The following is a 129,671-nucleotide window of genomic DNA, read 5'->3' as shown; positions in this document are numbered from 1 at the left end:
GGGCTTATAAAGTTCAATAAAATATTGTTCCTTGGCTTCACGCGGAATTTTATCTTCGGTCCACATCTTAAAAAAGGGATATATTTTAAATTTTCCCTTTCCACATCGGTCAAAGTGTTCAGAACAAGGAGAATTTCGAATTGACGGGTCTTTTATCTGCTGTTTATGAACTTTCACTCTATCAATTAGTCTATTTATTTGACCAATGTAGTTTTTATTACAAGTTGGACAGGTTGCACAATAAATGACATTTTCCGATTTGCAGTTCATGCTTTTATTCGGTTTGATTACTGTGCCGGATTTCAGAGTTTTACTTTGTCCCACTTCTAGCATTTCGCACGTTCCACATCTGGGATCCCCGCATTTTTGTATTTCTGCTACCTTCTGTGTACTGAATTGTGCTCGTGTGAGAAGTTTCTTCAGATTTTGTGCTTGTCGACGGCTTCCAATAAGCTGTGATTTGTCGACAAGATCTTTCATTTTCTCTGATTTGTGTAGAATAGGTAAAAACCCTTTAGCAGAATTTAAGATCTGGTGATTACATGGATTGTGAGTAATAACAAACGGAATTGATTGTTGTTTATCTTTTTTGTCTTCCCTTGATACCGTTTTTCTTAGTTCAGCGATTGGAATTTTCAATGCATTTTTAATTCCATTTTCAATTAATCTGACTGGATAATTTTGTCTTTTTAGATAATTTTTCAATTCCTGTAGTCTCGTATTACTATTGTGCATATACGTCGGGCTAAATTAAAAGGAATATTTCGTTTGGTATGTGACGGGTGACATGACCTAAAATCCAAATACTGATGGGTATCAGTGGGTTTACATATGTTATTGCAAAAAAATCACAAACAAAAACTTCTCAACCTCAAAGTTATCAATATCGAACTTAACAACCATTTTGCAACATTCATGCATGCTAAGTAATCAAATCGATCTGACTGTTCCGTGGCTTCCAACAAAACCACCGTCCACAGTACAACCCTATATAATTGATGTGATAGCCGTTTAAAGACCATACAAGAAATACTTAAAAACGCAAAAACAAAGCTGGATTTGTTTTTCATCTGTTAATTAACTATGTGAGTTAACCTCAATACGTGCCTTTTAGAAATCGAAAACCATCATAAAACATTACAGTGACCTGATTCATCTCTTCCTCTCTGAAAGAACTCTTCACATCTTAAGGTTGTTAATTGCTTTTCCGTGATTGGACAGAAATCCCTAAATTTTGATGCACAATAGACAAGGCGCTGTTAGCATACCTTTTACAAGTAATTACTCTAATTAACAATCATTTTTCACGTTATGCTCTATACTGATGTTCAGTGGTTGTTGTTGGCTCAATTTGTGTAATAAGATAGGAAAATCTTGTTTTAAGTAGAATTGAGAATGGAAATGTGTAATATGTCAAAGAGACAACAACCCGAGTAGCCTAATAGATGATATGTATAGTACTTATATATATACAAAACAAGGTCAATAATAGTGTTTTTTTTTTTATTAAAAAAAACCAATATTGATTTATTTAATTGTTAACGCCCCTTATGCGCATAAGGTACCATAACATGAAACTTGTCAATAAGCCTAATGATATCGGACAAAAATAAGGTAGCACAACTTTTCACCCCGAAACTTTAAGCTGCTGTAAATCAGTCTTTAAATTTATAAATGAGGTACCGAAAAAAAGAAGAAAGATTAATCTTTCACATTTTGATTATTTCATTATCGACACAATATCAACACGGATATTACATAATTTATTATCAAATATTGTATAGCTTCCTGTACAACACAGTTTGACCTCCAAATTCATGTCTCACATTTTTTTCTATTGCATTTCATTCGCTCATAAACATCCAATACGATTTGCGACACCAATTCATAAGCGATCACTAAATCTACTTGGGTATTAACTTCGTTATATTGATGTTTTTGGGAAATCTGACTTCACTATTGTTTTAAGTTAACTCAAAGAGAAGATCCTCATATCAGATTTCTTGATATTTGACAGATCATTGTGTTCAAATTAGGAATATTAGGTAGAGAGTTTGAAGTTAATCCCGCTAAGCATACAAATTGTTTGAAATCTTAAAACAATGTTCTCCTCAATAAATGCAGTTCTGTTTTCTTGTATTTTTTTTATTATTATTACAAAATGTATATTTAATAAATCGGCGTCGTTCAAAAAATATATGATGTGCTTTGCATATTTACATCCAATTGCAACGTTAGGTATAACTATCCTTGTTTTGTTTGACTTCAATATTGTTTTAGTTCTTTAAGCAGAAATATCGCATTTCTTGATATTTTACAAGTATTCTTTCTTAAGTTATGGTTATAAGTTGAAAATTAGAAGATATTCCCCCCTAGTATGAAAGTAATTTGAATAGAAAAAATAAAATAGTTTCATAACACATACATTTCTGTTTACTTATGTTATTTTTTTATCGTAATTAAAATACACATAAAAAATCCGACAAATTGGTCTAATTAGATTTTCGGCGTCGTTCAAAATATATCGTAAATTCATCTCTTACGCTAAACATGCATCTCCTTGTTGTGTTTGACTTTTTACAATTGTGAATTATTTTTTTTTCAATTTTGGGTTATTGTGTAGACCATTGTATAAATTACACATAAAGAGCATACTTTAATTTTGTGGCCGACCCCATACTTCCCACATCGTGGACACTTTTTTTTTTTATAATTCACGCATCACACAGCATCCAAAACTAAATACACAAACACTTAATCATATGTGCTGCTAGTGGTACCATTTTATGCTAGCCATACAGGTTTAAACTGTACAATTAAACATGCTAAGGAGTCAGTATAAAAACGTACAGACAATCATGCAATGTATATATATTTTAATTTACTCTACCTGATTATATTTGTATTCATGCTGATTCCTTTAATATTTTTTCACAACTGTAATTTGTTTAATAATTCCATTCTTTTGAGCAACTATAAGTAAGCGCAATATATGTGTGTCATAAGCGTCGAGTGTGTAATTAAATCTTTCACAATTTTTTACATCAGTTCATAGCTCAATGTTGTATCAGTTCATAGCTCAATTTTGTATCAGTTCATAGCTCAATTTTGTATCAGTTCATAGCTCAATTTTGTATCAGTTCATAGCTCAATGTTGTATGGTGATTAGCCAATATGTATAAAAAAAAAAAGGATACGTTAATAAAAATGAAAGCAGCAATGGTCAAATGCTAAATCATGTGACTTCCTTGACAAACTTTACTAAACACATGCTTGATATACATTGTATATATACGAAAGATTTACATACATTTATTTATAAGAGTACAACTTAATGAAAGAACAGCATTAGTGCGCATAGGTAGTCTGAGTTCAGTGATTTATAAGAATATATTTTCAAGTTAATAAAAATAGTACTGATAATCAATTTTCATGTTGGTCTTAAAAAGCACACACAACTCCTCAATTCAACTGACAATGCCATATTCTGAATTAGGTAGATAACTTAAAAAACATTAATACACAATTTGAAACAAAGTTTGACGAAATCACGGGACAGATTTAGAGCGAATTGCGGGACAAATGGTTAAATCACAGGACACGGTTTGTTTCCCCTAATTACTGTCGGTTGTAAAATAGGTGTTCTAATTAAAATCAAATATGAATTTTTCGATAAAACTACACAAAAAATGTGGTATCCCTTCACGAAATAAAATCAGGAAATTCACACTTAAAAACACACTAAAAGCAAAAGAAAATCGCTTTTATTTGTTCTTCCTTTTAAAGTCACAGTGAGACTTTTAACACATATTTAAGAATTGAATGCTTCTTTTTGTAAATTTATTGGGTGGTAAAAGCGTTGACCGAAGTACATTTTGTATGAAGCGCGGAAGCGCTTCATTCTAAAAATGTACGCACGGTCAACGCTTTTACAACCCTATAAAGTTTCAAAAAGAAGTATTTAATACTTATAATTACATTTTTTAGCTAAAATCATGAAAACACGATTGTTATCCAGTTTCATTTAATTCACCTGTGCACTTTTTTGTGGGACCTCATGTCATCATGCATGATAAATGTTATTGTCTGATGCAATTGTTTACGGAATAACATGTTAGCCAATCAGAATAACGTATTATAATGAAACTTACATCTAATGTAATTATTTAAACAACAGTTTTCCTGACCTCATTTTAGGTTTATTATGATAATGTAAGACCTTTTCTGAGAAATATGAATCCGTGTAATTGAACAGACCGATAAAATGGATATTGCAATAATAAATAGCACATGATTTTGATCTCCCAGGAGTCATAAGTGATACTCAAAAATAAGACACTAAGAGATGACAGAAGGTTTCAGATTTATTATGAGTTATGACGGAAAACTGAATATACGTATATATACATAACGATCCTTTTTAGTCACCACTGTTACTTGGTTTTTTTTTATATTTCATTTTGATAAAGTTCATTTAACTGATTCTAGCTATACCAAAGATATTTCGTGATTTGTGATACAGGACAATATTTTGTACAAGTTTATAACAGTTGATATGTACGCATGTGAATAACATAACCTTGACGTCAACAAATGTTTGATGTTTACATTTAAGATTTATATTTTTATATACACATTTTAAGAGTATTAATTTACAAATGTAAAGTAGAAACAACCAACTCAACTTACGTGTTTAAGATATTGTTAAAAGGTTTATCTCGTAGAGTTTTTAACAGTGCAGTTCTATTCATACATTAAGGACCTTAAATAAGCTGCTATTATTTAGTTATTCCTGTAAACATACTAGATCTATTAACTATGATATATACGTCCATACGTTCAAATGTTTCTTGTCATAATTGAACTATTTCATAGCATTGACCTGTCAGAAAAGAATGAACAGAATACGAAAATGACCGAAATTATTAATTAACTGTAAAGAATAAGTCCAGGAGAGAACAAAAGAAGAAAATACAAATTCAAAAATCGAAAAAAATATAAAACTCCGACAATAACTACAAACAACAAACAACAAAAAGACAAATAACAGTACACAAACCATACTTTAGAATTAAAGCTAAAGACTGATATGATCTGATTCCAATCATATTTTATTATTACTGTTATCATAATAAATTTAAAGCTCAAAACGTTATAAAGATTCTATTTCATTCAAGAATCAAAGTACTGGTAACACAGCTTTAAACCACCGGGAACAAATAAGAGACATCTAGTAAGACTGAAATACAACATCCGATTAGCATTGATACAACATTGAAATTTCATTCATACTGATGTTTCAAAAACGTGGATTACACCAAAACTTAAAAAATAGAGGACAAAAATATGTCTTAGTCTTCTTATAAAAAAAAAGGTGATGCATGTTTTCAATTTGTTTTAAACAGCATAACGACCAACAAAATACAAAAAAGAAGAAAATAATTCGAACAAATCTCTAACAAATCTGTAAAACAGAGGACAAAAAATATGTCTTAGTCGTCTTATTAAGAAGAAGGTGGTGCATTTTCAATTTGTTTTAAACAGCATAACGACCAACAAAATACCAATAAAAAGAAAATAATATGAAAATTCTCTAGAAAATCTATATTGCATTGCAAAAAGACAATCTTATGAAATGATTTTGCATTTTCAAGAATAAAAAATCAAATGATTTGCATATGTCAAAGCTGTCATTGAGAAAAGGATAATCTCCTCATATTTTATTATTTTGTCTGGAAGAGAAATATGTAAATTTTAATAAATTCTAAATTTTTACATGATTTTCTGTATTTATATAAAACAAGACACACTTGTTTACAATTTTTGGTTATTTAGATTTACTTCATGGATTGTAAGTCATTGACATTTAAAAAGTACATGTTCAAAACGACATGTACGATAAAAACATTTTTTTATTGAACATAGTCCTATATTTATGATATTTGCATGTCTAAATATATACTTACAGAAAAGAAACATTGACCTCATGTTGTCGTTGAGAAATCATGTTGTCCTACTTAGTATAAACATTTGTGGTTTAATTTCTTTCAATAAAGCTTTTATGCTTGATTTTTTTTTCTATTATGTTGTTCTTTAATTCTTTAAATTAACGGTAAACATGACTTATAATCTGTGCAATGAAGATTTATTTCTGCAAAATATATAATTTACATATTTATCCTTGTCGTTATACAGAACGTTGTTTATCACAAATAACTCTTTTAACAATAAAAAAAAAACTTTATTTTTAAAACATTACGTTTGAACTATATGTTCTATGTAAAGCTCTAAGACAAAATGTAATACCATTTTCTTTGAGACAATTGAATCTTGGTTGCCAATTGGCTTGAATGGTAATGTTTACTGCATGACGATAACATGTATACTTTCTGTTCGACGATAAAAAATTATACTGATGCTTAAACATTTCGGATGACCGAAAACAACCGCTTCTCTTCTTCTCACTCCACCTCTTAAAACATACTATACATATTAATCAGATCTCTATTGGTCTTTTTAAACATATTGGTGATGAATAACTAGTTTTAGACAGTTAAATCACCAGAAACAAACATACTTCGACATATTAAAAAAAATAAATAAGATAATTAGAAAACCAAAACAAAATCTACAAAGTTTGTAATAACAATTCGTTCAACGAATATGCAAATAATGTCATTGAAACAATGTCAAAACATTTATATCACTTTTTGTATATGTTTGTAAAAAGAGAACATAATTATGTTGTTTTTAAATACCTTCTTAACTTTTACATGGTGTCAGTACTTTTAAATAACCATGTATAACAATACTCTTACATTATTATGTTTGTGTCAATTAACATTATATTTATAAATTAATAGTCACTGACATTCAACAACAAAACATGTTTAATACGACATCTGCTATGTCTTGAACGAAGTCACAAAAATTCCTGAATTATTTCTATTTTCAGGTTGCAATATCAGACTATGTTACCATTGTTATGTAAATCGATATACATGATGTAAAAAGATTAACGGGTTGTTATCAACACACGTTGAATTAACAAACGACTCAGTTAGTAGTAATACCGATAGAAAGAAAGAAAAAAAACACAACAAATATACGAAGACAACCAATTTTCAATTTTGTGTGCCAAAAAGAGCTAAGGTCCTATTTTACTGGGGCAGTGAATCCTTAGTATTTCAACAAATTTATAATTTGGAAACGCTTAAATACAATTATAACCATATCAATGGCAATTGATGCAAACACAAAAGTGTTGACTACTGGTCAGATGTGCTGATTTCTACTTTTTATTAAACAAAAAGAAGGAATAAAAGATTGAGGTTTTGCTATCTTTCTTTAGAAGACAAGGGCGTCCTCCCAAATACATACTTACCGACCGATATATTGATGATTTCTTTCGTTATACAATCCAGAGTTGTCTAAATATACTACAGAAACTAACACACAAGGAACTTGCCTTAACAAATTATAACATGCATAGCAATTGTAGTTGTCCCCTTCTAAATTTAGTCATTTCATAAAGACAACAATTTAGAAGTTAAGTTGCCTTTATCTGTAGAAAAACGATCAATCACATCCTAAATGTAATGGTAATTTTGTTTTAAAACCGCGGACATAATTCTGTAAACCGCTTTCATGTTTTGATAATTTGTATTTCCTTAATTGATTAAAAGTCAAGGACATTTAAAAGAGTCATGTTTGAAACGACATTTACAATACAAACTTGTTTTGTGTTCTTTAATGAATATCGGCCTATTATGTGTTAGTTCAAATACATACATACAGAAAAGAAACGTTGACCTCATCGAAAGCATGTTGTCGTACTAAGTATAACACTTTCTGGTACATATTTTCTTAAAAAAATCACAGAACAAATAAGAACACTTTGCATGATTCTTGTTCTTTTGAAGCTTTTTTATTTACAATACATACGACTTATTTTTGTATTGCTTAACAACTTGTTTCGGATTTCTAAATGTCTTATTTCAATGTATTTCAATCAATGTTTGACGATTTTTTTTACTAAATATATTGATTGCCATTTTATCCATTTTATCCATGTCGTTTTTTCCCCAAAATAACCCTTTTAAAAAGATAAAAAGGAAAGTATTTTCAAAACATTATTATATTTGAACTCTGTAGTGTGCTTCAATAAAGCTCTTAGACAAGATTTCAATACAGTGTGTTTTTAGACAATATAATTGTTTATACCAGGACATAACTAGGTCTTTTAAATATAATAGGTTAACACTGAAAGTCCACGAAGAGATCAGAAGTATCTTATAAGCAGTAAATACACAACACGGTACACATTGCTAATAATAATGGCCCTGTATTAATTCTGGTATACTGGATCATTATGATGTGCGAGAAGCCTGGAGAACAGCAAACACCATGACTCCACAACAAACTAAAAATCAATTCCACAGATTAAACAGAGTGGTCTATTAAAGATTTTGAGGGATGAATACGTTTTAAACAGAACAACTTCTAGAGGTAAAACATAATGTGAAATATATGAAAAAATCTATTGAAAGAAAAAAACTACAATTGTTTTGTTATCGAAGAAATCCTCAATACCAATTCAAAGCAATGCAAAGGACATGCCGATACTGTCATTGAAACACAGGTTAACAAGTTCACATTAATGTATTTGTGTTTGTCAAAAGAGAACATATGGTATTGTTTTAATATATTCTTTATTTAAACATGTGTCTGCACTTTTGTATACCAATAGTTTTACTTTCTTACTTTTCGTCAATTTGCATTTTATCTATAGATTAATAGTCATCGAACTTCAACAAAAAATACATGTTTGATACGACATCTACTATTACAATATGTTTTAATCTGAACACATTTATACAAAAATGACGAAACGGTAAGTCAATCCATATATTACATGAGTAACATGAGTTATACATGAGGGAAAAACATTCCCAGAGTCATCAAAATTTTAAAACATTCAATTCAAAAAAAAAATGGTTGGATCATTATTTTAATGCCAGAATCGAAGTTTGAATAGTCCGTCATCTTTTTGTTCCCTTCTAAAATAATTGTGATCAATTTGTTCCAACTGAGCATGGTTATTTCTTTGTATTTAACGACACTAAAAACGAGGCAACGTGTTTGAGTATTATCGATGCTCTTTTGTGTTAGAAATGGGAAATGGTATTTATCCATTACCTGAGTGTTTTTTTTTAATTTTAATCAATACTTCTTCAAGTATGACCAAAAGATACGTTTGTATGGTTGTTGTCCCGATTGTTTTCATCTGAAACTATTGTCACTACCCAGTTGAAGTATAGTCTGATGTCATACCAATAGTGACTGGGGAATAATGATCTGGCTATCAGTTGTCTTCTTCCGACAGGCACTAAACTTTCTGCCAAAATACAGTGTACACATTTCCTTTCGCTAAACATGGGCACGTAAAACCGATCCCTCGTGTAGAAATAGCGTTTACAACAACCCTTTAGGTCCGAAAGACAAAATATATGTTAACATTCATTTTACCTCCATTTATTTAACGCATCATGTAAATGTAGCGGAATTTGATGAGACTGTTATTTAAGTGAGAGGGTTAGCGCTATAGAACCAGTCAATCAGTTATCTTTCTGGTCTACCAACAAACAATTTCAAAATGGCGACGAAACGGTTCGCGCCTCTAACAGTAGACGAGATTGAAAAAGAAAAAAAAAATGCTGATTTTTTTCTAAAGAAACAATCAAAAGTAACAAAAAAGCAGCAAGACTACGTAAGGCATATTTAAATGCAACAGATGAGGACGAAAGGTTTTAGAAATTTGACTCAGGAAAACTAAACCAAGTATTCACTAGTAGCACGATTTCAGTCTGAAACGGTCATTTTGGTCTGATTGCATCTTGATTGACTGGATTTACCGCTAGAGAAATTCGTCAAGATATTTAAGATCGTTCAGTCTTCGTTCAGATCGATAGCCTCACCAGGTAAATCAGTTCGTTAAGGCATGTCAAGACGGAAAAGACTGAATCGTCTAGCGGCTTACAAAATACAAAATTATGTTCAAAATTTTCAGACCCTGTTTAGATCCGTTCAATATACCGGTTTGATACCACGAGTTGCGCCCCTTCTACTCGATAATAAATTTTAGATTAATATGTATATATGTATTTTAATATTAGAATTTGAAGTATATTTTGCCGGATTAATTAATAAAAAAAAATTAAATCTTCTGTTGATTCTTTATTTCTTTTCTTGTTCTGTTGAGGAACAAATAAATTATTCGTCTATACATGTTGTTTATGTTTTAATAAATGTTAGTTAATATAAATATTTATTGAAAATAAATTAAATGCAAGGGCGTATGTTATTTGTATACACTCCAATATGTATGCCATACATTTAACCTTAAAATGTTGTGAACACCGGTGAAATAGTTTTTCGTATTTGAATATTAGTAACGGAAAATCCTTAACGTAACCTAAAAAAAGTTACTTTAGGAGATGTGGTATGATTGCCAATGAGACAATCCGCAGCAATGCAGCGGAGGCAAATTAACACATGCATATTTTTGTTTTATGTATGACAGATGCTTTAATTCGTTGTCTTTTGATTAATCCTAGTTTACCGTTGAAGCTATAGCTATTGTATGTTTATTTATTTTTTCGTGCGAGTTACTCTATTAAACTTGGAAAAAAATATTCCCGACATCCGGAAATTCGAAAAAATACTTTCCGGATTCCGAAAGCTGATCATAATACTGCAGTCAGTCTCTGTCGAGACGGTGTTAAAGTATCACCGTATACAAATTTTCATTCGAACAATATATCCTTATAATATTTATTTTCTTATCTATATAATATATATACAGTACTTAGTATAAATATAAATATATATATATGGCGTTAATTTTAAAAACAAAATATGTTTTAGTTAAAATGATCGAGTTCAATGGCACGTGCTAGTAATCTACCGGGTCAACAGGTAACAAAATCATTGATCCATAACGTAAGAAAGTACATGCCTATTATATATATTACTCTCATCATCATTCTTAATAAAAAGGTGCCGTACGGCTAAACGTTAATAAAGAATTAATGAATTTGTGTATACACGTATTAGTGATGTCTGACCGTCAGTTTTTAATATACATGCTTGTTTTTTTATTGAGGAAAATAACGAATTTGAATCTATTATACATTAAAGGTTCTTACAATATCATATATGTCTAAACACTATACCCACAGACCATGCAAAATAATTTGAGCGCCGCATGGAAAACCATTTAAACATGTGCTGTTCGAAAGGTTGTTAAGTATTCACAGGAAACTTTTCGCTTCTCTACTTATATAGTTTAGAGAGTGTGTCAGTTATATAAAGTAGTGTGTATTTGTATTCTATTTATTTTATAATTGTATCATTATAATATACATTTTGTATTTCACAACTATAGTATACTTTAAGTTGTAGTGTGATTGATTGTTGTTTAAAGTCCAGTGGCAAATACTTCATGCATGTTCAGGACCAGCTGTAAGTTTATGACATATATGGTCTCACTGGTGTGGTTTTCACGTGTTATAATAGATAAAAAGAATAATTAATTTTTGAAATATCGAAACATAAATAAAGGAGGAAAGCTCAAAAGCGACAATCGATCATGACCAGAATTCAACCAGCAAGATGATTCTGATACCAACAACACAGACCTTGAAGCCAACACACCGGTTGAAGCAAACACAACTGCTGGAGCCAACTTAACAATTAGAGCAGAAATTCATCACAAGTCCAATGATACAGATCATCATGATCATATAATATATGAAGCAACACCCATTCGAGACTTAGATGCTGCAAAGCCAACTGATGAAATATCAACTGTTCCAACTGAAGAAAAATCAACTGTTCCAACTGATGAAATATCAACTGATCCAACTAAAGAAAAATCAACTGTTCCAACTGACGAACTATCAACTGTTCCAACTAAAGAAATATCAACTGTTCCAACTGACGAACTATCAAATGTTCCAACTGAGGAAAATCAACTGTTCCAACTGATGAGATACCAGCCGATGAAGCTTGGGAAAAAAAAACTGATCCATTATTGTCAACATTTTTAAATTATATTTCTGTTATCATGGTTATCACATGTTATTTATTATAATATAATATATATCAATCAAAAATTGAAAACCTTTCAAACTGTCCCTGTTTACTTGGTATGAGCAACTTTGAGAATGTTTAAGAATTTTTTTAATTGAAATATATAACTCAAATTGTTAGTGTAACCAGAACAGTTTTTTTTATAAACCTTGTACTTTGTTCATAACGATTTTTTATTGACATATCATATCATCATCAAGTCATCCCTAAATTAGCTAAAAAAAAATAAAAATGAAAGAATAGTACTTTAAAACCCAAAAGACTGATATCATCAAAACCTAACTGTATGAAATTGTATGAACATTAAAGATAAAATGTAGGCCTAGTCTAATGATTACAGCACCTAACATCGTGGCATTATATTTCTCATATTTCTACATTGTAAATGTCTAAAATAGAATGCCCAAAACTTTCATGTATTGATCTTTTGTAAATTCGACAAAACACGATACATGCATGTATGATCAAATGAGTGAGGAAGGATAAATTAGGATATACATATTTTTATATTTTTTGTATATATATATATATATATATATTCATTTTTTTTCATTCATGTATGATCATCAATATACATGTATATTCCACATTGTATTTATTAAAAGAAATGCCAAAGGCAAATATAACATCATCAAGTCTTTCTTTAAATATTTTTTATCTACCAGCTCAGCCATAGAAATAGAGGTTTGGCATTCACAGCACCGAATTAATACCTCACATTTTGCTTACGAATGAACATATGTACTACAAACTTAACAGAAATTGACAGAACCAAATGTACATGTATATCTACACATGTTACAGAACAAGGACTGTATGTGGTTTTTTTTTATTTCTAGATCAGTAGTTAATAATATTATAAAACATAAAATTTGGTATGAAACTTCTCAACAAAGACTGAAATGGTGTTGAAGTTATTAGGTATAGGCCACCATACAGGTTTCAACAATGAGCAAAAAACCATACAGAATACATTGTAGTAATACTGTTCCTAATGGTTAGGAAGACTTTGTTTTACCAAGTACACAAGAGACCAAGTGCAGCATCGGTATTGAGAATCTGGTTTATAAAACAACCAATATTGAATAATAGAAATGATACCAGAAATATCTATACTATTTAACCAGATGTGTGTCAATTCTCTTCTTTCCACAATAACCTAATCATCATGCCTCTGTGTCCTATAGGTGCATTGCATAATTGCATTTGTCATCCATTCATATAATTATTCAGATTTAGTTTTCTGGGGAGAAAAACGAGAAAAAGGCGTCCTGATATGTCAGATTAGACTTCCAGTATGTGTTTTTCTGTATACTTTAAACATACATATACTACGAATGAAGTATATTTGCTGTCTGATATTAGTCGTTAGATGAAATTTTAAGTCAGATTAGACTTCCGGTTGGCGGTTTTCTGTATACTTTTGAACATACATATAAAAGTTATCCATGTATTATTAAAATCAATAGCAAACAAAAAAACTTATTTTTTTGTGAAAAAAGCATGAGCCGGGCTATAAAAACAATAATCATGTCCCAAATCACCTATGATTTGTTGTTCTGAAATTCTTCAGTTATTAATTTTTTTTACAAAAAAAAAGATGTGATATGAGTGCCAATGAGACATTATTTCTCTCCACAAGAGACCAAAATGACACAGAAATCAACAATGAGTAAAGCCGATACGGCATAGTCAGATATAAAAGGCCCTAAAATGACAATGTAAAACAATTAAAAGGAGAAAGCTAGCGGCCTTATTTATGTACAAAAAATGAACTAAAAACAAATATGAAACACTTAAACAAACAACAACCACAAAATCCTTCCTATGACACTTTACATACTTTCAAACACGCTTTGAATGCCTGCAATTTCGCGGGTTTGTTCTAGTTATATTTAAAGGGGCTTAAGCTGTCAAATTCATATTCGCTGATTGGACTAAAATTCTCATATTAGATTCATTACAATATAAAACATCAACATGATTAATTCAAACAATTGTTAAAATTATAATATAAATAATGTACAGGGTATGGGCTCAATAATATGTGTGTTTCTTTCAGTCAACACACCATTTAATTAACTTTGGAGATGAGAATGATTCGGGGAAAAACGATGATCTACATTAACATATATGTAAATTAAAGAAGGCAAAAGGTTAAGTAAATAGACTTTGATTATTTGATGATTGGAATGGGCCAAGATATTTTTATGCCATATGGAATAATGTATATACAAATGCTTACCAACCTTAACACAAATTAATAGATGTAAACTCAAGTCGCTAGACACTGACTGAGGGGTGGATGCAATTAATACTTGCATTGTCATTGAATTGTGTGATAGCATTTAATAATATACAACGTTTCCCACAACTGCACTCACTATAATCAGGATACATGTACATGTATATATCAATGGTTTTTTTTAACAATCAATAAATAGTTACACAAATGTAGTTTCATCACAAGTAATTACTGGATATCATTTGATATATCGATGGTATTTAATTTCAATATAATAATGACACTATCAATACTGTGATACAGGAAATATCTCTTCATGCAAGATTAAACAACATCACATACCCCACATCCACACATTGTCTTAGGAGAAATTAAATAAGTGTAAGAATATAAAAAAAAAATCCTGTCTTTATGCACATCTACGTAGTATGTCCTTATTATCTTCAAAAAGTTTCATTAAATTCTGTTACAGTGTAGTTTCAGAGGAGTTGCTATGACAAGAAACAGGACTGACGGATGGACGGGTCAAACATATTATACTGTCCGTGTCTTCTTTCCATGGGGTATAAAAAGCCCCAGGACCATAAAAAAATACAGTTGTACGAATTATGCACAATTAACATTTTTAATTATTTGTATATTGTACTTACTACATATATCAAAATAACCAGAAAAATCCATATTCATCTAAGGTAATGTAACAATCACTTTGTACACGTATTAACCTTAATGAGACAAAAGTTAGGAATTCATTTTACATATATTTAGACAAATTTCTTTTTATGTTGTTATTTAACATAATGTTATGATCTACAAATATCCCCCCTAACCTCCTATCATATTACAAGAGTTTATGTGAGTTAATTTAACATACAAAAGATAGATATTTAACCCCTCTTTTGTGGTTATAAACATTGTGTTAACATTTTTTGATTTCTTTTTACTTATATAAATACAAAAGTTATAATTCGAAAACAATCCGTCCTCGGACGATGTGATACCAATATACAACCATATTTTTTTTTATATTTTTGCGGCCGTATAAAAAAGAATGCAGTCAGTGGGATTAAGAAAAGCATGAAATGTCCATAGACTCGAACTGGGTCTTACCTTTTTAGCTTGCCAATATTTCATTATGTTTTAAATCATTGTCTTATTGGTCAATGTTTAGAAACTCCTGATGTACAAAATTAAAATTAGGATGTGTATTCGAAAGTTGACTTTGCGCATGTGTGTACATTGTGAAAATAGAAGAAAACTTACAGAGGCTTGAAATGGGGAAAATGGTCCTGATTTTATGTTTAGTGATGAAATAAATTTTATTTGAGACTTAATTTACTGATGTTAACTTATTCTATAATTCAAAGGAGTACATGTAACACTTCTTTGTGATTAAAATACAGGTAACCTTATAAGAGATGGTGAAATTGCGTCACTCTTTATCTTAGCTGTAACTAAAGCTAGGAACGGGGCCATAGTTTGATGAAATACAATATTGTGTAAATGACTGCCATGCATAAATAGATTTCCAGAAGATTTTTGCTAATTGACTAGAAGTAAATCTTACAGTCATATGTCATGTATGTCAGATTTTAAAATAAATAAAATACAATGCCTAATTCAGGGCTCATGCTAGCAGGCGAAATCAGTGTTAAGTCGCTTACCAATTTATTCCTTTTGTCTAACCATCAAAAGTGAAATCTAGTCATGCTGTTGTCACCTGACCATTCTCTATATAGTTGCTTTCATGGATCATTCTACATTTTCAATTTTTACAAGTCAATGAAACATAATTTTTTTTATGATAATTAAAAGATTTGGACTTAAATTGTATACTCCAACTTGACTTGAACAATATAAAAAGAACATTATTTACATATATAAACTCATTATACCGGTAGCTAGACACTTAATATTATAGTACTAGAGCACTTCTCTCTCAAATCTCCACTTCTCCCTATCTGTTTCAAAGAGAGTCACTTGCAATGTATCCCTATGATTCTGAAGCATGTGAGCCCTGTCTCCATGTCAGCTATTAAATTTTATCAGTGTGTTTAAATTTAATAGATAGAAGATATCTAGTATGATTTACAATATGACAATGCCATCACAGACCAAAGGACATTGAATAATCAAGTAAATGTAAAGGTGAACAGCATACAACCATAAACAAGCAAACTTTTGTTCATCTTTCTATAGTTACTAACAGTGTTCTCCCAAGGGCCTTTTAACTTCATGGTAATGTGATTTTACAATTTTTGATGTGATGCTATCTGAAGTGGTTTTCTTATAAATTATGCTATGGATGTGTTGCTATACATTTTAAAAACTAGATGTTTTTTCAATTTCCCCTTATTACCGCGAAACAACTACATGCACTATACATACAAAAATATGTAAATTGCTCTGACTATGGTCATTGCAACTCATTTCCTTAATGACCACTCTACACCTACATGTACATTTGTATCTCCAGTACAGTCCAGTTTTATTAGACTCTAAATAAATCTTAATTTAAGGTCTTACAATGACAATGTTTGTCTCTCATGTTCCATAACTAAATGGCCAGCTATTTTTAATATATTAATTACGTGATACGTGTACATGTACAAAAATGTATATGTATGATTACTATTGATACAAGTCTCCACTAGATCAAATATTGTAGCAGTTAGCAAATATAGGTGAACATGGTAAACAGCCTTTAATAATGAGCATGTATACACCTTTTTTTCTAGGTTGAAATTTCAGGTATAAATTGCTGTTGTATATTAGTGAAATCCTTCATATAACAACAAAATTATCGGCCTAAAGTATGTACAAAATCAAAGAGCTAAATAGCTCTTGGGGGAAAGACGGCCCTTGTTTTTATTTAATTATGTTTTTGGAAAAGGGGGGTATCTTTTGATAGTTTTCATATGAAGAATGAAAATGAGAACAGCTAGAACATGTAGAAAGGTTGACAATATTGAAATCAATTGTTGTTTATGTAATTTCATTTCCTTAGTTTAGGATTCAATTTGGACCAATGGAAGAGATCTGCATCTTCTAAATCTAAACATTTGATTAAAGTTGATAGCTAATTATCTAAAACTCAACTGAATTCTGTCATTTCACAACAACTACAATATTTTTTGAAATCTTGATTGTGTACCACTGAACTGCAGGCTAGGGCCATTTTCCATTTGTTGTGACAGTACTCTTGGATTTTAAAGTTTTTTCTTTAGAAAGTGTGGACTGAAAAATCTATTCAGTTTTAAATTTCCATTGTTAAAGTTCCGAGTTACAACTCTAATGACCGGGAAATAGGTACTTATATCAAGAAAAGAGAAAAATAGCCCCAAAAAATAAATAACAGATGATAAAAGGGTGCTTAAATATCAAAAAAAGAAAATAATTGGCAAAACATATAAAGAATTGTGAAAACATCCAAAAACATCAAAGAATACATTAAATCCAGGTTTGATCCACACTATCCTAAACAATATGAGTAATGTAAACTGTGTGAAGCTTGTTTCCAAATCTTAATTTTGAATTATTTATAAATAATAAATATGTTTAAACTACAAAATGCATTTTTTTATTATTTTTTTTTTACCATTACAATGATTATGTAGGTACACAGAAATTAAGTTTTAATAGAAGACTACTAATCCAATGAAATGTCACATTTGAAGTGTTTAAATACATTAACTTTTATTTTATGTAGTGTATAATTGCTCATCAATTGAGGTGCTTTTTAATTGGAGGAAGATTCTCAGAATTTTTACAGAAAAAAAGTGGTCTCACTAATTAGCGACAAGAAGCGACAAGAAGAATTTTTTTTTATTGTCGCTAAATAGTCTTCTTGACGCTTCTTGTCGCTTTTTGACGCTTCTTGTCTTTGATTAGTGATGAGACCCGAATTAAAGTTTTGTATGTTGATGTTTAAATCATCTACAGTAAACAATTTTATGTTTAGATTTAACAAATACAAATTTGTAATTAGTGCACGATCTCGAAGAATGATTTAAATAACCAGTGAACTGGTGAAGGATATCCCTGCTTCTTCCAAGAATGACGTCACTATAAATACAATGTAGGTTGGATATATTTAGAATATCTCGTCATACTAATTTTTCCGGATTGTAAAATAAACGTAAATAGTGTAAAGGAGAGTTGAAGATACGATAATTTCGTGAGAAACAGAAAGGAAATGTGTAAAAAAGTGTTTAAAGTCAAACTATTCATTTCTGGGTCTCCTTCTCTTCAACTAAGTAAGATTTGTTGGGGGGTTTTCCACACTATAACATGTATAAAAACAAAATGAATGATGTGAGGGAGTGTCACTCTGGCCAACCCCATAGGGTATTGACGGCTTGAAGCCGTCTTTCCCAAAAAATAACAAACAAATATACACATGATACATGGCACAGACACCATACAGAAATTGAGAATGTGGCGGGGTTAAACATCTAAGCCGGATCCTAACCATTCCTCTAACCATAGGTCAATGTAATACATAGAAACCACTTAAAATTTAAATCTGAGAAAATCTTGCTACTAAATTATCAATGCATGTACAAATATATATCAACAATATGTTATCAACTGAGTGATGGTGCTAATCTGTAACATTTTAATTTGCATAAGGACAGTTCTAGTCTATATGAAGCTGGGTGTGATTTAGATGTTAGTTACAAAAATGTAACTTGTTATAATTATTATTACTGATATATATACATGTAAATCAACTATCAGTCATGTCAGTGTCACCAAATGAATATTACATGTACAAGAAAGCTGAGATGAATAAAATAGTTTAAAATTGAACACAAAATAAGTAATAGCTAAGAATCTGCTATTAAATTCCCCATTTTTCCTTTCTTAAATTAAAGAAAATAATGATTTTCATATACATGTATGACGATATTTTACAGCTTTCTGAAAGGGATTTGTTTATTTAGGTAGGCACTTTCTACTGCTTTTTATGCTTCTTATAATGTAATGTAAAGGGTAGAAAAAAGTTAATAATCAAACTTCAGAACTAGAGACCCTTGACCACCATACTGTAAAAATCAAGCTCCACCAATGAAACTTCAGGAAAAATGGAAAGTCTGTGTTGATACTTTTAAGAATACATTTTTTATGTTTTTCAAAATACATTAAGTTTTAAGTAGAAGTACAGATTAGTTATTTTTCAAATAATTTATTCATATCCATTGCCTTGTCATGCATATGTTCTGAATTACACTTGCACCTTAAGAAAGTTTCTTATTCAAATATTGTAAAAAATTATCAATGAAAGTGGACAACACTTATCTTCATTCTTTTAATGTCAACAAGGCTCCCAGTTGAATGCCATAATTTGACCTTCTTAGGCCCGAGACAACAGTTATTTTGTAGTGCATTTCTTTTAGACAATAAATTCAAATTAAAAAAATCTGCACCTGCTCTTTCTCAAAATGATTTTTACAGTGTAGTGTACTACCAGTGAGACAAATAATATCAAAATTATATAAACTTCTACCAGCTCTAACTCAAAATATTGACAATTCTGTGTTAAGGGGGTGTAAAATGCAGTTGGACAGCTTCAGACGTGCATACATTTGACCTTTTAGAACTGGACTAATTTACTTCTTAACATAAAGATTCAGCACCCAATTTTTTTTGACATGTAGTTATATCCCCCTACTTAATATTTCATGCATTTAATATCAAGAAATAAATTTGGAAAGTGTATCAAATAAAACATGCAAGTTATACACTGTTTACACTAGGGACTATATTCGTAGACAACGAAAACCAAAGGACGATAACTGTGTCCTTGGACCACATGTACATGTATAAAGGTTTACTTTTATAAATTGTTATTTGGACGGATAGTTGTCTCATTGGCACACACACCACATCTTCCTATATATCTATGTATAACAGTGTGTAGAAAAATATTCAATACACTACTTTGTGAATTCTGTCAGTGAATATTTCATCAGGGGAGGGGGGGGGCAATAGGGGCCTGTTAACAGGTTAACAACACCTAGATTTTGGCAAAAACAGGTCACAAAAAATGCCAAAATGCTGATAACATTTAACGAACAACTACATCTCACATAACAGTTACCAGCACCTTGAAAAGAGCCATTACAGATTAACACAAAAAGGTATATTTCCCCCACCCCATCCCAAAACCCTCATTTCATATATTTTAAAAAAAATAGAAAGTTCAGAAATATACTTTTGTGTGAATACAAGGGATTTTCAAGTCAGACTGAGGTGGTGATGTTTCAAAAATTTATTAGCACGGAATTCACTGCCAAGTTATCAATTTTAATTTGTTATGATGGAGTGCGGAAACTGAAAGAAGCCTCTAGGCTCTTACTCTGCAAATTGCAATATATCTATACATTTTTACATTTATAAATGATATTATAAGGCCGGTGGCAATATAAGATAGTTTCTATTAGAAAAATCTACCTACGGGTGTCTAGTATTTCCGATGTTATTTACAGGTTGTAGTTTGTTCGGCTCCAGCATCTAAAATGGTGCCAACGATAGCGTGCCTCAATCGATACTCCTCTGGGGTCACCTTAAACTACGTAGAGTATTGCAAGAGTCTTCCGAATAATTTGTGCACTGCGAGATTGATTGGCAACTTTCGTTATTTAATAGATTTATCCTGCCTCAAATTAAGAAAATAAGTGATAATGTTTTTTTTTTCATTTCCAATATTAAAAAAAATACATCAAAATTTAATTAAACTTGATTACGCGTTTTCAAGTCACTATGATCATCCCGACATCCCGTATTTTTTTAAGAACATCTGAAAATCTTCAATTTATAACTGATAAGTCCAGTTGACAAATTTTTCACCACGGCACCAGTCAGTAATTGCACAAATGTATTTGCAATCACTTATAAAGTTTCAGATGCTTAATTATTCAATAAATGAATAATACTTCGTCAATCTGTTGATTTTTAACTCATGTCGCAGCGGTTTGTGCAGCAGTTTGACTTTGAGCTACTTAATTTTTTTTCATATCAAAAATATTAATTAATTAAATAGGAAGAAGCAAGAATTAAAGTTGATTATTTTTTCTTTTTAATTAAGGGGACATGGTACACTTTCAGTTAACATAAACCGTCTTCTTTCTATTTTTTTTTATTCTAAAAAGGGGAGCAACCCCTGATAATCACTGGGAAAGTTTCACCCGTTTTTTATCCAAATGTTTAAAATCTGAACATGCCTTGACACGGTCTGACAACATCTTAACGTAATTTTCTATCTGTAGTCTGTTTTGGTCTGACACAGTCGTAACTGATCTTAACAGCCCGCTAGACTATTCAGTATTTTTCGTCTTGACATGCCTTAACGAACTGATTTACCTGATGAGGCTATCGATCTGAACGACGACTTAACGATCTTAAATATCTTGACGAATTTCTCAAGCGGTAAATCCAGTATATCAAGATGTGATCATACCAAAATGACCGTTTCAGACTGAAATCGTGCTACTAGTGATTTGGACACTTTAACATGAGAGCACGTGAACAAGACGGTGAACACTTCAAAGCTACATCGTTTGAAAACATCAGATATGCCTCAAAAGACATATTCGTGGGGTTCCTTACAGCTGCAAGAAATATATAATAAAGGACACAGCATTTTGTGATGCTAATGAGTGTTTTAAGACCGCTCTTGTCGAATTGAAATGGATAGGGAAAGGCGGTGTTGACCACCATCAAGTTATTAATTAATTAAACAGATCGTTAGAAATTAAATGAATCTATCATAATGATACCTGACGCGCCAGAAGTTTTACTGAACAAAGTGCAGTTTGATATCAGGCTATATTGTTGTAGACGATGTTATGAATGATCCAAAGACTTGACTTAAATATGTCGAAAAGAGTGAAGACGAACTCACAAAACATCAAAGATGTAATTCCTATGCATTTCATACACATCATTTAATGTCGTCTACAGATGGGTGCACTCCTAACCTGTACAGCAAGTTAACTTGATAACCAGTCATTTGGACTGGTCAAAGTTAACCTGTGACCGAATATAGGACTGTTCTGACCAGTCCTAGGACCAAAATCTAGTTAACTTGAAAAGCGGACTTGGTCCTAGGACTGTTTTTATTTCTGCCAAAAATTTAACTTGGAAACAGGTCCGCTATTGATATAAGTTTACTTCGAACCAGTCCTGTCATAAGTTAACATAAGTTAACTTCGGAACCAGTCCTGTCATAAAGTTAACATAAGTTAACTTGGAAACCGGTCCTGCCACAAAGTTAACTTCTGCTTGGACAAATCCGATCAAAACCAGACCTGTTCCCAAGTCAACTTTTGACTGGTCTGCTCAACACTAAGTTAACTTGTAACCAGGACTGCTCTTCGTTGATTTAAAAAAAAAAATTTAATATCTTTGTTTCGTAGTATAAACATCGAAAATAAAGTAATTTGAAAATTAATACTTCCGTTTTATGAACAGGATTAAATACAAATATTTGAAAATAAGTACGCACAGAATTTATCTGTGATCTGACAATCTATCTATTAATTTATAAAAACGATCTCGGTTACAATGATAACAGGCACTGAATATACATATATTCCGAGATCAAATTCAATCATATTAATTATGTATATTTTTGAAAAGAAGTATATTTGATGTTAGGTGTATACGTCCTTGTTAGTTATACATCCTTGAACTATGCAGCCACAATCAGCAATAATTTCATTCATTTAAAAAATGACTACAAATTTTTGTTTGCCTAAATTAAGGGTGCCAGCATGTCCTCTTTTTACTCAAAATACTGATACGTAACAAAATTTCAGTAGTTTTGATGCCTCCAGTTGACTTGTACAACAAAATTATTTGACCGCATAACCAAAACTGACCATATGTGAACTTTAAATTGTAAATCTATATACCAGCATAGTAAATCAGCCTTATTTTTAATGTCAGGATTCAATGTATAATACAATCATGACAATGGACAGCAATATTGCAATATAATAACAAATTTTTGTTCGCCTAAATTAAGGGTGCCAGCAAGTACTCTTTTTACTTAAAATACTGATACTTAACAAAATTTTAGTAGTTTTGATGCCTCCAGTTGACTTGTACAACAAAATTATTTGACCGCATCCACCAAAACTGACCATATATGCACTTTAATTTGTAAATCTATATACCTGCATAGTTAATCAGCCATATTTTTTATGCCAGAATCAAAGTATAATACAATCATGACAATGGACAGCAAAATTGCAATATAATAACAACAAATTTTATTTGCATAAATTTAGGATACCAGCCTGTCCTCATTTTAATCAAAATATTGATACGTAACAAAATTTCAGTAGTTTTGATACCTCCAGCTGACTTGTACAACAAAATTGTTTGACCGCATCCACCAAAACTGACCATATGTGCACTTTAATTTGTAAATCTATATACCCGCATAGTAAATCAGCCATATTTTTTATGTCAGGATTCAATGTATAATACAATCATGACAATGGACAGCAAAATTGCAATATATTAACAAAAAATTTTGGTTCGCATAAATTTAGGATACCAGCATGTCCTCATTTTATTCAAAATATTGATACGTAACAAAATTTCAGTAGTTTTGATACCTCCAGCTGACTTGTACAACAAAATTATTTGACCACATTACCAAAACTGACCATATGTGAGCTTTGAATTGTAAATCTATATACCAGCATAGTAAATCAGCCTTATTTTTAATGTCAGGATTCAATGTATAATACAATCATGACAATGGACAGCAATATTGCAATATAATAACAACATATTTTTGTTCGCCTAAATTAAGGGTGCCAGCATGTCCTCTTGTTACTTAAAATACTGATACGTAACAAAATTTCAGTAGTTTTGATGCCTCCAGTTGACTTGTACAACAAAATTATTTGACCGCATCCACCAAAACTGACCATATATGCACTTTAATTTGTAAATCTATATACCCGCATAGTAAATCAGCCATATTTTTTATGTCAGGATTCAATGTATAATACAATCATGACAATGGAGAGCGATATTGCAATATAATAACAACGAATTTTTGTTCGCATAAATTTACGATATCAGCATGTCCTCATTTTATTCAAAATATTGATAAGTAACAAAATTTCAGTAGTTTTGATACCTCCAGTTGACTTGTACAACAAAATTATTTGACCGCATCCACCAAAACTGACCATATGTGCACTTTAATTTGTAAATCTATATACCCGCATAGTTAATCAGCCATATTTTTTATGCCAGAATCAATGTATAATACAATCATGACAATTGACAGCAATATTGCAATATAATAACAACAAATTTTGGTTCGCATAAATTAAGGATACCAGCATGTCCTCATTTTATTCAAAATATTGATACGTAACAAAATTTCAGTAGTTTTGATACCTCCAGCTGACTTGTACAACAAAATTGTTTGACCGCATTCACCAAAACTGACCATATGTGAACTTTAATTTGTAAATCTATATACCCCCATAGTAAATCAGCCATATTTTTTATGTCAGGATTCAATGTATAATACAATCATGACAATGGACAGCAAAATTGCAATATAATAACAAAAAAATTTGGTTCGCATAAATTTAGGATACCAACATGTCCTCATTTTATGCAATATATTGATACGTAACAAAATTTCAGTAGTTTTGATACCTCCAGCTGACTTGTACAACAAAATTATTTGACCGCATTACCAAAACTGACAATATGTGAACTTTAAATTGTAAATCTATATACCCGCATAGTAAATCAGCCTTATTTTTAATGTCAGGATTCAATGTATAATACAATCATGACAATGAACAGCAATATTGCAATATAATAACAACAATTTTTTGTTCACATAAATTTAGAATTCCAGCATGTCCTCATTTTATTCAAAATATTGATACATAACAAAATTTCAGTAGTTTTGATACCTCCTGCTGACTTGTACAATAAAATTATTTGACCGCATCCACCAAAACTGACCATATGTTCACTTTAATTTGAAAATCTATATACCCGTATAGTAAATCAGCCATATTTTTTATGTCAGGATTTAATGTATAATACAATCATGACAATGGACAGCGATATTGCAATATAATAACAACAAATTTTTGTTCGCATAAATTTAGGATACCAGCATGTCCTCATTTTATTCAAAATATTGATACGTAACAAAATTTCAGTAGTTTTGATACCTCCAGCTGACTTGTACAACAAAATTATTTGACTGCATTACCAAAACTGACCATATGTGCACTTTCATTTGTAAATCTATATACACCATGACGTACCTGCATAGTATTAATCAGCCATATTTTTTATGTCAGGAATTAATGTATAATATAATCATGACATTGGACAGCAATATTGCAATTTAATAACAAAAAATTTTTGTTCGCATAAATTTAGGATACCAGCGTGTCCTCCTTTTATTCAAAATATTGATACGTAACAAAATTTCAGTAGTTTTAATACCTCATGCTGACTTGGAAAACAAAACTATTTGACCAAAACTGATCATATGTGCACTTTTATTTGCAAATCTATATACCCACATACCATTGTACTGAGCGCCTTAATGTCTTCTCCTGGCGCTCCTGTTCACATTTTAGTAGGACCGTAAATGTACAAGTAATCAATAATATTGGAAAACTATTAATGCAAAAAATATTCTGAATAAATTGAGAATGTCAGAATTTCATCTCTTTATTCATAATAACAGTCACATCATATATAGGAGTTCATGATGGAGTACGTATAAAACAAAACTATTATGCCACATCATCAAAGTACCAACACTGACATGTCTGAATTCCTTTGTACTATTTACAATGATTTAATAAAAAAAGTATACGAGGTTCTCTTCTTGGAATCTATTATGTCGGTTAATTGATTTTTTTTATAGTTAAACGTCAAGTGGCAACTATTTCATTAAATTGCGCATTGAGTATAATTTTAGGACGTTCCATATAAATATCGGCAATGACAAATCTCTCGATAAATCTGACGAATTTGACGAGATTATTGATAATTTTACCACACCGTATGCTTACGGACACTGTACAATTTCTGTTAGAATATTCTGCGGGAAATAGTATAGTAAATCCAATGCAAACAAGTTGAATATCAATGAAATATCCATGCAAGTATAAATGTATGCATAAAGTAAAATTTAGGAAGGGACAGGTAAACAACGGGGAACGAAGTAACGTAGACAATGTTGCCGATATCCCGTGATATAAGAATATTGTTCCGATGCGTTGGATAACCTTTCTATCCGCCTTCTAATAAAAAAAAAAACTCTGTGTGATCGTATAGCCATTTTTTATTTATATAAGAATATATGTATATCAAATAAAAGAGAGCATTTGTATTATATCTAGTAGAGTCTAGCGAGTAAATAATAAATGATATCTGTGGAAAAACAATGCGAATGTTGTTTACATATTTTAATGAAAGCTCAAGTCTGATATGAAAACTCTTATTACGATAATCTGTCATAAGCAGACCTATCCTCGAGTCTTGTCAATAGCAGACTTGTCCACAGGTCTGGTCAAAAGCAGACTTGTCCTCAGGTCTGGTCAGGAGCAGACCTGTCCACAGGTCTGGTCTGAGGCAGACATGTCCTCAGGACTGGTCAAAAGCAGACTTGTCCACAGGTCTGGTCTGGGGCAGACCTGTCCTCAGGACTGGTCAAAAGCAGACTTGTCCACAGGTCTGGTCTGGAGCAGACTTGTCGATAGGTCTGCAGCAGTCCTAAAAAAGCAGACCGTAGGTCTGGTCCACCAACGACGAAGTTAACTTGCTTGACTGCTTAAAAATTCTCAAGTTAACTTAAAAAGCAGTCAACAAGTTAACTCTAAGTTAACTTTTGTCAAGGTTAGGACCGCACCTATCTGTAACACATGTGCATCACTTGGTATTTGTTGTCACAAACAATTGAAACATGTGCATCATTTGTTGTGTGTTGTCTATTTCTGGGCAGTTGCCGTCTCATTACTTGGCAAGTTGTCTCAAACTTGTGCATCAGTTGGCATTTGGTGTCATGTTTTTTTCGTTTCAAACATGGAATCGATGGGGTAAATTCGTTACACAATCATTTACTGACCGGGTTCGGAATTTACCCTGATCAGTAGGTTTGATATCTGACTCGGCTTCGCCTCACCAGGTTGCACATCTACTGACCAGGATAAATTCCGTTCCCGGTCAGTAAATGACTATGTAACTAAGAATACTACACCCGAAAACTATAAGTGACACATGCATGTACGAATTTGTTGGTATAGGCTTTGACCCGAAACTTGTTAATCATGGATAAAAGTAATTATGTCGAACGACGAGAATGGTGTATTTGTATTGTGCTTTATAACGTAGATATACAGTTGAATTGTTGACTCTCCCACTGCTACCTTTCGGTCTTCTTGTACGTGCTGTTTGAATGTGATACCAGCTATTAAATTGGACCATTATTAAAGTAATATAGATAAAGTGCAATCCGTTCTTTCTTTTATATTACTTGGTCATCATGAAAAGTCCTACATTATGCTCCAATTCTGTGTATTCTAAATATAACAAATTAATAACAATTATATTATGACAATTATTAATCATCGGATCATTATCATCATCATGCATCGTCAGTGCACCAAACATTGAAAAACAAACAAGCAATATCTTGTTAGGTGTGCATCATTAAATATAATCTATATAATATTAGCACTTGAAGGTTAACTTCGCTTCACTTAAGAGAACATTTGGTAGCTCTCATACTGATTACCTTAACACATAACTCAGGTTGTCGCCAAATTTCAATTTTAACTGACGTTTACTTTTTTGAATTATGTATATATTTTTATTGTTATATCTTATATCTCAGTTATTTATTACGTTTAATTGAACAGTGACATTCTTAATATATGTGTAGTTCATCATTTTACATGATTAAGATAATTCGTTAGGTGGCAAGTTACAGCTTCGAAAAATCAGATTATATATTATGATGTGCTTTTTCTGCTTTCCTTTCAACCTATGGAAAGCAGATAGAAATATTTCTTAAAACACGTACGATGTTGATAATAACCGATTCATGTTTCAAGAATATTTTGATTGTGCATGGTTGTTGCAGACATTTACCACTTCGAAGTCAGAGGCAACGTGTGCTATATCGGACTAATAGCAATCAACTAATCCATTGGGGCAAAAGTAGGGCAGAAACGTTAAATAATTTATTGCGGAATGCTTAAAGTGTAAAAACAATACTTTAAATTTATACATATACAGCGTATTCACTGTTCTCCCATTCTTGTTCAATTTGTCCGTTTTTCTTGAACTGTAGATTTTTGTAATTATCGAAATTGTGGTTTGTTTAATCCAAGTTCTTTATTGTAAAAATTCGATAATGACGTCAAACTTTCTTGGTTTCTTTTGTATATCCTACTGTGACGGCATAAAAAAAGGGCGACCATGTCTATTGACGTCGAATAGAAAGAACAAATATTTTTGCAGATCACATTAAACAAAGGAATATGTTTACCTGCATATTGTTTCAAAATCTTTAGAGAAACCCTATCAAATCTCGTGTAATACGATAGCTATCCATAATCGACAGTTACATTTTAATCATTTAAAAAAATAACTATCTCGGGTGGATAAATATCTTATCAAAATCAATCCAATGTGAATTCTTTATTTATCAATACAAGTTAAATATTCCAAGCATCTGTTTGAAAAGGTTCATCGATGTAAATGATGAAAATATGTATTGGTTAATCACATCAAAAAAGTATGCACGCAGATGATTTGGAATCCAATAGATCTGATTAGATACATTGCAATTATATTTTCTACATAGTAAAATGCATGTACCAAGCCAGAAATATGACATTTGTTGTCCATTCGTTTAATATTATTGTAAAATGCTATTGCATGGATGACAATATTGTCGTATATCATAGCTTTGTATTATCGAAGGAGGTTTAACAACATGAAGATTGGGTTTCGGTTTTTTTTTTCTTATCTTAATAGAGTCGTTTCACACCCTATATATAAACTAATGCCTATAAATAGCGAATACAGAACTTTTTAAGTAAATTCCCTCCAATCCAAAAATAGCAGAATATTGATTATTTTAAATATTCAATTAAGAAAGTTATACGGAATTAAAAATAGTCAATGCGTGTTACCATAACGACTAAGATGAATACTTACAATTTATAAAGAACTCTTACTACTACAAAACTCTTGTAGTATGACATACTGTTTGGTTTTGATAACAGGCTATATAGAAAAGAGTAGATAACGAAAGGTGAATATGATAACTATATTTAAACATTATACATAAAAACCGTACACAGAATGAAATAACAATTTGTGTTGTCACATCAGTATTCTCAAACTATAAAGGTTCCTATGTTATTATGTTCATACTGTTTTTGGTCTTTCCGTCATTTCATTTTACCCTTTGCATGTCCGTTGTCCGTTGTTTTGATGTGTTTGAAATCAACTACTGCATATTTTTACTTGTATTTAAATATCAGTCAGCATAATAATGAAAGAGTGCACTGAGATGTTTTTCGAGCTTGATCTTTTTTTGATTATTTACATTCTTCATTCACATTTTTTCTAAACGATTTTATTTGAAGATATATGTTAACATTCTCCATTTGAAAGCCTAGTGTAATATGTCTGTTAACGTTTGTGTCAAGTCTCTCATATTTGTAAAGTATGTTGATGTTATGATACAACATCTAAATATAGACGTTTACCTATTGAATAGATTTAATCATTTTAAATTACATCGAAGTTATAAATAAATGATATCGTGACTTAGTTTATTTTGATATCGAAAGTGGAAATTCCTGTTGGTTTGTTTGTTAGCGTTCATTTTATATAGTTTACATTTGTAGCTAGGGTTAACTTTTATTCATAAAATATTCATGAAGCAATGTAGATAATTCATATCGTAAACGCATCTTTAAAATTGATCAAAACATATAACGGATTACCAAAATGTTGAGTTCTGTAATCGGTTAACACTGAAAAAACAGTGTATATTCGTGTGCATAAAGGGAGTGGTTGATTGTGATATTAAAAGTGGAAAATCCTGTTGAATTGGATGCAAGCGTCCCTTTTATAAAAAAATAATACCATTTGTAGCAAGGGTAAGTTTTTATTCATGTAAGATTTATTGCTGGTATGTTAATAAATACAAAGATATAAACACATAATAAATACAAATGTGTCGAGTAAGGTGAATGGATAACAACACAGATATTACAGTGTTTATTCAGGAATCTGCCTGGAAATATAAAACGTTTTCATCCACAATAGGAATCACAAAAATGTCATCACAACCCCTGTTACGATGTGACGTAGTCATACCTTAACAGAGCACTAAGGAATTTCAGAGGCTCACATTGGATAATTAACGACATAAATCTGTCAATAATACCTCGTTAATACAAAATTACACAATTAACACTTGAAATATTAACATGTAATGCGGAACATATCATTTTTTTTTTTAATATGTGTGTTGTTAAAAACAAAGCCATTAACACACATAATAAGAAGAAAAAAACATGAACTCTAAAACCTGTATTGAAAAAAAAATGATTTTAATGGGAAACAATTGTCAAAACGAAAAGCTGCATTTAACATTTGTAAATGGATTTACTCAAAATATTTAGAAATAATACACATATAATAAATACACATTATGCATTGTCAAAGACAGCGTAAATTCATGATATACGAGTAATGCAGGTCTCAGACAGGGTATATACTGAGATCCAGGGTTACGGCTTAAATCCCATTCGCCTTCAGCTCACATAATATAAACGCTAAGCTGGAATTGTCACAGTATATACCCTGTGCGAGACCTGATTACATTAAAATATAGCATGAGTTCGATTACAGTTCAGGCGAGAATACAATTTTGCTTACGCAAACATGCAGATTTATCATCGATGTGCTGATATTTAAAATAATTATAAATAGAATATGTTTGTTCAGCAGTGTATCGCCTTCATTGGTGATCCAACCACTGGATCTGTCGTAGATATGTTACTTGTTTAGGCCACACCAATTTGATATATAGTTCTTTGGATGTTTCTGCTCCTGTTTTTTCGAAATCAAAGTTGTCAACGAAAAAAACTACCGCTTTCGTATTTTTTTGGTCCGCATGCCGCTCCGAAATAAGTCTTGCCTTGAATGTTTTCTCTCACTGACGCTTTTTTCCCCTTTAATCAAAGCTGTGTTCAAACGCACGTGTGATCAATCAATAAAGAGTGAAAGGAAATATAAAAATCAAAATATCAAGCCATCAGTTATTGTGGTTTTGACTCAATGCCGAAGACAGGCAATCATTGAAAAAATGGCTAACCATTGTTCGTCTTCATTTACATATCTTTTATGAAGCCAAAAGGGTAAAGTCTGTCAAAATATCGATATCAAACAAATACAAATTCGTTTAACAGTCATCGGCATCACCTCTCATATTCCGAGAATACTCTGACGTCCAACGGCTACTTTTTTCACAAAAGCTAGGGCTGGGGCTTGTCTGGCAAAAGGGCCGTTTGACGTCAGAGTGATTTCGGACTCTACCTATCAATGTTGGCACTGACATGGATGTTCCTGTGTTGGGATAGTAACTGTAAATTTGTGAATTTTAAAAAAGATAGAACACCCTCCGACCCAAACAATAGTTTAAATGAACTACCCACAGGTCCCCCTTAAAAAATGTGTTAATGAAAAAGACAATAGAACTTCCTAAAAAAAACTAAAACATCGTGTGAACAGGGCAATGTGAACAGGAGATATTGATAGTCCCAGAGAAACTGTTGTGTGACCAATTTGACCTGGCTAGTACTAGTATAGAGTGTGGGTGGCCTTCAGAAACTTTAGAATCAGGGAAAATTGTGCTGAATAATCTTTAAAAAGCTTTGAAGTTTGAGGTTTATAGACTACATCCATATAAAAGACTGCTATTTACTATGAAATATTTCAAAATCCTACTACCAAAATAAAATCTTTTTCATATTAAAAATTTGTTCATTCACCCAGAGTGCATCAACAATTCACAGTAGTAGCTAGTTTTGATGAGAACACATATCCTTCTGTTCGTCTTTTAGTTTCCAAGCACAGCTCTTAATATAACAAAAATGAGATATGGTTATTTGCCAATAAGACAACTATCCACTAAAATTCAAAAGAAGTAAATGTAAAAGGCACCTGTATTTAAATTTGATGGGTGGTATTTAAGAAAGATTGCTGCCACTGAACATTTAAATGAAATATCCAATTTAATATGTATGCATGGTGGGGTCAAATAAAAAGTGCTTTCCTTCCCTCTCCCCCTCCCCCACCCCCCATTACATTTATTTTTGGAATAGCCCTTGTTGGAATTTAACCTTAAACATTGTCAAAAAAGGCTATTCATCAAAAAGTTAGAAACTGAAAGTATCAATTCAATAATTGTCATGTCTTTTGCATGCTCTTTACATTTGTGAAGGTCATTGGTATTGCCATTTCTAAGTCAGATTTGTTTTAAATATTTGATTCTGCGAAATAGTCTTCAGTTGTTTGCTGAGAGTCAGAATAAAGTGGTCAAATGGGACAAGCTTTATGCATCAAAACATCAGTGTTTTTCCTTCTTATTTTGTTTGATAAAACAATAAAAAGATATCGCTCGCTCCTCTTGCAGACCACCTGTCTGTCAAAAACTCATTTTTAAGAATTTTTCAAAAACAACAAAAATTCGCTCGCTTGACCCATATTTTTTAAAGCAAATGTCCAAAGAACTATTTATCTAATTGGTGTGGCCTTAGATGTTTAAAAATACATTGTATATACACGTTGTTTGCACTATTTAAGTAATATTGCACAGTATTTAATTTATAGTTCACAGCCAACATGAATCAGAACTCAAGATATGATAAAAAGGATGACGAGCAAAATGTACGAGGATTGAGGAAAATAACGTACTGGGAAAAATACTGCGTCAAACGTTTTCCTTATCCAGGAAGGCGCAGATACACACCATCTCTTAACCAGTCGGAAGACGTAGGAATTGCTATCTCAAATGACGTTTTCGGGCTTACAATCAGTCAGTTTGAACGAGTGTATAGAGCTTGTTTAGACAGAAGGAAATCACGAGAACAATATATAATGAATCTGAGATATTTGGACAAAACTTCGGATGGATATATGGAATACTTACAGCAGAGGACAGATTACAATAAAGGTAATTACATATTCATATTGAAAAATACATAGAAAATCACAACGGAAGAGTAATGTTGATATTTTACAAATTAAAATTATCTTTTAACCAAAGAATAATATTCTTAGTTTAAAATTGTAAACTTAAGTCAGAACTATGTGGAAAACTTGATTAATTCATATCGATTTGATCATCCTGCAAAACAGTGCTGCTAAATTTTGTGTTTGTCTTTTAACACGAAGGGCTGTGCAACATGTCAATATCTGGTAGGATGGCTGTGTCTTATTCTCTGTATTTTATAATAGATATTTTTTATTTGACAGACATTCAAATACACGATACGAACATTCAACGACATTTTTAACAGAATATAATCTCACCTTTAGAAAACTCGTGGCAGGCCACAATGCGTTATGATTTATCACTTCAATAAAAGCCTTAATATCGTTTTTTTGATTGATAGGGATGACTTTCTACTAGTATTTCCCGTCAAAATTGGCGTGTTGGACCTGGTTCAATAGCTATATCCTACTTGTTTGACAGTTGTTCATTGTTCTGTCATATTGACAAAAGTGGTTTATTAACCCAAATAGATATAAGATACGCTTTATTTGATAGAATTCGACCTAATGAAAAGAAATATTACTATACCTATTAATTTATTTTTAGTTTAAAAAGATCTGATTGACAATAAAGTTTAGATTTAAAAAAGTACAAAGCAGACACAAGTCCACACCTACTATCTTTATTTCGTATTTGAAGGTTTCAACATCAATCAAAGTGTAATAGTAATGTGTTCACCTTCAAGAAAGTCGTCCCTTTAACGAGTTTAGTCAACTAATAATTCACGGTTATTTTTGTTGGTAAATTATAGGAAAATCATTATTTTTCAAAGTCATGATTGTAGTCGAAAGTTCTCATGATCACGATTTTCTAAATTTTGTGTAATAACAGAATACCCTCGATCTTTAACACAAATACAATACTTACGTCAACTTTTCGTGGTGAAAATAATTATTCTAGCATGACGTCCTTCAAACGCCGCTTTGGTTACACATCAGTGGTAAAATATGAATATATGTTCCCTTTGTACTTCAATGTCATATGATTGTTTTATACACAAAAGACATATATTTAAATTATCAATAACATTCATCCAAATCTATCTAAATACGTTATGGTATATAGTTTGAGCATGTCACTAATTCTGTTTACTGCGTTCTTTTACGCCAATCTCAAAGTGCGTTAATTTATGGGGACCGCAAATATTTGCCTCCACCTAGACCGCTTCGATCCAAAAGAATTGCCGTATTGTCCTATTAGAATCGAAATATTTCATGAGGGCTTGAATGTATCTAGATTTTACCACGGGTTGGCCCTTTGTGACAAGTATTTTACCCTGAGCGATATTCAAGCCCCATGAATTATTTCTTAAATAAAATATAGTTAATCAACATACTATATGAAATAACAAGAGCAGAAATTATTTTAATGATGTTGATTTAATTATTTCAGCATTCAAGTAACACTAAAATGTTGCTATTAAGTTACCACATTTTCAGCGAAAGTAGAATTATCACGTGTATCTGCATGATAATTTTTGCTCTGATTAAGCAATAAGACGCAGTGCGTGTCTGTGCCAACTTTCATGTGCGAGATAAAAGTCGTTTAAAAAAACTGAAAAATAAGCTATTAGAAACACAAATTATGTAAACATTTTGGCATTGATAAAGAACGGATAATCCCGAGAAATAATCATTGTTTTGCTTACACATTTAGGTAATTAACAAGGACAGTGGACACTCATTAAATTTTTCAGTTTTGCTTAGAGTGTGGTTGAGAATTTGTTTTGAATAGCTAGATAACTTAGTAAATTGTTATTATCTTTGAAAGAATAATAAACCTAGTTTCTGTTTTTCAAGACTTTCAAGTTTTTATTGAATATATATTCTGTTATAATTGTAGTATAACAACCAAATCGGTCAATTTCGTGTCACACCCGGAATATAGCACATCACGACTATGTTATGGTTTTGCATGGTTTTTTTTTGTTACCGAAATACCCCCTCGCTGTAAAAGACAACTAAAATGTAGCATCGATCTTTCTATGAATTAAAGAAAAACTGCAATAATTCATAAGCTATATGTTTATTTGGGCAAATTTCTAAAGCAAATGGCAATCTTTGTAAAGATAACAACAGCACAGTGTTTTGTTGTTTGTTGTTAGAAAATATATTCTTATTCCACGGATTTTCTGAGCAAAAAAATATTTTCACTTTTGTACACATCTATATCTTTATGGGGTAAATTCAGGAAAAAATCTCCCATTGAATGCTAATCTATGTGTGGAAATAAATTTATACCTGATTTACCTTTAGAAATTAAAATCTTTCATATATCATTCAAGAAAGTACAAATGTAGCCCTATCTTTTGTAACAATAAAAACATAGGGTCATGCGGCATTTTTGGCATTCACATGGTCTTGTTTACACACAATGTAGATTAGCACTGAATTCCAATACTGACCCCTATTACTTTTCAACCATGAAGGGAAAATAATTAGTACATTCAGCATTATTTTTTTTCAACTTTAGTTTTGATCCATCTACCAAAAAATATTTATTACAAACAGTATCTGCCAATCAGAAGAGCATATAACTTCAGTAAACAGAAAGCTCTCCCCTAAATGGGTGGTTACTGACGACAAATATTTATTTACTGAACTTACCCCTCAATATCATTCATTACATGTTACAGAGTGTTCTCTGTTCTCAAATATATTTCAAAAAACAATGGTTTTCAGTTCATACCAGGCCAAGTTACTGTAAGCTTGCATTAAAATCTATCTTAGAAGTTTACGATCATAACCATCTTTACCGTAATCACTAAGATTAAACTGATATATACAGTTTTACTAACTGACTGAATAATGTTCCAAATTAGGATTGAACCGATATTTAAATGGATGGGTTGTTCTAAGGCTGTTAATTTGTTTTTGCAAATTGTTTTGTTATGTAATATTCATCTTTGACAGGTTTTTTTTTCTCAAATGAATTTATTCAATGTAAAAAAAATATATTTATACCCGGAAATTTCATAGCCAACCATACAATATGATTTTTTTTATCGTTGAAGACTGAACACTTGCCAAAACTGCTTTCCTCCGCATTTTTTTATTTAATATACAAGTATTACTTGAAATAAACATTATCATGTTCCGTGTAAATAAGGTAAGGTCAGATTAACTTGGCCACAAATGCATGTACACTTTGCTTCCATCCCAAGGACAAAATATAATTGAACCACTACTTATAGTATCTGAGATAAAGACTTTATCACTAAAACGTAATCTTCTTCATTGATCAATGAAATTAGGTCGAGGTCATGTGAACCACGTATGACTGACAAGTAGACCTTACAAGGCTACTATATATATAGATGCAAAGGATACCAAAGGGACATTCAAACTCACAGTGAGACATTCACATAACGGAAAAAAAACTTTACAGTTTTTTAGCAGTTCCTCCTCCATGAAAATGATGTCAAGGAAAATAATTTTATGAAAGACGGGAACTTCTTAACACAATGTATCTATAAACAAAATGATATAACCCGATTCCTCTACCAACTGATATTTACATATGTAGTTTACGGTGTTGTCGTTTCCACGATCAGAATGTACAGCCCTCGGATTGTGTAAACTTCCCAGAAAAAAACCCGGGTATGGTGTAATGTTGTAAGGCATATGGTGCAATGTTAGAAGGTGTATGGTGCTTTGGTCTCCGGTGTAAGGAGAATGGTGTAATGGTGGGACGTGAGATCGAAAATGGTGTGATTGAATGGTGTTCGAAATTTAAAACTATGCAAAATATTGAAAACAACTGTGCTTCATTGTATACATTAATTTACAATATTCTTGTAGTCGCACGTTATCTATGACATTTCACCATGGTTTAATGTGTAAGGTGTAATGGAATAGGCTGTATAACGTCAAAGAGGGTCGACAGACACCAAAAGGACATTCAAACTCATTAATCGAAATGAAACTGACAGCGCAATGACTAAAAATTTAAAAAAAAATAAAAAGACAAACAGACAAACAATAGTACAAATGACACAACATAAAGATTAGAAAACTAAACATCACGAACCCAAACGAAAACTATAGATGATGTCATGTGCTCTAGAAGCGTACGTAGATTTTGCTCAACATGTGGCACCCGTCGTGTTGCTTGTGTTATTACAATCGGGTAAAAAGGCTTATTCGGTAGGTCACATTCATGAGAGGGTGTAATGGTGTATGGTGAATGGTGTTAGTGGGACTCTAACATTATTCAAGTTGGACGTTTACACCATTCAAGGACAATATAAAGTTAACCTCTCATCTGAGACATGGTTTGAATGCGATTTAAAACAAAACAAATAAAATGAGCTCTCTAACAAAACCCTGGTCGTTGGGACAACCACGACATCGATATTTACTTGCTATCCTTTTGTTAATGATGTCATATACAGCCGTGTGTTATTCCATTAGGCTAAATCGATAAAGTTTGTTGACTGGTATCCTATTATTACACAAGTACACTTGCATACGGTCAATATGTTAATCATAAAAAAATGGGACACAGCAGTCGACGCTGTATAACCATACATCAAAGACAAAAAAATCAACCAATTGAACAATTCAAGAAAAAAACACATAAATCAAAACAAAAACGCCAGCTAAGAAAAGATATATCTTAGACTGTGAATTTGATAATTGTCATTGACGTCAACATTAAGAGCAATTATTATTGTTAACATATCTCGTATATAGTATATACAATTTCTCGATTAAGTAAGCATTAGAAAAACATAATGTTAACGGTAAACAAATTAAAAACAACAATGTAGAAACCGGGTGTTATAATTGCATCTCCGGTAAACTGAGGAAGAGATGCAACACTAGCAAGTCATGATATTTTGTATATAAAATAAACATAATACAATGCAGATAAAAAACAGGGAGACTAAAATAAATAGAAATATACACAATATATAACTGCCAACATCTTGTATCATTTGTAAGTTAGACACTTAACATATATCTAGTAAGTCTTAGTTCTTTCCTGTGATTGTTTTAAATAAACGGACGAACAGATTTTTGCCAAAATGATGGCTGATATTTATTATAATCAGACACCGATGACGTTTTAAAGAGTGCAAGTACAAGCCGACGCCTCTTGAACAGTACAGGAGTTGATAAATACATATTCTAAACTGGGGAAAAATTGGATTTATTTTATTGGTTCTTTTACTTTATATGCAAAAGGTCATGTTTGCAGTTGTATCGATTCTTTCAGTTTTAGTTTGTTAACTTTACTTGTATTTTTTCGATTTAAGAAAAGTAATCATCAGTGATTAAATATCGTTTGAGCTTACGATTCACAATAATAGATACCGACTATGTCTACATTTAAATTATGATCTAATATAAAAGATCGTTTGGATCTAATATAAAAGATCGTTTTGAAAAATCAACAGTGAACAAAAAAGTATGTATTACAATGCAAATGCCATGACAAGTTTTAGTTGAATAATTGAATAATAATATATTTTATAGATGACATGTCCTGGACGGCGAATGATTTGAAGGAGAAGAACTTATACGAACACTTAGTGAATACAGCTGGTACTGAAGTAGTTATACGTACAAGACAACAACTATTTATGACAAATGATATGATATACAAACCAGGTATCAAATTTACAGAAATATCAAGTGGAAGTTTAGCAGAAGGAATTGACTTACCAGGTAGTGACAAAGATGTAATGGTAGTCATCAAAGACGTAGACGTAATACTGGGTGTAAGGAATATCAAACACCCAGTACAACGGACAACACTGGTAATGGAGAATGATAATGATCATCCTGGATTTACTAAACTCCGATTAATAGCAGGAGGGGATGGGGGATCTTTCTTTTTACAACCCAATTGCTTTGAAAGTATAAGACAAGGTTTATATTTGTCAGTCAACTCATTTGTTAATAATATAAATAGGACAATCCCCAATTTGAAGTTCTCATCTCACGGCCCCTGTTTATCAAACAACGATCAAAGCTTGGATATTGCAGTTTGTCTACGAAGTAAATACCTACCGTACAATGTATTGCCCCTGGCATCGCGTCACCGATGGCAATGGCCGCCTAATTCCGTAATTGATCAGATAAAAAAATACGGATGTTTGTTAGTACCTATTGGACCAAGGAATATGCCGAATTGTAATACATTATGGAGATTATCTTTCTCTGTGGCAGAAAAACTACTTGTACATTCGTTTAATCACACTCAACTTCTGTGTTACTGTCTTCTCAAACTAACATTAAAACATATCGTTAACACGGACAAACATGCCGAAGGTTTATTGTGTTCTTACTTTCTGAAGACAGCATTATTCTGGGTCTCAGAAGAAGTTGATATTGACACATTTCACCCATCTAAATTATATTCTTGTTTTTGTCACTGTCTAAGTAAAATTATATTATGGGTAAATAATTGTTATTGTCCGAACTATTTTATACCTGAGCATAATATGTTCCTAGGAAAGATCAATGCAGATAACAATAAAACACTTATTAATGTGTTGTATAAAATAAAGTGTGACGGAATTGATGGATTGATAAATAGTTTATTTCAATACGAACATGAAAATCATAGGTTATTAAGTACACAGCTTGAACCTTCATTTATTAAATTAGACTTACTATTTTACAGGATGTGTAATAACAATTATGGTTATCTGTATACCATTTCCAGCTGTTTAAAATCACTTGAATTTATTGAATATGTACTTCAGTCGAAATCATGTACATTTATTGTTGATGTATGTAAATGGCGTCATGCCAGGATAAGTCAATGTGCAGTGCAACGACTACCATCACCAACAGTAACGACTGGAAGGTACAACATATACACACGTTATCACAGACATTTACAAGACGGTATTAAGTCAGATGCTGTCTCGGGCTGGTTGTTATATGCGTCGTTTTATTATGTTATAGGACAGTTCAATGTTACACTAAAACTTACGGATTATGTTCTTTCAAAATGTTTACCTGATATGATATTAATAGGCTGTTCAAAATACCATGCTCAACAAATCAATTATTACAGAAATCATGTACATGCCACAATGACATTGCAGGAGAAAATGGGAATGGGTGTCATACAACATGTTGTGTACTTACAGCACTCATCACTAATACCAGAGGAACTACAGCTGGAGGTGAACGACCATCCCATATATATACCTCCTATTGTTATGTCTTACTGTCTTAAATTTCTCTGCTATCATCATGTCGGTGATGTTTTAAACAGACAACATGCTTTACGTGATTTATTCTCAACAGTTAATCAACGAACTTTAATTTATTCAAATACCTTATCTAATTCATTAACAATACTCGGAATATGCCTTGAAATATCCGATGATAAAGACGCTGCCTATCTGTGTTATGAAAAAGCTCTACAATGTGATGTTTATATATGTGCTACAGCGGAAGCAAGAAGATCAAAACTCTTGACGGATTTGATATAATCGTGTGTAATAACAATATCAGAGTATTTGAATAAAATCAGTCAGATAAGATGTTTGTCATTATTTGATATAGCTTCAGGTAGCACTTCACAGTCAGGTGTGCACTTTCGAATTTTCGCCCCTGTGAATTTTTCAAATATTAGAGCTTGTGTGCAATACAATTCATTGTTTGAATAGCTGAGAATACAAATAGCCTTCATCTTGGATTTATATAAAGATATATGCTGTTCTCTATATGACAGTCCGTATTTGCATACCCATACCATACATTGTTCCAGCAATTATTTTATGTTTTTCCCAATTTTTGTAGCACAAACGTTGTGATTAAATTTTACGGATAAATGAGGCGAAAGACACACATTTTTTTGTATTTGATCATTAGGAAGATTAATGTCAACAGTTTCTAAAAAGGTATCTTCTAGTTTGATCCTAGTTTTGGTCGGATATATGACATTTTCACCCCCTTACTAGTAATATTTTATGGTAAATAAATGCAGAATGTTGCCATTGATACATATAAAAGGAATTATATTCCACCCTTTTAACTTTTGAAAATCAAATCTATGGATGCTACTGATTACATACAAATGCATATGTACAACACAAACAGTGAGAGTAATGTATTAGAAATTAGAAATCCAGGAAAAGCAGATGATAAAATAGTTGGTGGTTCATCATTAGTTTTATTTTCTGTGGTGTGCTACGTCATTATTCCTGTACAACAGTAAGTGAAAACATTACATTACTAGTCAGATACTGTAAACATTTTTCATTAATACCAAAAATACCAAACAAGTCTAGGTGGACTCTACAATCATTAAAGCAACCTTGTAAATTTAAGTGTTAGATTATATCTAATGCATATTTTTTTCACAGAATAAAATTTGTTTTAAAATTATTTTTTTTTTTAAATTGATTGATATTTTGCGAAGGTATCACTTATTTTAGAATTATTCCAGAACGAAATTTTAACGAAACTGAAACGTCCGGAGAATACCCCTTAGTCATTCCAATTAACATTGTATGTCTTTTTGTGTTGTAATCCTAAACTACTCTGTCCGGTCATAGTAAAGCAATTGTTAAGCTTTTTTTAGGTTAAAACCCGCTGCATCTGTTTGCACTTATTCTGGGTCAGAAGCCTATTGTTCAGTGTTTGTCGTTTGTTTGTGGGGTTCATAGGTTTTCCTGTTTCTTGGTTTTCTTTCCAAATGATTACATTGTTTATTGTCATGTTTTAGTTTTTTTCTCAATCCTTTTGTAGCGTGTTGTTCGGCGATTCAACGCTCCATGTAGAAGGCCGTTCTATAATCTATAAATCCTGTTTAGTTTTTATCCATTTTGATTAAGATTGAGAGTTATCTCATTGACACTCATACCAGACTTCTTTTTCTTAAAGCAAACACTAGATCTCATTAATCAACGCAATATATATCAGGGCATATTTGGTTTAGCGGGTATTTTAGATAGTTAGTAACTACCTACCACTGATGACTGAATCCTTATATTTTGTTTTGTCTTTTGTTCATAATTTATAGTTAATTGTTTGGTATGAGTTCTGATGTGCAATATCAGCATATATAAGGTATACTAATATATATATATATATATATATATATATATATATATATATATATATATATATATATATATATATATATATATATATATATATATATATATCAATTATTGGCGTAAAAGTCAGCATTTCGTGCGTAAAAATGACCACCAAAGTAGGCACGGGGTTTAACTATGCATTTCCCTGCATACTTAAACTGTAGCGATATATTTCTCTATGAAAAACTTATTTGTTCATTGAATTACGGTATTATTTTTAAAGGCTTTTACGTTATCTTCCACATGCACCAAAAATTAGCTCAATTGCGTTTATTTTCGTGAAATGCCGACACTTCGAAATTTCAAAGCGTATATATGATGACCTATGTGCTTGCTTAAAACATATAACTTAAGAGTGCACGGTCTTTAATCATATATATCTCATTTAAACTGATATATATATTGCTTTTTATTTATGGAATAGATAAAGTGTAAAATACTTTAATTTTTGGTTAAATTATATAAAGACAACTTTCTTAGTTAAAAAGATATATTTAATAAACCGATATATACGCCTCGTTAAAAGGGTTTTTTTTTCTAGCAATGAATCTCACGTGATTAAATACGTCACATGTAATGTGAAGGACATTTGATATCATGTACAGTCTGTAGAAAATGAAAGTTATATATTTTGAGATTTACACTATATTACGAGTTTATCAAGGTATGAGAATTCCAAATAGGATTTTATTTGTATTATTTGTTTATTGTCAGTATAATAGATATAATAGATAGGTATTAAATGCATCTAGTTGTTATTTTTGGCTAGATGAGCTCTTGACCTACTTAACGTAATAAATAACAATAGCTTATTTAGCGTAGATTTATCACAGACCCTGGCGGATCTAGAAATTTTCATAAAGTAGGGGCCCGCTCTAGTCATTAGTTAGTGATTCCAAAGCGGCGGATTCAAAAGGGGTAAGATTTTTTGTTTTCCTATATAATCCCCCCTTTTTTGTCCTGGGTTAGGAACTCCTTTTTAAAATGGTTTGATCCGCCTGTGTTCCCTTTATAATAGTCAACCAATTTTTCAGAAATAGAACCCTGCGCCCCCTTTAATCTACCTCTGGGCTCTGGGTTATATCTCCAATTGAGGTCATTTTAGAGAAATCAGGTGTACAAACACCAAAGTAGGCACGGGGTTTAAGTATGCATTTCCCCTCTATACATGAACTGTAACGATATATTTTTATATATATATTGCTTTTTATTTATGAAATAGATAAAGTGTAAGATACCTTAATTTTTTGTTTAAATTAAGTACAACTTTCTTAGTTTAAAAAGATATATTAAATAAACCGATATACGCCTCGTTAAAAGTTTTTTTTTATAGCAATGAATCTCACGTGATTTAATACGTTATTACAATGATTTTTATAATTGTTACAATAATGAAACAATAATGACACAAATCATAAACATGAATTTAACTATTTCTTAGATGTTAATCTACAACAAGATCAGAGCCATATACATAAAAAGGCACAATAATATATTTATTAGCTAGATGAGCTGTTGACCTACTTAATGTAATAAATAACAAAAGCTTATTTAGATTTAAATTTATCACAGACCCTGGTGGATCTAGAAATTTTCATAAAGTAGGGGCCCTCTCTAGTCATTCTTCAATGATTCCACAGTGGCGGATTCAAAAGCGGTAAGATTTTGTGTTCCCTATATAATCCCCCCTTTTTTGTCCTGGGTTAGGAACCCCTTTTTAAAATGGCTTGATCCGCCTGTGTTCCCTTTATATTCAACCAATTTGTCAGAAATAGAACCCTGCGCCCCCTAAAATCTACCTCTGGGTTCTGGGTTATATCTCAAATTGAGATCATATTAGAGAAATCAGGTGTACAAACACCAAAGTAGGCAAGGGGTTTAAGTATGCATTTCCCTCTATACATAAAGCGTAACGATGTATTTTTATATATGTTTTGCTTTTTATTTATGAAATAGATAAAGTGTAAGATACCTTAATTTTTTGTTTAAATTAAGTAAAACCAACTTTCTTAGTTTAAAAAGATATATTTAATAAACCGATATACGCCTCGTTAAAAGGTTTTTTTTTATAAAAATGAATCTCACGTGATTAAATACGTTATTACAATGATTTTTATAATTGTTACAATAATGAAACAATAATGACACAAATCATAAACATGAATTTAACTATTTTTTAGATGTTAATCTACAACCAGATCAGAGCCATATACATAAAAAGGCACAACAATATATTTATTAGCTAGATGAGCTGTTGACCTACTTAATGTAATAAATAACAAAAGCTTATTTAGATTTAAATTTATTACAGACCCTGGTGGATCTAGAAATTTTCATAAAGTAGGGGCCTTCTCTAGTCATTCTTCAATGATTCCACAGTGGCGGATTCAAAAGCGGTAAGATTTTGTGTTCCCTATATAATCCCCCCTTTTTTTGTCCTGGGTTAGGAACCCCTTTTTAAAATGGCTTGATCCGCCTGTGTTCCCTTTATATTCAACCAATTTTTCCGAAATAGAACCCTGCGCCCCCTTAAATCTACCTCTGGGCTCTGGTCTATATCTCAAAATGAGGTCATATTAGAGAAATCAGGTGTACAAACACCAAAGTAGGCACGGGGTTTAAGTATGCATTTCCCCTCTATACATAATCTGTAACGATATATTTTTATATATATATTGCTTTTTATTTATGAAATAGATAAAGTGTAAGATACCTTAATTTTTTGTTTAAATTAAGTAAAACCAACTTTCGTAGTTTAAAAAGATATATTTAATAAACCGATATACGCCTCGTTAAAAGGTTGGTTTTTTTTTATAGCAATGAATCTCACGTGATATATACGTTATTACAATGATTTTTATAATTGTTACAATAATGAAACAATAATGACACAAATCATAAACATGAATTTAACTTTTTCTTAGATGTTAATCTACAACCAGAGCAGAGCCATATACATAAAAAGGCAAAACAATATATGTATTAGCTAGATGAGCTGTTGACCTACTTAACGTAATAAATAACAATAGCTTATTTAGATTTAAATTTATCACAGACCCTGGCGGATCTAGAAATTTTCATAAAGTAGGGGCCCTCTCTAGTCATTCTTCAGTGATTCCACAGTGGCGGATTCAAAAGCGGTAAGATTGTGTGTTCCCTATATAATCCCCCCCTTTTTGTCCTGGGTTAGGAACTCCTTTTTAAAATGGGTTGATCCGCCTGTGTTCCCTTTATATTCCACCAATTTTTCAGAAATAACACCCTGCTCCCCCTTAAATCCACCTCTAAGCTCTGGGTTATATCTCCAATTGAGGTCATATTAATGCAGTTTTCATCACTTATTTTTCAAGATTCATCATAACACAAGTTCTATATCTAATAATGTATATGGCTGAATCCGCCCCTGTAGAAATTATCTTTCTGAAACACAAAATGCATTTAACTTTTACACATCTAGTGTATGACAGACTTTAAAACTTTTCCAACTGAAGCCAGAAGCCAGAAATTTTTTTATTCTCATAGTGGTGTGAACATGATTGTTGTTCCCATAATACTTGTTCCCCCCCCCCCCCCCTGGAACAAGTCTTTGAATGGTAATAAGTTCGTTGGAACAAACATAACATATTTTATTTCCACCTTCTTAAGATATTTTCCTGGAACTAAAATGTTATATGGTTTCATAATATCTGTTCTTTTAGAGAGAGTGTCATTTGATTTTTTACACTTGATCACACCTTAGTTGATATTCACCTCACATTTCATTTACCTGGACATGAAGTACATACAAAGAATATGAAGAGTGGGCAAGAAAAGGGGAACGTGAACCCTGGAACACATATTTTTTTTTAAATCTCCGGACTGACTTAAATTTAGTCCCTGTTTATTTTTTAATTGACTGTGAGAGAAATCAGGTGTACAAACAAGAAACACGAGGCCGGGATAAGGTACCGGTACTTCATGTATCTCTAACAAATGTAAAATTCAAAAAAAATATTAAAACACTAAAAAAAAATTTTAATAATGTTTTATTTAGTGTATAAAGTGCTTTTTCAAAACTAATATATTTTCTCGTTTCAGCTGAAAGTACCTCTCTAATAACTGTTTATGTGCTGCTTAAAAATATATTGCAGCACTTCACAGTTGCTTGAAAGGTTGAAAATGTCATCATGCAGAAATTAGAGCAGATTCCTCAGATTAAAATCATTGAAAATGGATAGATGCACTGGTCCTGGTGGTATACATCGATACAATTAATCTTAATTACATTTGGAATGAAAATTGTCTTCTTTTTTGGTTTCTTGCACGATAAAACCAATATTTAAAGTGAGTCACTGGTTAAAAGTAATGTTTATTCCATTCTTAAACCAATGCATGTATATCATCAACTTAGTCTGCTGTGCATTTCTAATGCAAAATAAGGCAAAATGTTTGGTCCGATTTGATTCTGTTATTACAAACTTTTTAAACAAATTACTTCCCTTTGTCAATCTGGGACTGGTTCCATATCGGACAATATTGGCTTTTGCCAATGCAAAGTATGATGGATTGAAAATTATGTATCGGCGGTTAAACTAATTTTCCATCACGAGTTGGTTGACCGTTATGGAATAACCGTTTCACAAATGATATCGGATATGTTCCTTACGTCGTAACTACAATCCCCTTCCATTTCATGAATGTGACCAACCGAATTAGACTATTTACCGGATTTGTAATCACATAAGCAACACAACGGGTGCCACATGTGGAGCAGGATCTGCTTACCCTTCCGGAGCACCTGAGATCACCCCTAGTTTTTGGTGGGGTTCGTGTTGTTTATTCTTTAGTTTTCTATGTTGTGTCATGTGTACTATTGTTTTTCTGTTTGTCTTTTTCATTTTTAGCCATGGCGTTGTCAGTTTGTTTTATATTTATGAGTTTGACTGTCCCTTTGGTATCTTTCGTCCCTCTTGTTGTTTAGATAAATACTTACGACATCAGAAATTATCCGTAAAATTTACGTAGGGATGATTTCAACTTCACCATTTGGAACTCTTGGTTTAATAGCTTCCTTGTGAGCAATAACCCTCTATCAAGAAAATCGTGATAGGAAATGCAAGCACGGGAATATCGTATCAATTGGGAGATATATATCCCGTATGCAGGTGCTGCTGGAATGTTGCTACTTAGAAATGGAAAGTTCACAATTGGAAAGCTGAAATCATCTCTTTTGTCGTAAAGTTTTGTTTTCAACCGACCCTCATTGTCAATTTCTAGATGTAAGTCGAGATATGAAGCTTAACTGTATCTGTAGTATCCTTAATCTCCAATTCGATGGGATAGATGCGTTCCACATAGTCACCAAATTTTGAATTGTTTAGTGAAAGAACGTCGTCTATATAGCGGAAAGTAGTGTTAAAGGACATTGCTAACTTCTTATCTTTCTTCCTAAGAAGTTCCTGCATGAAGTCAGCCTCATAATAATAAAGAAACAAGTCGGCAAGTAGAGGGACACAGTTTGTTCCCATTGGGATGCCGACAGTCTGTTGAAAAACACGTCCTCCAAACGTTACAAATATGTTGTCAATCAAGAAATCAAGCTTCTTGATAATATCGGTTTCAGAGAATTTTTTGTTTGAATCAGAGTGATTCTTTACAAAGTATGATTTATCCCTCCCTAAGACAAGATACTTGTATCTACGTTGGCCATTCTTTTTTATGAAGCAAAGTAATACCAACTCTTTCAATTTGTCTTTTAGTTTGGAATGTGGAATACTTGTGTAAAGAGTAGAAAAGTCAAATGTTTTAATACTGTTACAAGATGAAAGAGAGTTAGATTGTATGTACTCTAAAAGATCTTTGGAATTTTTAAGTATCCACATCTGATTCACGCCACCTCTAGAATAGGCAGTTTCACAATAACTTTGAAGCCCGTCTTTGATTGCTGATAAAATAGATGTTAATAATTTAGAAAGAGGTTTCGTGGAGCACTTGGAAGTTTTTAACAATAATTTCTGATGTCGTAAGTATTTATCTAAACAACAAATTAATGTAATTAAAAGATTTCAAAACCTAAGATTACGCACAGGTAAATTTGCTGTTCCTGCTAGCTCTCCATTGTTAATAAAAAAAAAATGAATGTCCCTCATAATGGAGACAACTAAAAAAAAGGTATCTAATTACAGGGTCGGGAATTGGCAAATGGACTATAATAATGCTTTTTTTTCTGCTTATCATGTTCGTGGCTTTGATCTTGTTGTACGTGGTTTAACATGATGATGATGGAAGTGTTTAACGACATTGACGCTCGAGAGCTGTAACCGAGGTGTTGAATAATGGACATTCATTTAACTGTCTCACGACTTTGGTACTGATAATAAGCTACCTTTCATCGTTATTACTACGTCAGAAACTCGTAGACTAGTACGCCATCGTCGTTGTTAGCGGGCTATCAAGCTAACCAACCTGGACCTGAAAGTAGCCGTTGTGAAGTACAAAAGAAACATCAAAAGAGTAAACAAACCAAAAATAACTCAGCATAATCAAGATGGCTGCGCAACAAAATAGCGGCCTTCAACCTGTTGCTAATTACCAAGGATTTGTATAGTAAGTCTTACTATACAAATCCTTGTGATTACCAACTGCAGAAAATATCTAAAGCTCACCAATTGCCCGAATGAAATGAAATGAATAGACAACTTTCGAGTTCGATGCATTTCCGTCAAAAACTTAGTGAACGTCATTTGTGTGCTTAGGGGCGTCGTCACTTCCATTCCAATGTTGAGCGAGTGGTTGGAAAACTATACTTCTATATTGTACGAATTATTCGGCAAATTGAATTCTCAAAATTGACAATCAGCACTACTGTCATTAGGGAATTGTCATTAAGTACCTATATAACAAGCATTATTTCTAGTTTATCCTGCATAATGACGATCACTAAGACGCTTGATGAACGTTAATAGTGCAGGGATACAGGCGATCCCCTCTATCTGGTAAATGACGTCATAAAGGCGCGTATAATTGACGAGTTTTTTCCGGTGACGGATGAACTCGAAAGTGGTCTATTGAATTAAAATTTCCAAACTATATTATGTAGATTTCTCATATTTCTCGACTGTCTTCAATTATTACAAACAAAAAGAAAAATGTTTATTTAGCGGTTTTTTTCTAAAACAATATATCTTCATTGTTTTTTGATATTCCAAAAGACATCTTATTTTGTTTGTTTGCCAAGCTTACTTGTATGCGGTTAGTACCATCACTAATAACTCCTAACTATTAAAGACCAAATGACCTAATAAACAACAACAAATGGAAGTTTTTAACGACCTTGACTGGCTAGGCACAATAAACCTGATAATTGGTATTCAATATATATAATCCTAGGTCATGCCTGACATATTTCACAAAAACGGCCGATGAAAACTTCGATAACTCCTTAAATGTTAAAATGTTAAAATGATTTTATCAAAACAAAAATTATTAGATGAAGAGTTATATTATCTATCGAATGCATACCTTCACAACACACTAAAACATATATTTCATGTCCTGAGTGCACTCAGGACGTCCTGAGCGGTGTTTAGACGTACCGGTGTCGTTTGTTTAAGTGTTTCATTTTTTTACATTGTCATTTCGGTGCCTTTCTTAGCTGACTATGCGTTATGGGCTTTGCTAATTGTTGAAGGCCGTACGGTAACCTAAAGTTGTTAATTTCAGTGTCATTTTGGTTTCTTGTGGAGAGTTGTCTCATTGCATGGCAATCATACCACATTTTCTTTTTTATGTTTGTAAAAGTTAACGCACGACAAATGATGAGAATTATTCACCTAGCCCTGGTGTCAGGTGAGCTAAAACATTTGCATTCAAGTATGACTACATATTTTGGAATCAAAACAAGGACACTATTGACTATTGAGCGCGGTTTTTATATAATTATCATTAAAAGTGTTTTGTGTATGTTCAGTGGAAAATATTACAGAGTAATGAAAACGATCTGTAAAATGTCGAAACATATACAAGAAAAACATACAATCTTCACGCTATACAATAATTTCTACGGATTTGGCTTGTACAATTTCTTTCGACAGGCTTGTAAAATTCTTCTTTACCAGTCAACCGATTATAATATACAGTGTTAATTTCCATTGTTTAACGCAAGCGTACATTTTAGCTAAATAAATTAAATTGTAGTGACCTGGGGTCGTGTCATCGAAGGTGTCTTAGGACTAAGACATGTCCCAAGACCATCGTAGGAGAATTTTTTGCTCTTAGCCGTGTTATTGAAACGATCTTATTTTAAGAGATGTCCTAATGGTTGTCCCACCTTCAGAACTACTAATAAGGTCTTAAGGACATTTTCACTTTAATGATAACTTGATGATGTCTTAGCATATAAAATTAAAAAACCTTAGTGAGCACGCTCACATACCCCACGTCCCCACATTGTCACTGGAGAAATTGAATAAGTGTAAGAAAAAAAATTGTATAAAAAAAAATAATGAGTAATAATTTCCTGTCAATATGCACATCTACATAGTATGTCCTTATTATCTACAAAATTTCATGTAATACTGTTGTGTGGTTTCAGAGGAGTTGAGATGACAAACTGTTGCAGAAGTACATTGAAACAAATAAGTTCAAAGGGGCCTAACTCCTAGAAAAAAAATGAATCGTAATTTCCTGTCGATATGCACATCTACATAGTATGTACTTATTATCTAAAAAGGTTTCATGAAATTCTGTTGTGTAGTTTCAGAGGAATTGCGATGACAAACTGTTGCAGTAGTACATTTAAGTAAATAAGTTCAAAGGGGCGTAACTCCTAGAAAAAAAAATGAATCGTAATTTCCTGACGATATGCACATCTAATAGTATGTCCTTATTATCTAAAAAGGTTTCATGAAATTCTGTAGTGTAGTTTTAGAGGAGTTGCGATGACAAACTGTTGCAGTAGTACATTGAAGCAAATAAGTTCAAAGGGGCGTAACTCCTAGAAAAAAAATTGAATCGTAATTTCCTGACGATATGCACTACATAATATGTCCTTTTCATCTAAAAAGGTTTCATGAAATTTTGTTGTGTGGTTTGAGAGGAGTTGCGATGACAAGAAACAGGACTGACGGACGGACTGACGGACGATATGACGGACGGACGGACGGACGGACGGACGGACGGACGGGTCAAAAACATTATACCCTCCGCAACTTCGTTGCGTGGGGTATAAAAATGAATCCTGCAATTAGCCAACTATTGTACAAATAACAGGTACATACAAATAAATGTTTGCTTTTTTGTACTTGTCCTGTTACCCCAATTCCACGTTGAGCAAGCAGTTGTATGAACATTTCCAAACCAGTTCATTTTGGGGTCCTCTTCGCGGTCCGTGTTTCAACGATGTCGATTTTGTGAAATTAGAGACAATGATTTTGATTTTATAACTAAAGTTTCAAGTGTTGGGAGTAATTTCATGATAAAAACAATATATGTACATTGTCGGAAAATATATATAAAATTTATTTGACTCGCTACGAAACAGGAGAAAAGCTAGAGCCTCGCTTTTCGTCCTGTTTCTAAAGCTCATACAAATAAATTCTATATTTTCCAACAACATAAAATTGAGAAAGGAAATCGGGAATGTGTCAAAGCGACAACAACCCGACCAGAGAGCAGACAACAGCCGATACAATACATATATTGTATAAATAGATTCTTTTGTATATTCTTGTTAAAATAAAATAAAAGTAAGAATAAAATAAAATAAATCATTAGGTAAAATTTGTACTTCTGTGTCTGTAAAATTCGGACGTCTCTTCTTCCACATTTTGTAGGGTTACGGTAGAGCAATACACACTATATAATTACATGTATGTCCTGAGTTTTTATACCAAAATAACACGAGATTTTCTTTTGATCTAAAACATCGAAACAGTTTGGCACTTTGAGTTCGTCTCATCTAATTATTTACAACTAAACATATATTTTTAACGTCCATGCATGTGTTTACAATTTATTGGTACCGTATATGTTTAAAATGTAGGATTTAAGTTTAAATATAATACGCGTGCAAATGGAGCATATAGAAATCCTACTTTTTGGTATATTCTTGTTAGATTAATTACATTATTATACGGCGAGATAATTTCACGTAGGACTACTATCACGTTGGGTATGGTTGTCCTGCGAGAGAACGTTCTGTGCTGGTGATTTGGTCCTGTCAGGTGCTGGTGGGTCCTGATTCTGTGCTGGTGGGTTTGTTTACATTGTATCAGAACGGCAATAAAACGACTGTTTTGTTGCTTAATTTTTCTCTGATGCGTCATAAGTACCATGCAAAGTATATTACAACAATATTATATTGCAAAAGTCGTGCAAGTTCGTTAAACGGAATTGTCCTGACGCAGTGCTGGTGATAAGAAAAACGGTCCTGGTTTTGTGCTCCTATGTCCTGGTTCTGTGCCTTTATATTTTAGTTAAATGTGGCATATATTCAAGATCATTGATGCTGACTGTTATTGGCTAATTAACTGTTGTCTGCTTTCTTGAAATTGACATTGTTGTGAATCTGTTTACTGTTATTATGAGAGAAAAAATACCCCTATATTTTTATTTTTTTTTTAAATTAACTGTAATCTTATTTATTGGCCTGTTAATGGAACCCTTCTTGCACCCTTTTAAGATAAGAAAATATGTTTACGATTTTCGGGATTACGATCATTTTGCAAGCTCACCAAAATACGTTGTAAATTATACAATACTTATATAAAGTAGATGATGTGGTATGTTTGTTGTCAATGGACAAATTTCCATAAGAAACCAACGGAAGTATGTGTTAACAACCATACGTCATCGTACGACCTTCAACAATAACCCATAAAATAAAAATGTAAAAGGTTTTGCATAAAAATGGAGAGCAAAAATATAGAACAAAGTACTTTCTGAACGTTTGAATCATATGTCTTTAGCAGCTTAAAACACATTTGTTTGTAAACAATTTAGTGCTGACTATAAGAATGACAATAGTATTGCGGGTTTGTTTGTTTGGTTTTTTTTTTTTTGGTTTTTTTTTTGGGGGGGGGGGGGGATAAGTTAGAGCGAGATTACAGTGAAAGTTTTAAGCTTGGCATAGTTTCTCGTAAGATTTAAAAGTTGTATATTAAAAGAAAAATGTATCTTATAGCTATTAAGAATCCCTTGCTGTATCTGTAAGATTTTTTCAATATAATTTTTTTGTCTGAACGGTTATCAGGTATATTTTTTATCGAAAGTTCGATAGAACACTAAAAAAAAATCACTATTTTATGAAAGGGCAGACTAGAATATGTCAGAGAATGAAGACGAGATAACCTTTGTACAGAGATTTTTGTTATGTTTAGCATTGGATCAACACAAGGGTAAATTATTCTTAAAGATCTATTTAAAAGTATTTGAAACTACCGTTTGCTTTGTTAATTGTGCCTTCAATTTCAAAAATTAAAATATCTCCTAGCTTCATACTACCAATTGAGTATAAAACAAGTATATAAGTTTAAACAAGAAATTCTTAGATTAAACACCTACATTTAACTTTAAAAGGTCATAACAGTTTAAAACAATACAAATCTACACACACAAAAAACTGGCTTAATTTCAACTGGTTATCAACCCGAATCGCTATAAGATCATATATAAGCTCACCTGTGTCGAGGGGTCGTGTAAGGTTCATGTATTGTCTTGGCGTCCGCAATTACAAAAAGATCTTTTCTGAAATTACTTGACCAAATGTTACCAAATGATTTTTCAAGAGTGAATCTAGGAAAAACAATATTCATCAACAAACATGACCACTGTCTGTTTTAAAATGTATTCGAGTTTTTAGTTACAGCCGATTCCATTGAGTATGTAGGCAAAGGTAATATCTTTGGTTAGCTTGCTTGTTAGCTAAACCGTGAATTCATTGTTATGTTAGGTATACTACCCTCCTTTCGAAGTAGCCTGGTCCTACAGACAGAAAGATGTGTCATTTGTCGGACTAGTCTACTCTTAAAGTAGGGTAGTTTATATAACCTAACAATGACTTTTCTGTTCAGCAAGCAAGATAACCAAAGATAATCCCTTGGTCTACACACTCATTGAAATTGGCTTTAATATTGCAAAAGTTCAAGCAATTAGGGCAAAACTTACCGAGTAAAAAAGAACAAAAGGCCAATGTCTATCTACCTTGCACATTTCAGAAAATTCAGATCAGATAACGAAACTGGGTCCAGCAACATTTATAAGCAATTTAAGATTTTGACCCTCAGTTTCCATTCACCACAAATATTCTCGTTACAACGAATCATTTTAAATACAAAAATACCAGTTGCAGCCTTTTGTTTATCTATTAATATATGTATACGGATAAAGTTATGAAAGGCAGCAGGGTCACCAGGGTGAGGAGTCCATGTCATCTGAAATAAATGCTAAGCATAGATCTAGAAAGCGACAGATAATCATGACATTAAAAAACTCTCTTCTTTTCGACTTTTTTCGAACAAATTGACACATAAAATGAATTATATAGTATTGTGGAATTTTTAACTTGTGTTCAATTCATTGGTTACACCTTTTACTAGGATAACAATCCTTGGGAAAAATATTTCAGAAAAGAAGATGGAAATGTGAAATTTTCCGTGCGTCAGGTGCAACAGCATACGAAAAGCTAACATGCCTCGTCAGGGTGGAATCTAAAAAGTCCAAGAAAATTTGATTTAAAACCTTTATTCGTTCCAACAAAGTTATTGAGATTTTGTTGAGGATTTAACCATCTACGACAACATTCTTTTTCAGAATTTACAGCTCTTCTATAAATATATGCAAAGCAAACCATTGATCAAATTGCTTGCTATGATTGTTTGGATGTTTGTAAACGACAGGTAAGTAGTCTGTTTACTATATACTAGAATTTGTTTGGACAATAAACATTAACTATAATTCCTGTCAGTTTGTATTTGTCCAATCAAATCCCAGTATGTATTGAAACTCCGCCTACCTCAAAACATCCAAGCAAACATAGCAAGCAAGTCAATCAAAGTTTTTTTTTGCATGCTTTTATAGAAGAGCTATAATGCAAAGAAGCGTTTAAGTCTTTCGCCAAAAAATACTATCAATTTCTTTTTGTCCTATGTAAACTTCCGTACCATTTCCTTCCATTCATGATCATTAAATTGAACTGTAAAATATTTCTTGGTACCTTCTTAATTCCTTTATAAGTCTTATGTATACATAATTATGACAATAACTGTTGTGAGCACAAGATTTACTGCACACTTTTGAAGGTCTGCTTCATCAAACATTAAAATGTGAACTTAAGTTTTGAGACTTTTTTAATCGACACGATTGGAATTTTTGTATATGAGAACATGGTTTATCTATTATTTGAAAATGCGGCTTTGAACTAGCTTTCAGTACCTGCGAGCATTCGTTGTTCAATAATGTGTGTCTTTGTGTTATTATTTTATGTGATAAATTGTTGTGTTGGTACACCATTGTAACAATGAAGGAGGGTTGGTTGGGTGGAAGTGGGGAGGGGTATGCAGAGCGCTAACAAACATGTCTATGCGGCATGGGCTTTGATCATTGTTGAAGCATCAATGTAAGGGGCATTTAATATCTTAATAAAACTATTCTTATTTTAGATACTATATATTGTTATCTGATATTGGATGAAAGATGTTGCCCTTTTATGTAATTATGTAATACAAGTTACGATCATTTGAAAACACATATTAAATAGCCAAATGGATGCACAAGAGCTAAAATAGGAGTCATTGATCCTATTGACAACAATTATCTGCCCAATTTTATTGATTTTGTAACATTTGTTACAAATATGACCAACTTCTTATCCAAAATCACCAGCACCGTATCAGGACCCACCAGCACAATGACAGGACCCACCAGCACAGTATCAGGACATGAATAAATTGAGAAAATGCTAAATTTTAATAAATTGCAATGTTTTTTCACAAAATAGTTTTGCCGTGTGGATTGCGGTATGGAAAGCGGACTCTATGAGCATTTTTGTTTTATTTTTTCAGTTCTAGATTTTCTGAAAATGAGCACTTTTGTGTTACGCTTACTGAAACAGTTTAGAGGGTCAACTTTTAAATGGTTTACATATGAACCCATAAGAAACAAAATTGAATAATCTCAACTGTTTTCTTCCATTTTTTATGAGTGAAAACGTCAAAAATCATCATTTTCGTCTTTGTTTACATTTTTTCATTGATCACCAGCACCCGTCAGGACCGAATCACCAGCACAGAACGTTCTCTCGCAGGACAACCATACCCACCGTGACTATAGGACCTCTTTGTTAAGATTATCTTAGGACACCTTCGATGTACAGTCTGAGATATATCATAAGACAGTCCTAAAAATGTCCTACAATTTGTCCTAAAATATAACTTAAGACAAATCTTAGGACTCTTTCGATGACACGGCCCCTGCAATACAAGAACCGTTCAATTGAGTTTGGTTATATGTCTTGTGTTTCTGTCTCTGACCTAGGTTTTCTGTATTTGGCAGGTGTAGTGCATCATGACATAAGACATTGTTACGTGTACTTTCGAGCAGGACTGCTGTTTGTACTTTTGACATGGAACTCTTGACCAGACTATGACTTTTTGACTCTCGACCTATGCACTGTGGGTGTGTCATCATGATATAGTGTGTTCCTTGGTATATTACCTTGACCTCAAAATATAATTTTCAATTGACCTTGCTTCTGAATATGTGGCATGTAGATGTATTGTCATAAGATGGTGAGTCTTATGGCACGAGGAACTTCATGTGAGCTTGCCCTCAATGTACAACTTGTATATTTTGCTTGAATTAAATGGAGAATTGTCTGATTGGCACTCATACCACATCTTCTTATATCTATATTAGATATATAAATATATTTGTTAGTTTTGTGTACCACGATGACCCTTTCCTCAAAATCTGATTTGTGTTTTTTTGACAAGGAACTCTTGACCAAACTATGACTTTTTGTGCTGCCAGATGTGATAGATATGGATAGTCTGTATTTACATCTTAAGAATTCACACAGAGGGTATTCGCATATCAATAAACTGAACTCAGTGCAAAGAACCTTAGAAGTACACTTAGACAGAGAGCTCAATCTAGTGAAACACACCTTAGAAGTACACTTAGACAGAGAGCTCAATCTAGTGGTCACATGTAACTTGAAATATCACTGTCTATTACCAAACTGCACCGAGATCCTGAAAAAATATGCAAGTTAATTCTAATAGAAATAGAATTCAATGGAAGTAAATAAGCTGTTACTAAAATAAATGTAGAATATGTCAATTTGCCACAGATGCTCCTGCTTCTGAAACCATGAGTAAACTTCAACATATAGATACAGGATTCACGTAATTTTTACCGTTTTGTGACCATAAGCATTGTGTATAAGTTTCGAAACATTTGGTTGAGGTTAACTAAAGTTAAAGAACGGACACAACAGATTTAGCATTTTCCTATCTTCAGGCTCCGTGTTGACATTTGTATCATTGGTACTCGTACCACACCTTCTTACATCTAATAACTCATAAACAGTGACGCCACCCAATATTGAAATTGATAGTTCTGTGTTATGGGGTAATAAGCATTGCGTATAAGGTTTATACAATTTGAATGAATCAAACTTATTTAAGAGAATGGAAACGAAAAATTCAGCATTTTCTATGCTTTTAAAGGGACATGATAACTCATGAATGGTAAAAGTGACGCTACCAAATTTGAGATTTGATTTTGTATTGTGTGGTAATCAGCATTGTCCCAGGTTAGAGGAATGGTGGGGATCCTACTTACATGTTTAACCCCGCCTTATTCGGTATGTATTTGACTGTCGCAGGTCAGGTGTTCTAAATACATATGTGACCTAAAGCTTTTGTTCATACACTTCATTTATTTTAATGAATAAATAGTCATATCTTATTGTTCATCTTCATTTTTGCAGACGCCTTGCTCATATAAAAGGCACTGAAATGACAATGTAAAACAATTCAAACGAGAAAAGAAATTGACATGCAGATTTATGTACCAAAAACACCCATCCCAGGATATAAGGGGGTGTTCCAACCATATGTCCCCTTTCAAATGCATTGATCGACCCAAAAAAAGGGGTTCCAGCCCCGTAACCCCCTCTTGGATCCACCACTTATAAAACACCTTTCTCGCTGTACGATTCGTGTATATAAGTTGGACCCAAAATCCACGTAGTTCCAGCTCCGAACCGCATACTACTCCACACTAATTGATGGACTGGGTGATAGTTCCGGAACAGAAACAATCCTTGGCAGTTTCAGAAATAAGAACTAAATCATCAGCATATAACATAGTTTTATGGGACAATCTTTGTTGTAATAAGACCATTTGTAAAACAGAACCTCTCTGTTAATAGTATCAAATGTCTTCCTTAAATCTATGAACCAGGCATATATATTTTTTAACGATTTAAATGCTTTATCAATTATTTGTTTGAAGAGTTAAAACATGATCACTTGTTCAGCTTTCCCTTCTGAATCCAATTTGGTCAAGAAAAATAGTTTGATTTTCTTCAAGAATAAGATTGAACAATTAACATACACATCAACATTTCATCTAAAATACGATTTGAACCATTTGATTTGTCATTCTTTAAAGATTTAGCTGCAATAACCACCTCCGCAGTTGTCATATAACTGTTTAAATTCGCAGTATTACAATCGTTAATTTAAGCAGTGTAAATTTTCTTATTGTTTAATATATTTTATCAAAATTAATATTCGTTAGTTTATTAAAGTATGTCAAATAATCCTTTTAGGTTGTAAGACAGATAGTATAAATCAGAACAAGCGGCTACCCTATAGTTACTATATAGCTAGCTTCCCTTATATTGAAAAAATGGACCGAAATGAAACATTCTGAACGCAGTAAAACGAAACAATAAAAACTTGAAAAATAAGAAAGCGAAACAAATCTTCCATTTATACAAAATCGACAAAAACTACTAACTGATTAAATTAAATAACGAATGGGAATGGGGAATATGTCAAAAAAGACAACAAACCGACAAAAGAACAGAAAAAAAGTCGAAGACACCAAAGGCGCTTAAAGACAACGAGAAAATCCCGCACCCAGATATAGAAAAATAAAAAATAAAAACACGTCAGGAGGCTCCTGATTTGGTAAAGGCGAGGTTAAACATGTTTTGTCAGATCTAATAGATAAACAGATTGAATATAAAATACCTGAACGTATAAGATATTTCAATATTGATTTATAATAACATTAGATGTATGTTTCATTATAATACGTTATTCTGATTGGCTAACTAGCAATCTCGTGATATTCCTTAATCAATTGCATTACACAATGCAACTTTTCATTCATGATGACACGATGTTCCACAATAAAGTGCACAGGTAAATGAAATAAAAACTTGATTAAAGTCGTGTTTTCATGATCCTATAGGTAAAAATGTAATTATAAGTATTGAATGCTTTTTTTTGTAACTTTATAGGGTTGTAAAAGCGTTGACCGTGCGCACATTTTTAGTATGAAGCGCTTCCGCGCTTCATACCAAATGTACATGTACTTCGGTCAACGCTTTTACACCCCAATAAATTTACAAAAAAAGAGCATTAAATTCTTAAATATTTACGAATGATGTCCATGTACCGATGATAAAATATTAACATTTTTACTTTGACTAGCTTGTGATATTGAAAACCCTATGTGCATAAAAAAAAAAGAAAGATAAATCATGGATCTGTTATTTTGGTAATGCCATTTATTATTCATTATTCACTATGTATCATTTTTCGATGGGTCTTTGCTGATTTATGTCGTAAAGTGTAACTGATAATAATACATTGAAATGAAAAACTCCATTTCCGAGATATACATGTATCTATTCACTGTATCTATCGCACAAAAAATTTGGTTCTATTTTATTTCATTTGAGGGTTGTTCAAAAAGATAAACTGATCGCAGAACTGTCCAAATAAATATTAAATAAACATTTTATCTTATTATAAATAGTTAGATATCATGCGACATCGTGTTTAAAACAAAATATTCGTGAGATAAGTTTTACCCCGCCATATTATGTATGTATTTGCCTGGCCGCGCTGAAGTACGTCTATTATTCATAGTTCATTATTCATTATTCAATAATGAATAATGAAATAGTTCACTATTCACTATTCAATATTAAAAATGAATAATGAATAATGAAATAGTTTATATTCATTATTCAAATTGAAGCCGTGAATAGTGAAATAAATATAAAAAAAAATGACTGTGACACTATACCTATATCCTGATTCGCAATCATCAAAAGAGGGTTGACAGAGGATCTAAATGCCACAATATGCGTAAAAATGAGGAAATACATGCAGCTAATTTTGAATAATGAAATGGAAATTTTGAATAATGAAATGGACTGGCAGGACCCTTCAGCCCCTAATTACAAATATATATTATACCTCGATCGAAAGCTTTTTGATAGAGGAACAAAATGCATATAGTCAATATGTTCCGCAACACATATTAGAGGAGTAACGAAGGACTTAAATATCGAAATACGCGTGAACATTGAGAAATAGCCAATTTTGAATAATGAAATGGAAATTTTGAATAATGGAATAGACTGGCAGGACCCTTCAGCCCCTTATTATAGATATATTTTATACCTCAATCGAAAGCTTATTAATAGAGGAACAAAATGTATATAGTCAATATGTTCCGCAACGCATATTAGAGGAGAAACGAAGGACTCAAATATCAAAATACGCATCAACATTTAGAAACAACCAATTTTGAATAATGGAATGGACTGGCAGGACCCTTCAGCCCCTAATTACAGATATATATTATACCTTCATCGAAAGCTTATTAATAGAGGAACAAAATGTATCAAGTCAATATGTTCTGCAACGCATATTAGAGGAGCAACGAAGGACTTAAATATCGAAATACGCGTGAACATTGGGAAATAGCCAATTTTGAATAATGAAATGGAAATTTTGAATAATGGAATGGACTGGCAGGATCCTTCAGCCCCTAATTACAGATATATATTATACCTCGATCGAAAACTTATTATTAGAGGAACAAAATGTATCGAGTCAATATGTTCCGCAACGTATATTACAAAAGGAACGAAGGACTTAAATATCGCAATTCGCGTGCACATTGAGAAATAGCCAATTTTGAATAATGAAATGGAAATTTTGAATAAAGGAATGGACTGACAGGACCCTTCAGCCCCTAATTACAAATATATCTTATACCTCGATCGAAAGCTTATTGATAGAGGAACTTTGAATAATGGAATGGACTGGCAGAACCCTTCATCACCTTATTATAGATATATATTATACCTCAATCGAAAGCTTATTAATAGAGGAACAAAATGTATCTAGTCAATATGTTCCGCAATGCATATTAGAGGAGTAACGAAGGACTTAAATATCGAAATACGCGAGAACATTGGGAAATAGCCAATTTTGAATACTGAAATGGAAATTTTGAATAATGGAATGGACTGGCAGGACCCTTCAGCCCCTAATTACAGATATATATTATACCTTGATCGAAAGTTTATTAATAGAGGAACAAAATGTATCAAGTCAATATGTTCTGCAACGCATATTAGAGGAGTAACGAAGGACTTAAATATCGCAATACGCGTGCACATTAAGAAATAGCCAATTTTGAATAATGAAATGGAAATTTTGAATAATAGAATGGACTGACAGGACCCTTCAGTCCCTTATTATAGATATATATTATACCTCAATCGAAAGCTTATTAATAGAGGAACAAAATGTAACAAGTCAATATGTTCCGCAACACATATTAGAGGAGTAACGCAGGACTCAAATATCAAAATACGCGTCAACATTGAGAAACAACCAATTCTGAATAATGAAATGGAAATTTTGAATAATGGAATGGACTGGCAGGACCCTTCAAACCCTAATTACAGACATATATTATACTTTGATCGAAAGCTTATTAATAGAGGAACAAAATGGATACAGTCAATATGTTCTGCAACGCATATTAGAGGAGTAACGATTGACTTAAATATCGAAATACGCGTGAACATTTTAAATAATAGAATGGACTGGCAGATCCCTTCAGCCCCTAATAACAGATATATATATTATACCTTGATGGAAAGTTTATTATTAGAGGAACAAAATGTATCAAGTCAATATGTTCTGCAACGAATATTAGAGGAGTAACGAAGGACTTTAATATCGAAATACGCGTGAACGTTGAGAAATATCCAATTTTGAATAATGAAATGGACATTTTAAATAATGGAATGGACTGGCAGGACCTTCATCCCCTAATTACAGATATATAGTATACCTTTATCGAAAGTTTATCATTAGAGGAACAAAATGTATCAAGTCAATATGTTCTGCAACGCATATTAGAGGAGTAATGAAGGACTGAAATATCGAAATACGCGTCAACATTGAGAAACAACCAATTTTGAATAATGAAATGGAAATTTTCAATAATGGAATGGACTGGCAGGGCCCTTCAGCCCCTAATTACAGATATATATTATACCTTGATTGAAAGCTTATTAATAGAGGACCAAAATGTATCAAGTCAATATGTTCTGCAACGCATATTAGAGGAATAACGAAGGACTTTAATATCGAAATACGCGTGAACATTGAGAAATAGCCAATTTTGACTAATAAAATGGAAATTTTGAATAATGGAATGGACTGTCAGGACCCTTCAGCCCCTAATTAAAGATATATATTATTCCTCAATCGAAAGCTTATTAATAGAGGAACAAAATGTATATAATCAATATGTTCCGCAACGCATATTAAAGGAGAAACGAAGGACTTAAATATCGAAATACGCGTCAACATTGAGAAATAGCCAATTTTGAATAATGAAATGGAAATTTTGAATAATGGAATGGACTGGCATGACCCTTCAGCCCCTAATAACAGATATATATTATACCTTGATGGAAAGCTTATTATTAGAGGAACAAAATGTATCAAGTCAATATGTTCTGCAACGCATATTAGAGGAGTAACGAAGGACTTAAATATCGAAATACGCGTGAACATTGAGAAATAGCCAATTTTGAATAATGAAATGGACTGGCAGGACCCTTCAGCCCCTAATAACAGATATATATTATACCTTGATGGAAAGCTTATTATTAGAGGAACAAAATGTATCAAGTCAATATGTTCTGCAACGCATATTAGAGGAGTAACGAAGGACTTAAATATCGAAATACGCGTGAACATTGAGAAATAGCCAATTTTGAATAATGAAATGGAAATTTTGAATAATGGAATGGACTGGCAGGATCCTTCAGCCCCTTATTAAAGATATATATTATTCCTAAATCGAAAGCTTATTAATAGAGAAACAAAATGTATATAGTCAATATGTTCCGCAACGCATATTAGAGGAGTAACGAAGGACTTAAATATCGAAATACGCGTCAACATTGAGAAACAACCGATTTTGAATAATGAAATGGAAATTTTGAATAATGGAATGGACTGGCAGGACCATTAAACCCTTAATTATAAATATATATTATACCTCAATCGAAAGCTTATTAATAGAGGAACAAAATGTATATAGTCAATATGTTCCGCAACACATGTTAGAAGAGTAACGCAGGACTCAAATATCGAAATACGTGTCAACATTGAGAAACAACCAATTTTGAATAATGAAATGGAAATTTTTAATAATGGAATGGACTGGCAGGACCCTTCAAACCCTAATTATAGATATATATTATACTTTGATCGAAAGCTTATTAATAGAGGAACAAAATGTTTCAAGTCAATATGTTCTGCAACGTATATTAGAGGAGTAACGAAGGACTTTAATATCGAAATACGCGTGAACATTGAGGAATATCCAATTTTGAATAATGAAATGAACATTTTGAATAATGGAATGGACTGGCAGGACCCTTCAGTCCCTAATTACAGATATATATTATACTTTGATCGAAAGCTTATTAATAGAGGAACAAAATGCATATAGTCAATATGTTCTGCAACGCATATTAGAGGAGTAACGAAGGACTTAAATATCGAAGTACGCGTGAACATTTAGAAATAGCCAATTTTGAATAATGAAATGGAAATTTTGAATAATGGAATGGACTGGCAGGACCCTTCAGCCCCTAACTATAGATATATATTGTACCTCAATCGAAAGCTTATTAATAGAGGAACAAAATGTATATCATCAGATTTACACTTGAGACCAAAGTTTGGAAACTAAAATACGTATAGTTACCCTTGGAGATCATCAAACCAAAAAAGACTTATGTAATGGGTGGTTGGGATGAACCGCTGGAATAAGTCACTGTATCACGCTCCATGATATACGAAAAGGAAGAGATATTTATAAGTTAAAACGGATAAACGGGACTTTTATCAGCAAAACTTATTTCTGGCTACTATCTTATGATCATAAACAAGTTGCTGTCCATGTTTGATAGAAATACAGGATAGCTTAATAAAGTTATTTAAATTTTAAAAAATTTAACCACAGAGTGAATATTTGTGGACGCCTCCTATGCCAACGACGGAATGTAGGATCGCTATGTATCGCTTTTTCGATAAAAGTCCAAGACTTGACAAAAGTGAGATGATTTCCAGTTCAGGTTTTTTTTTTCTACTTGATTTAATATTCACTTTTTTGAGAGTAAATAGTATATCTGAACAATGAACCGATCAACTGGTATACATTTGCATATCTTCTTTTTTTATAGTATGATCTGTGCATATCATTTGAAGCCTGAAGCCTACGTGAATTATAATAATCAGGAAGCACTTAAACACCTCATCTTATCGTGATGTATTTAAAATTTATAGTGATGAAATACCGATATGTTTGCAAAAGATTTTCATAGCATTTTTCCATTAGTAAACCTCTTGGAAGATTAATGGTTTTGAATCACCTATGAGGTCAATCCAAATTGAATGCACCGTGTACATTTCACAACTAACATTTCAAAATGTCAGCAAAAATGTTCAAGCTTCGATGAAATGAATCATTTCCCTTCAACTTCTCGGGGAAAACTTCCAGTTTACCGATAGACATCTTTTGCAGTTCACCTATACCCAAGAAGATGCTACTAACAGGGCACTTTGGTTCTGTGATTTTTTGACATTAAAATGAAAGATTTTGAACTATTAGTTCTATGCTACAACACACATGATTTGAAGTCACCTCGGATTTCCGAGGTACAACTAAAAGATATACATTTATGTAGACAACTGAGGTAGACAATAATGTGTTCATAGCACACGGTTGTCACATCAGCACAATCCTTTTCTATGTTCAGTGAACCGTTAAAATGGGGTAAAATCTCTAATTTGACATAAAAGTTAAAAATATTTCAAGTTGATTGGACTTCAACTTCATCAAAAACTATCTCGACCAAAAACATTAACCCGAAACGAGACAGACGGACGAACGGACGGATGGGCGGATGGATGAACGAACGAACGAACGAACGAACGAACAAACGAACGAACGAACAAACGAACGAACGAACGAACGGACGAACGAACGTCCATAAATGGGGCATAACAATTGAGAATCCAAACAAGGAAGTTGTCAAATAGACAACAACACGACCAAAGAGCAGAAAAACAGCCGAAGGTTACTAATGTTTCTTCAACACATCGAGAAAATCCCGCACCCAAAGATGGGCCTTAGCAAGCCCCTAATCAGTCAATTACGTGTATTGACGTCATACATTACCCAAAACATTTAAATAAAATCAAAATTAAAATAAAACAAATAAGAATAACATAGACCAGAGACTTGGGACAGGCGCAAAAGTACGGAGGTTTAAACAGGTTTTGTGAGGTCTCAACCCTAAAATCTAGCCAATGTAGAATAAACAAACACACAGCAATACACACAGTTCAATCAGTTTAGAAAATTCCAAGTCCGATGTTGATAGGTAAGAAAAGAAACCGACATAAATTTACAAAGCACTACTTGCCGTTACCAGTGCCTTGATTTTGCGTCAATCGTCATTTCATTTGCGCCAAAGAAATCTTTCATTTGATCAACAATTTGGAGCCGGACCAGTAAATTTTCAGTCCACTGGTCCGGCTGGCCAGTACACAAAAAGCTTAAATTCTACCCCTGTGACCACAAACCATATTTCATTTGCGCCAATATTGCAAGTAAAAACTGACCGCGCTGAAGTACGTCCATTATTCATTTTTCATTATTCAAATTTCAATAATGAATAATGAAATAGTTCACTATTCAATGCTAAGGAATGAATATTGAATGATGACATAGTTTATGTTTCATTATTTAAGTGATGAATAGCCTCGCTAAACACCTTTGAAATGAGCTAGGTCCAATTCGGAACTTTTCCGTAGGGATGTGACGAAGAGTACCGAATGTGTGGTAGGAATTGAAAACTACGCTAAGGGGCAACTTTGAACCTCTGTGATGGCCAGACGGGCCCAGATCCCAGAATTGTTTTAGGGGCGAATAGCCTCGGTAAACACCTTTGAAATAAGCTAGGTCCGGTTCGGAACTTTTCCGTAGGGATATGCCGAAGAGTATCGAATGTATGAACGTGTTGGATGAAGAATACGTAAATGGGCAACTCTGAACTTCCGTGGTGGCCAGACGGGCCCGGATCCCAGAAAAATATTTAAGTTGGAAATAGCCTGGGTCAATACTTTTGAAATGAGCTAGTTCCGGTTCGGAACTTTGCCGTAGGGATATGCGGAGCAGTACCGAATGTGAAGTAAATACGAAAAATTACGTTAAGGAGCATATTGGAACCTCTGTGGTGGCCAGACGGGCCTGACTGGATCCCAGGAAAATATTTAAGTGTAAATAGCCTGGGTTAATTTGATACCTTTAAAATGAACTAGGTCCGGTTTCGAAACTTTGACATTGGTATATGCCAAGGTATATCGAATGTGTGGTTGGAATGGAAAATACACATTGTCTTGATTAGGGGCTGACGGTAGCAGCAGTTCATTCCATTATTCAAAATAAGCTATTTCTAAATGTTCACGCGTATTTCGACATTTAAGTACGTCGGTACAGTACTCCTCTAATATGCGTTGCGGAACATATTGACTATATATATACCTTTTGTTCCTCTCTTAATAAGCTTTCAAATGAGGTATAAGGTATATCTGTATTTAGGGGCTGAAGGGTCACACCAGTCCATTCCATTATTCAAAATATCCATTTCATTTTTTCAAAATTGGCTGTTTCTTATATTTTCACGCGTATTTTGGCATTAAGGTCATTCGAAATCCTCCAATGGTCATTGCTGCACAATCAACTTGTTATATCTATAATCCGAGGGTGAAGAATAGCAAAGGTCCAGTGAAAATAAAAAAGACAACATAGAGTATTTTAATTTTTATATACATTATATGTTTTGGTATACATTTAAGCAAGGAATTTCTGTTAAAAATAGTTCGGAAAACCCACTAGTTTATCCTCCGAAACTCCGAAATAATTTAAATTAAAGATTTAAAGAGTGTTTTTATTTTTTGTTCTTATGATAATTTGAATATTCGTTAGATCCAAAAAGGGGGGGTCCGGGGGTTGGAACCCCCCTTTTTTTGGCCGATCAATGCATTTGAATGGGGACATATAGTTGGAACCCCCCCTTTTGTCCTGGGTTGGGACCCCCCCTTTTAAAATGTCTGGATCCTCCCCTGATAATGGACGTACTTCAGTTAAACATTGGGTTGCGTCCATTGTCGTAGCAGCTATACATATATATAGATTTTTAATTCCTGAATGTTTTAGTAGCACAGCTGCTATACTATTTTTTTTAGCATCTAGGCTATCTGAAAGTTCAGTAATCAAACATCTATATATGTAGCCCTAATTACATTAGCTGCTATAATATTGAAAGCAACACAGATAAATGATATAAAAGATGGAATTTCAATAAAAGAAACTGTCCTAGGTTATGGGGAGGGTAGGAATCATGTTTAACCCTGCCACATTCTGTATGTGTGTGCCTATCCCAAGTAAGTAGCATGTAATTCAGTGGTTGCATGTCGTTTGTTGATGTGTCATATATTTGTTTTTCGTTAATTTTTGTACATAAAAAGGCCCATTAGTTTTCTCGTTTGAAATGTTTTACATTTGTCATTTCGGGGCCTTTTATAGCTGACCATATATATATATATATATATATATATATGCGGTATGGGCTTGACTCGTTGTTGAAAGGCCGTAAGATATGGTGGGGGGGGGGGGTCTAGGATGACCTATAGTTATTTATGTCTGTGTCATTTGGTCCCTTGTGGAGTGTTGTCTTTGAAATGAGCTAGTTCCAATTCGGAACTTTTCCGTAGGGATGTGACGAAGAGTTCCGAATGTGTGGTAGGAATTGAAAACTACGCTAAGGGGCAACTTTGAACCTCTGTGATGGCCAGACGGGCCCAGATCCCAGAATTGTTTTAGGGGCGAATAGCCTGGTAAACACCTTTGAAATAAGCTAGGTCCGGTTCGGAACTTTGCCGTAGGGATATGCCGAAGGGTATCGAATGTATGAACGTGGTTGGATGAAGAATACGTAAATGGGCAACTCTGAACTTCTGTGGTGGCCAGACGGGCCCGGATCCCAGAAAAATATTTAAGTTGGAAATAGCCTGGGTCAATACTTTTGAAATGAGCTAGTTCCGGTTCGGAACTTTGCCGTAGGGATATGCCGAGCAGTACCGAATGTGAAGTAAATACGGAAAATTACGTTAAGGAGCATATTGGAACCTCTGTGGTGGCCAGACGGGCCTGACTGGATCCCAGGAAAATATTTAAGTGTAAATAGCCTGGGTTAATTTGATACCTTTAAAATGAACTAGGTCCGGTTTCGAAACTTTGACATTGGTATATGCCAAGGTATATCGAATGTGTGGTTGGAATGGAAAATACACATTGTCTTGATTAGGGGCTGACGGTAGCAGCAGTTCATTCCATTATTCAAAATAAGCTATTTCTAAATGTTCACGCGTATTTCGACATTTAAGTTCGTCGGTACAGTATTCCTCTAATATGCGTTGCGGAACATATTGACTATATATATATACCTTTTGTTTCTCTCTTAATAAGCTTTCAAATGAGGTATAAGGTATATCTGTAATTAGGGGCTGAAGGGTCACACCAGTCCATTCCATTATTCAAAATATCCATTTCATTTTTCATAATTGGCTGTTTCTTATATTTTCACGCGTATTTTGGCATTAAGGTCATTCGAAATCCTCCAATGGTCATTGCTGCACAATCAACTTGTTATATCTATAATCCGAGGGTGAAGAATAGCAAAGGTCCAGTGAAAATAAAAAAGACAACGTAGAGTATTTTAATTTTTATATACATTATATGTTTTGGTATACATTTAAGCAAGGAATTTCTGTTAAAAATAGTTCGGAAAACCCACTAGTTTATCCTCCGAAACTCCGAAATAATTTAAATTAAAGATTTAAAGAGTGTTTTTATTTTTTGTTCTTATGATAATTTGAATATTCGTTAGATCCAAAAGGGGGGGGGGGGTTCCGGGGGTTGGAACCCCTCCCCTTTTTTTGGCCGATCAATGCATTTGAATGGGGACATATAGTTGGAAACCCCCCTTTTGTCCTGGGTTGGGACCCCCCCCCCCTTTTAAAATGTCTGGTTCGCCCCTGATAATGGACGTACTTCGTTAAACATTGGGTTGCGTCCATTGTCGTAGCAGCTATACATATATATAGATTTTTAATTCCTGAATGTGTTGGTAGCCCAGCTGCTATACTATCTATTTTTTTAGCATCTAGGCTATCTGAAAGTTCAGTAATCAAACATCTATATATGTAGCCCTAATTGCATTAGCTGCTATACTATTGAAAGCAACACAGATAAATGATATAAAAGATGGAATTTCAAATGGGGAGGGTAGGAATCATGTTTAACCTTGCCACATTCTGTATGTGTGTGCCTATCCCAAGTAAGTAGCATGTAATTCAGTGGTTGCATGTCGTTTGTTGATGTGTCATATATTTGTTTTTCGTTAATTTTTGTACATAAAAAGGCCCATTAGTTTTCGCGTTTGAAATGTATTACATTTGTCATTTCGGGGCCTTTTATAGCTGACCATATATATATATATAAATATGCGGTATGGGCTTGACTCGTTGTTGAAAGGCCGTAGGATATGGTGGGGGGGGGGGGGGTCTAGGATGACCTATAGTTATTTATGTCTGTGTCATTTGGTCCCTTGTGGAGTGTTGTCTTATTGGCAATCATACCCTATCTTCTTTTGTTTAATTTTAATAATAAAGTCAGTTTAAGTCAAAAATCAGTCATTCATCTATGTCTTAATTAGGACCTTATTTAGGGTGGTCTTATATAATAGAACTTTCGTTTACCTGACTTAGAAATAAGATGTGTCCTAAGACCATCCTAAGACATGTTCTATAGTTCTAGGATAGCTTCGTTGACACGGACCCAACAGATATATCATAAGATATGTCTTAGGACACTATTTAGGATGGTCTTAAGGTGTATCTGAGACATCTCTAAACTGTCAAAACTATCTTAGGACAAACATATATACGATGGTGCTAGGACCGTCATAACACATTTATAAGATTCGTAAAATATGTAGAGAATGAAATTAAATGTGTTTAATGTAGTTTGATAAATACTTAAAGGGTGGATAAAATATACACAAATACTGACTGAAGGCCATATTTTTGTTGACTTAATTTCAAAAACCATAAATTACCCATCGAGATAGGGAGATGGACAAATATTCAGAGAGATAGACGAATTTGTAAATTATGTAACTCTAAAGATCTTGGAGATGAGTATCATTATATTATGATGTGCACAGAGATGTCAGAAAAAAGAAACGAATGTATTGATAAAAAATATGTAAATCGTCCAAATATAATTATGTTTAAGAAAATTATGAATTTAAATATAAAATCTAAATTGAGAAAGCTGTGTACTTTCATTAGATTTATAAATTCCCATGTGTGCCCTCCTGGCTAAATACTATCAGTATAATTGTAAATAGTGTACATATTTTGCTCTATGTATTCATGTATTTATGTCTGTATTATTGATGTCATGTAGTGTCTGTATACCATTGTAATTGCAAAGGTTTGACAGAATAAAGATATATATAGGAATATCCTTAGACACAATTATATATCTTAACTTTAGGACATAATTGTAACTTATAAAACTTCCGTTAACTCAGCACTAAGACGGGGGGGGGGCTAAGACGTGTCATAAGACCATCCGAAGCCGGAGAGTGACTGAACTTAAATAATACGTTAAATTCATCAAACAAATTGTGACAAAACTTCATAAAGGGAACGACCATTTAATTTTCCTAATTAGATAACAAAAAATGTTTTGGGCAAGCTGGTTTTGAAGTTAGATGGTTGCTCGGAGTCCACGACTTTATACAACATGACTAACTAGAACAAAGTCGTTTTAATACTAAAATTAAATTAAAAAGGTATATCTTATTCTTCGTGCAAACACCGGAAGAATTCTTTTTTATATTGAATTAAAGGGCACATGAAGAGTAAATTTAAGTAATTATTCGTTGATTTTGATAATTGAAAAAAAGAAAAGCAATACATGAACCTAAGACCGCTGACTGCCGGGTCACCAAAAGATTGTTGCTGAATTTGTGTTTGCTTTTGAATTGAAATAATTGACTGTGAAAAGAAGAAGCCAGTTGAAAGTATATATTTACAGCTTCTATTTGAATAGCTATTTTAAAGCTCGACTATTATATATGCACATATTTTTTTCTCTCGATTATAACCCTTTGGCAATCCTACTAACCAGATGACTTATGCAAATTGCACAAACCTATCGCAATATTTTATGCACTCAGTTTGCTTTATAATCTGGAATTCAGGATGCATTTATTTTATCTATCATATCCGACTCGTATTTGAGGCTGTCTTTACTCATGTTAGACGTTGTATGCGGTGAAACCTGTGGCATGCAATTGATTGGGACCTCTTATGAAGAGACTTATTTTGGTCTCATAAAACATCTCAAACTTTAAGGATTTCCTGATTTTACTTAAATCAATTCAAACATTCTACAGGGAAACTTAGTTTTGCCGAAGAATTTCTTAATTCAGAAGTTTATAAACCTGTGCAAAAGTATATAAAAAGGTATGTAGATATAAAAAGATACCAGAATTAAAATGATGTACGCCAGACACGAGTTAAGTCTACAAAAAAAGCATCAGTGACGCTCGAATGAAAAAAGTTAAAAGGCTAAATACATTACAAAGTTAAGGAATCTATTCCTTGGGTAGACCATCCTTAGCTTTTCGAAAAGGTCAAAGTTTATAATAGGACAGTGACTCAAAAAAAAAAACAAAAGAGAAACAACTCGAGGTTAGAATACCGTTAGTAATGATCGTGCTTGAAAGTCATATGTAAAGCTCTTTCTGCCGTGTCCTGAATTTAGATAACAAAAACGAAAATAAGCTTTCACGAGTGAATTTAATAGTATTGCATGCAAGTAGTATTTTAGCGCACGAAATAGTAAATAGAAAGCTCAGGAAAAGAATACACATCAGGGGCGGATCCAGCCATTTAAAAAAAAAGGGGGGTTCCTAACCCAGGACAAAAGGGGGGTTCCAATTACATGTCCCCATTCAAATGCATTGATCGTCCAAAAAAAGGGGGGTTCCAACCCCCGGAACCCCCCTCTGGATCCGCGCCTGCACATTTGCGTCATCACATATCTTAATCTAATAGTTGAATTCGAATGTCAAACGGCCTACACTAAATGTTTCGACTCAGGATTCATTGACATTTTATCCGGAATTTGTGAGAACGCAAACCGATAGTGTGCTTTTGAAATGTGATCTATAATGTGAATGAATCAAGACGTGTAGGATAGTTGGTCAACACAATGAATACAATTTTCAAAACCGTACCATAGTACAAATATGTAGATGCTATAAGGTTAAACTATTAAAACAAACAAACAAAAATTGAATTAAAATTTTATAATAAACTAACGTTCCGGTCAGTAATTTTTTTTTCAAATTCTTTTGAATATATATAATATCAATAAACACGAACGTCAAGTATTTACGGATGGACATTTTATTTATCGAATGAATCTACTTTTAAAATCTAACATTCCACTATGTGAATATATTACTATACAAAATATAAGCAAAGACTTCTAAATCCATACTAAAACAGTATAAAATAATCAACATTATGGTTGTAATTAAATTTTATTGTGATTATTGTAAATTATTTTTGCGGTTGTTGTGAGCTGCAAGGATTTAAAATCATGCTTTATGAATTAAAAACACACAAGTATTTTTGTTCACGACCGTTTAAAATTTAAATATTTAATAAATTTATTTTACTTTCCGTTTTATGGATATAAATATTATAATACAAAAAAATAAATAATAATTACTCATAAAACCCGGCTAAATACTAAAATGGTATGAAATAATTAACGTAGAAATATAATGATTATTGTTTATAAACATTTTTTGTAGGATGCAAGAATTTATTTGGATTTAATTTTTATGTTTCCTTTACTATAAGTTCAGGGACGGATCCAGCCATTTTAAAAGGGGGGGGGGGTCCTAACCCAGGGAAAGGGGGGGAGGGGTTCCAGTCACATGTTCCCATTCAAATACATTGATCGTAAAAAAAAAGGGGGGTTCCAACCCCCGGACCCCCCCCCCCCCCTCTGGATCCGCGCCTGAAGTTATATGGTTCGCTACTGACCCCATACGGATCCATAGAGGGTTAGTAAAATCCATAGGGGGTGAGGCCAGAGGCCGAGTCCCCTGCTATGAGGTCCCCTGTGAATTTTATTCACCCTCTATGGATCCGTAGGGGGTCAGTAGTTAACCGTATAACGAATTTATCGGACGCTGGACTTTTTTCTGCGGCGTTTTGTTGAAAAATAAACAATGAAACACAACAACATTAATAGATGACGTCGCCATTAACGCGTCATGAACCCCATATGAAACTTACTAACCCCATACTAGACTGGTTCGCCTGTTTAGATCAATGTGCATATTACATATTTCATATATTAAATTCTTTTGATAAGAATATTATCTTTCTGTTTTCCGATCTAAAATTAACATTTTAAACAGAATGTTCTATCCCAGGTTAAATAACAACATATCTGTACTTTATTTATAGGCATTAGCTTTCACAGTTTAAAACATTTATTAGTATAAATTGCAATAATTTTCAATATCTCTAGGTTTTCTTGAATAAAAAAAACCAATTAATTTTGGCACTTGCGCTGAACTTTTAGAACTCATATATAATATATGATATCATAGCTGACAGGTATCTGGTTTTCCCAGGGATTTTCACTTCTACGAACGCCATTGATATCATCGCTGCTACGTTTGGATAACTAAAAAAAACCAAACAAACATGCAAGGGTGAGTTAAATCTATTTTCAATCTTTACAGTTTAATTTACAGGTATTTCATTTATTATAATTTCATCTTCTTTTGAAACAGAAAACCAAACTGAATAAACAGTGTAACCAGTGATGAATGATCATTGTCAAAATTGAGTTCAGTATTTTCAGGGGTTTACGTTTTGCAGGACACAATGTATTTTATTTCTCCACTATAAACGATTTGTTTTCTTCTGGAGAATTCAAATCTATGTACCAGTAAACGTACCACGCGACGTCTACAAATAAGTCGCCTTAAAGGCTTTCAAAATGAGCTCTTAATTACTGATTCAAATATGTTTCAAGCATTCATTTATTCTAACAGTAAGCATGGTATAACTTTTGTCAAACTGCCGTCTATATATAAATATTTAAAGACTTAGTTATCAATGTGGTATGAGTACCAATGAGACAACTCTCCATCCGAATTAACAATTTATAAAAGTAAACCATAATAGGTCAAAGGTACGGCCTTCAACACGGAGCCTTGGCTCACCGTGACCTAACAACAAGCTATAAATGGCCCCACAATTACTAGTGTGAAACCATTCAACCGGGAAAACCAACGGTCTAATTTAATTTGACTCAATATAAAAAAAAAAAAGCAATTCAGCGGTGATTTATTAGTTAGCCGACCGTGCGAGGGCTGTACAGCCAGTGAAGGTCGTTAAAAACTTCCATTTGTTGTGATTCATCATGGCAAGACATTAATTTTCACTGACAGCTATAGGAGGGGTCCAGCTCAAATCATGCTCAAGTGATTCCGGCCCTATATCATATTATATACCCCACCCCCACCCCATTTGATCCGTCCGTGCAATTGGGTACTCCTCATTAGAGATTCATGGATCGTTTGGTAGTCTTTGGTCAGGTGGTCGGTTCAAATCCATTTTTCTATGGTTCACCAAGGACTAAGAATTGAACAGGTGGAACAACAGTGTAAATACTATAAGCAGTGGCAGATCCAGAACTTTTCCTAAAGGGGGGGCGCTGACTGACCTAAAAGGGGGGGGGGGGCACTCCAGTCATGCTTCAATGATTCCCTATATAATCAACCAAATTTTTCCCAGGAAAGGGGGCCCGGCCCCCCCCCCCCCCCCCACTGGATCCGCCTATGATAAGGACGCATCTAAATTACAAATTAAATAGAAACATTGTTTTGGAAGCACCGAACCGTGGGTCAACCGTCTCAGGAACACAGGCCTGACTTCAGGAAAGATCGGAGATCCGTCAACCTTGCTTCGGAAGTTGGTCGTCTTATTAGTCGACAGGAGAGTTATTTCCCTTTTAAAGTATTTTCTGAAGTTCTGGTGGTGGATATATTCCCTGAATTACCATTTTTGCAGTTATCGGTAAAGTTTACTTTAATTTTTTAATGAAGCGTTCATAATAATTGTTAAATAAAACCCAAATGAATATTATAAGTCCAAATTAGTCTCCCGTCTGTTGCATTATATCTTATATCAGATCATGGCGGGACAATCCGGGACTTTCTCCCGGTCCTACTTAAAAGCGCCCGGAAGCGCCCGGGAATAGAAAAAGCGCCCGTGGAAAGGAAAAAGCGCCCTGGGAAGGAAAATTAGCGCCCGGGAGAATAAAATAATAATATTTTTCCTTAAAAAGAATAAATAATCATTGCTTGTTTTGTCCTTATAATATAAATGCATGTGGATATGATGCCTGAAGTCTATTTTTGCAACTGCATGCCATCGTCATGGTGAACACTTTTTTATGCAGATGCTGATATACATTTATTATATCTTTTTTATGAATCTAAAACTGTTTCCATGGCTATGCTTATCAGGGTTTTAATGCTTATTTTTAAATTTAAACCAAAACCCTGCCTTTTACCCCCTTGTTTTAACTAACTTTATTTGCTGATGTATTATGTGTAACTCTTTTAATTTTGATTAAATTAATTTTTGTCTGTGAAATTTAAGAGTTCCAAATGGTGAAGTTGAAATCATGCCTTCGTAAATTTTACTGACGGACGCCATCACGAGTTGGTTGACCGTTATGGAATAACCGTTTCACAAATGATATCGCATATGTTCCTTACGTCGTAACTACAATCCCCTTCCCTTTCATGAATATGACCTACTGAATTAGATTATTTACCGGATTTGTAATCACATAAGCAACACGACGGGTGCCACATGTGGAGCAGGATCTGCTTACCCTTTTGGAGCACCTGAGATCACCCCTAGTTTTTCGGTGGGGTTTGTGTTGTTTATTCTTTAGTTTTCTATGTTGTGTCGTGTGTACCATTGTTTTTCTGTTTGTCTTTTTCATTTTTAGCCATGGCGTTGTCAGTTTGTTTTAGATTTATGAGTTTGACTGTCCCTTTGGTATCTTTCGTCCCTCTTTTAAGTAGTTTTTTTTTACATTTTTCATTTTGATATCATTTTTGATACATGCCTTTGATGTCTTACATTTTATTAATCTTCCGCATAAACTGTGATCCATTATAATCAGTCTATTCATAGATTATATTATTGTTAAAATTGAAACATTCATAGATATAGGAAGATGTGGTGTGAGTGCCAATGAGACAACTCCATACAAATAACAATTTAAAAAGTAAACCATTATAGGTTAAAGTACGGCCTTCAACACGGAGACTTAGCTCACACCGAACAACAAGCTATAAAGGGCCCCAAAATTACTAGTGTAAAATCATTATTACAAATATCTATTATCTGAATTTGAAAATTACTTGTCTAAAATTTAAAAAAAATAATGTGCATAACTTATTTCATCAACACAAAGTTGTCTCAAGCCAATAAAATATATTTTCCCCGGGCGCCTTTTCTTTTTTCTGGGAGCATTTTATTAGGACCCCTTTCTCCAAGTCCAAGCACAGCCACTGGGCTGTCTTCTTTACGGGACCTGACGAGGTTTGACTGTCAATGGCTGTCACTAGTCTGATTCATTGCTCAAAAGGGACTCGTTAGTGAATGATTACTAGCAATAAGTAGTTTCAAGGTAGACATTGTGTCCAGCGGATATAGGTGTTTATCCAGTTCACTCCGTATCACTACAGTCTACAGGTTTGTTCGCGGAAACAGTGGGAACAAAATTAAAATGTTTATAGCAATATAACACTTAACAAACTTGATTACAAAATAATTCAAACCAAACAAAAAAGGGTGTAAACATTTAGGGTGCAAACAGACTTTGGGTGCCAGTGGCTGATCCAGAAATTTTCATAAGTGGGGGCCCACTGGCTGCCTAAGAGGGGGACGGTTGCTTCACGCTTCAGTGAATCCCTATATAAGCAACCAAATTATTTTCTCACAAATCCATCTCTGGGTGCAAATGTGTAGCCTGTAATATATATAGGGTTGGGAAGTGAAAGGGTGCTATAATTTACAAACATGAATAGTCTAACGAACATGTTTTTTGCAAACTGACCTGGATTCACTTTTTTTCGAGTGTAGACCAGGTATTTCAAGGGAACTGCTGTCTCCTTTGTGATTTTGGGGCCTTCTTATACGGCGACATGTATGGCCGATTAAAATTAATTGATAGATTTTCATCCCCGTCTGCCCCTCTGAAATCATCCCGCCCCAATTTTTAGCTCACCTGGCCTAAAGGGCCAAGTGAGCTTTTCCCATCACTTTGCGTCCGGCGTCGTCCGTCGTCCGTCGTCGTTAACTTTTACAAAAATCTCCTCTGAAACTGCAGGGCCAAATTAAAACAAACTTGGCCACAATCATCATTGGGGTATCTAGTTTAAAAAATGTGTGGCGTGACCCCGCCAACCAACCAAGATGGCCGCCATGGCTAAAAATAGAACATAGGGGTAAAATGCAGTTTTTGGCTTATAACTCAAAAACCAAAGCATTTAGAGCAAATCTGACAGGGGTAAAATTGTTTATCAGGTCAAGATCTATCTGCCCTGAAATTTTCAGATAAATCAGACAACCCGTTGTTGGGTTGCTGCCCCAAAATTGGTCATTTTAAGGAAATTTCACCGTTTTTGGTTATTATCTTGAATATAATTATAGATAGAGATAAACTGTAAATAGCAATAATGTTCAGCAAAGTAAGATCTACAAAAAAGTCAACATGACCAAAATGGTCAGTTGACCCCCTTAAGGAGTTATTGCCCTTTATAGTCATTTTTTTGTCAATTTTTCGTGAAGTTTTGTTATCTTGTACAAAAATCTTCTCCTCTGAAACTACTGAGACAAATTTAACCAAACTTGTCCACAATCATCGTTTAAAAAATGTGTGGCGTGACCCGGCCAACCAACCAAGATGGCCGCCACAGCTAAAAATAGAACATAGGGGTAAAATGCAGTTTTTGGCTTATGACTCAAAAACCAAAGCATTTAGAGCTAATCTGATTGGAATAAAATTGATTATCAGGTCAAGATCTATCTGCCCTGAAATTTTCAGATGAATCGGACAACCTTTTGTTGGGTTGCTGCCCCTGAATTGGTAACTTTAAGGAAATTTTGCTGTTTTTGGTTATTACATGTATCTTGAATATTATTATAGATAGAGATAAACTGTAAACAGCAATAATGTTGAGCAAAGTAAGATTTACAAATAAGTCAACATGATTGAAATGGTCAGTTAACCCCTTTAGGAGTTATTGCCCTTTATAGTCAATTTTTAACCATTTTTCGTAAATCTTAGTTATCTTTTACAAAAATCTTCTCCTCTGAAACAACTGGGCCAAGTTCATTATAAATAGAGATAATTGTAAGCAGTAAGAATGTTCAGCAAAAGTAAGATGTACAAACAAACACATCAACATCACAAAAACACAATTTTGTCATGAATCCATCTGCGTCCTTTGTTTAATATTCACATAGACCAAGGTGAGCGACACAGGCTCTTTAGAGCCTCTAGTTTTTATATTTGAAAATATATGATTTCCGGATTTTGTTCATTTCCATTACCAGTAACCATCAATAATTTCGTTTCATTCAAAACTTCCTGTTTCAACTAGATTATTGTATTTCTTCGAGTAATTTAAAATGATTCTACAGATCTATGATGACAACATCATCTACCGAAAATAGAGATTGATTACGGGAAGGGCATAACATATTCGGCTTACGATTAATATGCTGTTTCCAAGAATGCAAATTGCTGTATGACACAAATTTTTAGGATTAGAAAAACAGGGATTTTTTTATTGATACTGTACAATGTCAATGACTTAATTTGTGTCCGGAATTTTGGACTGAATTTCAGAATGATATCCAAAGCGCAAGAATCGTGGAACTCATTGGTACAAAAAGGACTGACTTAAAAAAATTGACTCAAGCATGAACTTATTAGATTTTTTTACTGTATATTGAGTTCAAAAAGTCGGCAAACAGACTATGCGGTATGGGCTTTGCTCATTGTTGAAGGCTGTAAGGTGACCTATAGTTATTAATGTCTGTGTCATTTTGGTCTCTTGTGGACAGTTGTCTCATTGGCAATCAAACCACATCTTCTGTTTAACTTTTATATACACCTACATGTAGATTTTTTTACCCACAGCTATTGTTTTCTGTTGACAAACAGCAAACACCCTCTGTCCCAATACCTTCAATTAGGGTTATTAAACACTTCTTTTTGTTAAGTTCATGTTTTACATTGTTGCTAGCCTATGTTTGCATCATGCATAAGAATCTTTTTTAAAGCACAAACCCTTTTATTTTCAACACTTGTTTGTGGTTTCATTTTATTATGTACTCATAATTCTTGTGCTGCATACCAATGCATATTTGCTTCATACAAGAAAGCAAAATTAATTTGGTGTAGTGGTGCAGCTGAAGAGAGCATTTCTACACATTTTCACATGGTTTTGTCGTTTAATGAAAATAGGTTTCTAAAGCGACAATAACATCATGTAGAACAATGGTTGCCAATGAATAAGAGATATTAAGAATTATGTGTGAGGCAGTCCCCCCCCCCCCCCCACCCCATTTAAAAAAAAAATTTGGATGAAAATCTACTAATTAAATTAAGTTGGCCTATATACATGTAGCTAACTATATGCAGTATGGGCTTTGCTCAATGTTGAAGGTCGTATGGTGACTTATAGTTGTTAATTACTGTTTTTATTTGGTCTCTATTGGAGATTTGTATCATTGGCAATTATACCACATCTTTTTTATATTTGTGATTATAAAAGTCTTATTATCATGACTTCATCTTTTTATAGGCTTGTAAATTTTTTTACGGGAAGTATAATTTAGTATTCAAATGTCCATCATGCGTCTATGGATCTGTCTGTATGGCGTCCACATGTCACACCGTAACTTGAAAACCACATATCCAACTTTCATGAAACATATATCATGTATATACATAGTTGTTTCTTATGAAAGTCAAACGATCAGTATACTTTTTGGTGAAAATAAGATTTAAACTTTTTGAGTTACAGGACTTTATAACTAAAACAAGGGTGTGTTTTTTCACATGTCATTCCATATTTCAATAATTGATTATTACTTAAAACAACACACATTTCTTTGTTATATTTTGTTTATTCACATATATATATATATATATATATATATGTGAATAAACGATTAAATTAGGTATAATGAAAATCTATTACAATAGATTACTTCTTGCATTTAAACAATTTGTTACGAAAGAGGAAGATAATTTTAGTGCCGTATAAGGTGTATTATTAAGTATAAGATTTATTTTATTTTTATCGCACAATGTGGATATACTTTTTCCTGTAATTTTGAACATTTTTGATACAAAAGTCTCTCTAATACTGGAGTAACCTCTGATGATATTGTATTATTATCGGATAGCAAAGAGGGTTTGCAAAATTGTCTCAATACATTATAACAAGTAATTATTGTTCTTCTTGGAAATTACAAGTCAATACAGAGAAATCAAAAGTAATGGTTTTTAATTCAAACGGAAAGTCTTTTCTAAACGAATTTTATTATAATGGCAAATCCTTAGAGACAGTTAGTACAAATGTAGTACTTATTGTTACAAAATGGGTATTAATATTAGATATAATGGCAGTTTTAATGTCGCCATCACTTCGCTTATGAAAAAAGCTAGGAAAGCATATTTTAAAATAAAGAAAACAATAGGATTAGATAACCCTTGTAAACTTCTGGAAAAACTTTTTGATTCCTTAGTAGCCCCTATTCTCCTTTATTGTAGCGAAATCTGGGGGATTATTTCGACATTTAAAGACAGTGATGCCTATAGATGAAAAGTTGCATATAAAATTTATTTAAGAAATCTTGGGAGTACACTGTAAGGCCTGGAATGATGCATGTCGTTCCGAACTTGCAAGACTACCATTATTTAAAAATAAGATAATGTTATCTTGCATTAAATTCTGGGACCATTTAATCACTTCAGAAGGAAGTTTAGTTCACCAAATATATAATGCTACAAAAAAAAGCAACCCATGGGTTAAAAGGTTAAATATTTTTATTCAAAACTTAGGTTTATCTTATTTGTCAAATGATAACCTTACTATTAAACCCCTGTTTGGTTTTATAAAACAAAGACTAATTGACCAGGGTTTTCAGGAACAACATGCAAATATTTCAGCATCTCCAAAATTAACATTTTTCCAAAGTGTTTACAAAATGAGTGAACGGGCAGGTTATGTTGATGCTTTAAAAAATAGATCAGATCGATCATCATTATGTAAATTAAGAGTTAGTGCTCATAACCTTGCCATTGAAAGAGGAAGATATTTAAAAGTACCAAGAGATCAAAGAATTTGTGAAATCTGTAAAAGTGGCGAAATTGAAAATGAACAGCACATGCTTGTTATGAGCATTACTATAATTAAATTTAGTATTTGAATATTTTGTAAGGTCCTCATGGCTGTCAAACAGTTATAACTAGATGTCAACCTCATCTCATGGAAGAGTGAATAATGTAAAGTTTTTCGAGGTAAAAAAAAGTCACTATTGCAGATACTATAGGTAGCAGATCAACTAAATTTAGTGTATGGAAATAATGCAGGGTGTGCACATCCAACTGGCAGGAGTCGTCTAATCTTTACCTCATTTTCATACATTGTAGTTGTTCAGTGGGTAAATTAAAGTTTTGTAATTTGGTGTTTTTTTTGCATACCAAGGGCAAATACAAACTAGATGCTCTAAAGAGAAAAATTCATGGCAACAAATTATTGACCAATTTCTGTACTTCCCGTTTTATCAAAACTTTTAGAAAAGCATGTTTCAAAACATTTGTATGACTACCTAAATTAAAAAGATTAGATCTTTTACACCCAGCACAGTCTGGGTTTCGACAAGAACACTCTTGCCAAACTGCCCTTGTCAATATCATAGATAAATGGATACAGGATATGAATGATGGTGATATCAACTTAGCAGTTCTATTGGATTTTAATTAAGAAAGCTTTTGATGTAGTAGATCATGATATTCTCTGTAAAAAACTTGAAATTTATGGATTTGATAATACTGCTGTTTCTTTTTTTAAATCATATTTGAATGAAAGATCTCAACAAGTACAAATTGGTAATGCTCATTCTGAAAAACTTTATATCAAGTATGGTGTCCCCCAAGGCTCCATATTAGGCCCCCTTCTGTTTATATTGTACATAAAGGATCTTCCTATTTATATGAAAAATTGTTGCACTGATTTATATACCGATGATTCAACTTTACATCTTTCTGGTAATTGTTATCAAACTCTACAGTCAAAGGTACAAGAAGATTTACATGGTGTAGAGGAATGGTTCAATGATAACAATATGTTCATCAATAAGAATAAAACAAAATATATGATTATTAGAACGAAACAAAGAGCAATGCCACATTACATGAGAGTTGTTTAACTATTAACAATCAAGTGATACAATCTTCCACATGCGAAAGTCTTTTAGGCATTAAAATTGACCCTTCCCTCACATGGAAAAACCAAATTGATGTGATCTGCTCAAAAATATCATCTAGACTATATCTACTATTAAAGATTAAAAAAATTCTAAATCTAGACTGCAGAAAATTATTCTATAATGGTTATATCTTGCCACTAATTGATTATTGTTGTATAGTGTGGAGTAGTTGTAGCAGTGAGGGTTTAAAAAGGATATTAAAATTACAAAAGAGGGCTGCTAGATTAATACTAGAAACAGACCCATTCGCTCCTTCTGCACCCAAACACTTAAACTGGATGACAGTTTAACAGAGAATAAAATATCATAAGTTAGTGATGACATTTAAGTGCAGTAAATGTGATGCCCCATCATATCTTACTAACAAGTTTCATTATGTTTCAGACAGAAATCCATACCCCTTGAGAAATGCTGTTAAAAGAAACCTCATACTCCCTAAACCAAAAACAGAATTGTTCAAAAAATCTTTATGTATTCTGGACCATTCTTATGGAATAATTTACCAATACCGTTAACAAATATTACAAATGTTAATTCTTTCAAATACAAAATAACAGATTATTTATTGAAATCAACCTAGCTGTCTCAATAATATAAAAAACTGATCATGTCATCATGTTTATTTTTTTCATCACATTTATCAAGTTGTATTGAACATTATTATCATACTTGACTTTTTATACTAATGTATGCAATATATATGTTTGCATTTTGTTTGATTTCTCATGATGAGGGCCTCAGGGAAGATTAGTTATATAGCTAACTGTGTAACCCTCTTTAAATAAAGTATTGTTGTTGTTGTTGTTGTTGTTGTTGTAGCTCACCTTGGTCTATGTGAATATTAAACAAAGGACACAGATTGATTCATGACAAAATTGTGTTTTGGTGATAGTGATGTGTTTGTAGATCTTACTTTACAAAACATTCTTGCTGCTTACAATTATCTCTATTTATAATGAACTTGGCCCAGTAGTTTCAGTGGAAAATGTAGTGAAAATTTACAAATTTTATGAAAAATTGTTTAAAATTTACTATAAAGGGCAATAACTCCTTAGGGGGTCAATTGACCATTTTGGTTGTGTTGACTTATTTTTAGGTCTTACTTTGCTGTACATTATTGCTGTTTACAGTATATCCTACTCTATCTATAATAATATTCAAGATAATAAAAAAAAACAGTAAAATTTCCTTAAAATTACCAATTCATGGGCAGCAACCTAACAACTGGTTATCGGATTCATCTGAAAATTCCAGGCAGATAGATCTTGACCTGATAAACATCAATAGACCCTGACTGAGGGGGTGGTTTCATTTAATTAATACTTCTTGTCTATTTGCATAGTTAAGCAACCCAAATTTGTATGTGACACCACCAAAATTCAAAGTTGGTCTGTGTTTTGAGGTATTGAGCATTGTGTACAAGTTTCATAACATTTGGTCAGGCAATCTAATATTAGAGGAACCAATCTATAAGGATAAACAAAGGTACAGACACACTGACAATAGTACTTAATGCCCCCTCTACTTGGTGGGGAAAGAAAAGTCTGTATATCTGCCATTAATTTCTGCAAAAATTAGGAGAGCAGAACAAAGCTTAAACATATTAAATTTGTAACTCATCATGGTTAACTCACTTATATTACCAAAAATCAGCTGGGGGACAAGGGTAAAACTGTATGGCCCAACAACTTTGTTGCAGGCCATATGTTTTGCCACTTGTTAGATTTGCTCTTAATGCTTTAGTTTCAGACATATAAGCCAAAAGCTGCATTCTACCCCTTTGTTCTATTTTGAGCTATGTCAGCCATGTTGGTTGGCAGACAGGGTCATCAGACACATTTTTTTAACTAGATACCTATTGTAGGGTTAACGTTGTAATGGGGGTACCTTCATGACAAATAATGGTAAAAATTCTTGCCAAACGATGAAAACGGTAATTTTTTTGGAATATGATGATAAAATGTACATTTTCTTTTAGAAGAAAGAACTGATTTAGGCGAAGCACGTTATTTTTTTTCCAAAAATGACAATAACGATAATCATTTGAGACTTATGACGAATCATGATAAGTATATTTTGACAAATCATGTTAACTTTTTAACAAATTTAACGCTAACGGTTGCTGAAATGACTGTTTGATGCCTGATCCTCCTATTGATGATTGTGACCAAGTATCGTTCAGTAGTTTCAGAGAAGATTTTTGTAAAAGTTAACAAACAAACTTAAAATATTAGGTAGGTAAGGAAATTAGAACACACATATTTTTTGCTCACCTGGCCCAAAGTGAGCTTTTCTCATCACTTGGCGTCCGTCATCGTTAACTTTTACAAAAATCTTCTCCTCTAAAACTACTGGGCCAATTTTAACCAAACTTGGCCACAATCATCATTGGGGTATCTTGTTTAAAAAATGTGTCCGGTGACCCGGCGAACCAACCAAGATGGCTGCCATGGCTAAAAATAGAACATAGGGGTAAAATGCAGTTTTTAACCGGATTTTTGTGACAAAAATGTCGGTTATTGATTTGGGGATGTACGGCGGGCGGGCGGTCGGTCGGGCGGGCGGGCGGGCGGGCGGGCGTCACTCAAATGTTGTCCGTGCATTAACTCATGAACCGTTCAACCAAAGCTTTTAACATTTTAATATGTTGTTACTGACAACTAAATGAAGGTCAAGTTCAATAATGGCGATTTTGACTTTTACCGTTCAGGAGTTATGGTTCTTGAAAGATTGAAAAATGGAGTTTCCAGTCGTGTCTGTGCATTTACGCATGAACTGTTCTACCTAAGCTTCCCAAATTTTAATATGTTGTTACTGATGACAAAATGGAGGTCAAGTTCAATAATGACGATTTTGACTTTTACCGTTCAGGAGTTAAGGTTCTTGAAAGATTGAAAAATGGTGTTTCCAGTCGTGTCCATGCATTTACACATGAACTGTTTTACCAAAGCTTCCCAAATTTTAATATGTTGTTACTGATGACAAAATAGAGGTCAAGTTCAATAATGACGATTTTGACTTTTACCGTTCAGGAGTTATGGTTCTTGAAAAATTGAAAAATGGTGTTTCCAGTCGTGTCCGTGCATTTTCTCATGAATCATTCAACCAAAGCTTTTGAAATTTTTATATGTTGTTACTGATGGCAAATTAGAGGTCAAGTTCAATAATGATGATTTTGACTTTTACCGTTCAGGAGTTATGGTTCTTGAAAGATTGTGAAATGGCGTTTCCATTCACGTTGTTGCATTTACTCATGAACCATTCAATCTAAGCTTTTCAAATTTTAAGATGTTGATACGGATGACAAAATGGAGGTCAAATTTGATATTGACGATTTTCACTTTCACCATTCATCAATAATGGTTCTTGTGATATTGCCAGGACACAAATAAATATTAATAAATCCGGTTTGCTGTCGTTGTGACAGCCTCTTGTTGGCTAATAACTCAAAAACCAAAGCATTTAGAGCAAATCTGACATGGGGTAAAATTGTTTATCAGGTCAACATCTATCTGTCAAGAAATTTTCAGATGAATTGGACAACCCATTGTTAGGTTGCTGCCTCTGCATTGGTAATTTTAAGGAAAATTTGCTGTTTTGGGTTATTATCTTGAATATTATTATAGATAGAGATAAACTGTAAACAGCAATAATGTTCAGCAAAGTAAGATTTACAAATAAGTCAACATGACCAAAATGGTCAGTTGACCCCTTTAGGAGTAATTGCACTTTATAATCAATTTTTAACCATTTTTCGTAAATCTTAGTAATCTTTTAGAAAAATCTTCTCTGAAACTACTGTGCCAATTAAAGCAAACTTGGCCACAATCAACTACCTCTAACCTTTTTTATTTGGAAAATATGCCATTTTGTCAAATTGGGAAGTTTATAATAACCATGAATTCGACTGGGACTTCAATTTGCAGACCCCCTTTCAAGAGAAAAACCCTCATTTGAAATAAGACCCCTTTTTATTAGCTCACCTGGCCCGAAGGGCAAAGTGAGCTTTTCTCATCACTTGGCGTCCGTCATCCCTCGTCCGTCGTCATCGTCGTTAACATTTTACATTTTGAACTTCTTCTAGAGAACCACTGAATGGAATGAAACCAAACATGGCATGAATGTTCTTTATGAGGCGCTGACCAAGTGTTGTTACTTTGTAGCCGATCCATCATCCAAGATGGCCGCCAGCAGGGGACTTAGTTTAACATAGGACCCTATGAGATATGCATACAAATGACTTCTTTTAGAGAACTGTTGAATGAAATGAAACCAATCATGGCATGAATGTTCCTTATGAGGTGCTGACCAAGTATTGTTACTTTGTAGCCAATCCATCATTCAAGATGGCCGCCAGTGGGGGACTTAGTTTAACATCCAATTGTAGGACCCTGTGGGAAATGTATACAAATGACTTCTATTTTAGAACCAATGAATGGAATGAAACTAAACATGGGATGAATATTCCTTATGAGGTGCTGACCAAGTCTTGTTACTTTGTAGCTGATCCATTATCCAAGATGGCTGCAGTGGGGGACTTAGTTTAACATAGGACCCTAATGGGAAATGCATACAAATGACTTCTATAAGAGAACCAATGAATGGAATGAAACCAAACATGGCATGAATATTCCTTATGAGGTGCTGACCAAGTGTTGTTACTTTGTAGCCAATCCATCATTCAAGATGGCCGCCAGTGGGGGACTTAGTTTAACATCCATTTGTAGGACCCTGTGGGAAATGTATACAAATGACTTCTATTTTAGAACCAATGAATGGAATGAAACTAAACATGGGATGAATATTCCTTATGAGGTGCTGAGCAAGTCTTGTTACTTTGTAGCTGATCCATTATCCAAGATGGCTGCAGTTAACATAGGACCCTATGAGAAATGCATACAAATGACTTCTTTTAGAGAACTGTTGAATGAAATGAAACCAAGCATGGCATGAATGTTCCTTATGAGGTGCTGACCAAGCTTAAGTGTTGTTACTTTGTAGCTGATCCATCATCCAAGATGGCCGCCAGAGGTGGACTTAGTTTAACATAGGACCCTATGGGAAATGCATACAAATGACTTCTTTTAGAGAACCACTAAATGGAATGAAACCAAACATGGCATGAATGTTCCTTATGAAGTGCTGACCAAGTATTGTTACTTTGTAGCCAATCCATCATTCAAGATGGCCGCCAGTGGGGGACTTGGTTTAACATAGGACCCTGTGGGAAATGCATACAAATGACTTCTATTTTAGAACCAATGAATGGAATGAAACTAAACATGGGATGAATATTCCTTATGAGGTGCTGACCAAGTCTTGTTACTTTGTAGCTGATCCATTATCCAAGATGGCTGCAGTGGGGGACTTAGTTTAACATAGGACCCTAACAGGAAATGCATACAAATGACTTCTATAAGAGAACCAATGAATGGAATGAAACCAAACATGGCATGAATATTCCTTATGAGGCGCTGACCAAGTGTTGTTACTTTGTAGCTGATCCATCATCCAAGATTGCCGTTAGCGAGGGACTTAGTTTAACATAGGACCCTTTGGGAAATGCATACAAATGACTTCTTTTAGAGAACCACTGAATCGAATGAAACCAAACATGGCATGAATATTCCTTATGAGTTGCTGACCAAGTGTTGTTACTTTGTAGCTGATCTATCATCCAAGATGGCTGCCAGCAGGGGACTTAGTTTAACAAAGGACCCTATGGGAAGTACATACAAATGACTTCTTTTAGTGAACCATTGAATGGAATGAAACAAAACATAGCATGAATGTTCCCAATGCGTTGCTGACCAAGTGTTGTTACTTTGTCATCCATCAAACATCCAAGATGGCCACAAGTGGGGGGACTTAGTTTAACATAGGACCCTATGGGAAATACATTTAAATTTCTTTTAGAGAACCACTGAATGGAATGAAATCAAACATAGCAATAATGTTTCTTATGAGATGATGACCAAGTGTTGTTACTTTGTAGCCGATCAATCATCCAAGATGGCCGCCAGCAGGGGTTTAGTTTAACATAGAACCACTGAATGGAAAGAAATCAAACATAGCAATAATGTTTCTTATGAGATGCTGACCAAGTTTTGTAACTTTGTAGCCAAATTTTATCTTTTTTTTATATGATTTCAAAAACCCAAGTAGAGTCAGGTGAGCGATACGGGCTCTTGAGAGCCTCTAGTTAATAGTGATCATGGTGATAATACATAATAGACCCTCAAATCTGCATACAAGTCATTTTAGGCATGAAAAATTTTTAAATGAGTTTTTCAGTTTGTATTCATGCACAATTACTACTGAGACTGCACTGTTTGAGAAAAAAGTTGTCTTTTTGGGAATAATTTTAAGCCATTTTTTTAAAAATTGGGATTCTACTCCAGGGGAAAAAGCCTTTATTCTCCTGTAATTTGAGCCAATAACATCACTGGTCACTGTCTATGGACTTTGAAACTTTTGCTAAGTATTTATCTTAGTTTATAGTTTTGATTAGGTTGGTTTATGGATAAGCATTGGCATATCTCATAACCATGACGACTATTTGACCACGCCCCCTCAGATTTGGTCATTTGACTTTGAAATTTTGCTTAGTTTACATGTATTAGTTTGTTTAGGACGTCTGTTTAAAGGGAACTATAATTATGATAAGTCAATTGTATTTGGTATACATTTGTATTAGCATAAGCACATATTATTACGATGGAGATTGTTTAGCCATGTACTTTCAGTCATGTTTCATTGACTTTGAATATTTTCAAAACTGTACAAGTGTTTATATTTTAATTTCAACATTTGCATTACCCTAATTACAAAAAAGTGAGGCATATTTCCGTGATAACAGTTTATTATATACTTTATATCATCGGTCAGGCAAACTAATACGAGAAACGCCAATCAATTTATTTTATTCAGCATTGCACAAAGTAAAAAAAGATAAAGGTACAGGGGTGGATCCAGCCATTTAAAAAGGGGGGGGGGGTTCCAACTACATGTCCCTGTTATTCATATTTTACACATAAATGGACTAAATTTTTCTGCCACTTATAATGCATTGATCACTCTGGTTAGAATTTTTCAAATTTTAATAACTTTCTTAAACTTATTTGTAAAAAAATATTTTCTGTTTAAACATACATGTATATATTACTTATAAATGGACTCTGATATTTTTTCTTCCAGTTAACATTACATACAGTCTGCAGTTAAAGTTTTTAAAGCATTTATTAGATTCATAAACCTTTCTCATTCCTTGATTTTGACCAAACTTGGATAAAAGCTTCTTACAATCAAAAGAAAGTATCTGAAGGAAAATTTTTAAATAATTTTTTCCTCATTTTTGTTGAGCCACTTTTGATTGCATCAATATGGATGCATGCATGCATATATATGTATTTCCTTCATTGATTGAAATTTTATGAAAGGTTAAATATACATCAAGTACCTAAATGAAAAAACAAGATTTTTAACTTCCTATGTCAATTAAGATAAAAACTGGTATGTTTAAATGTAAATTCTGGATGCTATTTAGGTCAGAAAATTTGAAAGATTAACTGATTCACATATTTGTGGTTTAAATGAATGATGCTGAATCAGCAAATGTTATCATTATGATATTAGGCACATATCCGATTTTAGGGAGATGAATTAAATATGTCATGTTTGTTTTTTTTTTAAATAAAATATGGTTTAAAAACCTATAGTCTACTAAAAAAGAACATTTATTTTTAAGTAATTTGACAGATCATTTTGAATTTATTTTATTTTCAGTCTACAAGCAGTCATTAATTGATTGAAGATTGAAGGTGGTGGGGGGAAAGGGGAGAGGGGGTTGTACCCCTAAATTATTTTGGTAGGGTTGAGCTTGAGCATGCAACTGAGACATCAAGTACCCCACCCTTTTCATATATTTTGTTTATCAATTAGATATTTAGATATTTTGTGGAAGAGTGAATTTTCTGCCTTCCATTTACACTGGATGCATTGATTGTATTATACAGTATGTACTAATTCTAAATATCTCTTGCAGATAATTTATTGACGTAGGTGATTCTTTGTAATCTACTTGTGATTAGGTCTTATTTTATTGGTCATTGGTCAGTCAGGGGTACTACTTGTAGAAGTTATTTTTAATTACTTGAAAAAGTAATATTATTTACTTATATAAGTAAATTTGTAGGATACTTATACAAGTGAATTTTATTTACTTGTATTATGTAAAACAAATATTGGCTGAGTTATGTCCCTTAGACAATCAGATTTTTTTTACTTGTAGAAGTAACAAAGTCATCCGATCTTCTTTTATTGAATTTATGATTATTGCTCTAATAGAATTTTAAATTATCTGCCCTTTGTAGATGTCTTTATAATTACTAATCATTTAAGTGTAATTCCATGGACAACGAAAATCCCAGTTGTCTGTTGTCTTCAGAACACTGCTCATTTACAAGCCCCCAAGGAGCAATTTTTGAAGGCCTCTTGCACAAATACTTAAGATCTTTGCACAATCAATTTCTTTGTTGAATTAATGAGACTCTAATAAAAAAGTTGAGCAAACCTGGGAAAAATCATTATAGGCATGAATTTACATCTCAAAACTTGATGACTTTTGTGGGCTTGTAAGAAAAATTTACTGTAAACATGATAAATACAAGTAAATTTTTGAGAAAATAAAGGGGAGATTATTCAAACATTATTTATTTACTTATATATATGCATATTTTTTTACATCTTCAAGTAAATAAAATAACTTGTACAAGTTGTACCCCTGACTGTTGGTGGTCTTGTGATAATTATACAGGGAATTTAATTGCTGGTCAATTTTGGTCTTTGTTCACAAAAGTTTAAATAGTTTAATTTTTAGCATCTTCTGGTACATTAGTATAAAAAGTTGCAACTTCCTGTTAAAGAATTAAGCTGACAAGGCCAAGAGAATTTCTTTTAATAATTGCTATCATGTTTCATGTGTACAAACCTTTGAATGTTAACTAGGTGCATATGTCAAAATGATTGGATTTATTGCATCTACAACTAACATCAGTGGGAATACATTAGAATATGATAAATATAGAGTTCAATTGGTTTGACAAATAGCTGCAGATGCATTCACAACTGTTACGTTTAACCACATATAAAATACTGACATCTGATTAGTTTCAGATACTTATGATATAATCAAGCAAGTGATTATATATATATGTCAACCTTATTATGTATTAAATCATCTTTTAGTATATATATTTCATATACATGTAGAACTTATATATTTTCCCAAAAAAATATTGCAACATGACAAAATATATTTAACTACATGTAATGAACCCAATGAGCAGCAGAATTGACATAGCTTTTATTTGTTTATTTGGTTAAACATTTATTTTGTTGAGAGCCATTTTGAGGGAATATCTTATTTCACAGTGAAAACGTGTTTTTTTTGTCTTAAAATTTGCTAAACAATATAACACCGAATTAATTTGTAAAAAAATATTACATATAAATATACATGTATACAATGTATATGTTCACATCTCAATGAAAAAAATCAACACAATTATTTGTACACTTTAATTTAAACTGTAATTGTACTGCTCCTCGGGGCGTCTTGATTGACAAATAAAAATTGTTGTTGTTGTTGTTGTTCATCAGGAGAAAAAAAACCAACTGGAGACAAAATAATGAACTAATTAAACAAACTTTAGCACAGGATTTGTTAAAATCAAACCATACAAATTTAAGGGCATGAACATGTACTAGAACATTGAGTGAAGGAGTGGATTCATGCTGAGGATGCATTGAGTGAAATCCTAACCTACATGTAATTCATTTCTTTTTCAAATGTAACATTTTATACAGATTTCAAGTGTTATTTTTATTGCAAAAGACTGTTCTGTTTAATAATGCCGTGGATTTTGTTACATATACTTGTAATTTATAACAAAGTATTTTTTGCAAGTACCATCATTCTCTCCCTAAATAATTCAGAATTTGTTGAATAGGTTGAACCCATCTATCCTATCACACTAGAGATAGAGGATAATTTCCAAATTAATCGAAACTTGTTGAAGATTGATTATAATTTTATTGAGCAATAGATGACTTAGGGCTTACACGAGAGAACGGAAGTTCGTAACTACCAAAGGTCATTCTTTAGAGAATGAATGATCTAAATTGTAGTGTAGGGAGGGAGCTGGCCCAACAGCTTGGGTGGGCGTGTAAGCCCTAAGTCATCTATTGCTCAATAAAATTATAATCAATCTTCAACAAGTTTCGATTAATTTGGAAATTTTATTGAACAATAGATGACTTAGAGGCTTCCACGAGACTTTAGAGTTCTACATTTTAGATCATTCACACCAGGATGTATGTGTAGGCAATTCTGGATACTAATAAAAATTCTAATTATGTACTATTCTATTATTCCAACTATATATATGTACATGAATATACATTTATAACAAAAACATACATTGTAATAAATGTTATTATTTGTTTTCCAATAAGCTATCACTTAATGTTTGTGTTTGAATAGGTTTAAAATAAAATTTGTAAAAAGTTTGTGCTGAGCTCCAACCGGCTGTTTTCAGTATATTATTTAATGGAATCCCATGTGCTGCAGCGCTAGACGATGAAGCTGATCGACAGCTATGTGTCCCATACACTTTTATATCAATTCCTGCTTTTCCTAATAAATGTTTTATCCAACGTGATATTGTACTTTTTGTTACAGTTTTAAAAGGTTTAACACATGAAATGAAAAGGGATTTTTCCTGTCCCCTGAGTTTTGAAGTTCTTTTCAAATATTCTTCCATTGCTACAATAACACATAGTTTATTATCATCATGTCTATTAAATTCCAATGGTCCAATGTGCTTCCCTGGTTTGGATTGTTTAACTAAGTCTACTATGTACACTTTCATGTTGTCATTAGAAATAGTAATATTATTCAGTTTTATCAAATGAACAGTTTGACAGCGTTGCGCACTAAGCAGCATAAGCAATAATGCTAGCTTTTGTGATAGTTGTAATAATGTTAATTCCTCATTTGCAGGTAATGTTTTCAAATAATCTAAAACTATATTTACATCCCATGTTTCTGTATATTTGGGAAGAGACGGTCTAGCATTGAAAATTCCCCTCATATATCGAGTTACTAGTTTATGTTTCCCAATGTCTATCCCACTTGTCACAGAACAAATTGAAGATATTGCTGATTTAGCAGTGTTGATTGCACTGTAACTTAATCCACTATCATAAAGTGATGATAAGAAGGACAGCACAGTGTTTATAGATGGATCAAGTGGATCAGTTTGTCTTTTATTTGAAAAACACATCCATCTTTTGAAATAAGTCCCATATTGTTTTCCTGTGGATTGCCTCCAAGATTGTAAAATGATGTCGGCAGTGAGTGTTGAAAGTCCTTTATTTTCCAAGCTTTCCCGGACAAGATAAAAGCTCCCAGACGGAGGTTTGAAATTGGATGAATTCGTTTCAGATCCTGTGGTAGAAAGAGACTGTTTTTCGGCAGGATGTATGATTGTTGACTGATCTGATGTAATAATTGCGGAAACCATATTTGTGTTGGCCAAAGTGGTGCTATCAATACTACTTTGTCTAACTTGTCCTTGATGATTTTCTGAAGCACCTGTCCTATGACACTGAAAGGAGGAAAGATATAATAAAAATTATTATTAGTCCACTTTATAGTAAATGCATCAATTGCTATTGCATGTGGGTCTGGCTTATATGAAACATACTGAGTTGTCCTATTATTAAGCCTACTAGCGAATAAATCTATATGCATTGTCCCTACAGTACTCTGTAATTTTTCAAATAATTCTGTTTTTAATGTCCATTCCATGTCGTCATTTAATTTTCTAGATAGTTTATCGGCTTCTATATTTAGCTTTCCAGCTATATGTGCCACACTAATCCATAATTTTCGTTCTAAACACCAGAACCATATTTCTTTTGCTAGAATATGTAAATTTGTAATTTTTCCTCCAAAATTTTCAATATAAGAAATAGCTACTGTATTATCTAAGTTCATTCGAATATGCTTTTGTGAAATATTCCCAGCCAATGATTGTAAAGTTAAGAAAGCTGCCTTTAATTCTAAAACATTAATATGCATTTCTCTTTCTTCTGCTGACCAAAAACCTTCTGTTTTCTTCCCAGTGGTTTTATTAATTCCACCCCAGCCAGTTTTACTTGAATCACTGAACATTATAATATCAGGATCATTTTGAATTATTGGTTTGTAACTAGAAGGAAGATTTTTTATCCACCAATTAAATATTGTTTTCACATGAATTGGTAAACAAATACTTCTATCATAATTCCCATAAAACTTTTTTAACACTTTCTCTTTATATATTTCTAAATCTTTGTAATACAATTGAGCATATAGTACACCTGGTTCACTGGCAACCATTTTTCCTATAATTGTAGCAAAACTTCGAATAGTTATTTCCTTCGAATGCAATGCATTAACACATAAATCTTGTAAATTTAAAATCCTTTCTTGTGTCAATCTAACTGTCATATTTTCAGAATTAATTATAAATCCTAAAAAAGTTATTTCTTTAGTTGGTGTAAAGACAGATTTCTTTGGGTGTACTGTAAAGCCTAAACTATCAACTAATTCCACAGTATGTTTTACATTGTTCTGACAGTCTTCATAAGAGCGTGCTATAAGTAAGCTATCGTCTATATAAGGAACATTTATATGACCCATTTTTCTCAAAAAAGAGTATACTGGTTTAAGTAATTTTGTAAAAATTCTTGGACTGGTTGATAATCCTTGTGGTAATACACAAAATTGATAAGCGATATCATTCCACATAAATTTTAAATATTTGCAGTCCTGTTCATGAACTGGTACACTAAAATAACTGTCTTTTAAATCAATCGATGCAAAATGATCATTTTGTTGTATGTTTGTTAAAGCTCGTACCAATGTTTCCATTTTGAAATGAATTTTTGACACACTTTCATTGAAGTTTTTCAAGTTCAAAATCATTCGAATTGTATTGTCTTTCTTAGGGCGAATAAATATATTTGAAAAATATTCCTCTTTTTCTGTTTTCATTACCACCCTAATAATCCCTTTTTTCAAGAATTTATTAACTTCCATTGTAATCAAATTGTTTTCTTGTTCATTAAAAACTATTGGAGATGGTCTAAAATTTTGTTTTGGGATTTCATCTAGTTCAATCTTGTATCCCTTCACTGCATTTAATATAAAAGCATCACTTGTTAACTTTTCCAAATTTTGTACAAAAAGTTTTAATTTCCCTCCTGTAAAATTGTCTACTGTGTTTATCACTGTTATATTTTCACTTACACTTAACGTTTGTCTTTGTTGTGAAATCCGGCCTTCATCTTCTTGTTCTTGTTGCCCTTCTGTCCATGTACTTGTCCAGAAGTTTTTGCATGCTTTGGCTGAAAATAGGGTGGTTTTTGCCATGGAGGTCCTGGACGTTTCTCCACTCTGCGTTCCTCTAAAAAAGAGTCATTAAAGCTGAGTTTATTTGTCCTCCTGTCTTCTTTTTCAAGGTCTTCCAATTTTGTATCTAAATTGTCCCCGAAAAGGTACTCTGTAACTGGTGTGTCCACCTCTGTTACCCTTCTATATTTACTAGAAATTCCTGGCGTTATTAGCTGTTTGCGTTTTCTATTTGATGTATATATACCATGGGTTAACATTTTAAACATGTCTTTTGTTGTGTTTTTAACCTCATTCATGTCCCCTCCAGATTTCATAACATTTAAAGACTTAACTACCATTAGAAGAGTAGTTGTCATGCATTTTTGCACATTTTGTAGTGCCAAATCTGGATCCCTTTGTTTCTTACTCTTGAACCCTCTCCAAATTTCTTTGTTAACTTTGGGGACCTGAAGGCGTTTACAGTTTTCTGGAACTAAATACTGTTCCTCTAACTTTGTTAGTGTTTCTGTTTTCATTGGCTTATTTATAGCCTGATCTACCAATTTAGCCATCTGATTATCTATACTGTCACCAAATTTCTTAGGCTCTTCGTACATTTTCTCTAGTTCATCTAGAAAAGCTTTATTCTCCGCATCGTCATTTGCGTCAACAATATCATCGATGTTTAACTCATCATCGTCATCGTCGGAAATGTCTTCCAGACCATTATCTGACAGATCACTTTGATTGTTATTATTAATGAGGTTAACTTCGTTGTCAGCTTTGTCCTTTTGCGTATTATTGTTTGTTTTCGTTTTCTGGACATTTTTGTTGGTAACCGCGTCTTGCACGGTAAGCATATTGGCAGCCAAATTGGCAATAATCTCTGTATGGGATTCTATCTGCCGTTTGTTTACATCGGCCATGTTAGATATTTTGTCCCACAATGCTTGCATTGTAAGGTCATTTCCGGTTGACCCCTCTCCAATATTGTCAATATCACTTGGTCCTGTTTCATCAACATCTCGTTGCACAGGCCTTGGAGTTTCGCTGGCTTTCCCAGTTTTAACTCGATAAATCTCACGAGTTCTTCTCTTTATTGCATTTATCATTTCCTCATCTCGAGGAGAATTGTCCATCTCGGACGTGTGGCCTCGTTCGGCCGTCGCCATTATAGCGTAACTGTTTTCACAAATAAATCCAATTAATATTCTTTCGTTTAGAAATACATCCACGCGTAAAATTCACTTAAAAAGAAACACTGTTAGTTCCTGCACTAAATATATTATTTTCCTACACATACGAAACTGTTTATTTGGTAATTATTTGTAAAAAAACTTGGAGATTTGTTTATAAGAATTGACCAGTGGCGTCACGTGACCGTAATGACCTTTGGTAGTTACGAACTTCCGTTCTCTCGTGGAAGCCTCTAAGTCATCTATTGTTCAATAAAATAGTACTATAATGCAACAGGCACACTCAAGTAGACTGCCTCTTATCTAATGACTTACATCTGCTGAAAGTTGGTGTAAAACAAAACTACAAATATGAAAACAGAAATGATTTCAGTTTTCCAATTGAGAAAATAATAGGCCATTTCTGTTACATAATTGTATGTGTCTGTCCCAGTCAGGAGCCTGTAATTCAGTTATTGTTTGTTAATGTGTTACATATTTGTTTTTTGTTCATTTTTATCAGAAAAGATGAGATGAGGCTTATGTAATAACCAAAATCATTATTTGACTCTATTAAGGGCTGATTAATTACATTACGTAAGTATATATACTTTGATTTGTTCTACATACCTGTACATTGTACAGCTGAATATTTGTGTAATGAATCAAATTCAGGAAATTTGTGTCTCCTCTTGCAGAGTGCAGGACATATGCCGAAGTGAGTGCAGTTGGCAACATTATGAGCTTTTTGCATAAAGTTTTGTTTTTCTGGACAACCTGGATACTTCAGCTAGTATAAAATAATTGAAAACAATACTTTAATAATTCTATGCGTTTAAAGCGCGCTTGTCTGGATTTAGTTTTATCATCAGGAACACTCAAAGCCAAATTGAAAATCTGAAGATGTATAAGTACCGAAACTAATGAAACTGTATGTTGCATACAGATTTATTTGGTCTGTATTTGTTAAGTCTATATATATAAACCCTTATAAACAGACTTGACCAGAATCCTGCATCATTGGTGTTTCTAGTTGAAATTGTACATGTGTTCATAATAAATGTGACGTACGACCTAGCCTTCCTACTAAAATGGCCAGCAACATGGCTAAAATAGAACACAAGCCTAGGGTCAAAATACATTTTTTTTTAACCCAAGTCAAGTGAGCTTTTTTCATCACATGCAGACCCTTGTCTGTTGTCCATTAACTTTATATATTATGAACTTCTTCTAGAGAGCCACTAAATGGAGCGAAATAAAACATTGCATGAATATTCTTCATGCAGTGTTGTAAAAGTTTTGTTACTTTGTAGCTGATTCATTATGATCCCAGACGGCTGCCAAGGAGGGTGAAAAAAGGGGGTGTTGCTAAACGGCGGAAACGGAAAACGAAACGGAAACGGAAAACGGAAACAGAAAGAATTAACATCTTTTATTTAGGGTTATTTTATCTACATATACGTGAATAGGCATGTTTTATGTAGTATAACACATGTTTACAAGAAAGAAAAAAAGAGGAATAAATTGAAAATAAAAGATTTAAAAGCATAACATATTGAACTAATTAGCAGGAGATGATGAGACTATGTTTTTGTTTTTAAATATTAGATAAGGTCATGTGAACGTTGTTCATGCTATTCATTATAGTCTGTTAGACTTTTCTTATTTTAAACACATGTTGGATAAATGTCAATAAGATAGTAACCCAGCAACACAAAACCAAATCTACATACGGCCTAAAAAGATGGTCCTTCAACTCGATCCTAAGATAGGTTGGGGAAATGCTTTTCATTGTTTTTTCTGCGATTCTTCTTCAATTGCTTTGCATTATGATTGGTGTGTATTTGTAACTTTCGTTGTATTTTTAACCAGATTTTTGTGACAAAAATTTCGGTTATTGATTTGGGGATGTACGGCTGGCAGTCAGCAGTAGGGCGGTCGGGCTGGCGGCAAACAAATGTTGTCTGTGCATTTACTCATGAACCATTCATCAAAAGCTTTTAAAATTTTAACATGTTGTTACTGACAACAAAATGAAGGTCAAGTTCAAGAATGATTTTGACTTTTACCGTTCAGGAGTTATGGTTCTTGAAAGATTGAAAAATGGCGTGTCCAGTCGTGTCTGTGCATTTATGCATGAACTGTCCAACCAAAGCTTCCCAAATTTTCCTATGTTGTTACTGATGAAAAAATGGAGGTCAAGTTCAAGAATGACGATTTTGACTTTTACCGGGCATTCAGTAGTTATGGTTCTTGAAAGATTGAAAAATGGGGTTTCCAGTCTTGTCCGTGCAGTTTTGCATGAACTGTTCAATCCAAGCTTCCCAAATTTTAATATGTTATTACTGATGACAAAATGGAGGTCAAGTTCAAGAATGACGATTTTGACTTTTACTGTTCAGGAGTTATGGTTCTTGAAAGATTGAAAAATGTCGTTTCCAGTCATGTCAGTGCTTAAATTACTCATGAACTGTTCAACCAAAGCTTTTCAAATTTTCATATGTTGTTACTGATGACAAAATGGAGGTCAAGTTAAATAATGTTGATTTTGACTTTTACCGTTCAGGAGTTATGGTTCTTGAAAGATAAAAAAATGGCGTTTCCATTCATGTTGTTGCATTTACTCATGAACCATTCAACCTAAGCTCTTTCAAATTTTAATATGTTGATACTGATGACAAAATGCAGGTCAAATTTGATATTGACGATTTTCACTTTCACCGTTCATCAGTTATGGTTCTTGTGATATTGCCAGGACACAAATAAATGTGACAGCCTCTTGTTTCTTGTAAAATGAAAAGAAAACGAAAAAGAAACCTAATGGGACAAAGAAATATGGACAACCGATAAGGAAACCCGGGAACTGGACATATAAATTTGTATACCCTTTATTTTAATGTAAACATTGATGAAATCACTCACTATACTGAGCCTTTTTTCACTGATTACAATACTGATGTACGATGTTAAATATTAAGGTATTGTAGCGTTACATCTCCTAGATTTACTATCAATAATACGAATTGATGTGAAACAAGTGGCGGAAAATTAGTAGCCTACATGGTTAACGTTGTCTTGTATTAGTATTTTTAAAATCAAATGTACACACTGCTTTAAATATCAAGCCGCTTAATTCTTCTCTGAAAATTTAATCCCTAGTAGCCATACATTTTATTTTATAATATTACAATTGAAAACAGTCTCAGTATGCTGTTTTTCTATAGTTGAAAACATTAAAACATAGGCGAAATTAAGATTCCAAAGGGACATTCATACTCACAGACTAGTCTATAATTAACTGACAACGCCATCACCAAAAAAAGAAGAAAAAAAGACAATCAGACATTAACAATAGTTTACAAAACACAACATGTAAAACTAAAGTCTGAGCAACACACACCTCACCATTAACACTGGGGTTGATCTCAGTTGCTCCGGAAGGGTAAGCAGATATAGCTCCACATGTGACTCCCGTTAACATAGACATGAATTTATATCATTCTACTAAGGAATGTTGAAATTTGGAAGTTAATCTTATTTATATTGGTAATTTTTAAAGATTTTGGTCCTATGCCAAGACAACTGAAAATTCATTCTCTGTTGGTTTTTCTATGACGAAAAGGATACTATATTTTACATAACTTATCTGATCGCCAAACACCAGATTATAAACAATTGATGTCATTTACTAAATAACACCTTACCCTGAACAGTTCCTTGCCATACCACAGCATTAACGACCTGGTTGACCTGTTTGATGTTGTCTAATTTACCATGACTCTTTGCTTGCAAAAGCATAGGAATGAGTAAATCCAATATTGTGTTTTACCTGGTTTCCTGTAACTGTTTAAATTCGATTAAAATAGTTTATATGAGGCTTTTTCAAAATGTGACATAAACAGTGGCAGATACAGGGGCGAGTTCCGGAGGTTGAAACCCTTTTTTTCTGACGACCAATGCATTTGAATGGGGACATAAAGTTGGACCCCCATCCATCCTTTTCTCCTTGGTTGGGACCTCCCCTCTACTTTTTTGAAAATGGCTGGATATATCTGTAACTTGTCCTTATCGATGTTTTGGGCGCAACCATTAAGGATAGTACATATAGTTGCAACTGTGTTATTTACCAATAGTTATGTAACCAACATCTTCTTTCTTTATAAGAACCTTTGAATTCATTGAAACCAAATATTGTATTTATGTTCTTGATGAGGTGCTTACCAGGTTACCTACCAAGTTTTGTAACCTTGTCACTGATTTGTCATCCCAGAAAGCTACCATCAGGGTACCTAGTTTTAGGAATTACATAAAAAATTCTTACATGAATCACTCATAGTGATAGGAATAATATATGACATGAATGTTTCTTATGAGATGTAAACTTGAATTAGCATTCTTACTTTTTTATCCTAGAAAGTTGCCTATAGTGGCCCTTAGTGTAACATAGTAACCTATTGGAAAAACATACTATTATAAAATTGTCTTCCAGAGAAAAGCTTCAAATGGATCCAAAGGAAGCCAAGGCTTGATGTAGAAATAAGGCTATTATTTGACCTAAATTGGTGACTTCATATACAATGCCACTCGGATGGAAGGTTGGCTAATTGGCACTCATACCATGGCCACATCTTCTTATTTTATATGATTAATTGTTTCTTAAGAGCTGTGTTGTTGCTTTGTTGCCTATCTCAGTATCTGTTATCTAAGTAGGCTTCAGTAAGGGGGCTTTATAGTTAAGCATATGCTGGGAAATACTTACAAATTTAAGTCTTCCATTTAGATCCAATAAAAGAATTGAATCCAGTAATGATTTGTATGTTCCGTATGAGGTGCTAACAAAAGTAAAAAAAAATGTACTTTGTTGCTAATCTGTCCTCTAAGATTTTTTAATATGTAACCTTATAGAAAATACATATTTTTCAAAATTAGATATAAAGTTCAATGTATTATTTTCATAGTTTTTTTTATGGCCCAGAACAAAGTTGTCAGGGCAATATAGTTTTACCCTTGTCTCAGTCATTCTGTCATTCGCTCATTCCACAACAAACCATTACACAGTCTTTTTTTCTAAACACTTTTAGATATTTGGCTGATTTTTGGTATGTGAGTTAACCATGATGAGTTACAGATCAAGTTTGAGTTTAATTTTTTGCAGAAATTTCTGACTTTGGACCCTGATAAATTGTTGAAAATCACAGTTAAGATTTTGAGCTAATTTTTGATATTTTAAAAAAAATACAATCCCAATTCAACATCCCAAAATTTTGAAAAACGAATTCCTGGATCCTTAAAGGGTCAATCTCGAAATCTTAAGCTTAAAAACACATGATCCCTGAGACCCAACAAAGGTCCTATCCCACCTCATAGAAAGTAGGGGTAAATGCAAGGTTTGTCTATTATTCTATTATTATGAAATTTGCTATGAAAAGACTTTGAATATTTGCATACTTTAAATGTTAAGGTATTGCTATTTTAATTGCAACATATGAATTATTGAATAACAAATAAACATGATCTACAAATACATGTAGACCAGACATGTCTCTGTGTTAATGTTTCTTTTTTTTTTCTTTTCAGAAATCAAGTTGACCAAGCATATAATATCAAACAGGTAGGAAACTTACATAAATAATAAGTTATCAGTTTTCATAGGAGCTCAGCGGAAAATATATATTTGGGTGTTATCTAAAATTCATTGCATGCTTGATTAATTCACAAATCTTTTTGAGGTGGGTTTAAACATATTTTATTGTTTCAAATGACAAATGGATCAGACACAATTGAATTTTGCATCTTATTTACTGACTTCTCTCTGTGAAGTTTAACTCTAAAGTTGATCATTGGACTCTAAAAGTTGAGTTATATTTCAATCATCTTGTCCTTTCTGATTCCTTCATTGTTTCTTATCGCCCCACTGTTGTATGTTGATTCATCCTTCTGTTGTCAACACTATCAATAACTCAAAAAAGCTTTCAGCTGAATTTTCATGAAACTTTGGTGAATTGTTGATATATAGAGAATAATACATGGCAAAATCCGTATCATATGTCGTATCATCCCGTGACATCAATATCAGCCCAAGGGCCTTTAGGCCCGAGGGATGATATTGGTCGAGGGTGATACGGCATGTGATACGGATTTTGCCATGTATTATACGCTTTATCATATATTTCAACAGAAGAGTATTATATTATATGAACTGTTTTCTGATCTCGATAGATTAGCACTGGGTTACCTTCAGTTCTGCTTTTGTCTTGGTTCAAAGCCTTAAAATAACTGCTTATACAAAGCACCTGGGTTACCTTACCATTTGCCTGCTGCTGTTTTAAAAATATTTTGTTTATTATTGTATTTATTTGAGTGTTTTGTATTTTTTATAGTTGCATTTAGTGTGCCAAAAAATATGCAAACTTGATGTTCGTGACGTCACATACAATATGAAAACTTGACGTTCGTGACGTTACATACCAAACAATGACGTCATTAAAAAAAATGACCTATATTTATGGTCATGACAATATGCGTAAATGTAACAGCCACTATGTTCCGCCAGTTACTTTGTTCCGGCGGAACTTTCTAACTAGTTATTTCGTTCCGTTGGAACTTTTCAACTAGTTGTTTTGTTCCGAGTGCAGTTGAAAAGTTCCAGAAAAAAGTAGCTAGTTGAAAATTCCCGGAACAATGTAGCTAGTTGAAAAATTCTGGCCGGAACAAAACAACTAGTTATATCGTTCCAGATCAAATCAGATAGTCAATTTATTCCAGCATATCATAATAACTGTTCATTACACTCAGTATAAAACCCCCTGATTGCCCAGCTGGCAACAATTAATATTTTTCATCCAATGTCTATCCTTTTAATAACCAAAACCCAGTAGGACAACTACATTTTTGATGGGAAGTCATGATTGACACATGTATTACCCATTCTCTAAACATATTTTCTTATAGATCTCTTTTTAAAGCTTCTACGATAAATTCATTGTTTTTACGCTTTTGAATCTGAATTGCTTCAAAGATACATCCCAGAAGAGAGTTATTACAAGTCTGATTTTGACAAATACATGTCAACACAATGTGTTCTTTTATGAAAAAACGAAACTCAAAATCTCATAAATAAATAGCATTAATATCTAGTATAATAACCAATCTGTGATGTAATTAGATGACACAGTATTGTGCAATAGCAAGAAATTTTCAATTGCACAGTGACAATATTGTGCAATAGCAAGAAATCTTCAATTGCAAAGTATTGTGCAATAGCAAATATTTTCAATTGCACAGTATTGCGCAATGGCAAGAAATATCTAATTGCACAATATTGTGCAATAGCAAGAAATTTTCAATTGATTGGAGTTATCTTTCTTTGTCCAGAATAGTAGTTGAATCAACTTAAATCATTGTTTTATACAATATACAATGTATATTTACTTTTACTACCAACTGATAAATTAAAACCATTCAGTGATAACAAGCACCTTTTGGTACATTTTAATATTTTATGATGTATTTAAATGAGTAGTTATTGTTGCAAACTCCATTAGAAATTTGAATTGAGATCAGTTTTGGATAAAGGGAAAGGGGGATGTGAAAAAAAAATGGGGGGGGGGGTTAAATTTTTTTCATTTTAGATTTCATAAATAAAAAGAAAATTTCTTCAAACATTTTTTTGAGAGGATTAATATTCAACAGCATAGTGAATTGCTCAAAGAAAAAAAAAGTATTTTAAGTTCATTAGACCACAATCATTCTGTGTCAGAAACCTATGCTGTGTCAACTATTTAATCACAATCCAAATTTAGAGCTGAATCCAGCTTGAATGTTGTGTCCATACTTGCCCCAACGGTTCAGGGTTCAACCTCTGCGGTCATATAAAGCTGGGCCTTGTGGAGCATCTGGTTGGCTCATATCTGAAACCAAAGCATTAAGAGCAAATTTGTCAGAAAAAAAAATGTTTTTAGGTCATTATATATTTGCTCTGAAATTTTCAGACCATTCAGGCAAACAGTTGTTGGGTTGCTGCCCCTTAATTCCAAATTTTATGAAAATTTTGCATGTTATTATCTTGAATATTTTTATAGATAAAGATACAGTGTAAACAGCAATAATGTTTTTGCAAAGTAAGACCTTAAAATAAGTCAGCATGACTTAAATGGTCAATTGACCCCTTAAGGAGTTATTGCCCTTTATAGTCTATTTTTAACAATTTTCATAAATTCTGTAAATTTTTCAAAATATTTTCCACTAAAACTACTAGGCCAAGTTGATTAATGATAGAGATAATTGTAAGCAGGAAGAAAGTTCAGTCAAAAAAGATCTACAAACACATCACCATTACCAAAACAAAATTTTGTCATGAATCCATCTATGTCCTTTGTTTGATATGCACATAGACCAAATTGAGCAACACCCACATTTATTTTTTGACAAAAATCTATATTATGTCAAAAATTTTATCACAATCCAAATTCAGACAGTATCAAGCTATGTTCAGGGGTTGACCACTGTGGTCTTAAAAAACTCTGCCCTGCGGAGAACCTGGATAAAACTAAAAACCCTTGTTATATGATGTTGTTGTTGTTGTTGTTGTTGTAGTGACCAAGTGACATTTTCAGAAGAATCAGAAAAGCAGTTGTTGGTTTGCTGCCCTGTATTAGTAATTTTAAGGAAATTTTGCTTTTTTTTTCCAGCCTAGCTCGACTCAGGGGTTGTGATCCGGTGGCTACGACGGCTGTGGCATTAGCTTACTTCTTAAAAGCTTTATATTTTAGAAGGTGGAAGACCTGGATGCTTCATACTTTGAATATACATATGCCTCATTTTTCGAAGTTTCTGTCAGTCGCATGTCCAATGTCCTTGACTTTATTTCATGGTTCAGTGACTACTTGAATAAAAAGTTAAAATTTTTTTTAATGTTAAATTCTCTATTATTATAAGTTATAGGCTAACTATATTTGGTATGTGCATACCTTGCTAGGTTCTCGTGCCCGTCAGACAGTTTTCACTTGACCTCACCCTCTTTTCACGGATCAGTGAACAAGGTAAAGTTTTGGTGGTCAAGTCCATATCTCAGATACTATAAGCAATAGGTCTACTATATTTGGCGTATAGAATGATTGTAAGGTGAACATGTCTTGCTGGCAGGTGTCATCTGACCTTGACCTCATTTTCATGGTTCAGTGGTCAAAGTTAAGTTTTTGAGTTATGGTCTTTTTTTCTAATACTATATGCAATAGGTCAACTATCTTTGGTGTATGGAAATATGTTATGATCTATATGTCTGTCGCGCAGGTTAATTTTGACCTTGACCTCATTTTAACAGTTCATTTCTCAGTGTTTAGTTTTTCTGTTTTGGTCTGTTTCTCTTTAACTATAAGCATAAGGTCAACTTTTTATTTGTTGTATGGAAGTATTGTTAGCTGTACATGTCTGCCTGGCATGGATCATCTGACCTTGACCTCATTTTCATGGTTTATTGGTCAATGTTTATTTTTGTTGGTTAATTTTATAGTTTATGTGACAGTTGTGGTAAAGCTTTATACTTAGGACTATCAACATAATATCAATGATAAGTAAAGAAAGAGGGACATTTCAGCGTGTGCACTCTGGTGGTTACTATCTTGAATATAAATATAGATTGAGATGAACTGTAAACTGCAATAATGTTCATCAAATAAATCATAAATCAACATTGAAAGCCAAAAGTATAATGGTTGCAGTATTTCATGCATCAATTAAAAACAATTATCTTAACACAGACTCCTCAGAGCCTCTATAGTTATTTAAAATGCTGCTTATCTATGTTGGGGCCTCAGGTAAGATAAGTTATGTAGCTTTTAGTGTACAACCCTCTTAAATGAGGTATTATTGTTTTTGTTTGCTAAGAAATGAATATAAATTTTAACAAAAAACACAATTGATTTTTTTTGTAGGAAAATTTTCCACCTGGTGACAGATTTCTTAAATCTAAATGTGCAGGTTAGTTTTTGAGTGAAGATCATCAATGCTGGAAATATTAAGTCATACAAATGCATGAAATTTTTCTCCTATTACTTCAACAGAAAAAAGGTACTTTTACAAAAATGTAGGCTTCTTTCAAAGGCAGATTTTGAGCATAATTGAAAGGTATAAGATAAAGTTCATTTATAGGAAAATACAATGTATAGTGAAATCCTATATTAAGAAAAACAATTGACTTGGACCTGTGAACCCCCTTAATTCATATTATATATGAAAAGTAAATGTTTATCATTGTTTTTACTATAAGAATGATTTTTGTGGATCAAATCTGTCATTAAAATGGTTTGCCTTTGTTTCACTTTCAATGTGAGCTTTTCTCATCACTTGGCATCTGCCATTGTCCCTCCTCATAGTCCATTGTCATATACTTATAATAAAACTTTTATAGAAATCTTTTCCTCTAAAACTACTGAGACAAAATTAAGCTGACATGGTTACAATCATCATTAAGGTATCTTGGTAAAAAAATTTGTTAGATGATCCTGCCTGCCAATCAAGATGACAGACATGGCTAAAAAAAGGACATAGGAGTAAAATGCAGCTTTTTGTAAATAATTCTGAAACTAAAGCACTAAGTTTTTAATGTAAATTTTTAACGATTTTTTTCGTAAACTTTTCTTTAAAAAAATTATTTTCCAGCAGTTAATTAATCTACGGGCCAATTAGAATTAAACTAAGCCACAATGCCATCCAACTAACATGGCAATCATGTCTGAATATAGTACATAGGGATTAACTATTGAAGTGTAAGGGAAAATTGTTAAAAAAAACCAACAATTTCAAATGGTCTTAACTTGAAAACTAATTTAAATAATGATAAGGGGTCTTCAGTAAGTATTGTCTAAGTCAAGATACTAGTGGGATAACCTTTTTTATTTTATTTATTAGGGTATCTTATACTATTTATTATGATTCATAACTCATTTTACATGATTTACAAAACCACAGAAGATTCATGTAAGCGACAAGAGCTAGCCTCTAATTTTAAACAAAAATTGCTATTGTTGAAGATGCAGGTGAGCAAGCCCACCTTGTTAGAGACACTAGTTCCCCTGCTTCATACTTATGTGTTTGAATTTAAGATAAGAAATCAACTAAATATTTAATCTCCATGTACAACAGAGGTACCACAAGCACCTGAAAATTTGAAGGTGAAGACGAGGACCAATGACAAGTTGACTTTGGAATGGACAAGGCCAAAGGCAATTGGCGATTCAAAGGTTACTGGGTACAATATTTCCCTGAAAATGGTTGATTCTGATGACTGGAAAAAGATTGGACGAGGCAGATCATTTGTCACCTCCTATACCATTAAGAATCTGAAGCTGGACAAACATTATGTATGTAGTGTCAGTGCTGAAAACAAAGTTGGTAAAGGACCAGCAGCCGAGGTAGAGTCTCCTGTTGTTCAACATCAAAAGCCAGGTGAATTGAAGTTCTGTCTGAGTTCATTCAAAATTAAAGGCTGAATTGGATTTTTTAGTTCCTGAGTGATTAAGTTAATTTTATTTTATATATGGTTGAAAACATTTTTGGATTGATTTTGGAAGTTATGGTCCAAACTCATGTCCACGTCGTTGTGAGCATTTGTGTCAGATTATTATTTAGTTATAAGACCATTGGTTTCTTGATAATAACTTAGGGATGTACTTAGGTGAGGTTTTGGAATTTGTGTCAAATGTTCGGACTCCTTGGTGTTTTTCCATATAATACAATGTAAAATATTTTGCCCCATAACACCCATTTATTTTTTCATGTAAGACTTAATAGCTCATGAAAGTTCATTTACCAAAATTGTAGAAGATTCTTAATTTTCTTTCTTTTGTTTTGAGACCTAATAATACCAATGCAAATATAAGGTAAAAGTCTGAGTCAGCCTTTTCCCGCCATTTTTTAAATCTCAAATATCTCGAAAAAGAGGTCCATGACCTATCAATATTTTTAGCTTATTTTTATCCTTAATTGATGCTCTATCAACTTATAGTATCAATTTTAACTTCTTAATTTATTAATTTTCACCTAACCTCACCTAAGTACATCCTTAAGTATTTATAAGAAAATAGAAATATATGAAATTTTAAAACTAGATTTGAAATCATAAAAGGAAGGCTGGGATTTATTTAGGGGGTTTTGGTTCGAACAGTTTATGTATAAAGGGCCAAAAAAGGGCTAAAATAAGCATTTTTATAGTTTCCAGAAAATAAACCGTATGTAAGTATAAATACAATCTTACTGAAACTGCTAATTTAAATTTTTCAGCTATTTTTTGTGTGAGTTTCTACTACTGTCCGACTATAACATAGCTCTTTTCTGTGTACTTTTTGTGTTGAAAACTTTGATGCCCCACCTACGTTCGTCTCTGTCCCGCTTCAGGTTAAAGTTTTTGGTCAAGGTATTTTTTTATGAAGCTGAAGTCCAATCAACTTGAAACTTAGTACACTTGTTGCTTATGATATTATGTTTCTAATTTTTAAGCCAAATTAGACTTTTGACTCCAATTTCAGGGTCCACTGAACATATAAAATGAAAGTGCCAGTTTCAGGTTAAAGTTTTTGGTCAAGGTAGTTTTTGATGATTCAATCAACCTCAAAACTTGGTACACATGTTACCTTTATATGGTATGATCTTTCTAATTTTAATGCCAAATTAAACTTTTTACCCAATTTCCCGGTCCATTAAATATGGAAAATAATGTGTGAGTGGGGCATCTGTGTACTTTGGACACATTCTTGTTTTCAGGCAGTTTTGCAGTGCCGAACTATATGTATCAACTGGTTGTTTTACAGTGAAAGTACCTATGTGTAGTTACAAGTTGGTCTAATTTGCTGATAACAAAATCAATACTTATACCAAACATAACAATGTTTAAAGATTTAATTACAGTGTTAAATAGGTAACCTTGAAAATATGAGCATAAGTTTATAAGTATAACAACCTGATAATGAACATAAGTATAACAAACATGAACAATTCCACATATGTCATAAGTATAACAAATATGAACAATTCAACATATGTCATAAGTATAACAAACATGAACAATTCCACATGTGTCATAAGTATAACAAACATCAGGTTGTTTATTTTAAGGGTGTTTATCATTATACTATAGTTAATCTATCATATTATCATGATTATTGTTCAAGATTTAGGCCATACTGGTAATTTAGACCTTTTGTTTTACAGTGAAAGCTATTGAGAAAGCCAGAACAAGCAAACAATCTATCAAAGATAAGAAAGAAAATGAAGCGCTATATAGTGATGTAGTCAAAAAGAATTTAACTAGCAGACCAACAACAGGTAAAAAATGATTGAGAAAATTTAAATAAATGGGCTTAAATAAGTTATATTTGAATATGCCTAGTCATATTCACTCTGCTAGTTCAAGATAAAGGACCAGTAATGACCCATCAAATTGTGCAATCAAAAAGACATCAAAATTTTCATAGGGAAGAGTGAAAAAAGGACATATGTTACATGATATAGATATGTTTGAAATATATAAAGTTATGTGAAATATATAGAAAAAGACTTGATTAACTCATATATTTTAAAGATTGGACTTTTAACCAAAGCCAAAAATTTGAAAAAAAAGGTATTTCATTTCTGACTGTCTTAGGAATCCAGTGAAGTAAAACAATGTTAGGCTTATCTGAAAAAGCATCAAAATTTGCCACAAATTTATATTTCCTTTACATAACTGTTGTAGCAATATATTTACAGTTAATGAAGTTTTCCAATGTTCGATCTTGTTTTAATTTTGCAGTTTAATTAGGGAAGATTTCAAAATCTTGATCAATGCAAGTATGTCACTAAAAATGGTGGGTTGATAGAAATAAAACTATTGTTTGTGCTGCAGGAGCTTAGAAAGTTTGAAATAGGATCTTTATCAATTAAGAGATAAAAAGTTGCCATTCAATGTTTTGGTCAGAAATTTCCATGTTTTCTATAGGGACTAGCCTCGCTTTAATGTACAACATTGAACCCTTACAAAACATTAAAAAATAAAAGCTGTTAGACTTTAGAGAAATCTTAGACCAATGCACTGGTGCAGTGAATGTAAACATGGTATCAGTATATAGCTGGGCTGTTAATAAAATTGAGAAAGGTAATGGGGAATGTGTCAAAGCGACAACAACCCGACCATAGATTAGACAACAGTCGAAGGCCACCAAAGGGTCTTCAATGTAGCGAGAATCTCCTGCAACCGTAGGTGTCCTTCAGCTGGCCCCTTAAATAATATGTATACTAGTACAGTTATAATGGACATCATACTAAACTTTGAATTATTCACAAGAAACTAAAATTGAAAATCATACAAGACTTACAAAGGACAGAGGCTCCTGACTTGGGACTGGCGCTAAATTGCGGCCGGGTTAAACATGTTTATGAGATCTAAACCCTCCCCTATACCACTAGCTAATGTAGAAAAGTAAACACATAACAATACGCAGGGGTGTGGAAATATTTGTTGTGAGCACTTGTCCCTGGGCAAGTAAAACAAAAATTTTACTTGTCCAGAATTTTTTTTACTTGCCCTGATGATTTCAATAAATATTGAAGTATTTCTTGTTAGCTAATATATGATTCTTACTTAGCACTGTTGTTCATTATAAACACATGAAATTCATTTGTTAATATGTGTAAAAAATTAGGAAATTGATAAACATCAATGGGACAAAACCTAACAGCAAACCAACCAATGAAATGACATGTAAAGAACAATTTTGCAGCAGTTTTTTTAATAAAAATTGTAGCCAGTAGCTACAGATACTAAATTTGAGGACAGTGATTGAAGAAATGTAAACTGAATAATAGATTAACTATTTCTTGATTAATATTTATTATTGTATTGATGGGCAATTAAAACGTCCCTTCTATTTACCACTTGACAACAAATAATGTTGACCTTACATCTATAAATAAGACAAAACTTAATTTATTTTCCGAATTTCCATAGATAGCCAGGGTCAATCTGATATCCACGATGTCTGAAATTCTCGCTTCTGGTTTTTTTTTTAAATACTCTGTGTCCTCCATTTGCATTTAAGGTTTTCTACTCGACTCATGACTCTTTTTGTCTTGCTTGCCCAGCTTTTTATTAAGTACAGTGAAACCTGTCCAAACCGAACACCCACGAGACTTTGCGTTTTGTTCGGTTTTCACAGGTGTTCGGATTATAGAGATAAACGGAAGTTGACACCAAAATAATTTTGGCACTTACTGACACGGGATTATAGGTGACACAATAGACGACAAATTATTTTTGTGTTGATTTAAATGTAAATGTAAAAAAGTAGAGATGATCAACGTTTTGCTTCATTTTTGTTAATAAATCAAACACAACTCCGTCAATCACGCTCGTCGTTGTGAGATGTCCGACAAAGAGAAATTTTGCTTTTGATAATTATTTTCTCATCTATAATTCACTGACTAATTCAGGTTCGCAGACGCTTTCAAATGACGATTCCGTAGTTGAATCTGGAATGTCATTGTACACATGAGTTCTCCACTTAACCTGGTCACCTGCTGATTGATACTTCGACACACGATAAGAGTGAAACAAAAGCAGGGGTCCAGTTTATTCTCGGACTTTATCGTTGCTGAATAGCTAACGGAAGTCTTTGGGAGCATGTGTATCAAATATATAGGGCCTCTAACGAGAATCCGACAATCGAAAGCCATATACCTTGTTGTGTTGCATGACTTCTTAATCCAGTGAAAAGCTTTAAAACTATTATTTAATTAAACAGTTTAGCTACAAAATGGCAGTTGCGAGTTTGTGGTCGTAATTATTTGAGTAACGTGCATTTAACTGATCTGAAAGTTCCTTCCTTGTCATTATCGGCCATGGGGGTAGCTGACCAGTTTAACATTTCTTTACAAAAAATTACTTTAGACATGGACACAAACATGCTAATTAATTTGTAATAACAACTCACCAGTTAATTAACCTCAAATACCCTCTGGGATACTCTGTCTTCCTGTGTTTGTTTAATTAAATCATGCAAATAATTAAAAATGCTTTTTTGTTTTGATTGCTATTGATCGATTTTGACAGGTAATTTTTAAAGACAAATTTACTTACTAGCCTTCAAAAAGCGTTCGGAATTCGGTGTTGACAGGGTTCGGTTTTGTCAGGTTAGATTAACGTTAATTGATAGGGAAATTTTTCGGGACTTTGAAAATTGTTCGGTTTAAACTGAAATTCGTTTTTATCAGGGTTCGGTTTACCCAGGTTTCACTGTATTTATCAATCTGAATCTCGATACAAAATTTAAAGAAATGACACTTCCGGTAAATGATGGATAAAACCTAATCGACAATCCCGGGTCAATGGACAAAGCCAATGCAATGTTACGCGACTCTGGTTCGCATACTTATTTTTATTTATTTTGGTTATTGATCTATTTCAGGTATCATGTAATATTTATCGTCATGAACATTGATGTTTTTACTTGCTGAACATTGGTTTCTTTTACATAAATTAAACATCTTTATACGTTTTGAAATTAATTTTATGTTTTTGTTGGACTTTGTCTTGTAAATTTTTTTACTTGTCCACCGGCAACCAAGACAAAAATAATTACTTCTCCGGTTGTTCAAATGGCGAGTCAGGCATAGCATTTCCACACCCCTAATACGCACATTAAAATTCAGTTCAGGAGAAGTCTGAGTCCGATGTCAGAAGATGAAACAAAATAAGATAAATAAAATGACAATAATACATAAATAACAACAGACTACTAGCAGTTAACTGACATGCCAGCTCCAGACCTCAATTAAACTGATTGAAAGATTATGTCTTCATCATATGAATATCAGGCACAATCCCTCCCCTTAGGGGTTCAGTATCATACTATCTAACTGTGCACCACTTATTGCGGAACCTGTTTTTGTATTGTTATGAGTTACAATTTATGACAAAAATAAGCAAAGACCCATCGAAACAACATCTGATAAACAAATTTAATAATACTTTTAGATATTTGGATGATATTTTGGCTCTCAATAATGACGACTTCAGTATGTATATTAATGAAATTTATCCTGTTGAACTTACTTTAAATAAAGCTAATACTAACAATGACCACTGCCCTTTTCTCGATCTTGATATCTATATCATTAATGGAAAGCTGAATACTAAAATTTATGATAAAAGGGATGATTTTTCATTTCCTATCGTTAATTATTCGTTTTTAGATGGTGACGTTCCCTTGTCACCATCTTACGGTGTTTATATATCTCAACTTGTACGATTCGCTCGTGTGTGTAACAATGTTTTAGATTTTAACGAGAGAAATTTATGTATTACTGAAAAATTATTACACCAGAGTTTTCGATATCACAAACTAGTCAAAACATTTACTAAATTTTATCATCGGTATAAAGACATCATTCGTAAATATAGCTCAACATGCAGACTTCTAATACGTTCAGGTATTTCATATTCAATTTTTTATGGAAATATTCTTTATAAAGCACAAAGGTGTCAGTATTCACCTCAGAAACTTACAAAACCTTTGAATAGACTTATTAAGAAGGGATATAATTACGATACTGTTGTCAAGTCATTAAAGATTGCATATTTTGGCGTTAATATTGAGTCACTGATAAGGTCTTTGCATCGGAACTAAACACATTTATTCTAAAAACAGTTGTTGGCATGACACGGGTTATGTTCTTCTCATATATGTTATGATGGTATGATACTAAACCCCTAACGGGAAGGATTGTGCCTGATGTTCATATGATGAAATCATAATCTTTCAGTCAGTTTAATTGAAGTCTGGAGCTGGCATGTCAGTTAACTGCTAGTAGTCTGTTGTTATTTTTGTATTATTGTCATTTTGTTTATTTTTTTTTGTTACATCTTCTGACATCAGACTCGGACTTCTCTTGAACTGAATTTTAATGTGCGTATTGTTATGCGTTTACTTTTCTACATTGGTTAGAGGTATAGGGGGAGGGTTGAGATCTCACAAACATGTTTAACCCCGCCACATTTTTGTGCCTGTCCCCAGTCAGGAGCCTCTGGCCTTTGTTAGTCTTGTATTATTTTAATTTTAGTTTCTTGTGTACAATTTGGAAATAAGTATGGCGTTCATTATCACTGGACTAGTATATATTTGTTTAGGGGCCAGCTGAAGGACGCCTCCGGGTGCGGGAATTTCTCGCTACATTGAAGACCTGTTGGTGACCCTCTGCTGTTGTTTTTTATTTGGTCGGGTTGTTGTCTCTTTGACACATTCCCCATTTCCATTCTCAATTTTATCATAAAATATATGAGAAAAACATAACCCGTGTCATCAGCCAACAACTGTTTTATTCCTTTTTGTCTTATATTTTTGTTTTAAGAATCATAGAAATATATACATGTAGAAAGCAAATGTTAATAGGCAAAATGATCAAAAAGTCAAGATCTAAAACAAATAAGTGAACATTCCCAAAATTGTCAGTTGACCCTTTATTGAAGTTATTGTCCTAAATGACTTTTTTATTATCAGCTTTTTGCATTTTTGCCTATTATTTTGAAAATAGTTGTATCAGTGAAGACATTTGTGTGTCAACAAACTCTTGTTTTACAGTGAAATCTATTGGGAAAGCCAGCCCTAGCCAACCATCATTCAAGAATAAGAAAGGAGGAAATAAAGTATTATATTGTGATAAATTTAAAAGGAATTTAACAAGTCCACCAATAGCAGGTAACAACTATTTGAGTAAAATGTGTTTTTAAAGGATTAGAAAATTCTGCTTGGGATGAATGTAGCTATACAGTCAAACCTGCACTACTGGTCACCTTGTTTCAACAGTCAATTGCAACCAATGGTGGCTTTCAAATCTTTCTTTTTTTTTACTCTATATTATTTTAAGTATTATAAGAAAGATAGAAAGCAAATTTAAATAGACAAAAGATCGAAGAGTCAAGATCTAAAGCAAATGAGTCTTATGGCAAAAATCGTCAGTTGACCCCTTATTGAATTGATTGCCCTTAAATGACTATTTTATTTTCAGCTGTTTACATATTTCCTATTTTATTTTGAAAACATTATATTTATGATCAGCATCTGCAAAATAAGATCTACAAATGGACCATCATGGATGAAATATTTAGTCTACTGATATTGGAGCTTTTTCCCTTTAAAGATTTAGCTCATGACATCTTCCCTTTAAAAGTGCACCAGTGTCCGTCAAATATCTAAATAGGCTGTAATCAAGCTTTTCTCATCACTTTGCATCTGTCATATACTTATAAATAAACTTTTATCAAAATCTTTTCCTCTAAAACTACTGAGACAAAATTAAGCTGACGTGGTTACAATCATCATTAAGGTATCTTGGAAAAAAAATGTGTTAGATGATCCCGCCTGCCAATCAAGATGACAGACATGGCTAAAAAAAGGACATAGGAGTAAAATGCAACTTTTTGTAAACAGTTCTGAAACTAAAGCACTTAGAGCAAATCTGACATGGGATAGAAATGGTCATCAGATTAAGATCAATTAGTCCTGAAAACTTAAGACTAATCAGACAACTGGTTGTTGGATAACTGTCCCTGAATTTGTAATTTTAAGGAAATTGAGCAGTTTTTTGGTTATTATCTAATGTATTATTATAGACAAAGATAATGTATATAAGATCTAAAAAGAAGTTGATATGACAAAGATATTCAATTGACCCCTTAAATTGATATTGCCTTTTAAAGTGAATTTTTAACAATTTTTTCGTAAATTTCTCCAGTTAATCTACGGGGCCAATTAGAATAAAACTAAGCCACAATGCTTATACTATTTATTATGATTTAAACCTTATTTTAAATGATTTTCAAAACCACAGAAGATTCATTTAAGCGACACAGGCTCATGAGAGCTAGCCTCTAGTTTTAAACAAAAATTGCTATTGTTGAAGATGCAGGTGAGCAAGCCCAGCTTGCTAGAGACTCTAGTTTCCCTGCTTCATACTTATATGTTTGAATTTAAGATAAGAAATCAACTAAATATTTAATCTCCATGTACAACAGAGGTACCACAAGCACCTGAAAATTTGAAGGTGAAGACGAGGACCAATGACAAGTTGACTTTGGAATGGACAAGGCCAAAGGCAATTGGCGATTCAAAGGTTACTGGGTACAATATTTCCCTGAAAATGGTTGATTCTGATGACTGGAAAAAGATTAGACGAGGCAGATCATTTGTCACCTCCTATACCATTAAGAATCTGAAGCTGGACAAACATTATGTATGTAGTGTCAGTGCTGAAAACAAAGTTGGTAAAGGACCAGCAGCCGAGGTAGAGTCTCCTGTTGTTCAACATCAAAAGCCAGGTAAATTGAAGTTCTGTCTGAGTTCATTCAAAATTAAAGGCTGAATTGGATTTTTTTAGTTCCTGAGTGGTTAAGTTAAATTTGAATTATCTGTAACTTTTAAAAGACATGATCAGAAAAGTGCAATTAATGTAAACACCAAATTAATCCAGTGTTCTTATCATTTTCTTACACTATGTTGATACCAGCTGTTATTACTCACATGACTTGATAAAAAAAAAAATCTCCATTGAAAATATGGGAAAAAAATATTATATTATGTTCTAACTTTCTCATTCAAAGTTTAGGAATTTTGTTTTCAGCTCACCTGGCTCAAAGGGCCAAGTGAGCTTTTCTCATTACTTGGCGTTCGTCATTGTCGGCGTAACTTTTCACATTTTGAACATCTTCTAGAGAACCACTGAATGAAATGGAACCAAACATAGCATGAATGATCCTTATGAGGTGTTGACCAAGTGTTGTTAGTTTGTAGCTGATCCATTATCCAAGATGGCTGCCAGCAGAGGACTTAGTTAAACTTAGTACCCTATGGGAAATACTTACAAATGTCTTCTTTTAGAGAACCACTAAATGGAATGAAACCAAACATAGCATGAATGTTCCTTATGAGGTGTTGACCAAGTGTTAACACTCAGGCCTCTACAATAACTTTTTTTTCAACTTGTCCTGTAGGACAAGCACATACCAAAATTTACTTGTCCGAATGAAATTGTTACTTGTCCAAAAATTTATTAAAAATAACCTTTTTTACATTTTTAGTTGATTAAAGGAACAAAACGAATTTAAACAATATAACAGAATTTGATGTATTTTTTTAAAAATACTTTTCAAAAATATGAGTCAAGTACAACTGCGAAACTAGTCATATCACAGGAATTAGGTTCTAGCTTCCATCAATGCTAGTCTCATCAGATTCTTAATCATGAGGCACCATCTGATAGGCCTGTACACTCATTGGATTTGTATTCTGTTTATTTTTTTTTTGAGTTAAAAAAAAAGTTTATTCAAATGCAATCAATAAAAAGAAGATAAGCCATCATAAGGTCTGATTGCCAATGAGACAACTCTCTGCAAAAGACCAAATGACACAGAAATTAACAACTATAGGTCACCATATTGCAAGTAATGTTTTTTTCTACATATGATCAAATATGATTTTGTGAATTTTATGGTAAATAAAAAAGAATATTTTTGTGAAAAAATTACCGGTATGGTATTTATTATAAGGAACAGAATAAGGTAGCAAATGAGGTTCAAATGAGGTACAGATTTGTCTTGGTCCCAAAATGTCTCCTGCCTTGTCAAACTGTCTATCAATCATGTCTACTAAATATGTCTTCTACGGTGCCAAACTGTCTCTTAAACAATTGGAGCTGAATCTTTCGAGGTGACGAACTGTCCTGTAAAGTTACCTTTTCTACAAAGCGCATCATTGATTCCGATCAGTAAGACTGTTTTCTGAGAATAGTATTCCTTTTACCTGTTAAAAAGTACCTGACAAAGAACCAGTTAAAAATTATCGATTGCAAGTAAACATGTTGAAGAAAAAGGTTTTGCATTTGAATAAACAGAATACAGAAACATGTCAAATTAATATTTGTTTTTTCTTGTTTTTGTTGATAATAAAATACTTTGTTTATCAAAGTTGGAATAAATTTATTTTCTGCAGAATAATTGTACTTGTCCCGAGGGACAAGCTTGATCCAGCTTTTACTTGTTCGACCTTTTTTTCCTCTCGTACCGGACAATCGGACAAGCGTTATTGTCGAGGCCTGGTTCTTACTTTGAAACCGATCCATTATATAAGATGGCCACAAGCAGGGACTTGGTTTAACATGGGACCCTATGTATGGCGCGGAATCAGGGTCAAAAATACTTATTTACGTATAAACATAATTATTTCTGTATATACGGAATTCGATTTATGTATATACGTAAATCGAATTCCGTATATACGTTAATCGAATTCTGTATATACAGAAATAATTACGTATATACGTAAATCGAATTCCGTATATACGTTAATCGATGGTTTAACATAGGACCCTATGGGACATACGTACAAATGTACTGAATAGAATGAAATCAAACATGGCATGAATGTTCCTTATGAGGTGCTGACCAAGTGTTGTTATTTTGTAGCTTTTCCATTATCCAAGATGGCCACCAGGGGGGACCTAGTTTAATATAGGACCCTATGGGAAATACATACAAATGTTTTATTTTAAAGAACCACTGAATAGAATGAAACAAAATTTATCATGAATGTTCCATATGAGGTACTAAACAATGTGTTGTTATTTTGTAGCCGTTCCATTATTTAAGATTGCCGCCATTGGGGGACTTATTTTAACATGGGATCCTATGGGAATTACATACAAATGTCTTCTTTAAGAGAACTACTGATCAAACATAACAATATTAAATCAAATTTGGCCTAAAACATCATTATAAGTATCTGTTACAATTTTTATGCCCCACCTACGATAGTAGAGGGGCATTATGTTTTCTGGTCTGTGCGTCCGTTCGTCCGTCCGTTCGTTCGTCCGTTCGTCCGTCTGTCCCGCTTCAGGTTAAAGTTTTTGGTCGAGGTAGTTTTTGATGAAGTTGAAGTCCAATCGACTTCAAACTTGGTACACATGTTCCCTATGATATGATCTTTCTAATTTTAATGCCAAATTAGAGATTTTACCCCAATTTCACGGTCCACTGAACATAGAAAATGATAGTGCGAGTGGGGCATTCGTGTACTCCCGCTTCAGGTTAAAGTTTTTGGTCGAGGTAGTTTTTGATGAAGTTGAAGTCTAATCGACTTCAAACTTGGTACACATGTTCCCTATGATATGATCTTTCTAATTTTAATGCCAAATTAGAGATTTTACCCCAATTTCACGGTCCACTGAACATAGAAAATGATAGTGCGAGTGGGGCATTCGTGTACTGAGGACACATTCTTGTTTATTTACATTTTTAATATTATTTCAAAATTCCAAGTATAGAATCAGGTGAGCCACACAGGATCTTGAGATTCTCTAGTTTATATATGGTTCAAAACATTTTTGGATTGATTTTGGAAGTTATGGTCCAAACTCTTCTCCACGTTGTTGTTAGCATCGGTGTAAGTATAAATATAATCTTTCTGAAACTGCTTATTTAAATTTTTCAGCTATTTTTTTTATGTGAGTTCCTACTACTGTCCCACTATAACATAGTCTTTTAAGTGTACTTTTTGTGTTGAATACTTTTATTCCCAACCTACGTTCGTCCCTGTCCTGCTTCAGATTAAAGTTTTTTGTCAAGGTAGTTTTTGATGAAGCTGAAATCCAATCAACGTAAAACTTAGTACACTTGTTGCTTATGATATGATCTTTCTAATGTTAAAGCCAAATTAGACTTTTGACCCCAATTTCAAGGTCCACTGAACATATAAAATGAAAGTGCCAGTTTCAGGTTAAAGTTTTTGGTCAAGGTAGTTTTTGATGAAGCTAAGGTCCAATCAACTTGAAACTTAGTACACCTGTACCTATATATGGTATGATCTTTCTAATTTTAATGCCAAATTAGATTTTTACCCAAATTCATGGTCCATGGAATATGGAAAATAATGTGCGAGTGGGGCATCTATGTACTTTGGACACATTCTTGTTTTCAGGCAGTTGTGCAGTGCAAAACTATATGTATCAACTGGTTGTTTTAAGTGAATGTACCTATGTGTAGTTACAAGTTGGGCTAATTTGCTGATAACAGAATCAATATTTATACCAAATAAAACAATATTTAAAGATTTAATTACAGTGTTAAATAGGTAACCTTAAAAATATGAACATAAGTTATAAGTATAACAACCTGATAATGAACATAAGTATAACAAACATGAACAATTCCAACAAATGTCATAAGTATAACAAACATGAACAATTCAAAATATGTCACAAGTGTAACAAACATGAACAATTCCACATATGTCATAAGTAGAACAAACTTGAACAATTCAACATATGTCATAAGTATAACAAACATGAACAATTCAACATATGTCACAAGTATAACAAACATGAACAATTCAACATATGTCATAAGTATAACAAACATGAACAATTCAACATATGTCATAAGTATAACAAACATGAACAATTCAACATATGTCACAAGTATAACAAACATGAACAATTCAACATATGTCACAAGTATAACAAACATGAACAATTCAACATATGTCATAAGTAAAACAAACATGAACAATTCAACATATGTCATAAGTATAACAAACATGAACAATTCAACATATGTCACAAGTATAACAAACATGAACAATTCAACATATGTCATAAGTAAAACAAACATGAACAATTCAACATATGTCATAAGTATAACAAACATGAACAATTCAACATATGTCATAAGTAAAACAAACATGAACAATTCAACATATGTCATAAGTATAACAAACATGAACAATTCAACATATGTCATAAGTAAAACAAACATGAACAATTCAACATATGTCATAAGTATAACAAACATGAACAATTCAACATATGTCATAAGTAAAACAAACATGAACAATTCAACATATGTCATAAGTATAACAAACATGAACAATTCAACATATGTCATAAGTATAACAAACATCAGGTTGTTGATTTTAAGGGTGTTTATCATATACTATAGTTAATCTATCATATTATCATGATTATTGTTCAAAATTCAGGCCATACTGGTAATTTAGAACTTGTTTTTTACAGTGAAAGCTATTGAGAAAGCCAGAACAAGCAAACAATCTATCAAAGATAAGAAAGAAAATGAAGCGCTATATAGTGATGTAGTCAAAAAGAATTTAACTAGTAGACCAACAACAGGTAAAAAATGATTGAGAAAATTTAAATAAATGGGCTTAAATAGGTTATATTTGAATATGCCTAGTCATATTCACTCTGCTAGTTCAAGATAAAGGACCAGTAATGACCCATCAAATTGTGCAATCAAAAAGGCATCAAAATTTTCATAGGGAAGAGTGAAAAAAGGACATATATTACATGATATAGATATGTTTGAAAATTACAAAGTTATGTAAAATATATAGAAAAAAGACTTGATTAACTCACATTACTTTTGGACAATTTTTTCATTTTTTATAAGCCTTAGAAAACCATTCTCAGTCATATTGGTACCGTTTAGTTATTGTTATTTTCAATAAGTTGCTTCTAAATAAACTGAAGTTATTGATCTTAAATGAAAATATATCTTTTTGATTCCTATTGTCTTAATTTTTTTTAAAGAATCATAGAAATATATACATGTAGAAAGCAAATGTTAATAGGCAAAATGATCAAAAAGTCAAGATCTAAAACAAATAAGTGAACGTTCCCAAAATTGTCAGTTAGCCCTTTATTGAAGTTATTGTCCTAAATGACTTTTTTATTATCAGCTTTTTGCATTTTTGCCTATTATTTTGAAAATAGTTGTATCAGTGAAGACATTTGTGTGTCAACAAACTCTTGTTTTACAGTGAAATCTATTGGGAAAGCCAGCCCTAGCCAACCATCATTCAAGAATAAGAAAGGAGGAAATAAAGTATTATATTGTGATAAATTTAAAAAGAATTTAACAAGTCGACCAATAGCAGGTAACAACTGTTTGAGAAAAATGTGTTTTTAAAGGATTAGAAAATTCTGCTTGGGATGAATATAGCTATACAGTCAAACCTGCACTAATGATCACCTTGTTTCAACAGTCAATTGCAACCAATGGTGGCTTTCAAATCTTTCCTTTTTTTTACTCTATATTATTTTACGTATAGAAAGATAGAAAGCAAATTTAAATAGACAAAAGATCAAAGAGTCAAGATCTAAAGCAAATGAGTCAACATGGCAAAAATCGTCAGTTGACCCCTTATTGAATTGATTGCCCTTAAATGACTATTTTATTTTCAGCTGTTTACATATTTCCTATTTTATTTTGAAAACATTATATTTATGATCAGCATCTGCAAAATAAGATCTACAAATAGACCATCATGGATGAATTATTTAGTCTACTAATATTGGAACTTTTTCCCTTTAAAGATTTAGCTCATGACATCTTCCCTTTAAAAGTGCACCAGTGTCCGTCAAATATCTAAATGGGCTGTAATCAAGCTTTTATTATCACTTTGCATCTGTCATATACTTGTAAATAAACTTTTATCAAAATCTTTTCCTCTAAAACTACTGAGACAAAATTAAGCTGACGTGGTTACAATCATCATTAAGGTATCTTGGAAAAAAATGTGTTAGATGATCCCGCCTGCCAATCAAGATGACAGACATGGCTAAAAAAAGGACAGTGGAATAAAATGCATCTTTTTGTAAACAGTTCTGAAACTAAAGCACTTAGAGCAAATCTGACATGGGATAGAAATGGTCATCAGATTAAGATCAATTAGTCTTGAAAACTAATCAGACAACCGGTTGTTGGATAACTGTCCCAGAATTTGTAATTTTAAGGAAATTTAGCAGTTTTTTGTTTATAATCTAATGTATTATTATAGACAAAGATATTAATGTATATAAGATATAAAAACAAGTTGATATGACAAAGATATTCAATTGACCCCTTAACTTGATATTGCCTTTTAAAGTGATTTTTTTTGTAAATTTCTCCAGTTAATCTACGGGGCCAATTAGAATAAAACTAAGCCACAATGCCATCCAACTAACATGGCAATCATGTCTGAATAAAGTACATAGGGATTTACTATTGAAGTGTAAGGGAAAATTGTTAAAAAACCCAAAACAATTTCAAATAGTCATAACTTGAAAACTAATTTAAATAATGATAAGGGGTCTTCAGTAAGTATTGTCTAAGTCAAGATACTTGTGGGATAACCTTTTTAAATTTAATTATTAGGGTATCTTATCAGGGGTCGAATTTAAGCTTTTTTGTGTACTAGCCAGCCGGACCAGTGGACTGAAAACTCTACTGGTCCGGCTCCAAATCTACTGGTCCTGCAAAAATGACATTAATTTGACAAACACTAATATAAATGACAGATGTTTTATTTTATTTTGATGCTTTTGTTTACATAAGTTAGACAGTAACAAAGGAATTTCCACATTTTGTATTGTTGTGAAGGACGCTCACCCGAGATATTAATTAACTTGATCAATTGTAATACCCCCCAGTATCGTGTAATTGATTTCACAGGTAAATTGTTTTGTAAACAAACGGAGATTGCCATGCAATCAGTGATTTTTATCGACAAATTTCTACTGGTCCGCCGGACCACCAGATGACAAAATCTACTGGTCCGACGCAAATTTTACTAGTCCCGGACTACCGGACTAGCGCTAATTTCGACCCCTGTATCTTATACTATTTATTATGATTTAAACCTTATTTTACATGATTTTCAAAACCACAGAAGATTCATTTAAGCGACACAGGCTCATGAGAGCTAGCCTCTAGTTTTAAACAAAAATTGCTATTGTTGAAGATGCAGGTGAGCAAGCCCAGCTTGTTAGAGACTCTAATTCCCCTGCTTCATACTTATGTGTTTGAATTTAAGATAAGAAATCAACTAAATATTTAATCTCCATGTACAACAGAGGTACCACAAGCACCTGCAAATTTGAAGGTGAAGACGAGGACCAATGACAAGTTGACTTTGGAATGGACAAGGCCAAAGGCAATTGGCGATTCAAAGGTTACTGGGTACAATATTTCCCTGAAAATGGTTGATTCTGATGACTGGAAAAAGATTGGACGAGGCAGATCATTTGTCACCTCCTATACCATTAAGAATCTGAAGCTGGACAAACATTATGTATGTAGTGTCAGTGCTGAAAACAAAGTTGGTAAAGGACCAGCAGCCGAGGTAGAGTCTCCTGTTGTTCAACATCAAAAGCCAGGTAAATTGAAGTTCTGTCTGAGTTCATTCAAAATTAAAGGCTGGATTAGATTTTTTTAGTTCCTGAGTGGTTAAGTTAAATTTGAATTATCTGTAACTTTTAAAAGACATGATCAGAAAAGTGCAATTAACGTAAACACCAAATTAATCCAGTGTTCTTATCATTTTCTTACACTATGTTGATACCAGTTATTACTCACATGACTTGATCAAAACAAAAAAATCTCCATTGAAAATATGGGAAAACAATATTATATTATGTTCTAACTTTCTCATTCAAAGTTTAGGAATTTTGTTTTTAGCTCACCTGGCTCAAAGGGCCAAGTGAGCTTTTCTCATCACTTGGCGTTCGTCATTGTCGGCGTAACTTTTCACATTTTGAACATCTTCTAGAGAACCACTGAATGAAATGGAACCAAACATAGCATGAATGATCCTTATGAGGTGTTGACCAAGTGTTGTTACTTTGTAGCTGATCCATTATCCAAGATGGCTGCCAGCAGGGGACTAAGTTTAACATAGGACCCTATGGGAAATACATACAAATGTCTTCTTTTAGTGAACCACTGATAGGAATGAAACCGAACAGCATGAATGTTCCTTATGAGATGCTTACTAAAAATTAAGTGTTGTTACTTTGTAGCAGTTCCATCATCTATTAGATGGCTGCCAGCAGAGGACTTAGTTAAACTTAGTACCCTATGGGAAATACTTACAAATGTCTTCTTTTAGAGAACCACTAAATGGAATGAAACCAAACATAGCATGAATGTTCCTTATGAGGTGTTGACCAAGTGTTAACGCTCAGGCCTCTACAATAACTTTTTTTTCAACTTGTCCTGTAGGACAAGCACATACCAAAATTTACTTGTCCGAATGAAATTGTTACTTGTCCAAAAATTTATTAAAAATAACCTTTTTTACATTTTTAGTTGATTAAAGGAACAAAACGAATTTAAACAATATAACAGAATTTGATGTATTTTAAAAAAAATACTTTTCAAAAATATGAGTCAAGTACAACTGCGAAACTAGTCATATCACAGGAATTAGGTTCTAGTTTCCATCAATGCTAGTCTCATCAGATTCTTAATCATGAGGCACCATCTGATAGGCCTGTACACTCATTGGATTTGTATTCTGTTTATTTTTTTTTAAGTTAAAAAAAAAGTTTATTCAAATGCAATCAAAAAAAAGAAGATAAGCCATCATAAGGTCTGATTGCCAATGAGACAACTCTCTGCAAAAGACCAAATGACACAGAAATTAACAACTATAGGTCACCATATTGCAAGTAATGTTTTTTTCTACTTATGATCAAATATGATTTTGTGAATTTTATGATAAATAAAAAAAAAAATTTTTGTGAAAAAATTACCGGTATGGTATTTATTATGAGGAACATAATAAGGTAGCAAAATGAGGTACAGATTTGTCTTGGTCCCAAAATGTCTCCTGCCTTGTCAAACTATACAGAAATACTATCTTTCTGTCTTTACATAATTATTTCTGTATATACGTAATTCGATTTCTATGTAAACGAAATTAATTTTGTATATACGTTAATTATTCTATTTTTGTATATACGGAATTATTTCTGTATATACATAATTGGATTAACGTATATACGTAATTTTTTTTGTATATACGTAAATCGAATTATGTATATACACAAAGAAGTATTTTTGACCCTGATTCCGCACCATACCTATAGGACATACGTACAAATGTACTAAATAGAATGAAATCAAACATGGCATGAATTTTCCTTATGAGGTGCTGACCAAGTGTTGTTATTTTGTAGCTTTTCCATTATCCAAGATGGCCACCAGGGGGGGACCTAGTTTAATATAGGACCCTATGGGAAATACATACAAATGTTTTATTTTAAAGAACCACTGAATAGAATGAAACAAAATTTATCATGAATGTTCCTTATGAGGTACTAAACAATGTGTTGTTATTTTGTAGCCGTTCCATTATTCAAGATTGCCGCCATTGGGGGACTTATTTTAACATGGGATCCTATGGGAATTACATACAAATGTCTTCTTTAAGAGAACTACTGATCAAACTTAACAATATTAAATCAAATTTGGCCTAAAACATCATTATAAGTATCTGTTACAATTTTTTATTTACATTTTTAATATTATTTCAAAATTCCAAGTATAGAATCAGGTGAGCCACACAGGATCTTGAGATTCTCTAGTTTATATATGGTTCAAAAAATTTTTGGATTGATTTTGGAAGTTATGGTCCAAACTCTAGTCCACGTTGTTGTTAGCATCGGTGTAAGTATAAATATAATCTTTCTGAAACTGCTTATTTAAATTTTTCAGCAATTTTTTTATGTGAGTTCCTACTACTGTCCCACTATAACATTGTCTTTTAAGTGTACTTTTTTGTGTTGAATACTTTTATTCCCAACCTACGTTCGTCCCTGTCCTGCTTCAGGTTAAAGTTTTTTGTCAAGGTAGTTTTTGATGAAGCTGAAGTCCAATCAACGTAAAACTTAGTACACTTGTTGCTTATGATATGATCTTTCTAATTTTAAAGCCAAATTAGACTTTTGACCCCAATTTCACGGTCCACTGAA

General features: G+C 32.8%; 3 long non-coding RNA genes across 3 annotated transcripts; 2 read left to right on the top strand and 1 right to left on the bottom strand.

Annotated features, from left to right (window-relative positions):
- Positions 1-44,972: 44,972 nt before the first annotated feature.
- Positions 44,973-47,124, top strand: LOC143048991 (uncharacterized). Its single transcript, XR_012969980.1, has 2 exons — positions 44,973-45,242; positions 46,924-47,124. It is a non-coding gene; the product is annotated as an uncharacterized LOC143048991 (long non-coding RNA).
- Positions 47,125-74,631: 27,507 nt separating this feature from the next.
- LOC143048989 (uncharacterized) lies at positions 74,632-100,217 on the bottom strand. The gene is made up of 3 exons (XR_012969978.1): positions 100,147-100,217; positions 99,471-99,630; positions 74,632-75,309 (listed from the first exon to the last, which is right to left on the bottom strand). It is a non-coding gene; the product is annotated as an uncharacterized LOC143048989 (long non-coding RNA).
- On the top strand, positions 76,636-110,277 carry LOC143048990 (uncharacterized). The gene is made up of 4 exons (XR_012969979.1): positions 76,636-76,709; positions 104,418-104,451; positions 108,773-108,818; positions 109,983-110,277. It is a non-coding gene; the product is annotated as an uncharacterized LOC143048990 (long non-coding RNA).
- Positions 110,278-129,671: the final 19,394 nt, after the last annotated feature.

The sequence above is a fragment of the Mytilus galloprovincialis genome, chromosome 10 (genome assembly GCF_965363235.1).
Source record: "Mytilus galloprovincialis chromosome 10, xbMytGall1.hap1.1, whole genome shotgun sequence".
NCBI lineage: Eukaryota > Metazoa > Mollusca > Bivalvia > Mytilida > Mytilidae > Mytilus > Mytilus galloprovincialis.
The sequence above is the reverse complement of the archived record's forward strand: the minus strand, read 5'-3'. Positions and strand labels throughout refer to the sequence as shown.